The 143,774-nt window shown below is 44.3% G+C and overlaps 7 protein-coding genes across 10 annotated transcripts in view; 3 read left to right on the forward strand and 4 right to left on the reverse strand.

Moving 5' to 3' along the window:
• Positions 1-13,129: 13,129 nt before the first annotated feature.
• LOC118795324 (receptor-transporting protein 3-like) lies at positions 13,130-14,420 on the forward strand. Its single transcript, XM_036553732.1, has 2 exons — positions 13,130-13,400; positions 14,058-14,420. The coding sequence occupies exons 1-2, from the start codon at positions 13,258-13,260 to the stop codon at positions 14,398-14,400; spliced, it is 486 nt and encodes a 161-aa protein (XP_036409625.1). The 5' UTR covers positions 13,130-13,257; the 3' UTR covers positions 14,401-14,420.
• Positions 14,421-15,439: 1,019 nt separating this feature from the next.
• Positions 15,440-21,825, reverse strand: LOC118795698 (CPD photolyase). The gene is made up of 10 exons (XM_036554381.1): positions 21,724-21,825; positions 20,400-20,818; positions 19,778-19,923; positions 19,238-19,420; positions 18,627-18,785; positions 17,927-18,125; positions 17,231-17,383; positions 16,932-17,053; positions 16,500-16,659; positions 15,440-15,623 (listed from the first exon to the last, which is right to left on the reverse strand). The coding sequence occupies exons 1-10, from the start codon at positions 21,735-21,737 to the stop codon at positions 15,481-15,483; spliced, it is 1,698 nt and encodes a 565-aa protein (XP_036410274.1). The 5' UTR covers positions 21,738-21,825; the 3' UTR covers positions 15,440-15,480.
• A 1,840-nt stretch (positions 21,826-23,665) lies between these two features.
• Positions 23,666-39,180, reverse strand: LOC118795697 (run domain Beclin-1-interacting and cysteine-rich domain-containing protein-like). 3 transcript variants are annotated; one of them, XM_036554378.1, is made up of 22 exons: positions 38,941-39,180; positions 35,960-36,113; positions 35,221-35,304; positions 34,922-35,081; positions 34,479-34,585; positions 33,956-34,106; positions 32,475-32,858; positions 32,163-32,210; positions 31,494-31,589; positions 31,103-31,215; positions 30,750-30,942; positions 30,249-30,353; positions 29,332-29,406; positions 28,718-28,784; positions 28,373-28,505; positions 27,917-28,062; positions 27,105-27,169; positions 26,506-26,744; positions 26,168-26,229; positions 25,930-26,083; positions 25,710-25,803; positions 23,666-25,359 (listed from the first exon to the last, which is right to left on the reverse strand). In XM_036554378.1, exons 1-22 carry the CDS (start codon positions 39,006-39,008, stop codon positions 25,208-25,210), a joined length of 2,850 nt encoding a protein of 949 aa, XP_036410271.1. In that variant the 5' UTR covers positions 39,009-39,180; the 3' UTR covers positions 23,666-25,207. The 3 variants fall into 3 exon arrangements, with proteins under 3 accessions (XP_036410271.1, XP_036410272.1, XP_036410273.1); XM_036554379.1 differs by lacking the exon at positions 32,163-32,210; XM_036554380.1 differs by lacking the exon at positions 29,332-29,406.
• A 145-nt stretch (positions 39,181-39,325) lies between these two features.
• On the forward strand, positions 39,326-44,056 carry LOC118795912 (UAP56-interacting factor-like). Its single transcript, XM_036554700.1, has 9 exons — positions 39,326-39,519; positions 39,962-40,096; positions 40,592-40,749; positions 41,399-41,532; positions 41,785-41,857; positions 42,009-42,064; positions 42,296-42,370; positions 42,627-42,753; positions 43,370-44,056. The coding sequence occupies exons 1-9, from the start codon at positions 39,417-39,419 to the stop codon at positions 43,466-43,468; spliced, it is 960 nt and encodes a 319-aa protein (XP_036410593.1). The 5' UTR covers positions 39,326-39,416; the 3' UTR covers positions 43,469-44,056.
• A 4,446-nt stretch (positions 44,057-48,502) lies between these two features.
• Positions 48,503-79,693, reverse strand: LOC118795622 (TSC22 domain family protein 2-like). Its single transcript, XM_036554244.1, has 3 exons — positions 77,152-79,693; positions 50,234-50,285; positions 48,503-49,847 (listed from the first exon to the last, which is right to left on the reverse strand). The coding sequence occupies exons 1-3, from the start codon at positions 79,002-79,004 to the stop codon at positions 49,587-49,589; spliced, it is 2,166 nt and encodes a 721-aa protein (XP_036410137.1). The 5' UTR covers positions 79,005-79,693; the 3' UTR covers positions 48,503-49,586.
• Positions 79,694-105,030: 25,337 nt separating this feature from the next.
• Positions 105,031-112,542, forward strand: LOC118795334 (profilin-2-like). Of its 2 annotated transcripts, none has more exons than XM_036553746.1 (3): positions 105,031-105,365; positions 107,510-107,702; positions 110,180-110,626. In XM_036553746.1, exons 1-3 carry the CDS (start codon positions 105,237-105,239, stop codon positions 110,275-110,277), a joined length of 420 nt encoding a protein of 139 aa, XP_036409639.1. In that variant the 5' UTR covers positions 105,031-105,236; the 3' UTR covers positions 110,278-110,626. The 2 variants fall into 2 exon arrangements, with proteins under 2 accessions (XP_036409639.1, XP_036409638.1); XM_036553745.1 differs by having other exon boundaries at positions 105,034-105,365; positions 110,544-112,542.
• A 532-nt stretch (positions 112,543-113,074) lies between these two features.
• The window catches only part of LOC118795333 (E3 ubiquitin-protein ligase RNF13-like), a 33,441-nt gene continuing 2,741 nt past the window's right edge, over positions 113,075-143,774 (reverse strand). Inside the window, exons 2-10 of the mRNA XM_036553744.1 lie at positions 143,072-143,209; positions 142,598-142,678; positions 134,513-134,638; positions 124,587-124,674; positions 123,496-123,586; positions 122,136-122,241; positions 121,848-121,941; positions 115,940-116,020; positions 113,075-115,529 (exon numbers count right to left, since the gene is read on the reverse strand). Coding sequence (XP_036409637.1) covers positions 115,159-115,529; positions 115,940-116,020; positions 121,848-121,941; positions 122,136-122,241; positions 123,496-123,586; positions 124,587-124,674; positions 134,513-134,638; positions 142,598-142,678; positions 143,072-143,185 — 1,152 coding nt within the window. The 5' untranslated portion in view covers positions 143,186-143,209 and the 3' untranslated portion in view covers positions 113,075-115,158. The remainder of the gene's footprint in view (positions 115,530-115,939; positions 116,021-121,847; positions 121,942-122,135; positions 122,242-123,495; positions 123,587-124,586; positions 124,675-134,512; positions 134,639-142,597; positions 142,679-143,071; positions 143,210-143,774) is intronic.

A 143,774-nucleotide genomic window follows, 5' to 3' on the forward strand; every position in this document is an offset into this window, starting at 1 on the left:
TCTGCCTTATCTTTTTTTCTGTGGTCTGGCTGTAACTGAAGTGTGAAAAAGTGATACAAGAATGCAGTCGGTTTTAACCACAGATCCCACAGCCCTCTGACAGACCAACTCATGGATATAACCTCTGCTGTCAAAGCCCACCAAGGTAAAAAAAAAAAAAACTCCCACTCAAGAGACAAGATTCTAGCCTTCTAGCCTAAAATGTTTATGAACACAGCTACTTAAAATTTTGTGCCAACGTTAAATATTATTTGAATGAAGGCCCCACTGTTAAACCATTAATAAATCACTTCTAATATTTCTAATATTTTTTACAGGGCCTGCTCTATAACAGAAGACACTTATGCCTTAAAAATGAAATTTGAATCAGTACCTGTCATTGTTTTCAGCAGTGTGTGATGTCCACTTTAGGACAGGATTAGCACATTAATGTAAGGACAAGAACTGCAATAGATATTATGAGCATAATTGTATATTAATTAGTTGTTAATTAAGGAAACCATTATGTGGGATATTGATCAAAGAGTTCACTTATGTCTGGCTCATTAGGCATTAAAGCTTTTAAGGGTATTCAGCATATTGACGAGCCGTGTTATAAAATAATTTCCCATAAAATGAGAAGAATTAAAAATGAAGAAATTGTTCCTTAGTCAACCTTGTACATCCCCAGTGTGTATAGTGGAAGAGGGACACATCTATCCTCAAAAACTTGATTCAGTCCAGCTGATCATATGAAGCACACCAAAGCAGTCATGTTACCATGCATAGAGCCACCAAGGATGGTCACACAGCTTGCAGTATGGATCCCTTCATTTCTGTGTGAAGCGTGCACACGTCAAAGCTTCCTGTGAGACTGAAGCCGTGGCAGCTGAACTCTGACAAGTTCCTGTATTCCCTCCCCACACACGCACGCTACATATAACCACAGTGCCTGGTAACTTCACATTCAGAAAAAGAAAGAGAGAGAGAGAGAGAACTGCCATATCACAGAATATATATACGGAAAAGGATTCTAAAACGCAGCCAGGCGAGCAAGATTCATTCTGCTGGGGTCATGGGCTACTCTGCCAAGTGGCTCGTCTCACTGCCATTCCTGCTGGTGCTCTTGACATTTAGCGGTAAGTCACCAACCTCTGTCTGTCTAAATTGCTTTAATTGGTCATGGCTTCACCGAAGGCCGGGTCCCACTGGGACTGTGTGTCTGTGTCCCAGCAGTGAGGTGCTTCAGTAATGTCTCCTCTTAAAAGTTCTGCCTAGTTTTTAGCCGGGGTTTATATTCAAAGACAATCATCGCAGTAGTTAAGTCAAGAGATCTGTAGTCTGAAACACAGCTGATTAAGTCTTTACTTACAGATTTCAACCAATAATTACTCACCTGGAACTCTTATTTTATGTACTTTTTACTGCTTGTCAAAGGGTCGTTGATCATACCTTTAACTCTGTGGTTCTGTTCTGTTCTTTCTGTTCTGTCTTTCTGTCACTCTCAAAATGGACTACTCATGGCAACAAAGGTCATTTAGGAAGTTTAGGAACACCACATACATTGTCTAGTTTCTTACATTGACTTAATTTGCGGCATATGAAAAAAAATGAAAAACGCTATGAATCAATGGCGGCAGATATATAACAGCACTGGTGTATACCTGCATGTGGGCTGGGGAGAGGGACTGGAAACACACAGATTTATCTTCTCATTCACTTGCCCTTCCCTTTGCGGAAAATGTGACATAGAAACAGAGACGCTTAAGGGGATTTTGTGTTGCAATTGTTCTATTAATCGCCTAGTTGTCTTTCCCGAAACTTTATAAGCTTTCGGCTATCTGTCTGGATCTCGATACTTGTTTGTAACCTTTCAGTTTCTTTGTTTGGGCCAAGTCAAGGGGTGGGGGAGAGGTAGAGGCATTGGGGATGTTTCTAAAACTCACAGTGTCTTGACAAACAATTCACAGAAGTATATTTTAAGATTCGCGTGACATGCCCTGTGAGCTAATCTGAGTCTGAAAATGTTGAAAATTGAAATGTAGTTGTGTCACGGCAGGCCTGAAGAGACCAGAGGTCTCCACAGGAATCCCCAGCCCCTTACACTGTGTCAACCAATGTCTACTGAGCACAGACCTGGAGAAGAACACTCATTTACTAATAGGTGATTTACTGTAGATTGTTATGTGATCACTATTCAATGTAATTGCAATGAGCATCACCTTTTATGTGAAATTATACAATATTTCTTTAATTGCAAAAACTACAACATTGATAAACTTGTGCAACTAGTGAAGAACCCACAATATGTACTTAATTAAAAGAAAAAAAAACAATTATAAACCACAAAAATCTGATGCTTTTGATGCTCTGCTGTCTGTGAAACGGTAGCAGATAAGAGCTATTTTCAGGGAGGGGGCTTTCCAGGGTTCATGTGATGAATTCAATACTTGATAGCTGATACTTGGGGTATTATTAGTCACTGAGGCCTTGACGGAAAAATGACTGAAACTCAGGAGATGATCCTCAAATAACATTTCTAACAGAAAAACGCAGCCCGGACCGCATCAAAGGGTGTGATGATATTTCGGAATATTAAAAATGCTGATGATGAGAAATGGAGGGAAAGGTGGAAATAATCAAATGAGCATTTCAAATGTTGGAAATGCAAATCTACATGAGAAAGTGGTAAAAAAAAAAAAAAAAAACAGGGAATAGACAGCCCATAGCAGTTTCCCCCAGTATAGACACTAATGGAAATAATATGCATAATCAGATATGACAATTAATTAAAGTCTATCATTATTATTATTATTATTATTATTATTATTATTATTATTATTGTTGTTGTTGTTATTATAAACTACATAATGACCATCAAGGGGCCCCATATATGTAAATATATATACACACACACACACACACATTCACGGTTGCATTTTGATGGTGCCTAACTTCGGTGGTGTGAGACTGACCACACACCGGTTTTAACTTTTAACACAACAGACCTTCGATTCCATTTCTGGAAACTTAAAACATGTATACATATATATAATGCATTTAAGTAAGTGTGAAATGGAAATAATGTGGTCAGAGGAGATTTATGAACCTTTCAAAGAAAGACACCAGCAACCTTTTAGGTTTTACTTGTCCCAGCTTTGGTTTTCCATTTCAAACCAGTTGGCAGCTGAACTTGTGCTCCATTAAAAGGATTAAAATGTGCATGGAATGTGTGTGGTTATATATCCAGGATTTTTGTTTATTTGCTGTTAAATGGTACTTTGGTCTGTTCTCTGAAAAATGATCAGTGTTTTACCTTGAAAGGATCGTTTAGCATGCATGTCTACCTGCTGCCTCAAATTAATCTGATATTTTCTGGAAACTTAACCATATGGAAGGTATTACTCTGTACGTGGCAAGTACACACCTAATCAATGGCCTTTGCGAGCTGGGTATAAATTCCAGCCACATCTAAAAAGCATTTTCAGTGGGTTCAATTTTCCATCCATTGATGTGCAAAATTCCAATAATTTTGCATTTTATACATTGATGCTCAAAGAAAGAACTGCGCATACTCAGTACTCAGCCTTGCATTCGCATATTTTACCCTTTTAGTCTTGTTCCACTACCTTAACAGAGGCAAACCTTAGTACTGGCGGCCTTCATACTGTTGGGTGGATGGACTGTGACGCACTTCTTCTTCTGACAGACTTCTGCAATCCCATTGCATCCATTTAGTGCCCGTCTTTCTGTTCCTCAAGTGCTATATCTCTTGTCATATTGCTCATCCCTCGATAGCTTTTTGGCTCTGCCAGTCCTCGGGATGTCACTTCCAGGGAACGTTTCTCACTTTGTCACCTTTGGTTTGGATCCCACATCCTGAAAACCAAATGATGATCACATTTCACAAAATATTGTTTCTTCGTTTTTCTTTAACACAAATCTATGAGGATCTTCTTAACCATATCAGAAGATATACATGCCCATGGACTATAACTGAATGTTTATAAATATAGACTTTTCTACAGCATGAATCCAATTTAGTTCACAATCCCCAAAAATAAATGGTGAAAATGTGCATATACAGTGATTCATTCATGGATATAGTTATATTGCTTGCAGTTGTATGAATATGTGACTCTTTATATCTCCTTACTTTACTTCTTCATGACATTACAGAGCAGATGAAACCACTGTGCAGTGAGCGTGTTACTTCTAACCTTTTCCAAACGTAAAAAAGGCACTCATGGAAATAAATATTTATGATAGTGACTATTTCCACTGCCACATAGACGACCTGCACAGCAAACTGCCTGCCCCGTCTTCCCCTTTACGGGAATCTAAGCGTTAACCGACACCTGAAAAGTTCCTATTTATCACCGTGTTTATTAATGACGAGAGGAAAGGGTCGGCGTGCTGTCGGACTAACCACAGCTGTAACGTCAGCTCCACACAGGAACCATGTGACAGGAAACAATGTGAGATGGAGTCTAGGCTCACAGGGTGCTACAGAGCATCCACGCTCACTCATGCACCCCCCCCAACCGCCCACCACCTACACACAGGAAAAAAAAACCTCCAGTCCTAGAGTCTGTGGGTAAGTCGATTGAGTCTCATTTCAGAGACCAGATGCTGCATGTACCCTGGTAGACACAGTACCGGGTTTCTTCACTGAGATGGGAAATATTCTAAACCAGTTAAATCCACATTCTAAACCAGTTAATTCCAAGTCTTTTACTTCTCCCTTTTAGCACAGTTATAAATAAGACCACCTGTAAGAATAGCTATGGACAAAAAGTCTCACACCCATCTGTCTCTTAATAAGTTCCACCTAAAAATTTGCATGTCTTATAATACTTAATCTCATTGCAAAGAAATAATAGGATCTAGTTCCTTTTCATGTCACAGAAACCTTGAATTAAGAATGAAATGCTTGTGGGTCAGAAGCTTAGCTGCTGTCATGAAAGGAAAAATTGTTATATGGTACTCATTTTAAATATATCATACTTCTCAAGCCCAGTGGGACAATACTAACTTCTCCAAATTTAATAACACTTTGGTTCTTCAGGTTGTTTCACATAAAATTCTTCATATTATGTGCTATACTATCCTAAGCTATTTTAAAATACAGAAAGTCATGACCAAGTCAAAATTTGTTTGTTTTATCAAACTTACTTCACAGTGTTGTGAGAAGCAATTCAAACAATAAGTAATGTCGCCACAGTATCTGAATGTAATGTGTTCAAATTGTTTTAAGAACATAAAGATTATCCATTGAGTAGTGTCCAAATTCTTGCTAGAATTTCTAGATGAAAATTGTACAAATAAATTGCAGGTTCCTACAATGTCACCACAATGTAAGAAATGTGAATTGATTGAAATGAATACCGATAAAATTACATTTTTTAAATCAAACCACTTTTCAGCTAATTGTATTCTTTCTTTCTGTTTAGAGCACATCCAAGGGGAGGAAATCGAACGGATCAAACGGAGAAAGGGCACGGAGGTCAGAATTCAGTTCAAATTCAACCAAAAAATCAACGACAGCATGACAGTGAAATTCACCAACCTGTACATGAATGGATCGAAGATAGACGCTGCTAATTCAAATGGCACAGACAGGCGTCGGAATTTCAGTATGGCTGCCCACAGGCCCGTTCTTAAGATCACTAACCTGTCAGACACAGATGAGGGAGTGTATCATGCAAGTCTGTTCCTCAGTGACAAAGCAATGTCTGTCATTGAGAGCAAAAAGGTGCTTCTTATCATCCAATGTGGAGACAGCATTACAGGTATGGTAACCTGCTTAATCAAGTCTTTATTCAATCACCCAACAGACAGCAGTCCAAGCCTCTGTTCCTGGAGACTCGAACAATATAATACAGTTGGATTATTAAATGGAGAGTTAATGTCTTAATGTAATCCTTTTTCAATGAAACTGATCTAAGAAAATGCCCAAAAGGCTCCATTCATGGAATGCCTAACATGCAGAATAAAATTCTGTATTTGTCATCTCATTTGACTTACCTCTGTGTAATGTTGTAAAGGGGAAAACGTTTCAAAATATAAATATCATGTAATTTTCTGCTTACATTTTTTTCTATGATTATTTTTGTTCATTTTGACTTTATGTTGTACAAATAATTTCATTGGTATGGCACTCTCTATTTCAAATATGACCGCTGAAGCAAATAAAATTCCTATACACTGTGGTGTTTGCAAATTTCATTTGGTAAGCAGTTCTGCCACTTCAAGCAACATATTAAATGACTTTTGCAGAGACCACAGTATGGACAATTTTTGTTTGTTTCAATCAGTATGTTACTCTGTGCACCTATGCAGTTTTGACAAGTGTGTTTCTAAGCAGACTTTTTTAAAGACACCATTAAAATGTACAGCATTACTGGAAGTCCCATTTCCTAGATAGTCATAGTAGTTGGCTCCAAATGTAATGGATAATTTTCTAAGTGCTCACGGAACAAGTATTGTACATACTAACACTGCTTTGCTGCATTGGCTCCACATCTAAGATTGTATGCTTTCTGGGTATTTAAGTTTGCAATTTGACAAAGATTCACATCTCTTAATGGTGGTCTTCCCCTCTTTCAGAGTCCCCTCCCGCTTATAACCATACAAGGACTGTCCCTTCAGAAACCGCTCCCTCTGGATCCCCTCTATATGTGCACATCATCAGTGTGTTAGTGGTCACCATCGTGGTGCTGTCCACTGTGTTGCTGTGGTGGCTCTACTTGACCAATAATAAGAGTCCAGGTAAGACAGAGAGCAAGGGCATTGGTGGGGGATACTGAGAGGGTGAGGAGCAGTTTCAGTTCTTATTGTTGATATCTGCAGGTCTTACAGGTCCATGTTCCCCTAAGTTTACTCTCTCCTTCAACCCAGCTGCAATCTTCCATGATTTATTATACCATTGATGCATCTCTGTCACCAGCTGTATTGTAACTTTGTGCTGTAGATGAGTTAACTCCATTTGGAGAAGCTCATGGATTACAGCTCATTTGAGCAGTTAGTTCATGACCTCTTGGCAGAATATTGACCTTTTCACAAATACACGCAAATGTACTGGGTCAAGAAGTTTACAGATGCCGTAACAGTGCCTACTCATTACAAATATTTCTTACTTCATTGACAAGATGATTGAGACAAGGCTGATTAAGATACAGGTTTCCTGTAAGAAGCAGCTGATTCAAAGTTCCCTTACGAATAACATCAGTGGAGCTTTTACATCTAATCACAGATAGCTCACAGCATCTAGGATGATACAGCACTGGTGACAAACAAGAAAATAATCTGGCACACTGATTCTTCTATGAATCAAGACCTACAGCGGGTCCTGCCAGGTTTGGACTTTACATTACATTAAATTGCATGTATTAGCAGTTGCTCTTATCCAGAGGAACTTTGACCAGAACATGAGTGTATCCACTCAAGTTAAATGAGCAACAGTGTTAGACCAGGCCCTCAACACTCCCAGACCGATGAGTGTAAGCATAACACCGTTCGAGCCCTAGCACAAGTTAACTTGTGCAATCTGTATCGGCAACAGAAGCCAAGTCTACTACTTGTATTGAGTTGTATATATGAAGTCTGTATATACTTTTGCAGCCTGTGATGGATTGAGTGAGGGCAGTGAACTTCTCATGAGGTCCCAGGATCCCAAAGCTTAATAAGCACTGCTCTGTAGGATAAACACCGCCTGTTTTGTGGAGTTTATGAAGTTTCACAAAAGCAGGAAGCCATATGTTTTTTTTCCATTAAGGCCAGTGAGTGAGGGCAGTGAGCACCGTTTTTGATTTCACAAACGCATTCGCTGGAAATGGACTGCTCTTCATCACTGATCTAAATGCCCTCCCAGTTTCACCACCGCGTCGCATGTCTGTGTCTGGGGTCACATCGGTCTACTTTTGCAGCAATGCCATGGTCTGCGCACACATAAACACCTGCCTAATCAGGTCAAACATCTCCAGCTAGGGGTGTATAAAGGGCTATTTACTGTAGAAACACCAATGACATCGGGGGGGTTCCAAACCACCAAAAAAGCTACATTTTGCAGAGCGAAACCGGTGTGGGTATAAAAGGTAAATCACAAGGGGTGTTTTTTAAAGACAAAGCTGTTCCAGGAAGAGTGAGGGACCGCAATGTAAAAACACAGCTCAGCTGAACCCTGCACGTTGTTTCATATTGCACATTATGAATTCCATTTTCAATAAATGCTCATGCTGACTGTCTAATAAATCCCGAATGCTAGGTAGGTACAGGAGTCTATTGAATGCTGGTGAATTCAAATAATAAAACTTCTGACGTAAAGTATATTATTACGAAATACAGTTTTAAGAGAAGAGTCAGAATAAGTAACAGCCTTTTTTTTGAAGAGCACATTCATATTGACTGACATTCAGAAATTCAATTCATTAGACGACATTGGTGCAAATGCCTTCACCACCTACACATTTCTTTTGTCCGCATAAATGATGCACAGTTCAGAGTTATTATTATTTTCTTATTGAATCCAGACTGGGTCGAAACCTTGAACCTGTGAGCTGGCTTCGATAATGACTGTGGTAATAATGCTGTATTGTACCTATCCATTTGTGTGGGATGTTACACATTCTGTAGAAATTATTGGTCCTGTGCAACACTGGCAAATAACCAGCAATAGTGAAATTAAATGATGGTGTCTGCTGATTCATCTCATGGTTAAACTTGCAACACAAAGAATGTGTCTGCAAAGTGCAATATCTATACAAAACAACATTGCAACATTGCACAACATTGCATTTGTGTGGACAAAAGAAAAGTGCAGGTGGCGAAGGCATTTGCACCAATGTGGCATTGCTGTAGTAATCACTGTTTATTTCACGTGTAGTATTGTAATGTGTTTTGTATTCTGTGACCTAGTGATTGATGTATGGTGGTGTGTGTACGTACTTTTTAGGCTGTCTAGTCAGCTTGCACAAGTTAACTTGTAGGGTTTGAATAATGTTTTGCTCACACTCACTGGTCTGGGAATGTTGTTAGCCTGTTCTGACACTGTTGCTCATTCAGCTTGAATGGATACACTTCTGTTCTTTTGTGCTGAAAATCCCTCTGGATAAGAGCATCTGCTAAATGAATGTAATGTAATGTCAGTATAACAGCACAGAGAGAAAGCCTAATCTCCAATCACTGCCTTCTTTTCATCAGACTGCCAGCTGCCCCAGGGCCCCTGCACCAAGTGTCAGGTAAGAGTCAAGAGTGATCCTTCCCTCCTCCACTGGTGGCTTCTCACTGACTTCCAGACGGCTTTACTGGCATTCAGTGCAAGAGGAACAAAGATACCTCTATGACTGACTGGACTGTTTGAGGTGTATTATACCAGAACTTACTAAGATTTCTTGCTTGTAGAGTAAGAACTCTACAAGAGGCAGGAGTCGGACTGCACGCACATGAGAAGTACGACATGTCAGTGTTAGTGAAATATGCCTGTTGTTGTCGTTGTTATAATGCAAGATGATTCTCGGCAGGTGACCAGCGAGCCGTCCAGGTCCTTGCCTGTGTCCTCCATAGAGTACGGCGTGCTCGACTTCCACAGCAGACCCGGGGAAAGGGAGGCAGACAGGGGGAGCGTGTCGGAGCCGCCGCCCAGGGACAGCGTCGAGTACTCCACCATCACCTTCTTCCCTGGGGCGCAGGGGTCAGGGGTCGCGGCAGGCGTGGGCAAACGACATTGACGCAAACAGGGAGGTCATCCTGTTCTTCCTGTTCACAGAAGAGTGCGTGACACTGAGGTGCTGAACACTAACATCACACACTGAGCGCCCCCAGGAAAGCTCCCCCTCACAAAAGTGCACTGATGGTTCTGTTTGGCTGCTTTGTCTTACTGTAAGGGTCACCTTCCCTCTGTTTGTGCAGTCAACACTATTCGTCACCAAAGAAACACAGCTGTGTGACTGACATTGTACAGGCTGTTCAACAATCATTCCATGCAGAGAATTTAACTCCTCTGTTGTGCGCATTTTCATGAAAAAAAAAAAACTTTTCTTATATTCAGTGGTGGATTCAGACCATAGTTTCGGTAGATCTGTCTAATTCTTTATCTATCATTTATTTTTATTTTTTTTTGAAAGTGTCTAATCACTCAATATCTGACAGTTTGCAGTCTCTGTAATTGAATACTGGTGTGACTTCAGCGCCCAGGCATACAGTCATTTCCAGCACCAGCAGGGCTGCAAACATAGGTGTGAAGGTGTGATTCTTTCATTCAGAGCGCTCACAATAATGTACAAGAACAGACAGAAGCACAATGCAGAATGCGTGTTCAACTTATAAAACACTGACGAGCACTGAGGCTAACATTACGGCCAAATATGAGCATGTTGTATAGTAGTTTTCTTCATTGTTGCAATGCCCTCTTGTGTATAAAGATTGTATTACATTCCTTAACATTGCTTATTATACCCCAATAGGGGTTCTTGACGTGGTTTGTATTTTACCACAATAATTTATTCATATGACGACAAAATAAACACATTCACATATTTTTACAATGTCTGTATTGCTTTGTATGAGTCTAACCACACTGAAAAGATCAAATCCCTTATCTGATTGAGCTTATTTCCATGCCAGTTTCCTCCAGGTTTGAACTTATTTTGAAAAAGGGGGGAAATGACGATGAAATTGGCAGAAAATTGAAAGCAGGTTTACAGAAAACACTTTGGTCTGCGGTGTCAGACTTCGATTTCCGCTCGCTGGCGCAATGGTTCCAGCCAGCGCACGTGAGGGCAGGGCATTGCCGCACAAAAGCCGGTCGCACGGAAAACAGACACGCAAACACCGCCCGAAAACGATCTTCAGCTAGCTGAATTCGTTCGGGCTATAGGTGCTCTTAGCTCACACCCCGAGAGAGGTGTCAAACCCAGCTCTCACGGTGTGTGCATGTTACAGAGCCGCGGAACGGGCTAGCGGGGAAACCGCTTCCCGCATCTTACCATAACTTCCACTACACCGAGTCAGCACTTTCTGATACCATCTCGACTCGACGAGGCGATGTTCCGGGGCTCTGCAGACCGGTCCTCCCACGTCAATGTGCACACGTAACCAGGGCAACCATGCAAACTGCACAAACGGCAGCCACTCAGTCGCCCCCCAGGGCAGGCTTGTGTAACTCACCAGGGCACACGGGTGAACCTAACTTATTTCCTCCAGTATGCAGACTTCCTAATGCAGCTTTCGCAACAGCAACACTGAACAAAACTTCATTCATCTCCAGTGACATTGCTGCTCAACATGCCGTAGATCCATTATTTCCTCAAAAGTAACTTTTTTTCATTAATATTTATATTTACCATGACTGATTAGGGAATGATATCTTTAAATTCTGTGCATAATGTAAAGAAATTTGCATTATAGGAGCTATACACATTGCATAACTGATGATAATGAAGTCAGTAATTGTCTTACAAAAAGAATGGAACTACAGTGATGAGGAATTACTCTCTAGAGCAGCATTTCCCAAACCTCTCCTGGAGGACCCCTTGTCCTGCATGTTTTAGATCTCTGTCAGTGCTTGCCCTGGATAATGACAATATCTCATTTCACCAGTAGATGCTGAAAAAACAAAGTAACAAAGTAGCACCGGCTAAACCCGTTTAATTTCTACCTTCATGTTTGACTCAGTTCATCATTTACCTTGATAATAAGAATGATTTCATATCACGTCTCTGAAGGGAATTTTTCCATAACCTCTGAGGGGAACTGATAATTAACCTAGAGTTGTGTTTTCTTTGAAAACTGATGCACGTTTCATCAGATATCAATTTCTCTGAAGTTCATGTCATTTTCTCTCTCTTTGTCTTTCTCTTTCTCTCTCTCTCTCTCTCTCTCTCTCACAAACACACCCACAAGCACGTACACAGTTACAGTAACAGTATTTCACAATATAAGGGTTTGTGTATCCCATGTGTTATTTGCAAAGTCTGAACCAACATTATGACACAAGGTATTTTCACCAGACAAATAGGCATATGTACGACGATAGCCCTTCTTGACCTACTGACTGTACTTTCTATGGAGCTGTTTAATACTTTGGATAAATGTGTCTGCCAAATAAATGTAATACTAATATATATTCCAAAGTACCTGTGCCATACCAGATGCTCTAATTGTATACCTTAAAGTTCAGTATTGATGACAACACCTCTGGCAACTAAAGCAATCCATTGCAAGGGACCTCTGTAGCTGGCCAGTAATCACAGTGAATTTTCATTTCCAGTGGGTTCAGTGATCCCTGGAATGTTAAATCTACATAGGTTCCAACGTGGCAGTTGAGAATGCCAAGGATTTATGGCTGAGGGTACAACACCCCAGCATTTACAACACATGGGTAGCCTGGCAACAAATCATTCTCGTCTAAAAATACATCTGTGTGTCTTCAGACAATAGGTTTCAGTTTCTTTTTACCCAAATACTTCTGCCAATCAGCTGATTATGACACATTGTGGATAGACACCCAACTACAGAAACCACAAGTTCTGATTTACAGAATAGCTCCCAGGCACACAGGTTCTGCATTGCATTACACTCCTAACAGCCCTGTAGAAAGCAAGAATAAATGAGAGACTTTTGACTAAAGACCTATAGCAGATGTCCATCCCAATCAGTCATTCCAAGCCATTTGAATAGGCCTTCATCTGAAATTGTTTTTGACATTGGCAATCAAGATGTAACATTTGGATACCAGGGATAGTTTTACCATTTTCATCATTCATTTTAAACCCAGTGTTTCACAGAAACACATGGATGTTATGACTAGTAAATTCTCTTTTGCAAAGTTAAAAAGACCTATAATTAATGTGCATTTCATTTCCCAATGGGGTCAGGGACAAGCGATTCCCTGAGAGAACATATCAAAGTAGGTTTCAATGTGGCAATTGGGGATAAGACGGTTCTTCCCTGATACCAGTTTATCAGCAGCCAAATTAAAGGGAAATGACAATATTTTATGGTAGAGAACACAATATCTCATTTAGCCTGGAACCACAGAGGAGGTCCTGGTCATTAGGTTTCAGTTTCCTTTCTGAAACAAGGTTTCATTTCTTAGATTCCTCTGCCAGTCAGCTGAGCATAAAATTGTACAGAGAAACACCCTGTTGCGAAAGCAATATAAACAAAGTCTGAATCAGGGCACAGACAGGCAACACTGCATCAAACTGCATCTAACAACCCTACAGAACACAGGGACAAACTACAGGGGCAAGACTTGGGGCCTGTCTGTCCTGTAAAATGAGTGATCAAGACTGGCACCGTGTTTTCAATAGCAAGGCTGCGAAGCTGAACAAACCAGACAGCTGGAAACTGCTATTTGATGACACAATTGAGGCTACCGAGGCAGGTTGGGGGGAGTATATCAGAAGCGTTTTCTCAAGGTAAGACTGGAATAACAGGGAAATAAAATAATGGACTAGCACTGTTGTTTGTTATAGAGCAATCAGGGCTGTTATTGATCAGTTCAATGTTGTTGACTGAGTTGTTATGGTGTCTCCATGTGACTATGGCCTTGCTGAATGTTTGGTTCATATTGTGCTTGTGGCTTTAGGTTTCAGAAAGGTGATGTACAAGTAAAGACTTGCAGCCTAAAAGGATCAAATGATTTTGGAATGGTGGATGCTCTGAAATTCAAAGTTCAACTACTACTAAAAGGGAACTCGAGCTCCGATTATGTTACCACCTCTAAAAGTGCTCATATTTTAACTCCTAACTTTGTGTCTAAAATGAAACCCATCTGAATGTGTTTTTATCTGCTATTGGATAAACAATATGAAAATAACGTTACTCACCTGCTTGCTTTATTTCTTCCACATTACATTACATTCATTTAGCAGATGCTCTTATCCAGAGTGACTTCTAGCACAAAAGAACATAAGTGTAGGTCTTTTGTTAGAGGTCTTCAAATTCATTTGATTACAAACTAGACAAATCTGTACAAAGATACATCATGCAAGTTGAGGAGCATGTATGATATGCTGCTCCTCAATCCTGTTGTAGCACCAGGCCATGTAACATCCCTCTTCCACCCTCCCCAGGTTCAGCTGCTCCTGTTGTGGTCACAAATGGGCCTCCAGCAAGGTGCAAATGGTGTTCCACATGCGCCTGGACACCTCTAATCACCAAGGCACAGTGAGGGTGCGGCGATACCGACAGAACTGCAAAACGTGCCCAGGCGCTGCCTTCGAAAAGCCCACAGTCAGCACCATGGACCTGGAGAAGGTAATGGACAAGCTGATGGAGAAGATCCTGGTCAAATGTTACCAAGAGGAGAGTAACACACCAAGCAGACCCTTCCAACCAGAAAGGGTCTTGAAGGGCCCCCACCTGTCCGGTCACTGTGAAGCCTGCATCAAGGGCATCTGCACCCTGAGCGGGTGAGCAGGACACCCAGAACTGGGCAGCGGCCAAAGAGTACTGATCAGGAACCAAGAAACAGAAAAAATGTCTCACCTCATTCACTAATGACTATAACTTAGTTTCAATCTAGTCCTTTTCAAGCATTAATGCTTCTACATGCTTCTGTATGTATTGCTTTAATCAATAAACATATTTTATCGATCGATCAAAAGCGTGGAAGTATTGTTTTCTGAAATATATGTAGGTTACATTTATTATACTAGTTAATACAGTTATACAGTTATATATTTACTGAAACCATTCAAGTGCCTCACTCAAGGATGCCCAAAGCTCTCACCTGTGTTCACACCTGAAACCCACTGTTTTCAAGCCTGGCTTTTTCACTAACAGACCACAGAGTTTTCCTAACTGAAATTGTTGGGTTTTATTTATCATTTTACTATTATAAAAAAAATATTTTCTTGTTTTAAATTTTAGGAAATGATTATCATGTTCACTGGGAATATGAAATCACCACTACAAAGGCATTATAAAGTAAATTATTTAATAAAGGAAAATATAAGCAAACCAAGCATCTATTACAAACTTCCACAATCAAAACAGAACCAAATAGCAACAAAAAGTAAATTCCACTGGAGAATTCTAGAAAACAAATTTATAGTCACACTGTCGGATGCTGAACATAACTGAGACATCTGGCCAGGACATGTTTTTCTAAGGCATCACGGTTCATTCTAATAATAAGTCCAGTGTAACAGGACTCAAGTAATTAAGGCAACCGTGTGAACTGTCATGTGTATCCAATAAAGTTGATGAACCGGGTAAAAATATTCCAGTTTAAAATAACGTTTAATGTTAACATAACACAATTTCATTTTACTTTTCATAAAAATCCATCTGGAGAGGTTAAGTGAAAAGTAAATAGGAAATTGGGTATCCTGAATGTTCTAGGTTCAAATCTCAGATGGGACATACTATGCAGTGTTTTTAAAGTAAAACTGGCAATGGAACCTGAGAAACTTTGGTGATGAGAGTGGCCTGAGAAAGCCCCAAGAGTTTGACTCTCAATTGCCTCTGTCCCAAACGCTAGACCTGGTGCCATCACTTGGGGCAGTACTGCTTTTCGAACTGCTGAACATTGAACTTGCGGGTGCAGCCAGCGTAGTTCATGTAGCGTATCTTCCCGAAGACGGGCCTCTCCTGCCAGCCCTGGTCGTGGATCCCACAGATGGACCACATGCAACCTGCCCTCCCAGAGGATGAGAGGGGGATAAAGGGAAGGGTAGAGTGGAGAGGAGTGAAAAAAGGAAGGGAATAGGAGAGAGGAGGAGAGAGTTACAAAATGACATAGCAGAGGTGGTGCCTTGGATCACTGCATTTAACCTATGACTGGTGACCTGGTGATCTGTGGTGCTAAAGCCTATAACACCACCAGGAAGGCAGAACTCTGCTATTTGGTATATGTCATGCTGGCTCTTTTTAAGATCTAACATTTGAAATTGCGTTCCGTCTACGTGCTGCAAGCTTTACCTGCCCTAGCTGTAAGTATACACCCCTTTGCTTCACTTTGGTTGGTTGGTTTTGCATTCATCCCATGAAACACCAACCAGAATGATCCCTAAGTATGCTTCTCAAGCACTTTCTGGATAATAATATGGATGAAATGCAACATATGGAAGCATTGCATCAACACAAGACAACCCTGAGCTTAGTTACAAGCACTCTGCTGTGTCCAAAGTTTGAATGTTTATCAGATCCTAGACGGAACACAACCATCACCTTGGGTTTGTGTATTACTCAACAGTCTTTCACATCTTTACAACAGATCAATGGCACTGCAGTGTAATAACGAAAGAGGAGAGGCAATGGACATCAATGATGTCACCTGCCGACTCTGCAAGAAGCAAGTGTCATCAAAAGACTAAAACATTGCAGATCTTCTTCCTTGCAAGTTTACCATGACACATTCTGATATGTTCAAACATAGCTGCAGACAATCTTTTAATGCCCACATTTGGGAGCCTTTAACAGACCAGTGAGCAGTCCTGCTGTCCTCATCCCAACTGGGACATAGCACTCACCCCCGAACCCCAGCTCTCAGCTTCGCCCCTCCCACTTACCCACAAATCCGTTGGGATCACGCCCGTCCAGCTCGTAGCGGTCGTTTAGGTAGATTGCAATGGCCAGGGCCTCCTCTGGGGATGAGGTCCACTCCAGGATCTTCTTGGCCCAGTACATGCGTAGGAACCCGTGCATCTTCCCCTCCGTCACCATCTGGTACTGGAGGAAAAAGTGGGAGCAGGTCAGTGCGGAGAAGTATGCGCCACTGACACGGCATGACCCCAAGGTTAGGATTCAACTCTCTAGTGTCCAAAGGCACGGGGTGTGCAATTTAAGGGGAAATAAATAACTTAAGCACATGTGTATCTATGTGTGTGCTGCATAACGCACTTACAAATGTATGTATAACTTTTATATGTGTATATGTTTGTATAAATGTGCAATGTGTGTTTGATCATTACTTAATATTAAAGCTGATTAGTTGCAGGTACCTGGGCAGCATTCCAGAGTTTGTCGTGGGTTTTGGCTTTCTCCAGCTGCTCTCTGGAGTAAACGTACTGCCGGGGGTCTTTGGCGTGATCCTTAAGTGTTTTCTGTGCCCAATCTGAAGCACCTGCACAGACAGAACAATATAAATAACAGTCATAAACTTGATCCTGAAATACCTAAGACTGTTCTCTCAGGCTGGGTCTTCATGACAGCTAACTAAGACCGAGTTTCTATAATGTTCTCCAAGACCGGCTCCATACCATGCCGCTTCCCTCACATCATTCACCTCTCCGCCACTCACCCTCAACTTTATCGTAGTTCTTGTTGTAGAAGCAGAAGTTGTCGGCCAGCTCCCGGCGCACCACCAGCTCCTCCACGAAGGCCGGCACTGACTGGGCCCGGTTCGGCCCGTCCCGCTGGACCTGCAGGACCGCACGCTGCGCCGAGATGTGGCCTGAACATGGACCGCAGATCCAGAAAAAACAAAGAGACAACGTGAACCGCTGCAGGACCAAACACACACTGCACCTCTGAGTCAGTATGCAGTATGTAACTTATCACTGGGCTTGAGCTGTCACAAGCGAAGTGCACTTTTGCATGTGGTTTTTCATAATGCACAGCATCAGCACTCAATACATCCAGAAGGAGTTACAGAGACTAATACTGTCTACACAGACTGCTCAAGTTACAGCCAGTTAATCACCCCTTTATTTTACTGCTTTCAACGACTTAAGTATTCCAATTCATATTTAACTGGTGTTACTGTAGAATATGTAAGATTTTATTTCACTAACATTTTGGGAGTTGATTCTGGGGTAAATTCATTTTGTAAGTATCAATGGTGTCAATGTCATCGAATTCCTATTATAAGAAAAAAAGTAGTTAGACTACAGAAATGAAGTCAATCATTCCATCTCCTTGTTACAAACATACTGGAGAGTGCTCTCCTCTCTCCATAGGGCTGGGCTTGGTGGGTTTCACCACCATGTAAACTGACCAAAGTGGATCCAGGGTGAGAGCTGGCTGAGGGCGTCGGAGTTGGGGTTGTTTCGTTCGGAGGCGTAGTCCCGCAGACGCGCGTCAACGAAAGACTCCAACATCGCCATCCCAGCCGCCGTCCCGGGACGAGCCCACTCCACCGCCCCAACGCTGCGGTCCACTTCCACAGTCGACAGAGTGTGGGCCCAATCCACCGGCTGCAGGGGGCAAAAGACACTCAATCAAATATGTGAACTGCACACAAAAAACTGTTCAAGGTGCACTAGCACTACACTTCCGGTCTTACTCATAAACATTGTGGCACAGAGAATAGGCACATATCTGTTGAAGTTAACTCAAATATCACTCTACTGCTGAAAAATGGGTCTTTTTAATTGTTAAAATAGGCCAGCTCTCTTCTCATATATGAACAATCCTCATAGCAAAAGGTATATGCACCCAACAGCACACCCAACAGGTACGTTGGGGAGGAAGTTCTTTCAGCTTAACTGAATCAGCGCATTTACAGTGAAATTCTGGATCTACTAGGAGAGAGTAAAAGGTTACTTCCAGAGGTTTTAATGGTCAAAGCTGACTTATGAACATGGTGTTAACAAGATAGACACAGAACAATCCTTATATCCAGTCCACGCTTGAGATGAAAACAAGTTCTGTTAATGCTAGCCAGTCAAGCATCCCTTTAAGGACATGATCCCTACCTTTGCAGGCTTAGAGGCGCAGTGTGGGTGTTTGTCCACTAGGGGGAACTGTGTGAGGAACTCTGGCAGCAGCTTGGTGATCTTGCCCCGGATAGTCCTGGCAGAATATTCCTGCTTATCTGAGGCCACCCAGCAGGGCACGATATTATGGGCATCCACCTGCCAGAGCCAAGTGTGTGTCATATTACATCAAATGCAGATCAGTAAAATGGCTGCAAGAACTATTCACACCACAGAGAGGATGCCCCCAGCACTAGGTTATAGAGAGACGGTCAGTAACAGGACACAGGAATCAAGACATCAATAAGGCTTGGGCAGCAGTGCGGTACAATAATAAGGCTGCTCCAAAGGTTGGTGGTTACTCTTTGGCACTCCATGTCGGGGCACTGATGTTGTACCTATGGGCAAGGTCCCTAACCCCAGCGGTGTAGATGGATAACATGTACAAATTGTAAGCTATGTAAGTATCTCAGGATGAGTGACCAGTAAGCAAATGTACTGTAATAACTATAAACAGGGCAAGGAGGAGAAACTGCGGTGAAAAGTTACACAAAGAAGATATTAAGAATAACAGTGATATATAGGTTGGCAGAGGGATGGGGCAGACTTACCTGTATAAAGGGAACATCAGAAGGGAGCCCCTTCTTGACATCTTCTACCCACTTCAGGGGGATCCTGAGGGGGGAGAAGTCTGTCACCACAGCCCCCAGGCTCCAGTCCCGGACAAAGCCTGGCAGTACCTCCCCAGCGGTGCCCAACAGCAGGTGGAACTCTATCCCTAAGACATTACACTCCTGAAAGAGAGGGTTGCAGGGTGGAGCGGTTCTTAGAGAAGTCGACTTGTGAGATGCTCTGACTGCACCATAAATAGCCATCACTGCCCCCTACTGTCTCATTACAGTATTGTTTTGTTGGCAACAGATTCATTCTGTTTTGGCTACAAGAATATTAAAATGACAGAATTACCAAAAACCAAGACTTCACAAAAATCAAACCCTTCTATGTAAAGATATCCTTTGGTTAAGACAAGAAATCTCCGGTTCAAATAGGTGTCTCTCAGAGGATATAAACCTACAATGAACCAAACTTGGTGGTCCACATCACTCAGTGCATTGAGGGTTACAGACTGCTATTATGGAGTAAAGGACTACCTTGGCTATCTCCTCCAGTCCTTTCAGTATGAAGCCGTACTCGCGGAGAGTGGCATCAGGGCTCTGTGGCTGCAAACAGAAACACACGTGCAATGGTAGCTCCTCCGTGACAGCGACCTGCTGGGCATAGATCAGTGCCCAGTTATCTGCAGAACAAGGAGAGAGAGTGGGGGTTATCAGCTGCACAGAGAAGGCAGGAGAAGGTAGACATGTAAGTATGACAGCAAGTGCTAAGCTCCCTGCATTAAAATGCAATGAATGCTTAAGGTAACCCATGCCAAACACTTAAAACAGACCTATTTCATGCCTTTCTTCTATGGTTCAAACACCAATGGAAAGATATACCAGCTAATCACATCCATCCAAAAATTAAATCTTGTTTATGTGACAAGAGGTAAAAACGAACCTCTGCATCTAACAAATGCATATCCTTGCACTTGCTGAAACCTTAAAGTGGAAGCAGATTTGATGTGGGTCATTAAACCCTGACATTCAAGTTAATGCATTTTGATATTCACACAGAGGATGCAAACTTACAGATTTAGAACATAAAACTTCAGTTCTAGAATACTTTTCTCAACATGTTGCAAGTGAGATGACATGGAAATTTGAGATCTGGTACCTTGCACCCTCTGGTCCCTGGACATCCAGTAGAGTACTCCCTGCGTCCCTTGCTTAACCTTCTGGGCCTCTGATAAATGGCGGAGGCGTCTCTCATTAAACTTCACACCCTGTGCTCCTCTCCGGGCCTCTGCGACCTCAGACTCCAGCCAGCCCTGCTCTCTCTTCTTCTTCCCTTCCTTCGGCGGCACCACTTTCGGCTGCTTATTGCCACCCGCCTCCACAGGTTCTCCTTTGCGCTTGCTTGCCGCCTTACCCTCTCCTCCGTTTTTGGCCGTGACCTTTGAGCCCCCCTCCTGCATACTGGCACACCACTGCAGTCTCAGCCGGACGTGGAAGTGGACGGGGTTAGGCCTCTGCCTCTGTCGGATGGGTGGGACGCACTGCGAAATGCTTCTCAACACTGGCTGGATCAAGAACCTGGGCAAAAGCAGAGCCAAGGCAGACATCATGTTTACAAAGCCGAATACAGAACAACCCATGATCCCTGTGCTGGAAGCCAAAAGGCTGAATAAGCATTTCCCCAGGGGGCACCACCACTGTATCCTTCACCAAGGTGTTGAATTAAAGTGGCATGCAGGACTGGCTGAGTGGATAACATTTTAATTATGAGCTGTGTGTGCTATGCAAATAACTTATGTTTCATCATCAAGTCAAAAAAAAAAACAGATGTAGTAAAATATATTACATCTAAGCTTTAAGCAACATTGTTAAAGTCAATGCATATTTAAAAAAAAAAAACTGTCACACCAACTGTTACCATTTCACGTTATTTCACATTTTTTAGACTACATTTTCATTATATTCTGCAATTCATGCATAAAGTTGCATATGTGCAAGTGGCAACAATAGATATTTTGACATATTCAATAAAAGAAACCATGTTAAACATCCCTTCCTCCTAAATGTTCAAAGATTCTTACATTCGCCTTCGAAATATAAACGCTCCATCACCAAAGCATACTTAGAACTACGGTGAACACGTAACCTTACTAATCGTGTAACGAAAAGTTGGATGAATGAAGCTTATGGACCTACTATAGCTGTAAGCCTCGTTACTGCACATTCAGATAGATAGGCAGGAAGTTAACCACCCTTTTGTTAGTAGATGACTGCATTACAAAATGCAATAAAGTGCAAATTCGAGAGATGGTCGAGTTTTCTTTGGCGTGTGCTATTTTTCCATATTATCAACTGGTTACCAATTTACCATTCTTAAGGATAACCATTCTGTGTAAATACTCCACCATTCTTCTCGCTAATTAGGTAAATAGATTTTGTTAGCCGCCTAGCCACCAAGGCACGAGCAGAAATTTGTCTCTTACCTATAACATTGCATGCAGTTCCTTTCTCGATAAGTCCGTTTATAAATACTACAAAAGTATTTATTTGACGCCTTCTGTAACCACGCACAACTTCCCCGAACGGCTGTGTTTTGTAACACACCACATGTGCAGTACAACCACGGTTTTGTAACAGTACTTTTGACGAGGAACAATTCCGCGCAAAGCCAGCGCAGATTCGATAACGTTTACGTCATGTGTAATACACTCATTACATTAAATAACATTCCATAAAGATGAATTAATCTGGATTAAGATAAAGTCTTTAATAGGGCTACTGTCTCGTTAGATTCTTATATGCTTATACGCCACAGGTAATTAAGACGCGACAATGAGCGCAGAATTGATCCCCGCTAACTCATCTTAAAAAAAAAAAAAAAAAAAAAAAAAAAAGGTGGCGCGTGGATTTGACGACCTGCAGAGGCTCACGGTTAATGAAGTACATTTACTTAACGTATGGCTTTACATAATACTGTTACCGAAGATAGACGACGGCATATCATCTCTCCATTGTATACTAATAACAAAGCATCAGGCGTCAGAGGGCGATCGCTGGGAAGTTGCAATTGGTGTCGACATGTATTTTCTGCTTCTGCGAAGATTATATGTGATTGTATCAATTCGTCATAGTTAAGTCACACAACTGCCTACTTTTTCTTTGAATAAAGGCTAATTATGTCATTAGTTAATTAGCTAGCAAATAGCTGGCAAATTCCAGGGGCTTAAGGAAGACAATTACCTAACAGTCTTCATGAACAACTGATTACATTACATTTCCAGTGCAGTAGGATTAAATCGCCTGGAATAACATGATTTAGTTGTTTACTAGTACACCCCTACAAGTTAAACAAATTAAGGCATGTCTCATTAACAGTAGCGATAGTGTACGGACTGTCCTTTCGCTTTTCAGATGCATTCATCTCCCTCCGGCTCTGATGGTGATTGGTGTAATGGAGACCATCTTCATCACCAGCATCCTCTGCAGCACCAACCGCTACCCTAACATGCCTCACTTAGTCTGTGTCATTATTGTACTGCGTTATCTAGCCTGTCTTGCCTGCTTGGTCCAGGAACCCAGCAAGAATCACCATCACCCTTAACCCTACCACTCTAGGCAACAGTGAGACTGTCAGGCTGTCCATGTGACCGACATATGAGAATTGGCTCATGGTTGGAGGGTTGAAAACACAATGTGATTCTTTTTCTGATCATTGAAAAGGTTCACCTCATTATGCTTCCCTCAACACTGATACTACCTTCACTGGTCACCAAGCATCTCACAACCCACACCGCCCATATACAGATGCACAAATCATACCCGAAGACTAACAGAGCAATATTTTATTATCAATATTCTTATTACAATTTACAGAAATAATTTACAATAATATTCAGGACGGTTTCTTGATAGTGCACTTCATCTTAACAAAAAAAGGCAGCAGAGTCAGTGAGGACAATGTGAATACACAAGGTTAGGGGAAACTCAGCAGGGCAGACAGGAGAACTGACAGCCACTGGTTTTAAATACTAAATACAGTGTTTCATAAGCAGCAATAGCAAAGTGTGAACCCCACCCTTAAGGGTCATACAGATTTGGTTTGCCCACCTCCATCCCGTCTCAGTGGTCTGGTCTGCAGGTTCAGTTTTCTGTCTATTAGCTATACTCAAGTCTGAACAACCAGTGCTCAGAGAGCAAGAGCAAAGGGTCAGCTCAGGAAGGGTTAAAGGGTGAAAAGGACGTTTCAGCATGAATTCAGTTTTCTAATGGGAGTCTCTCCCTCTCTCTGTCTCATGCACACACACACACACACACACACACACACACACACACACACACACACACACACACACGCACACACACACGCACACACACACACACACACACACACACACACACACTCACACACACACGCACACACACACACACACACACACACACTCACACCAAAATACCATACTGCTTCAATGGCACCCTACACACCACACCAACTCTCTCTCCATTTCACAATCAAAACCCCCTTAGGAACATTAAAAACAATCAATCCAACTGCACTGCACTGGAATCAGTGATGTGGTCCTATCCAGCACACACTCTATTAAAAAGGCTAACAGTGACAGTAACATTTGTGCTTTAAAGGTAACGATTTGGAAAAAGACAGTCTCATCAATGAAAATCTTGTCCAGACCTACTCTTGGTTTTCTTTCATTTGCGGTCATTATGTGAATCAACTGTCTCTCAGGGGCTTCTGACGTATAAAAAAATCATACACACAGCAGCCAGACACTGTCAGTTAAAAGGGCAAAATTCCATTTACAAAAGTGTCCACTAGAACACATGGTGGGAATGACATTTTAAGTAATGGGATTAGACGAAGTTATAATGAAAGGCAAAAGAACCTCAGACGGTTTGACGAACGCTCAGTCCCTATCGGGACCAGTAGCAAACACTGATAACGTTTCCCAACATCAACAAAACAAAATGCATCAACAGTCACCAACAGAACGACCCTCTGCATGAGAGCGCATGGACCATGCTACCCTCCCTAACTCATGGAGCTTTAACAAACCTGTGCAATGAAAATAAATAAGCAACATAACTTTTTCTGACAAAAATAGAGAAACAAACAGAAACAAAAGTGCACACGTAGGCTTGTGCAAAACATTCCACCGCCAACACTCTCCAGCAGACTCAAAGGCAAAACAGGCAGAGAATCTCCCAAAGTCTCTATAATTATATTTCTTTCTCTCTTACACACACGCACTCTGTCCTTCTCTCACACGCACACACACTCTCTCTCTCTGCCGGCCTGCATATCTTGGCCAAACTCGTACGGTCACCGTTTTGTCTTGGGTGATCCTGACACATGGTTCAATATAGCCTCTCCTCCCTCTTCCCACTCCTCTAAACTCCAAAAAGTGCCAGGCTGGAAGAATGAGAGACTCATTAGCAGGCTAAAAAAGGGCTTGCGTGGGGCTTGAGGTAGCAATATTACATCACGTAAGCATCTTAAAAGGAGAACCAATTGTCTCAGTTTTTTTTAATTAGCCACATTTTTTACATCCTGCTTATGAGTAATGTGTCCAGACCAGTATACCAATTAAATGGTGCCAAGCTGGAGACATAATAGCATAAAATAACTCACACTGCACCAGATCAGTAAAGCATTCACAAACACAAATATAGATCTAAATAGATGTATCTAAATTTATTTAAATATTTATCTTCTGAAATTTGGCATACTGAAAGCAAGCAGCTATTCCTTATGACAGCAAGTAATATTTCTACCACAAGCACCTTAAGCCCTTGAAGCCATCAAATTCCTAAAGCACGCTTTAGAGCAAGTGGGTAGACTTTCAGGTGTCCAGTGTTGGAGAGAAACGGACAGGGCTGTAGGCTAGGAGGGTTTCAGTTACTACAATCACTGTCGTATAGTGCAGACCCTCCCTTCTCTCCCTCTCTCCTTCCCTATGTGCTCCCTCCTCCTTCATCCTCCCCCTCGTCCTCCTGCTCCTCCATGTTCTTCCGGGCCAGCCTCTCTCTCCTCTCCGCCAGCCTCTGGCAGCGCGGACACTCCTTCCCTCCTTTGAAGCAGGTTCGATGATAGCACGCCTTACAGTCTGAAAGGGACAGAGAGAATGAGCTTGACAACACTGGAGCATGTCTATGGCCTTTATAACATCCACCCAAAAATCCTACGTGCCATCTTCTCTGCCTTTCATCTTCACATCTGCATTCAACCACCCTAGCTATATGGCATCTGAACTAGCTGTATTTGTGGACGAAGTTACATCACATTTTTCAGGATGTAGTGATATATGCTGAACACATCATTAGGTTTGGGTGCAAAGGCTTGTGATAAGGCAGCTAGTCTGCCATCTGAGGGAACGCCTCATCTCCCTAGAAGGGGGTTGGAGGAGGGGCATGCATGCGTGCCACTCACTCCTCCAGCTAGTTAGAGGGCGCTCACCTTCACAACGCTGGCACTTGTTCAGCTCGAAGGGGAAGATGATGTCTTTGTCATTTCCACAGAACTCGCACACAAATCCCTTTGCCTGGCAGAGCTGTCAAAGACATATTAGAGGCAAATGTGAATATGGAGGGTGCTAGCTCTCCTCACGTTGCCTAGCAAGCGTTAGGCCCCAAATGTTAGACCCCTCCATGTCTTTTTCACACGTGTGACTCCTCACCATGCAGCTGTCAACATGCACAGAACCAGAGCGTAGCAGCTCTCGTAGCCGGGGGGCCAGTTCGCCACGCCGTACCGCACCAAGGTCGTTCAGGGAGAAGAGGTGCAAGTCCTCAGTCAGGTGACCTGGGACGCTGTCAAACTGATCCAGCACCCTGCAAGCAAATCAGAGAAAGAATCAAAGTGGGCAGTACTACAATACCAAACAATCAGTGAAAAGTCATTTGAAAGGACCTTACTCATTAGCTAGGCGGCAAGTCTTGAACAGATTTTTCATATGGAATAACTGCACCCTCAGGACCTGAAACACAGAGAGGAGGTACCAGTTACCAATGAACAAGAGCGTTAACCTTCCCATAAACATTAGTCAATATTTGCATGCTTCTATACAGTACAAGTTTGTATGACACTTGTAGGCCTACATAAGTTCTTCCTGAATGCTTCATAAGCACCACAAACATGAATACTGCTTTTATGTGAAGTATCACCACGCGTCATAAATGACAAAACGGTAACACACCAAGTGGTTTACCTAGATTTGGATCTGTGTGTAATGTTTTGATGTCCCCAGTCTTACCCGCACAGTCTCCAGCGCCTTGACCTTCCTGTAGAGGCCGCTGTTGATGTCATTGAGGTTGAAGAGGGGGTCTCCGGCGATCTTGCCCAGCAGGTCTCTGGCGAAGTTGCTGACCGGGTACTTGCCGAAGTCCCACTTCCTCAGTACGCGGCCGGGCACCACGGCCTGGGCGTTCTCATGGCAGCACTGGCAGAAGTAGCGGCCGAGGTACTCGCAGTACCGCAGTCTCTTTATGTAGTCTGTACACGGGGAAACACACGGGTGGCGAGTTGGACATAGGGGTGGCAGTGTAGCACAGTGGTAAGGAGCAGGACTCGTAACCAAAATGTTGCCGTTCTATCACCCACTGCAGCACTGCTGTTGTACCCTTGGGCAAGGTACTAAATCCCAGAACTGCCTCAGTAAATATCCAGTAAAAAATAGTAAGGTATGTAAGTCACTCTGGATAAGAGCGTCTGCTAAATGCCAATAATGCAATGTAATGTAATATAGCTAAACGAAGGGTCAGGAATGTGCCACTATAATGAATAGTGGCATTCACCCTCTCCTGCTGTAGCTATCTGGCTGTCACTACACACATCAGCGTCTGCATCTCTCACCTGGGTCAATCCGGATCCCACAGCCAGCACACCGATAATTCTGCTTGGCCACTATCACCTTCCTCCTACAAAAAAAAAAAAGTGGAGAGAGGTCAATTAGAATCAAATGATCAATGGCAGCTGTAGACGACTTCCCTGAATCATCAGAATACATACTAGTGCAATTTCCAATATTTATAAAAATGCAAAAAAAAAAAAGTGGAGATACACAGTAACACATTGGGGTGCTCTGGTATTTGTGTACTGAGTAGAATAGATCGTGGAGCATCGTTGTATGGGCTTACAAAAAGGACAATACAAAAACTGATCATTGTCTGTGACCAAGTAATAAGAACAACCAGTTTAATTCTATTGTAAACACATTCTTTTGTTAGCTACATATTTGTTAAGTAGAAATAATATCTGTGGAAATTTTATATAGTATCTTATTTGATAAAAACAAATTCAGTTTTGCAAAGAAAGTGCTTGTTGTGTTTTTCACTTGTGTTTCTATTAATATTTAAGCCACTGACCACAGATATGTCTACAACGCAAAAAGTTATGTGCACCAAGTTCACTCCCTAACTGTGAAAACAGCACAGTTGCAAACTCACTCAATGGGGGGCAGTTAAGGGCACAATAAGCATTGCTTGTATTTGCCTCCTGTGGTATTGGGACATAACTCAATATGGCAGGTGGCGCACTCTTGGCGAGGATAGCAGGCCAACAAGGGAGCAGGGGGTAGACTGAGTCAGTCTAAGGAACATAAGGAGTGGACTCAGAGAGATTTCAGACTGGCTGGTTACTTTTTCTCCCCTCCTCCCATGACTCACTTAGGTGCGGGGTGGATGTTGAAGATGATCTGAGGCCGTGGCGGTGCCCACTCCAGGTTCCCTCGCACCCGAATCCGCAGCTTATAGATGTCCGCGTGCTCACCGTCGTCAGGGGAGATGGGCAGAGAATCTGGGATGGGCAGAAGCTTGGGGGCAAAAGAGGAAAAACACACGTTAGCATCACATGTAATTCAGTAAAATTTAACAGACAACAATAAATGCTCAGTTTATAGTCAAAGGCATTGTAACAATTTTGATAACAATAAAATAACACTATCAATACAATACAAAATAAAACAAGGTAACAATATTTGAATGAGTGAACATGGTGCAAACTCCCCATTCATTGGTCTAAACACCACGTGACACTACAGAGACAATTAATGACAAGTGTTTGTTTTGCACATAAAAGAGAACTGACATAGCCAGACTTTATTTTGTGAGAGCACCTCCTACCTTCTGAGGTGCGTCGTGCTCCGGGACCAGCCAGTCGAGCTCTGAGGCAGCAGGTAGCTGCATGCCCTCAAACTGCCTCAGCAGCCCCATGGCCACTGACTCGGCCGAGTTCGACTGCAGGAAAGAGTGGGAGCTGTACGAGACAAGGGGAACCTCCGTCACATGGGGAGAGGACACACAGACTCTCACGCTGCTGCCGAACATGCACTTCACCTGACTTACTGTAATAATGTAAAATCTATGGTGCAGGCATGGTGGCATTAAGGCAATACCAACTGAAGGGTTTAACGCTCGTGCATTCAAACCAAAGGCTGTTTCAGCAGTAAAATGGCCAGAAAAACTCACATTGACTCTGAGCTCAGGAACGACCGGGTGCTGCTGGAGCACGTGACACTGCGTTTGATATCTGCATCTGCAGGGGGACGGAAATACGGGAGGAAAGGCAGGAGAGAAAGTGGAGGAGAGCAAGAGAAGCGGATAGCATGTAAAGTGGTGAGTACCACAGTTGAGGCTCTTAATATGGATTTTTCTAAGGTGTAAGTACTAAAGCATGGAGTAACACTCAGACAAAACAAGACTGACCTCCACTAGCACAATGACACTACTTTGTGACAAGGGGTATGGAACCAAGAAAAATACAGGACTGTTTCTTAGGGAATCATAAACAATGGCACAACACAAAGCAGAGGCTGATGCAAAATTAAGAAAGACAAAAAATGATCACGTGAATGTGTGAATTAGACTCAAATGAACACTCCACTGCCGGTACTGCTCTACTGAGAAAGTTATGCGCGCACATACACAAGCTCTCATACACCCACTCTAGCAAGCTCTTTCGCATACACACTAGTTCAAGCTTAACACACAGCCTCTAAGAGCATACATAAGTCTTAGCACATAAGCCCCCGTCAGAAAACCCCACACACACCACCCTCCCAACCGTCCCTTTCCTTAGATACCTGAGAAAAGGGAGGCGAGTGACAGAGACAGTCCGTTCCGAGACATCACCATCAGGGACCCCCCCTCACTGTCATCTGAGAGACAAAGACGTCACTGAGGACACACTCAAACCGCCCCCACACACATCCTTACTGGGCAAGAACAGACACTTTAACAGCACGTTAGCTGAACAGTTGGACAGAGAGCCGGAGAGTGTGGCATCTCGCTGGCTGGCAGCCGCAGCACGCTCATTGACAAACGCATACACCCACACCCACACCAGTCCCTGTGTTCACAGCTCTTCCAGAAAATGCCTATTTCAGTTACAGTCATGGGGAGTCTGAGTCCTGGCATGTTTTACAACAAGCAGGCATTTGCAAAGATGCCACCAGTTACTGAAGACTTCAAACCTGATACAGATAAGAAAGTAGGGCTGTCATCTGTATATAGTCTGCACCTGGACTAGACTCTAATGAAACAGGAATGTCAGTTTCACTTCTGCCTCCAAAGAGCGATCCACAGCGTACTGTAGCCCCTCAGATCTCCAACTACCACTCACTACACACACTAGAACCCCACACCTGTCTGCCTTCTTCCCATCTCATCTTAGTCTACCATCAGCAACTGGCATCTAGCACCTTCATATAGAGGACAATACGACCACCGTCCATTGACGACTAATGCCTGTATCTATCCTTACTTCTCAGACCTGAAGTGGGCATGAACACATTAATGGTTACATTTAAGACATTTCAAAGGCTCACAGAATGGTTTTACAAAGGTTACATGCGATGGTATAAACATCACAACATGCTTTTGTTCAATCATGGATTGGCACATAAAGATGCAAACAGCAGCTGAATGGAGGACATTTTTTTACATGTAGAACAGGGAAACCATCGACAGTGCGGTGCTCTGTACCCCGCTGTCTCAATACCTTTCAGCTCGCACTCCTCCACCTCTTCCGCTGAGCCTGAGTCCGACAGGTGCAGGGAATTCTGGGAGCTTCGCCCGGACCCACCACTGTCTGTGGAATGGAAAGCTGCAAAATCACAAGAGACAAGAAACAGACTTCTTACGCAATCCCAAAGGGAGGTGAGAGATACATTACGTTACATTACATTATTGCAATTTAGCAGACGCTCTTATCCATAGCGACTTACCTAGGTAACAGTTTTTTCTGACAATATTATGCATTTACACAGCTGGATATTTACTGAGGCAACTGTAGATTAAGTACCTTGCCCAAGGGTACAGCAGCAGTGCCCCAGTGGGGAATCAAACCAGCAACTTTTCAGACACGAGTCCTGCTCCTTAACCACTATGCTACACTGCTTCCCCACATTGGGGAATAAGTGGGGGAAAACAAGAGCAGACAGAGAGCAGACAGAGGTCAGACACATCGCACGGGGGGGGGGGGGGGGGGGGGCGCTCTCACCACGCTGCGACGGGGCTCCGGGCTGCAGCCGGCTGCTGCGGATCTGCTGTCTGCGCAGACGAATCTTCTGCTTCAGCTGCTGGATCTCGCAGTCGCTGTCCTCGTCCTCCTCCTCCTCCCGCCGGCGCATGTTGCACTTCATCAGCTCGATGGCGGCGATCAGCGACTCCGAGATGCTGAAGTGCGCGTTCTCCTGCAGGGGCAAGCGGCGGAGACACACAACGCGTGAGGAAGGCCTCGGGTGTCACCGTTTCTCACGCCAGCAAAAGGCAGTGAATGTGGATCCAGCCCAGTTAGGTGCGCTGGGCTACTGCGCTGAGTCTGTCTGCAAGGTGATCAGGGCTCACTCTCACCTTCTCCAGATCCGCACAGCTGCCAAAGTCCTGCTCCGAGAGGTAGCTGATGAGGCTCTGACCCTCCGAGGGCCGGCGGAACATGCCGTCAGACACGCTGCTCCGGCAACCATCTGGAACCACGCATATACGCACACACACACACACACACACACACACACACACACACACATAAACATTACATTACAGGCATTTAGCAGACGCTCTTATCCAGCGACTTACATAGGTTACATTTTCAAATATTATCCATTACATCCATACAACTGGATATTAACTAAAGCAAATGTGGGTTAAGCACCTTGTCCAAGGGTACAGCAGTACTGCCCCAATTTAATCTATCATCCAATGAGAAGAGTGCTATGACTTTGGTGGGCTGGTTCTGTGTACTCACCCGACTCCATGTACAGCGAGCTGGTGGTGCTGGTGTCACTGCTCAGGGGGGAGAAAGCCCCACAATCCTTCGCTCTATACGTGTCACCGACGGACTCTGACACACACAAGATTTGAAGTCATTGTAAGTGAATTCTGTCCATGTTCACATCAATTATCCCAAAGCACAAATAGGAAAAACGTTTTATCTGAATTACATTCATGTTAAAAGAATAGTGTGTAAACCATTTGGCAATCATGTTCATGGAATTGCGCAATTGATGGGTGTACATAACAAGATGCGATCGATCCTTTAATGGATGAGGAATATGTCAAGGGGAAAAAAACTCAGTCACAAATGAACACAGTCATGGATCTGAAAGAAATGACAACTTTGCTGGTCCTGTGGTCTGGGCTAACAGGTCAACCTTCTCTTTATGACCAACCCCTGGTCTCTAACACTTAACATTCTTCTACCCCAAAACCCCACCCAGACCACACAGCCAAATAAACTTAAAATGGAAAAATAAATCATAACCACAGTATTACACCAGTACATGATAACAATACAGTGGCAAAATTAAATTATTAACAGGAAGGAGGGATGCGAGCTGCTGGGTGAAGAGTCATGCAAGGCGCTGAGGGGGATGGAGAGAGGAGGGAAAGTGCAGGGCGCCAGGGCACTGCCGACCTGCGACAGGATCCTCTATTATAACGGTGATGTTCCTGTGTCTCGCTCCTTCACGCGAGAGAGAGGGGGAGAGAGAGAGAGAGAGAAATAACAGATTACAGGGACAGAAAAGAGGGTTAGCGTGAGAGAGGGTTAGAGAGAGAACATTGGCAGAGAGTATAACAAAGAACCTTTTGCAGCAGCATACACGCTCTTCAGATACAAGCGTATACACGCACACGCACACGTACGTACACGTACGTACACACACACACACACACATACATGCATACACATACACACACCCGCACACACCCCCCTCCTCCTCCTCACCTTGGCTGTGCTTCTGTGCGATGCCCGTGTCAGACAACGACCGGGTGTGGCCCCTGCAGCCCCGGCCGGACCCACCCTGGCCCTCAGAGAAAGAAGAGCGGCGGGGCGTGGGCGGAGCCAGAGAGACCTGCCTGGCCACGGGCCCATCCTTCGGCTCGCTGCCCGTGGAGTTGCACGAGTCGCGGCGGCGCCTCTGCCCCAGGTTCCCGATGGCCAGGTACTCGGGCCCGTCGTCGAAATCGCCGTCGCCCGAGTCCACCCCGTTCCCCTGCACCAGGGATGACGGCTCTGACAGCTGGTTCTGGCGGACCCCCGTGGAGCCATTGGAGTCTGCCGAACCCTGTTCACTGGCTCCACACACCCAGGGGGCTCCAAGGGAGCTGCCTGAGAGGTACAGGATGATCAGGAGGACACAGTCAGTCAGGGCTGGTTTACTTGAATAAAAGTGTCTGCCAAATGAATAGATGTAAATGTTTACAGAATCAGCATTCATATCAACATCAGGACACTGTTTTCACATTTACTGAAAGATAACATCAAAAGATAGTACAATCCAAAAAAAAAAGTTGCGATACCTCTTACAACACCCCCCCCCCCCTCCCCCGCCAAACCACCAGTCCCCTCTTAATAGCAGTTATTTATATCCACACATGTTTGGACACAGTCATTCGCATTGTAAGTCAATTAATTTAAGGCCCTGTGTTGAATACTGGCAGCAGCGCTGAGCAGTTATGCTGTAGGTGGTGACAGAGAGGCACCAGTGGGAGAGTCTTTCACATACCGCCCCCACCAAGAGAACCTCTCCACAGAACTATAAAGCATCCGCCAATAACGGTGACAGACGGCAGACTGGGAAATGACACATAGCAAATATCACTGCCTAGTGTGGGAGGTGAGTTGTGGGTGAAGTACACTTCCAACTGTACATCAGGCTGACTAAGAGACAACAGCATCAAGGAGCCCATCATACATAGAGTCAGTGCACTATAAAAGGCTACCCTGGCAGATTTTAACATTTATGTGTAAGTGTCTGGGTGACATTGAGAATATGCCTCTTGCTACAATCTGCCAGAACTAATACTGTCCTTACTTCCACTTTCCATGTAAGAATGCCGTTCGTTGGAAACCGGCACGGTTGACAGACTGCTGAGCAGTATTTCCAAGTCGGTTCAGTGCAGACACGGTATCGCTTCCCTCATACACTTCTTTGCTCTCCCACAGAAAACAATGCTTCCCAGCTTCCACTTTTCCCATCCCTCTGTAGTACGGTGCTGCATGGTATGTTCAGAATGAAACGCTCCGTGCTCTCTATGTGACAGTATGTAGCGAAGGGCGAGAGCAGTCACCCCACCCGGCCTCGAACCCGGGTCTACGGGGTACCAACCCTGCGACTTTGACCGCGACGCCAAAGAGCCAGGCTCGTTGGTATGGCAGTCAGAGCGCATACTCAACCGTAGCGACGGCACTCCGTCACACAGTACCTGCGTGGCGCTCCCTGAGGGAGGTCTGGGAGGTGGTGAGCCGACGGGGCAGGGTGATGTGCTGGCCCATCCCGCCGCACCCTGCCCCCGGAAGCACACACAGGCTCTGGCTCTTCAGCAGGCCCAAAGGATGCTCCTTCAGGTGGGACAGCTGCGGAGTAAGAGTCACAGAGTGATGTCATGCTAGTATTACTGCTTGACAACGCAGACTTAGACAAAGAACAAGAACGCGATCGCTGATGGTTAAAGTGAAACCAGGGGACGCTCAGGGAGACTGACAGATAAGCAGGACAGACAGACAAAGAGAGATGATCATGATAGTAAAACTGGCTGACCAACAGATAAGAACGACGCAGAGAGAGAGACACAGCGAGACAGTGGGGAAGACAGACACACAGAAATAAAGAGGGGGACAGAGAAATATAGCGACTGCAGCAGCAGACAGAGAGCGGCAGTGAAAGACTGCGAGACAGAAAGTGAGACAGAAGCAGCGTGGGGCAGTGAGACTGGCAGGAAGGCAGACCTTGACCGTGTCCACAAGGGCCAGCAGCCTCGGGTTGTTTTGCTCCACAGCCTCCAGGCACTGGAACATGGCCGTCACATGGGGTTCGCTGAGAACAAACGCCTCATCTGAGGAACAGAGAGGAGGGGGTCAACACACACCGCCACACAAGGCAAGGACATTTAGGACATTGTGAGGAACTGACAGCTGAGACTGAACCAAGAGCAGCATGCTGCTCTGCACATCAGTTTTAAAGCCAGTAAAAGGGAGGAACATCTAACATGCTAATGCCTTTCCAACATGCGGCTCACTTTGGTGGCTCAAACAGGGGGCTAATGCACAGATGGGTCATAAAACAGGTAAATTCTCACTTTGAATTATGTGGATGATTGCTTTGCATTTGTGAGTTCTACGAACAACACAGACTTTTATATGCATCCCTAAGTCTAAGCAGAAAGCCTTACCATTGTAGTATTTTTGCACATGCGCCTGCTGTCTCAGCAGGGGCCTGAGCTGGATGGACAGACAGTGGACCTGCAGACTGTGCAGCAGCCAGCGCTCAGCCTTGTACCCCTCGCCCACAGTCTGGGCCCCACCGCAGACCACTGGCTCCAGCTTGTTGAACTGTAATCAGAACACACACATGCTCAGGTTAGGAGAAGCGATCAGAACACACACGAACACGTTCAAACACGTTTGCTGAATACCGTTTTAGCACTCGTAAAGCTATGAGCTAATCAGACACTAGTCATTCATACTGTACCTGTTCCACATGGGGCGCCAGCTGGGGGCTGATGTAGCGCACACACCACACAAAGGGCCAGTAGTCCTTCTGTTTACAAAACACCTGCAACAGGAAGCAATCTGTATTACACAGTCCAATAGTACAGCACTGCCACACCCTGCAAATCTACAGCTGTCACATACTGCAACACTGCAGTTAACCATCCCTCACTGCAGCCCTACAGCTAACTGTCACATACTGCAACACTGCAGCTAACCATCCCTTACTGCAACACTGCAGCTAACTGTCATTCACTGCAGTACTACAGCTAACTGTTACATATTGCAACACTACACCCAAGTGTTACATACTGCAACATGACAGCTACCTGTCACTCACTGCAACACCGCAGTTTACTGTCATTCACTGCAGTACTGCAGCTAACTGTTACACACTGCAGCAGAACAGGTCAGTAACAAACTGTAAGACCACAGGGCACTGTTGGATGCTGTGATGCTGCATGTTGCAAACTCAGACTGACAAACTGCAGGTCACTGCAACATGCACTGAAAAACATGAGGTCACAGACATGCACTGCTACACTACCGATCAGCACTGCAAACTGCAAAACTACAGGGTCACTTTCACATACGGCAACATTAAAGGTCATTTACTCTGTCTCATCACACGCTGGGCACTAATATGAGAATAATCTACATTAGCACCCATGGCTGAAACCGCCTTGCCCCAGCCACACCCCCCCTGGTGCCCGCTGTACCTGCTCGTGCTTCAGGCCGTGGCTCAGGATGTTGTTCATGTCTTTGTGGAGGCGCTGGAGGCCCCCGTAGCGGGACCACACGTTGGGATTGTTGGTGGACAGCAGCCCCTCAACCGTGGTCTTCAGATTGGACAACAGCTTCCAGTGCTCCCGCCTAGGAAAGAGGAGGGAGGGGGAGTGGGAGGGGCACAGGGCCGATTACAGGCAGAGTCAGTGACAGGGCATGACATCACCAATGGGACAGTAGGAGTGGAAAACATTCAGTCTTAAAGCTCATTCCTCTCCATCCCCCCAAAAAAACACGCCAAAACATCTTAGACTGTCAAGCACTGTGAAGAAGTGACGATAGTCATACCATCTTTTACCATACAAAATAATTCCAAGGTTTTCCTCGTTGGCTCGAGACAGCAGACAACCCCGAAATAGCATGCATACTGTCCTAGAACACACACGTACACACGCCTACATTGGACACGTGAGAGGAATCCTTATCTAGGATCCAGGACAACACAGCAGGGACCAAAGGGTAATGAACAAGCCATTTAAGGCACTAATTTAAGCAGTAATATGGGAGCCTATCCGTTTAAGTGAAGCAAATATTTTCTCCCAGAAAAGAAGCAGGCCAATGTTGTAGAGGAATCATGAAGGAGAGACAAAAATTTTAAACTACGGCAAGTGGTTGGTGTGCAGTACAGATATTTGTGTTTTTCTGCTGAAAAAGTACTTTCAATGCATTAACAATGTTACATTCATGACATCAGCAGCCTCTTTCAGTGTGCTAAAAGATCTGCTCTATCCTTTGTCACGAGTTCCCTGAGTGTTCAAATCAAATCACACTCAAAAGTACCAGAGGGCTAAACACGGGGTGGAAACTCAGATAAACACACAGACAAACACATTCCTCCTCTAGCAGCAGTGTGCACAGTGCCTGGTGGACAGAGAGGGCCAGCAGGGGCACACAGTGAGAGGGGAGAGAGATAAAAGCATCTCACTGACATGGGAGGTGTGCAGGGCCTGACATGAACAAATGGATGTGCTCACTAAGCAACTGAAAAAAGAGGCCCAGGGACATCCTACATATACCCCTTTCTACTGCAGAGCTGAAACCAGGGCAGTATGGCCTGGAGGCAAAGATGGCCAACCCAGTACAGAATGATTACTCTGTCATTGCATTACATGCAAGCAAAGCCATAACACTTGCCATCACACTTCTTCTGGCTTCTGTGCAGACAGACATGACTGCCTGGTGTTTGTCTGCAGTCCAAGGATGAGAACTTCCCCAAGGAAAAGCAGAGGCTCCATATTACTATAATTGCTTGATTAGCGTGATCTGCCATGGCAGACATTATGCTTATGTATTCAGATTTTAACACCAATGCTGATGGCAAGAACGCAGCCCACAGCACACCTGCTGCTGAGCAAGCCAGCATCAGTAACGCTACCAAGCTTAACTGAAAGGAGTCAGCACAAAAATAAAGTTTTGGAAAAACATGAGGGCCCTGAGCGAGCCCTGCGTGCGCGCACACACACACACACACACATACACACACACACACACACACACACAAGTAAACCTGTCTTTATGATAATGCATGCAGTGCTGAAGTAGAGATCTTGAATCTTGAATCAATACTACTGTTGGTCCATTTTCATGTTCAAGGGTGTGTGTGGGTGCTATAATATGAATCCATATCCATATCCTTTGGGAGTGCTGATCAGATCCAGTTCAGCCAACTTTAAAAAAAAAAAAAAAAAAAAAACACTCTTCCAATCTGCTTGTTTGCTATATAGCAGGTAGGCCTACACAGTGCATCCAGATGATGAAGTGTCCACATGTCTCCCTAATGTACCAAACTGAATGCCTGTATTGAGGGATTATATAAACCAATGTGAAATTCTAACGCACGTGGATATGGCCACATAAAAGAACAAGGCGGTTTCACAGAAAGTAGCACGTATTTCACTACAAGCGTTTAGTTCAATTTAAAAATACATCACATGAATATTATCCCTTATGCAAGTCTTTTCAAACAATCAGCTATACCCTAGATGTGTGTATTTTTAAGTAATTTAATAACGTTAATCCTCGGGTTATGGCTAAACCCTGCAACACCTGCAACCCACTTGTTACATGAAACGAATGGATACGTAATGACGTTATTAGGTGTGTATTACTAGTCAGTGGTAGCTACCTTCAATGACACTGCAACACACTGTCGCTTGCTAGCTAACGGGATTATTCTGGCAAACTGAGCAAGTGCTAAGGAATCCACGAAGCTAGGCGACTGCTAGGCATCCACGAAGGCGAAGCAAACAACGAACTCACACGCAAAGATGTTCTGTTGTGCTAAATTGGGCACACCCACAGGTCTTGCTAGCGGGTGATAAAGCATTGATAGCGAGAAGCGGACACAGTCGCCCCCGTAGCTAGTAGTTGGTTTCATGACTTACAGGAAGTAAACGGATCAGTGAAATGAGTCACAAAAAGCAGACCACCTGAGTAATTAGCTATGAAGATACATAGGTCCACAAACAGGGCAAATAACAGGCCAGCTATCATAGCTAACGTTAACTATTCTAGCTACTTTCAGCGATCACTCAGACTTGAAACTGATACCTACCCAACCACATATAAATGTCTTTTTAGCTAACCTGTCTAGCAAGCATATGTGTATTGTAACGTGTGCTAGTCATTTACTTAAACACCTTACAGACTGAATATAGATTAGCTAGCCAGTCTGTTCGCTAGCTAGCAAGCTAACCGAGCTAATGGGCTGACCCCCCACCATGATCTAGCTACATTCCGTGAAATAGCGAGCTGGTTGGCTAGCTGTCTACACACTAATGCTTCTTTGAAACACACACAAACGGCATTATTAGCTAGAAAGCTGTTAGTTAGCAGTAAACCCACTAACAGACCGGCTATCAACATAAACAGCTTACAGCGTTACAGCGTAAACACATGAACAGGCTCTAGTTACCTGCGTTCCCCGGCCTCTGCCTCTGTGATCTCCATGACTGACGGGCCCCCCGATACCTCACACGACATAGAGGGGGAACCGAATGTCAGCTCCCCCGTTCCTTCTTCAACAGCGCCCGGTCACCGTGGTTTGGCGTTGCCACCGCGGCGTACCTTCGTCCCTTCAAAACTGCGTCTCGCTTTCGGTCTCGCCGTACTGCTGCGTAGATTCCCTGCAGTTTCCCGAGCTGTCAAATCAGGATGCAACCTCCAACGATTCTCAAAAGCCCCACCTCCTCCGCCTTCCCTCTTCCTCTTTTCGAAAAAGACTACAATACCCTCCTCTATCTTCAATCCAGTTTTGCTGACAGCGCATGCGTGGGCCGAACAACGTCAATAGATGGGGATAGCTGGCTAACTAGTGAATGGAGTGAGAGAACACACTGCACTTCAGAGTATTTTTGACCCAGAATTTCACACACGCGTCCGATACAGAACATGAGCGGCGTCGGGTACAAGTCTGGTGGCGGGCCGATTTTACGGAAGGGCGCTGGAAGCGGGGGCAGCGCCGAGGGACTCGATAAAATCGACATGTCGTTAGGTAAGGCCGCACGGTGCAGGGAGCTCCGTTGTCGGGCTGCTCTGTCCAAGTGCCTCGCACACAGGGAAACACAACCGAGGGTTAAGGCAGCCCTTGTGCAGTAGCTGGCTTTAATAAAGTGTGATGCAGTAGTTGGGATCTTGAACACTACTGATGCAACAGCGACAAGCTCTGGACTTTCTTGACAGAAAGAACTCCAACATACGTTGAATAGTTTTGATAAATAACTGTAAGCTCTCATAGTGCCGCAACGTCGCTGGATAGCACTGTAAGCAGGCTAGCATTAGTCAAGATTGGCTTTTTACATAGCTACTGCTGATGTGGAACTGTCTAACACTGTACTTTACGTGACTACGCCTAAACACAATTCGACTTATTCCCACAAGCTGTTTTTTTGATGTCAGCCACACCTCTGTTGACCGTACGTTTTACTCTTTCTCAGATGATATAATACGCTTGAACAGAAGAGAGCAGCAGACGCAGCGGCCGGTCAAGGGAAACAGAAAGACACGTGTGAATGGCCGTTTCTCCCAGGGACGGAGAGTTGGGCCCCGGGCTGGTGGTCCCTCTCAGAGAGGTATTGACGCATTTTACTCGGCATTAATTGCATTATTTGTTTCTCAGGCATTCTCGTCTAGGTCGTGTTTCATAGCTTACATTTTTCAAATTATGTTGATAAAGTAGCAGTCTTGCTCAAGGGGAAAAACAGCAGTGTCCCTCTTTTAGAACCTGCAGCCTAATTCTTATAAACTAAGCTCCCTTTCCAATATGACACAGTGCCACAAGAACATCCATAACAATTTGCTGAGAATAGAGCATTTAATAATTCAGTAGTTATTTTGTAGATCCTTTGCTGATTAGCATGTTAGTAATTACAGCCATGCCTGGCCTTTTCTCACCTCACGGTCCGGTTTCATCATTTGACGTCATGAAATGACGAGGTGGATGTGTGACAGGCAGTGAGAAACTAGAGCCTTGTTGTGCAGATCTAAAGCAGGCATTCCAATGGGGTGTGATGTTCACGTCACTGTTCTTGCTGGTCGACTGTTTACGCCTGACTTTTTTTTTTTAGCAGGTGCGGGTGTGGCCAGGCTGGGTGTCCGTGGACGAAAGATGCCCCCTCCGGTGGGTCGTCGCCGGGGTCAAGGGGTCATCACAGGTCTGGCAGCGCGCAGGTCGGCCACACTGCGCAAGGGAATCAGCCCACTGAACCGGCCTGCTGTGTCCCAGGTACAGACAGGCCCAGCGGTGCAGTACATGCACTCATTAAAGCAACATGCACAACTTGCTCTGAGTAATGTTGTGTTGCCTGTACAAGCAAGGCCTATGGTGCCTGCGTCTGTAGCTCTCTGTAGGTATGGGATGCAGTGACAGTATTTACCACCAGAGGTCACTTAAATCAATTGGCCAAGGGTCTCCAATCTATGTTTGAGGGGCAGAGGGATACACAGTATATACTGTGTCGGTGTGATACTCTGTTGTCAAACTCTGTTTGATACTGTTTGGCGGAAGGTCAAGCTTTGACTTTGTATCAGTTTGATGTGAGGAGAGAAGAATTTAGGTTAGAACCCGTGATGTATTTTTATGTATAAATTTTGGGCTGTGCTTGTCTTGTCCAAGGATGTCTGGTTTGTATTTTTGCCCCTGATCCTCTGTACTTGTCATAAGTGAGCAAGGCCAATAAAGCCTTCCTGCGCGTCTGTGGAATGTCTCAACGCTGGCCTCCTGGTTTGGGAGCCGATGAGAAAATGCTAGAATCAGCTGGTGTGTGAGCTCTGCAGCCTTGCTTTTGTTTTGGAGAGGACTGTTTGAGTGTCCTCAACGTACAGATAAAGACTCCGTGTCCCCTCCTGATCCCACTCCTTCCTGCCTCCCCCAGAAACCACGGCCGCTGCTGCAGCGCAGGCCTGCGCAGTTCAGGCAGGCGGACGTCCAGAGGAGGCAGTTCAGGCAGGCGGATGCGCAGAGCGGCCAGACCGCGATGGTGCGCAGGCCCGTGCAGCTGCGCAGACGGTGAGAGAGAGAGCGCACGCCGGCATTCCACAGTTTCCTAGTGTTGAGTGTGCATGCTGGTAGCAGGTGTGCGGTGCTGCTGCGATCTCTGTGATGGATGTGTTAATGCAGGCAACACAGTGCTGTGCAGTCTGGCTCCCCTGTCTGCACAGCCCTGTCCACTATCTGTTACCGCAGCTTTGTTGGTTTTGTGGACATGCTGAGTCTCAGCCCACATTGCTGTCTGCTCACGGTCGCCGCTTCTGTCTGCAGGAACGCGCCCCCCGTCCAGCAGACCCAGAAGGAGGCTCGCCAGGCCACCTTCCTCTTCCGCAGGGGCCTCAAGGTATCCCCCCTCCCTTCTTCTCTCCCCTCTCCCAGCACCCTGGCATGTGGAAGCCATAAACTTGCGGCAGCTCTGAAATGGAATGTGTCCTGTCTGCAGAAAGTGTAACAGTATCCTCTCTTCTCTGTTCTGCCACTTCTCCACACCAAAGGTCCAAACCCAAGTGCAGAACCCCACCCCACAACCAGCAGCACACAGGACGCGCCCGTAAGTCTTTTTCTTTTAAATTGTGTACAGAAACGGGGAACTCCTCTGGAGATCTGGTGTTGTTTATAAGTAATAGATGCCTGTCATAGGGTATTCTTTTCTTTCCCAGAGCACATGGAATGCATTATGGCCATCACAGCTTCTGTGTCCTTCATTCCCCCTTGCATAGATGATTGACTTAGAATGTTTAGCAAATGTTTTGTCTTATTATGATGCTTTCCTCTCCACTAGGTGGCGGACTTCAACAACAAGTAGCGGCATCCTGACTGTCTCCATTGATAATCCGACTGCCAGGACACAGCCAGAGTGAGTGTCACAGATCCACACAAACAGGCTCATGCACACAAAATCACACACACGCAAGCACAGAATTAGACGACAGTTATGACCAGGAGATTAAGTACAGCTGGCTTGGTCGGCTGGAAGCTGCAGTTACATAATCAGTTACATTTTTTTTTCTGGAAAAGTCGCGGTTGAAATGCGGACCAAGCAGGCGCCTCGATGTTATACAATGGGTGTTTTGCGGCATGTTCCCATGAAATGCGGTTCTGTTTTTTCCTAGGCCCCCCCGAGCCTGGTCACTGCACCCACCAGTAACACCCCCGTTGACCATGAAGCAGGAAGATGAAGAGCGAAAACCGCCAAAAGGGGTGCCGCTGCAGTTTGACATCAACAGTGTGGGCAAGCAGGTGACTGCTCTGTGTGTCTGCTAGGACTGCACTGTACCTACTGCTCTGTCCCAGCTCTAGGACTGTACCATTTCCGCTGTTCTGTCTCTGCTTCAGGACTGTACCATTTCAGCTGTTCTGTCTCTGCTTCAGGACTGTACCATTTCCGCTGTTCTGTCTCTGCTTCAGGACTGTACCATTTCAGCTGTTCTGTCTCTGCTTCAGGACTGTACCATTTCCGCTGCTCTTTCTCTGTTTCAGGACTGTACCATTCCTGTTTTTCTGTCCTTATTTTAGGGCTGTATCATTTCTGCTGCTCTGTCCCTACTTTAGGACAGTGCCGTTCCACTGGCGCGTTTTAGCTTCGAGTTTTGGTTTTGTCTGTGTCCTCTTTGTTGTGTCTGTGTGTTTGTGTAGGAGCAAATGTGAGAATAGACTAGAAATGTTGACCTCAGAGTCAATGTCCAGCATACAAGCTACCAACCCCATTGTACTATGGATGTGTCCACATTAGCACCACAAGAGGGCAGGCTTTCTCTATTTTTGTAACATTTTGTTAATTTGCATGAAGACTGCTAACATTTCTTCAAAGATGTCACCGTTGCCTTGGTGCCCTCTCTCTTTCTTCCTTTGTCAGACCGCGATGACCCTGAACGAAAGATTCCGCATCTTGAAAGACCAGCGCGTGGCGGCTGCGCAGAGCAGCAAAGGCAGCCGATTCGTCACCGTGGGTTAACCGCAGACCCGGACAGCCAATGACAGAGAGAGAGGAGGACAGCGCTCGCTGGACTGATGTGTCCCAACCACAAAAACATGCACACAGACGCACTCACACCTGGGAAGAGGCGGAACAACTCGGGATGTGAGCGCAGTCATTTCCACGCAAGCCCAGCAGGTATCCTTGGAGGACGAGAGAACAGTGACCTGAGAAGAGACTGTGCTACCCTTCGGATCTCCAAGGACGTGGGTGAGCATTCACCGTGAGGAAGGCTACCTGTTTTTTTTTTTTCATTATTATTATTTTATTTTTTACTGTTCTAATGATCAATGTTGGTATTGCATTCAGCTCTTTTGTGTTGTATTCAGGTTTTCAGGGCTGATTTGAAATTTTTTAGAGGGGGATGGCATCAGGAAGGCCTCTTTGTGGGAGGGGTTTTTTTTTATTTTTTTTAAAAAGAGGTGACACTGAGCCAGAAAAGTGAACTGAATCTTCTGTTGCTGAGTAGACAGGAGCGGTCTAAGTTATTTAGGTTTTTTTTGATAGAAAATAGTTTTTAAAAAAATGTTGTGTTTGTTTTATAAGAATGTTTCAAATAAACATCAATATGGCACATTGTAATCCCTGGTGTTCATTTATATGCTTATTATATCCATTTAGAGTCAGAACTGTTTTGTTTAAGTGATTTGAGGAGTGTTCGAATTGAGACATTTTCATTCAGAAGCATAAATGCGACTTTCAACATTAGCTCACTTAACAGCCAGAATATTAGGTTACCATCAGTTTTTTTCTGTTAGTTACAACAACATTAAAATATAAAATAGCTTTAATATGAATGTCTCTTTGCATACATGACACACATCAGTGATCAGCATGTTGGAGTCACACGTCTTGACCAATCAGTGGAGAATGCACATTCCAAAACGAAAATCAACGGCTTGTCTATGGAGCGCAGCCAATCAAATGGACCATTTTCCTAAAACCATCTGCATCATGTGACTATCTTTGTAGTTAGGCTCACATTGATGTGGATGCCATCTTTGTTGTGGTTGCCAGCTTTAGCAACAACAAAAATGTTCTACTTCAGTCTGTAATCAAACATGTCTAATATCAGAGGAATCTGTGCAAGCAGTCTGTTACACACACGCAGCTCTCCGTGACTGCCGCACAGCTGTTTCCAGAACAGCGCTGGGTCGTGAACGTGCCCCCATGGGTGAGTTTGTTAGGCCAAAAAATTGTGCGCTGCACATTAGGTTGTGACTTTGTGGAGCAGCTTATAGTCTGAGGAACCAAGGACAGTTTTATTGGTCGAATGCACGGCTGGTATAAAAAGAACCATGTTGGAGCCAGACACACATGCACCCCTCAGTGTCAAGGATAAGGCACCTTTATTACGACCGATGGTTCTCTTTTGGTGATTGTGCGCTTGGTGTTGCATCAATCATAGAGTGTCTTTTGCTTTTGCATTGGATTATAAACAACATGTACGTTGCGCACAAAGTGGGCTGCAATGCGTGTTTCTATAGCCCGATTCCACACGAGTAGCGGTTATATTAATAGTAATTGTTCTGCTTTTTGAATTTTTTCGCTGTGTCAGTAGTTGAATTTGTGCAATGCCTACCTTATATATTTAGATACGTGACTGCTGGCATGAAATGCCGTGTGGGGCAAAGTAATTTCCCTATGACACATATTTTGTCTTCACGCAACACTTTTCACGTTTCAACTTGCTGCTAACAGCCACTGGTACGTTAAGGTGAATGCATTACGTTGGAATTCTGCCAGAGTGCAAATGAGAATCAAAAATAAAACCTGTTTCAAATGCTCTTTTTCCTATAGGTGGAATCAAAATAGTTTTGACCTACATACCCAGGTTATTTTAGTTTTTAGCAGCATGATTTTATGGGCTTTGACATTCCCCTTACACAGACTCATATGGGCTTATATATTTTACCCTTTTTGTGCTGCAGATACCGTAACACACAATGGCAAGTTCCTCTGGAAAACTGGTGAGCTTGTTTCCGTGCAAGCAAATGCTTTTGGAGAAAATGTGTCTGCTGTCAGTAAGCAAGTCACACTCCATGTGTGCATTTAATTTTGGGGCAACACATCAGCACGCTTGAAGGGCAAGGACATCGGTTTTATCATTTGCTGTAGCTGTTGTTTTATGCTAGTGTAACTTTGAATGTATCTGGGATGTCCTACATGAAGGCAGCTCATGCGACAATCAAATTGACATGGACGTCTCACAGTCTCAAGTGCCACATCTCATAGGCAATAGCCATTAATGCTAGAGCTGGCCCAATCAGTACCTGCAAACCTTTCTTTTTATCTTGGGTTTCTACAGACCCTAGTAAGTCTGGGATTACTGAATGAATTGTGCACAAGAGGGCAGTAATGTCTGTTCTGTATCTCCATTCCACATATCAGTAGCAGTTATGCTCATAGTGATTGTTCTGCTTTTGGAATTTTCACCATCAGTAGAATTTGTGTAGTGGCCATTGTATATATTTAGACACGTGACTGCCAGCGCAATACACTAACTTGCTGCCAACAACCCCTGGTTTTTTGAGGTGAATGTATTGTGTTGGAACTCTGCCAAAGTGCAAATGAGATTCATAAGTAATACCTGTTTTAAACACTCTTTGCAATAGGTGGAATCATAATGCAAATCTTCTCAAGTGACATACAGTACATACCCAGATTATTTATGTTTATGATAGCATGATCTTAAAGGCTTTGACACTCCCTTTATACGGTATATGGGATTATATGTTTTACCCTTTTTTGTGCTATGGATACAGTAACACACAATGGCTGATATGAAAGTGAGTTCCTTTCAGGAAAACTGCTGAACTTTTTTCAATGCAAGCAAATGCTGTTGAAGAAAATGTCTCTGCTGTCGGTAAACAAGTCACACATCGTCTGTGTGTTTAATTTTGGAGCATCATGTCAACATGCTTAAAGGACAAGGTTGTTGTAACATTTCAATCAGCTCATGCGGCTTACTTTTGTAATTTTAGAATGAATATATCTGGGACAGCAGCTCACACATGAATCAAACTGGCAAGAATATTTCACAGACCCAAGGACCAGATCCAATACGCAACCACCATTAATGCTGGAGCTGCCCCAATCTGTACCTGCAAAAGTTTCACTTCACCTTGGGGTCCTACACACTTTGGTGAATCTGGGATCACTTCCTATACTTCCTATGCCTCTTCTCCTCAAATGTTTTGGATGTGTGCTCTGGCATGTGAAATCTGCATTTGCATCACCCACGGGGGTGGCACGTTAAAAGGTGGAAAAGGTTACTTCTGTGTAAACTCACTGACAAATGCAAAGGTATTATGCAAATGCAATGAAACGTGCCTTGTCAGACAGCCAAGGCATTTGCCTAGTTTGTATTGCACAGGAGGAATGCACTCCTAAGGTAGGAGCCGCGTGTTTTAACCCTGGTCTCTGCTGCGCTGCAGTACAAGGAACTTGGACAGAGAGACCTATATATCCACAGTGACAGTAGGCGAGTTAGACCGGATCAGGTGACTGACATCACAGGTTGATTCACAACCTGTCTTTTGTCTCGCAGGCTTCTCTTTTATTTGTCTCTCCTGAGCTCAGAGGTGCCAGCCTCGCCCCTTTCCGAATCACTGTGACGGCTTTCCCATAACATCATCCTGGGCGAATGCGTCATCTGGCCGGATGTCTCTCCTCTGACCTATTTGTGTGAATCCAGGTGGAACAGCCGGCCTACCTGCTTAAATGGCTCTACACACGTCTTATCAAAGTTGGATAATACATTTGATAATGCTATATCTAATGTTTTCAGGAATAAAACATTTGCTGTCTACTTGGATTTGCTCTCTTGCTTTTGTGTATAACCTCTTTTTTAACCGATACTAATACTTTTTGAAGCATCAATTAAGTATAAGATTCATATAAATGATTACATTACATTACAGGCAATTAGCAGAAGTTCTTATCTAGAGCAACTTACATAGGTAGCAGTTTATATGAGTTATCCATTTATACAGCTGTAGTTACTGAGGCAATTCTGGGATGGGTACCTTGCTCAAAGGTACAACAGCAGTGCCCCATCAAGGAATCAAGCCAGCAAACTTTTAGATACGAGTCCTGCTCCTTACCACTGTGCTACGCTGCTTGAAGCGTAGATTTTTTCAGGATGTTTTTTTTGTTGGTGGTTGATCACTGTTCCAGGCAGTGCATGAGAGTACGTGTGAGACGCTCTACTTTTCCTGTGCCTGCGTTTCATGATTCACCCTGGGTTACACACACCTTTCTTTGGAAGACGTGATGGCATGAGTTGTCAGTTTTAATGCTACGCATTTTTTTAAAATTTATCTTAGGACAAAATATTATAACCTCTTCTTGCGCTGAATGTTTTTGTTCAGATTTAACATGAATGAATATATATGGAAGGCATGGTTTATGGAGTCACAATGAACACAAAAGACATACCGTACCTCCCATTACAGCCTGTACGGCATTTGTGCTTTTATGAACAGATGCATTAACACAAATTAGTCAACGCAGCCAAAAAACCACATTTGGAATCTGAATGTTGCATTTATTAAATACAATAAAATTTGCAATGTAACAAAACTTTTTATCTGCATATGAAATTCAAAACACCATTTAAATGAACAAAAAGATGGCTCACTTCATTTTCTCTGACTAATGCGCACAACACTTAGGGCCTCCTCCTCCCTCACGGCCAGCTCTTCGTTCTCCGTCTTTTTTCTATCGACATTGTTCACAGACTACTTTTATGTTACAATAAGAGTGCTGAAATAAAAACATGAGGTAAGAGAGTGGTTTGAAGGTTACAGATCATGCAAAACATGCTAAACGGCAACAAAAATATTTTGTGGTGAAGGAGAAAGTAAGAAAAAAAAAACTAAAATTAAAATACATAGAGTGCGCATTACAAAATAACTGAATTACACAGCTTTGCGTCTTTGGTTACAAAGTAGGTTGAACAATTTCACAGCTTTTTTTTTTTCTTCCCCCCACCCCACCCCCCCCCCTTGACCCCTCCCCCCAAAAATATGCACAAGATTTGTTTTTTTAAGGTGGGAGGGGGACGTATGGCGATTACCTCTCCGCTCTCAGACAAAGGACTAGCGACAGAAGCGAACAGCTTTCTTCATCAAAACAGCCCACCAAAGATTCATTTCAGTTCTCCTATCACAAGAGCTGATGTTTACCTGTCCAAACTTTCTATGCTCTTAATACTTTACACTCTATACAAAAATGAACATTCAAAACTGGAACTGAACTATGTAAATAAACAATCCCGATGTAAAATTGCCTTTAGTGTTAGAACTATACCAGAATTGATTTTTTTTTTATTGCCTACATAGTTAACTAGTTTATGCAATACATCACCCGTCCATTGCATGACCAATTATTTATTGTACATTTCAAAAATTCAAAACAAATAACTGATTTTTGTGACATTGTTCATTTACGTTATGAAAATAGCAGCCCTGTAATAAATAAATGCAAACAGTGAAACTGAACTGATGTACAATGGATTGGACTCATGTTGAAGTATGGTGGCTCTTCCGCTAAGACTCGCACTTCCAACAACATGAAGAAGCAAGGCTCCACTCCACCACCCCCTCCCTGTCCCACTTGGTTTTTCTGCCTTTTTTGTCCCTCTTCGCTTCCTGTCGTTTTGACCGGTCTCCGCACAGGTCACACCCCCAAGGGCCCAGCGTGGAAGCCGGGGTCCCCGATGGAGAAGCAGCCCGAAGCGGACCCCTCCCGGTCCGCGGGCTATCCTCCCCAGCCAGCCGCCCTGCCCCGGGCACGGCGGGCATCGGCCGCCCACCCCCGGGCCCGCCCCCGCGCATTGAGATGTGGAGCCAGCAGAAAGCCTTCGCAGGATGATGGCCTAACGCTGGGAAGGCCAGACAGCGCGCGCACGCACACACACTGAAGCGGAGGCTCGTCACATTTTGAAGCTGGCGGCGGACAAGATACAGACGGACTTATTCATATTTTTTTTGTTAGAATCTGAAGATGTTTACTTCTGTTTAACTCTTGCTTTTTTTTTTTGTTTGTTTGTCATGCCCCCCCTCCTCGGTGTGCGGGGCGAGGGGGGGGTTTATCACGCCGAGGAGACGTTGGGCTGGGGCTGGCTGGCCTCGGCGGGCTGGAGAGGGGGCTGATGGGATGGCGGCTGCTGTTGCTGCTGCTGCTGGGAGGACTGCACAAACAGCTGGGAGAGCTGATCATTGTTGGCCAGGGACTTGAGCACGGCGTTCTCCCGCTCCAGCACAGAGTTCCTCTCGTACAGCTCCTTGATCTGTTCCTTTAGCACCTCCACCTCCTCCCGCACCGCGTACATCAGATGGCTTTTCACCAGATCCTGTAAGATCAAAAGAAAAACCCTGTGAGCAACTAGGAGCTTCAGGAAATAACTGAATTAGGGAAACAGCAAAGTCTAAAAACAGAATCAATTTTCAATCATGGAGTAGAGGTAAACAGCTGTAACTGGGATTACTTCAAACACAATACACCTTAACAATAACTAATGATACTAAGCAATAAAATTTGTATACTTATACAACATGCAACAAATATGTATTTAGAGAAGACAATGATACCTAGCATTTTTTACAGTAAGATCCTTAGAGCAGCAGTAACAGGTCTCAAAAGAAACTCATATGTGTATCTGTATCACTTTAAGGTGATTCAACAATAACAAATCAATTCATCCACTGATGTTCAAAACCATTAAAACTCAGTACCTACCATTGCCTGCTCTATTTTGTTATCAATGGCTACAACGCTTGCTCCAGATGTGCTAGAGGAAAACAAAAAAAAAAAGAGACAAATGTTAGAATGAAAACAAGAAATGACCTGGCATGGGATCTACTTTCCATTACATCTTAATTTGTGTACTGTCATTTGCCCTGGGCTGCGCATTTCTGCATCCTGCATTCTGCATCCTGAAAACATTTCACTGGAATTTCAGAGTAGGCACGCTAATCACTCCTCCAGTTATCTTTCCAGAGAAGTGTAGGAGTACCCCCCCCCCTCCCCAAATCTATAGGGAGAAGTCCTCTTCCTTCACACCCTCTGTGGCACGACAGTCAACTACATCTGGTGATTAACCAATAACTGCTGCCCTACGCACAGAGCTGGGTCATCGGAACTTGTGAAAACTGCACTGGCGTACAGGTAGTTTCATAAAAATGCGATGGAATGCTCTCAGCCTGAAAACCCATATATGCCTCATCTGTCGTGCACAGTATGAACACAGAGGCTGCTTACATTGCGACATTCCTACGGCTTGAGCCCTGTGCTTCAACCCTGGTCCTGAGGGCTACATAAGACATGTCTGAGACACATTTGTATTGAAGTACATGTCTTCTTGAGCTAATTTTGTTGATTAGCATCATTTCAACAGATCAGTTAGCCAGAAGACAAGACAGGAGCAGCACAAGGAGTCCAAATAGGGGCAAAGTGACACAAATCAAAGACAGCAGCCTTGATCTTACAGTGAGATTTTGGTAAGAAATGGAACCAGGCTACAGCAGCTAGTAAGGTGCTCTAATGATGATGAAAGAATGTATAATACACTGATCTGCACACATGTACTCTAAAAGATGCACCACAACTCGTTTAAACTTGCAGCCTTCCTCGGGCAGGTAATCAGTATGCAACCTGATCAGCCAAGGGGCCAGTTGGTTCAGACGGTGGTATATACAGTGGATCCTCTGGATCACCAGTGGGATTGGAAATGCTAAGCCAGAACATGTGGCTTTTTCAGAATCATAATCTTTATTGGCCAGGTATGCTTTTACACATACAAGGAATTTGACTCTATTTCCAGTCTCTCTCTCTCATGTATTTACATTTTCCCTCACTGTATCTGCGCAGTTGGTGACATTTCAGCTTGACAAACAAGACAATGTTTCACTGGAATTTCTGAGGAGGGACAGGAGTCACCACTCCAGTTATCTACAGCAGCAGAAGAGTAGCTCTTCACTAACAGGAACTCCCTCCCCCATGGCAACTGGGACCCCTTCCCTCAAATCCAATGCATGAATATGATTCATCTTTGTCTCAAGCTTCACATGATCACACAATCAGGCTATAAACTGAATTCATCTGCCGCGTTTGTTTTTATTCATGGTAATGCCTGACGTACAATGGCAGCAGTAGCCGTGGGCAGTTGCATTTTTTTTTATTTGCATACGTTTGGGCCTCTTAATTGTACAGAATCACTCACAGCTTTAATCCGGGACCGCGGTGCTGAAAACAGAGAATGCAAATGCCGCATTCCGCCATCCACAGCATTGTTCCTCTGTAAAGAGCGCAATTTAACGAGCCATTGAGAACTTAGAGGGGATCGGGACTGTGCGAGGATAATGCATTCTGACGTACCACCCCAACACGGGGATGCGCTATGCTGGCGCTCCAAAACAGAGTAAAGCAAAAAAACAAAACACAAAAAAACACCCACAATATCAGCTGAAAATGTCGACGGCACACTATGACAAGTCAGCCCGCCCTGTCTACACGTCTGGCAGATGATATTAAAACCTAGAAACCTAACGAATTACAAGTAATTCACCATCTCTAAGGAACACAAACACCAGGCGCAACTGGAGCGTGTTCAACAACAGCCACTCGTGATTTCAGTTCTATCTTGGCGACGCTCTCTTGGGAACATCCTTCCCGACTACAGCATGGCACGATGCAAAAAACGCAATCATGTTAGTATTCGAAACGAACACATTTCTTCTCACGGTTTGTAAATTAAAAGTAACCCAGTTACCCTGTTTCTCAACTTAACCCGAGAGGACAGAAGCCAAACGGCCTTAAAGAAATGTAGATTCAGGGTTTGCTCTAGATAAAGACGCAGCTAATTTGTCGCCGCACGGGAACATTTCACATCGGAACGTCAATGCGTGCATTCTCGGCTGCATATGCCAAATTCAGATGAGGTTCAAATCACTTTGTCCCATGCCCGGTTTCCCAATGCATGTCCGATATGTTATCGGTTACCAACATTCTCAAAGTCTTTTGGACACCTTTCACGTGTATACATTCCGGGTCTTGCGTAGCGCCATCGCTCAAAGTTCGGCAGAACAAAGAGTGCGCCTTCGAACGTGCGCAGCGAGGTAAAAGTACCAAGTTATCTTGGATCCAAGTAATTGCCAACAATCTATTTAACAGTTGTGAGTGCATGCAACGTATTCGAGAACATAAAACACTGAAAGACTACTACCTTTACTTTTCACTTTATTCTGAACATCAGAAAGTAGAATCGAGATATCGCAGTAGAACTGAAAAGTAGAACTAAAGTATACAGACAATCGTATCTTGTAATCGAAGTAATTCAGATTAATACTAAAACTGCGTCTACAGTACTTTAGATTGGATGTTGGTCGTTCCCTATCTCCCTCGAAAACACGAGAGGTATGCGCAAAACTAGGAAACGTGTTCACAAGAAAGGCACGCCAAAATTCCAAGTATGCCATTTACACTTTATTTCTTTTGGAAATAATTACAACGGAACGGGGGCGCTATTTCCGAAATACTGAAGCTTTCGTGCTCCAAATACGTGACCAGCTGCAGGTCGTGGACGCAATCTGTGACAGTGCACAGCTCACTTATAGATCCACATGTAAACATACTAGGGTCATACTATAGCTAAGTGATTCCCGTTTAACAATATGCACACGTAGTCATTAACAAGCCATAAACCGCCAAGCGACACAAGTTCACCCCAAACTATAGTAAATAAGCAATGTTAAAAAAATCAAATATCCTGAAATAAAATTGCATATCACTCTCGTCCTACATCAGCCGCACACAACAGCTATAAAGCACCGTTTCAGTTTCATTAAGTACAGCAAAAGCTTCATATGGGGTACACCTTATCCGATGCTAGCAAAGTTACCATTTCCCAAACCAACGGAGTTAACTGCAGAAAGTACAACAAAATAACGCGCTTACCAGCGTCTCCCGTAAGACACCAAATGCCCGGAATATGTTGGCGAAGACCCGGGCGAACAGGGTAGCTTGTACGACACCTTGCTACGCATGGTAAAGTAAAATCCGATGTCCTGGATGAGTACTTAGTGTATCTCCTCTAACGAGAGTTTTTCCTGAACCGCGTAACCTGAGAAGGGACTTTATAGAAGTCACACGTACCAACAAATAGCAGAGGCGGAGCCTCGTTCCGCCCATTCTCCCTCATTTCGGATGCTAAAACTACGGCTGCGCTTATCTGATCGAGTTACTCAAATGCTATCATATTTAATTTCAGCCATATCTCTGCCGTTATTAAATCATATAAGTTTTAAAATGAAATTATTTTCATGATCGTCTTTGTGATTATATGGTGCATGAGAGAGAATGGTCCCTTTAAACAAACAGTGGCATTTTATAATGTTATTTTCGGCTGCTGTTTAGATTCAAACTGCTGGTTCGTATCCAAATAAACAAACAGGACCTCAAATGGCGCTTTATCCGGTCGCAAGATGAGTAAATTGAGCAACGTGATCACTGATCTGTTAGCCTTGAGATTACCTTTTAAACATAAAGCTTGTCCCCCCAGGAATGAATATGTGGTTGTCTAACTAAACAGCTCAAAATATTTAAAGTAGTCACAAATAGCATTCACCTCTAGAAACCTACATAAAAACTGTGTTAATGTCCTTTTGCGCATGAACTGCATGTTGTCCTTTCACATAAAGTGATGGCTGGTAAAAGTAATTTGCTTAAACGAGTTTGGAAACCTCCCCAAGAGGTGCCCTTAAAAATCACTCAGCAGTTTGGTGCCATTATTCAAAACAGCATTAAAGGTCACACTTGGCAAAACCGTTTTGCCCTGTTCCCACAGCTAGGCTGAGGTTCTGCTGCCACCAAAGACCGAATATGGGTTAACACACAATAAGCTGGTTAAAGTATGTACTCTCTGCATCCATAATCACATCTGTTTAAATTACAGCTGGTGCGATAACTCAATATGGGGACTGGGAGGATATTAGCTGCCGGTGTGGTGGGCAAACTGCACTGCATGTTGCATCCATAGAATACCCCTGACTCTAAAGCCATTGTGGGTAAACTGGCAGCATCCAAAACAATGCATCCTTTATACATGCAATGTGGGTCAGGACAAAGTAGATAAGACTGTACTGCTGGCCGACCATAAATGCAGACATTAATCACTGCCCTCTGAATCAAGGATCCTTATTTGTTCTACCTGACTACCCAAGGTGAGTGAAAATAGGTAGAAGGTGGGTACAAATCCATTGGTTCCATCACATTACTTTATCATCATATACCAGACACCGTTATCCACAGCCACTTACAATGTGAATCAGGTTTCCCCCAGAGCAAATCTCCCCCTTCCCCTTTCACAATATCAGCAACAGCAAGCGTGTGCCAAAAACATATGGCTGTGTGCATGTGACTGCAAGTCCAATGAGTCCAATGAGTCCAAGAGCACACATAGACATGTGTGTGTGTGTGTGCGCGCACACACACACACACACACACACACACACACACACACCTCAAAGGTTTCTGCAGCAAGCCAGCACAACCATTTCTCACTCAAAAGACCCAGAAGCCCCACATTTTACAGGTCACCACTGAGGTAATTCACACGTGTGCTTAATCACCCACAGCACTGCAGAAACATTTGCTGTGTCTTATTTGCACAGCGGGCGTGAGGAGATAGGGCACGTTTTCCTTCCCCTGTACTTGGTAAATAAAGGACAATGAAAGATGACACCTTGGTATGATAACAGAACATAAGAAAGAGAAATGCTGCCAACAATACACTGCATTCACAGCGCTCTTTCAGCATAATGGCTGCGTTTACATTTTAAATTATAGATGGAACTAAAGTTCAACTGTTAAATGCAGGGAGCATTTAAACTGGATAATGTAAATTGGACAACATGTTACAACTCCAGTGCCAAAGAACACAGAACACACCTTACCGACTGAAACAAGGTTCATTGTGGGACCTTGTGAATGGAAAGGCACAAGCTCATCAAACACTTCATAAAACTGTGAGCAAAAACCACTGGCTCACAGAATATGTGGCCCCCTGCTGACAGATTTGTGTAGTGCATTTCTCATGCAGAGCAGTCCTGAACACTGCTTCCTTTCACACCAAAAAATGAGCACTGATTTGTAACATTTTAAATATGCAATAAAGTAGGCACAACACAATAACTGAACAATGAGGCCTTTGAGAAAATCAGCAATTAATTTGCTATTTGGAGAGAGAAATGCTGCACCCTTTACCGTTTCATTAGTTTTTGATGCCAGTTTTAAAGCAAGATAGACAGTAACATGTAGTGGTGGTTGGGAAACTGGGCATGAGATCTGAAGCGTACTGGTTCAAATCCCAAACGGGATATTGTTGGTTTTACCCTCACCAAGGTATTAAAGCTGAATTTGTAGAGTTCTTCAGCCAAACAAGTTAAGGCCATCTACTCTTTTACGATAACAACCTGAGAAAGAGCCTACGTGAGAGACAGGAGGGGAAAAATATTAAATATCAAACAGAATATACGTAAAACATAACTTTAACAGTGTGCATTTTACATTGGCATGGATAAGGATTGTGCATTGAGTAAATTTGCATACATTCAGAACGACGCAGTTACATAGGCCCCAACTTGTGCCGCAATTTTCACCTCACGTGAGTAAGTTCACAGCAAAATCATGACAGCGCTCTCAGCTGAGCTTTGACAAATACCTTGCTTTGACTGGTGAACAAAAATAGATTTACAAACCCTGCAGCCAGCAAAGTTCCCACTCAACAGAGAAAGACAAGTTTGTGTTGAAGACACACCAACCAGTCATATACTGGCTGTAACTCATTTAGGTGTGTGAGGCTTGTTCTTTCAATAGCAGTCGAGAGTAAATAACTTGTGTTTTTTTAATTTAAAAAAATCCTCTGCGCTAACTAGAACTTTAACATTCTAAATATAGTGCAAGTGAAGCATTAAGCAGTCACCTGGCCTCATCCACCTTGGCTTTCTAAACAGTAAAGGACAGTTCCTACCGATCCTGCTGGAACCTATGTTGTTCTAAATTATACTCCACCACGCCAGACACAGACAGTCCAACCTGAGGACAGGAGCATGAATACATGTTCTCAGATGCACTTTAATTAGAAAATGGTCCAGGCTCCACTTCGGAGGTTTAGACAAACACTGCGGACAAAGGCCGTTTTTTTTTACAGGGCAATACAGGACGGGGTCTAATAAATTCTTCTGTGCTTTCGCCAAGACGGGTTGGAGCTGAGTGAGTCAGCGGCCGCGGCTGGCAGCTTCACGGCCGGTCTGTTTCAGGGTGGGTGGGGGAAACATGCCCGAGATGGTTTATTACCACTCTCAGACCACAGGGAGAGTATCTGAGATCACAGTCTCCTTAAATCTGTTGGTTTTTTTTATCTTTTGGGTCTCACATAGGCTCTTGGTCAGGCTGTTATTGTAAAAGAGCGGATGGTCTTAACTTACCTGGTTGAATAAAGCAATAAAATTTGACTGAAGGCACCTGTCATGAGGGGGCGCTGTTTGCCCCTTTTTAAGCCGCAGCCAATGAGCAGCTAGATTAGATCAGATGGTCTCCATGTTGTGGACACCAAAAGGAACAGGGATGATGAGTGGTGTAAAAAAAAAAAAGTAAGTTAAAGTAATTACATCCGATTCCAGACCCACATCATTTGCCAGTTAAAATGAGTCATGTATCAAAGGCACAGAGCCTCTGCGTTGGTGAGTATTAAGTTGCACGTCTGCAATGAAGACGCCCTCATTCCATGCGACTTGCATAGCACGCATTGGACACATCCATTTATACAGATGGATACAAGCTGAAGCACCTCAGCTTAAACACGCTGCAAAGTGTACCTAGAGACAGTACTTTAACTGGGATTTGAACCTGCTTCTGGTCCGGAGCCCAGCGCCGTAACCACTCCTCCACATGGTCACTCCATTCTGGCTGCGGTTCACTTGAGGGAGAGCTCCAAAACCCCAGGTCCTCAGATGGCCCCCACCCCCCCGGCCCTGGCGTCATTAGAGGGGCAATAAAACAGCGGGAGGGTACCGCCGCCGCCTCTCCCCCCGCCGCAGCCAATGCGACGGGCTCCCTGGCCGTGACGGCTCGCGTGCGCGTACGCCCCCGAGGAGCTGAGCTCATCCCCGCCGCCCCTCCGCGCCCGTGATTTACGCGCTGCGGACGCCGCGCGCATTTGATACATACGCTGGAGCGCGCGCTTAGCCTGGCTCTTCAGAGGCAGCGCTACGGCCCAAATGGCTCACAGCTGGGGAAGTCGTCAGCGCTCTGAGAGCAAGGCCCGCGTGGGAACCGTGACCTCCGGCTCCTGGGTTACAGCACTGGGGGGAAAAGGCCTGTACGTGATTTTCCCCCATTCGGTACCACACTGTACCACACAAAGGAAAGGTAGGCCGGGCACAGACTGCAGTCCGCTTCCCTAACAGCACCAATGCCTCGGCAGAGTGGCGCCTGTCTCCCTGCACACGTGCTCTGAATATATGACCACCATTAGAGGGAGCCATGAACAACAACAATATAAGGCCTTTAAACCTCCTCACTGACTTTTTTTAATGTATGCCGAGTTATTGTTTTATTAAATCTAATAAAATCAGTAGCACCCTCTAGTGGACTGTTCCAAAGGTTGAAACATCAAAAGCATTAAACCCCACACACGCACACACATACACAGATAAGGAAGCTTAAAATATTGAAGGAACTTTGAGAGGAAAGAGGTTTGCTATTACTCTTAAAGCGACAAGGAGGCAGCATACAAAAATTCTACATATACATGCATATATATATACATATATATAATAAATTCTACAAACGCAATTCTATGTCTAGTGTAATCGTTTGGTGGCACATTTGTGTCAGATTTTGTTCACAATGCACCAAGGGGGTTTTAAGCATTAGTCATTTATTTAAAAAAATCCCCCTTAATATCCTACTGGCCCTCATATAAACATGTCCTGATTTTGAGATGAGCACCTAGCTATCATTCTGTTGCATCAGATAGAAGTATATTTGCATGACATTTGTATCATTTAGCAGATGCTCACATCCGGAGCGACTTCCATAGGTTGCAGTTTTACCCCCTGGATACAACTGGATATTTACTGAGGCAGTTGTAGGTTAAGTACCTTCCCCAATCCCATTTCATTTCAAAGGCGAAAATACCGCAACCAATGGAACAATGTCGTCTCACATTGGCCGGCAACGTTGACGTGTGCAGCTGTTGAGCACCAGGACTCCTGCACAAGGCGCTGTGACTAAAGCAGGTTTCGCATCAGGGAACGCTGGCGTGCCACGCTCTCCCCTTTTCACCCCGGGCGGCTTGGTCAAAGCGTCTTGTCCCTAACTTCAGGGGGTACGACGGAGAGCCGTTGTGTAACAGCTGACTTCATTAGCTTCTCTGTCATGTGTAGCGCGTAGCACGCCAAGCCTGGTTCAGATAATAGACTCTGGAGCCAAGGGACGCGGCTCCGACACTTGGTGAGGTGCCCAAGGGCATGATACTTTACTCCGAGTGCTCTAGTGGGGCGGAAAGGTCCAGCTGTATAGCATGGCCTGGAACATGTGTAAGATGCATTAAAAAAAGACAACGGAGCATTGTAAGTCATCCTGGACACGAGGCCTGCGCCAAGCAAAAGCCATGTAATATCAGTCTGGGCACAGGACAAAGGCTCTGAGATATATGGATACAGGATACGGCTACTTAAGTACCATTTTATGGTTTTTTTTCCCTAAGTGTTACCACAGATATAAAACGCCTACCGCTCAAATGGCCCATTTTTTTGTTTTTACGGCAACTCTGCCTATGTAGGATAACACTGCAAGTCAACAATGGTTATCATTCACTACCAGCAGAATATTTTTCCTAGAATGATTACAGAGAGGATGCAAACGGGCTCTAATGTCATTAAGTCATGAAATGTTAAGTAATCGTCCCTTGGTCGCTGTTGAAAAAGGAATCCTAAATGGGCAAAAACAAGAGGGCATACGAGGCCACAGCTAACAGAGAGGGGTACTCGTTATGAACCCAATTGATCGTGTTAATTTCAGAACAAAATATCGATTCTTTTCAGTAATGTTGCTGCGTTTCTCCAAGCGCTACGTTGGAGAAAGTAGCCAAGTAGCCAATGCGTCTCTGATTCTTTCAAGCGTACCCCTGCCAATTTAAGACAATGTCTCCTTTGAGGAGTGATGTCTCTTATAGATCTTCCACACTAATGTAATTTTTTTTTTTTTGCAGGGTAAGGAAAAAAAAGCTGCATTCTATTACAGTGTGTCGTCCACACCTATCCTGCTGTCACCATGCCACTCTCTCTCTTCTGGCTGTCCAGCCCAGTGTCATTTACATTGTGCTGTTGGGCATTTTCTACAGTATAGGGGTTTGGGGTAGTAATCTGTCAGTAACCTCATGGACCAGCCCGCAAACCTGCACTGTAAAATTTTGCTCAGCACAGTTCTGCTGCAGAAACATATTGTATCAATCAAAGCTACCAAATAAACAGTTTCCAGAGAACGTGGGTTTGGCAATGTTTTAAGCAAATCAACCCTCTCTCTGATGCTATGTGATGACATACCAGATGTGTCCTAAAGCGAAGTGTTTTTTTTTTTTGCGCACACTTTCTGTAAATGGCGCTGACCGCAACTGGCAGAACCACAGTCCTCGGGGGTTTAAACGCTCCTTTCAGGTAGCAGGTGACCCACACCTGGAACAACAGCTGACCGCTGCTACAGCCCAAGTTTAGTCATTTTATCCGTCTTATATTACTGTGACCAGAACCCTGCCCATCTCTGGTGGCAAGCACTTCAAACAAATCACCTGGTGTTGAACCACCAACTTCAAAGGAATGTATCCGGTAAAGCTACTTTTTACCAGCGCAGTAAACATGAGCAGTTTCCATACTGGGTTTGCAGCCTGTCGGAGCCCACAGGGATATGAGCTGGGCCGGGGATCAAACAGAAGCCGTCATAAGCATGAGCCTTCAGCACTGGTCTTGCGCAACACTTACAGTTAAGTCACAGAGCGGTGCTCTCAAACTGGTATTGTCAAATTGTCAACAATGGTTGAAGGTTGTATTATGTGCTTTGAAGAAAGAATTTGGTTATGTTGCGCTACAGCTAAAAAGGTAAGGGGAACAAAAAAAAAGGGATCAAAGATAATGGGTGCAGAAGTTTAAGAAAACACACAAGACTGTTCTTTAGTCTTGATGGTGCAATGTTCAAATCACCCAGGAGACCTAAGGCAAAGCAAAAAAAATGCATCAAGATGTGGAGTATCTGTCATACCTTGCCCTGGGCCAATGCTGCCCAAAAGAATGCTGGAGATTTGGAACCTCACTTAGGGGTCGAGCCAATTCAGGATTTTCATCTTAGACTTGTCATGCAACACAAACCGAGAAGCCTGTTTGCGTCTGAAAGTTGTTTTCATATCGACGTGCTGCGTTTCAGTGGTAATCGGTAGCACTTCAGAGGTTAGTAAAGCCTAATAAACAAAGTTCGCTTGTTACTGCAACAGACAATGCCAAATCAGAAAAATTCCTCAAGTCTGTGAACAACACAGATAAGCTGCTATAAGATTAGGGACCGGTGAATTATGAATCAAACATAATGGCGCATTCACGGCTAATCTCAGCTAGATGACGATCTCATTATAGTCCCAAGCAATGACCCACAGGCAAAGGTGAACAGATGAGCTGTTTAGAGCCCTTTAGCCCAAACTACCCCGCCCTCCGGAGTCACTGCCATAGAAACAGTGTATCCAGAGCCATTAGTGACAATGTGATGTTCCTTTAGCAAGAACAGAACAGCAAGTTAAGCAGATGACTTAAAGCTACAGGCTGTCCTGAACACCCTCCCTCTCCCCCTCCCCCTCCCCTTGGGAGACAGCTACCAGATGAGGCACCTCCAGTCTTTTTAATTAGTGCACACCGTTGCAGGGAGGCTGTTTCTAATAACAATAAGCCTGCCAGGTGTTCTCACCGCCCAAGTCATAACGACCAGCCTCCCTGTCTTTCGAACGCGCTCGCTCACTGAATGGCACACAAATGATCTTGAAAAACCAATGCTTGAAAAAAAAAAAAAAAAAGAGAGAGAAAGAGAAATTACAAACAGGACGTCACTTGATAAAACGAGAAGTGGTGGTGTAGATAGGCGATTCGTCACAGATGTAGAGGGCCCCTGTGATGCAGCAGGGACATGCCACAAGGTACTGTGGAAGGCTACAGGAAACCACAGCGATTCACCAGCAGCGGAGGGGTACTGCTTGGTGCGCTGCACCAGGCCCCGGTCTCAACTGTTGCACAACTCAAATCTGATGCAACCTCAAAGACAATATGCAGGGATTGAAGGTATACAGTGCACAAAAGCCCAGCTCTTTGGAGGCTTTGCCCGGGCACCCGGTCTGGAAGTGGATCTGGAAACTTAACCTTATACTGCCATCAATGGTCACTGCCGGTACTGCACCCAAAGCACACACGAAAAGTTTTGCATTACCATTCGCTTCTTTCAAAATGCAGTCAGATTCTAAGCGTGTTGCTTTTGTTAATAACTACCATCAATCTGCAAAGCTTTACTTGAGCTCTTACCAAAAGCCAACCCAAACCATGCAAAAGAGTTACAGAACAATCCACAAGATTCCCCCTGAATGTTGCAATATCCAGGTCAGGATGGATAAAGCACCATTCATCAGTGTATAAGTGCCCTCAAGAGATGCTGCAGCGACCTTTGGCTCTATAAAATGCATATCCTGCCTGTGTGTGCAGTTACACTATTCTGCAGTTTGTGTGTGCATTTTGGGCCCGCAGTTTCACTTCCTGTTCACTGCCTTTTTGTTCTTCATTTAGAGATGGTAACATTTGGTTCCTTTTCATTTTTCAGAAACGGCGCTAAGAATGTTCTGCTTTTCGAACAATTTTGTTTTTGAGAATGAAGTGTGAACTTCAGAACCGCCCGATATTTGGAAGGGGGGGGATGAAATCTGCAACGTGGCACTCTGCCTAAATACAGTAATCAGCCATGTGACGGCCGGTCACCCGCTCTCAGTTTCTTGGTAGGGGCGCTAATATTCAGCTTCCAGAACATTACGTAAGCTCAGTCCAGATTCATTTGATTACGGCGCTTAATTTCTCAAAGTGATCCTCTATTTGCGGGGCTTGACCCTGGTGTTATTCTGCGAGCCGAGGAGAAGAGAGGAGAGGAGAGGCGAGCTCTGTCATGGGGGCGTGTGACTCGTGGACAGCTGCGTTAAAGGCGCCACCGAGGCCCAGGACGCTAGGCGCTGAGAGTGAGGCGGCCACCCAAAAGCCATGCCCATCCTCCATGCACATTCCCCACAGCCAGCCACTGCCCTTGCACACAGGACCCGTTACCTATCGCAGTGGGCCTTCGCGTCCCGTAGCCTGCCAGGCTGGAAGGCCCGATAGAAGGCAGCGGAAGGGTTCCTGCACAGGCCAAAATCAGAAGGGAAGACATGAGTCAGAGGAGAACTGCAGACAGAGCAAGATAGAGAGAGGGAGGAGAGAGAGAGGGAGAGAGAGAGAGAGAGAGAGAGAGAGAGAGAGAGAAGAGAGGGTGACAGAGAATGAAAGACAGATATGAAAGTGTGTGTGTGAGAGTGTGTGTGTATGTGAGAGAGAGAGAGGGAGAAAAGAGCGAGTGAAGGGTGAGAGGACGAGAGAGGCGGGCAGAGAGCGAGAGAGAAAAAGAAGGGGAGAGAGAGAACGAAAGAGAGGGGGCGAGTGAGAGAAAGAGAGAGAGAGAGAAAGAAAGAGAGCAGATGTTGCACAATCTCCAATAAACAGAATGCCTGGTTACTAAAACAGACTGCCTGACCTGCTCTATACTATAAGGGAGGAGCTTTCTGTAGGCACGTTTCAGTGCACTCAACACCAGGTGCCCTAAACCTGTCCGCTCAGACTGTGTATGCGTTCTGTCCAATGTTACAGAGGACATAAAGGGTTTTCAGATGAAAAAAAAATGGAGCCCCAAACAATATTCAGTTGCATATGCAGAGTGAGTCTCTGAGCTTTAAAAAAAATCCCCCTAAGTCCCTGTGAAGGAGCGTAAAACTGTTTTCACGGGAGCGAGAACAGAGTGTTCAATCCCATTTTCATCTCATTTGGCTCACAGGCTTCCACCCTCCTTTCTACGTTTTGCCGTGCGCGAGCCAGAGGACGGCGACGAACCACAGTGAAACGTGAGCGCACTTTTCAGCCAAAACTCTGATTTGCGGTGCAACGCCGAGAAGGGGAACTTTTTTTTTTTCTTTCTCCTGAAAGCGACGCTCCGAGCTGCAGCGTGTGGGCACTCTCACAGTTAAAAAGACAGTTCCTCAGATGGTTGCCATTACCTTATACGACACCAACGCCCCCCAACAGAGGGCCTCTGGAGCCGGTACAGAGTGTTCTGTGCAGGGGAACATGTGTGTGCACGTAACAGGAAAAGGCCTCCATTGACATATGAAGCGCTGCGGCACTCTGGGGGGGGGGGGGGGGGGGTCAGTTATGCTCGTGGAGGGGAAAGTTATGAGTTGATTTATGGCCTGTTTAAATATCTTAACTAAAAGCAGATTGGCTTTTTCCTCGAGTTTTCTGGCACGACCTCTGCCTGTCACAGAGGACCATTACCTCACGACCAGATACTGTATACGGCTATACGTTCTCGCAGTCAGGGGTTTCATAGTTCTAGGAAAATACCAGACATTGTGCAATTAAAGGCACGAGAAAAACAAGAGAACTGTACAGGCGCTCTGTGATAAAGGAGGAGTCACGGTTATTTCCTAAAGAGAGAGTTAGAGATTTGAAGGGAGGAGTTATGAGGGGAGCCAAAGATTTGTTTACAACACATTGTTTCCTTTTGCTTCAAACATGCATGTCAGCAATGGCTCAGATTTTAGAACAGACACCCAAAGACGACAAGAATATTGCTCATTGCCTCCCACAGAAATGACATCGGTGTAGCGATCGGGATTGCTGGTGGACCAAGCGTGACCACCTCCTCACTCCTATTGTAGTGTGCTGATACCTAGCATATCCTGGTGCAAGTTAAAATCCACAGGTTAGTCACACTGGCCTACTGCTGCAGCTTCTGCAAAAAAGGAGCAGCAGTGTAGCATAGTGGTAAGTAGCAGGGTTCTTAACCGGACGGTTGCTGGTTCGATTCCCTGCATGGGCACTGCTACGGTGCCCTTGGGCCAGGTACTTAGCCCAGAACTGCCTCAGTAAATATCAAGCTGTATAAATGAATAACATGTAAAACTAACCAACGTAACTCGCTCTGGATAAGAGTGGCTGATAAATGCCAAAAATGTAATGTAATGTAAAATGGCAACTCCACCCTTGACCTGTCCCTGCAAAGCGAGCCCTCACAGGCCTCCGTCCATCACTACAGACACAAATCCTGTAACTGGGTCAGGAGGTGGGGGAAACTTTTTTTCTGAAAACAATGCTGTTTTTCGGCCACCCCACAGTGACAGCACAAGCCAATTCCAGGCCTCCTCTGACACGGCCCCGAGGTGCTCTCCGGGCACCCTCTGTGGGGCGTAGCCTAAAAATGTAATGGTGTTTATGAACCCCGCTGTCATCGGGCCCATTCATCAGGTCACCATCGTCCAAAAAAGTAGGTCAGTACAATTTAGCCTCCCGTTTCCCAGAGGGGGGTTCCTCCAGCTGAAGAGATGAGGAGCTGAGGAATTCTGGGCCGGCGAGGTGAGCCCTGAGTGTCCGCGAGCGTGACGACAGGAACGCCAAATTCACCGCATGCAAAATGGGGGCTGAGAGTGAATCGAGCAGAACAGCATTAGTGAAGGGTAAAAACAAACAAAAAAAAAAGTGTCAAAAAAAAAACTACCTTCCAAAAAACACGCTTAACTGTACTGTACTACATGCAGTGGAAAAGTAAACCCAGCCCAACAGAAGCTTTCATGTTATGCCAACAAAAAGAAACTCTTAAAATCATATATTATCAGCTGCCTTCAGAAGCCCTAGAGGGCCAACATGCCTTTCTTGCCGAACAATGGAGGCTTTTCACCTGGGATGGCAGTGATGGGGGAGAGGTGCGTTTGAGAAAAGAAAGGCTGGGAGAGTCAGGCTCTGCGAGCGAACAATGTGTGTCTTAAACGACCCGGGGGCGGTGGTAAAGGGGCGGGGGTGGGTATGCAGGCCAGAAGGTTAGCTCTAAACAGCTATCTCCAAAGCAGGGGGCAGGATTCTTCCACACACAATTAGAGATGCAGGGTCACAGGTCTAAGTCTCTGCTACATCACTGTGGCGTTCTCCTCCTCCCCAGGGCGCGAAATGAAGCATTCAGAGTACATGGGATGCCGGGGTCATAACTGGAACTACGCCTAAAACTGCACGGAGCCCCATAGCGTGCTCTTTACATTCTAAGGCAAACAGCAGAAAAGCCCCCTGTTAGAGCTACCGCGTGTGTCAACAAATCCGCTCGGCTCTGAGAGGGCAAGCCCGATGTAAATGATTAGCTGTGCCTGTGTGTATTTGAATGCGTTAGATATCCTCCCACATCATGCAAAGAGCCCGTTGCATCTCCCGCCAGAGAGTGATGTGAAGGCGGCGGGGCGCACGCGCTCAAAACGCACCGCTGCCGAGGCAGGAGAGGTTCCCCCCGACCGCGAGCAGGAAACGGAAGCCCTTCTTACATCTGTGCCCTCGAGCAGACAGGAAGCAGCTCCACTCTGAATAGTGCCCCACATTTTCGCGTCCTTTACCCTCCAAATATCGCCCGCGACTTTTAGCCCCGCGCACACGCCACCGCCGCCACCACTCGTCTTAAAGTTCAGCCCGGATCGCTTCGCTCGAAAGGGAAGTCCGCTGTTGGGGAAGAAAACCAGGGGCAGTAAGTCAGAGGGTTTTGGCAGAGGTAGTGCGGCAATGTAGCAGTGGTAAGGAGCAGGGCTCGCAACCAGAAGGTTGCAGTTTCGATTCCCCGTTGGGGCACTGCTGCTACACTCTTAGGCAAGGTACTCAACCCACACCTGCCTCAGTAAATATCCAGCTGTACAAATTGATAAAAAACTGTAACCTATGCAAGTCCCTCTGGATTAAAGCGTCTGCTGAATGACAACAACGTAGTGTAACGTAGTGTTTTGTGAGAGCCGTCTGATATCCCTACAGGCAGGGCCTTGAGGAGGCCCGCTGGAAGGGGTACCCAGCGCAGCGTACACTCCGCCATACGGTAAACGCCTCTGCGGGGATCAGCCCGGGCCATTCTCCACACGGCTATAAAACTACCCACAAACCTCAAACACCGCAACCAAAACACTCCCTCAATGGAGGCTGAAAAGCGTAAGAAACGGCTCAGGCCGTAATTACACAGGTGCTGTAAGGAACACGGCTCCCGTGCCCATCTACAGAAAGCCGAGGATTACTATCATTCACCAAATCACTCTGCTGGCAGCATCTCTAAAAGGGCCCCTCCTCTTGCGCTATGGGAAAAGACGACCTGGAGCACGGGCTGTTTATAGTATTTATAAAAACTGCACTTGACTTGAAAGCGGTTAATGTTTTATAAATCCACCTGGTAACTGCCATTCACATTCCATGGAGTTCATTGTTAACTATCGACTCTTTCCAGACAACCACTTAAACAGTGCCGCTTAACATGCAGCATTGAACATGTTAAATAATAATGTAAGGAGAAGCTACGGTGGCTATTTTCCGAGCACAACCCTAGACGCCCTTTACAGTAAATACATTTCACTTTAAAAAGGCTTTACCAAGATATGTTGTTCATACAGTTACACCCAAGGTCTTCAGCTTTCATGCAGAAGTGAACAAAGTAAACTACCAATCAGACATGCTGGGAGGATGGGATCTTAATGAATCAGCAGCCATTTTGGCTCTGAGCCTATTGCTTTTGTTTGATATAATTTATTTGCTGGGCTGACATCCTTATTTGAGTGACTCATACAGTTTCCATTCCAAAAAAAAAAAAAACACCGTCGATAAGGTTTATACTGACTGACGCAGTTCAGGTTAAGCATGTGGAAGGGTACAACACCAGCGGTCTGCCTGGAGTTTGAACATGCAGCCTTTGGGTCTTGGTCAGGGACTGGCTGTACAATCTGCATGCGTCTGCAGCCAGCCTCTTCACAACAGTGTTTCTGATCGCTCTCAAACGGCCTCTCACTCCGTCAGCCATTAAGCAGCCAGCGGTGTGTGAGTAATGATCACTAAGGCACAAGTCCTTGCTAGGTGGCCTGGGCGGACACCACACAGCCAGCTGGACCGGGGGGATGGGGTGGGGGGGGCGCCACAGTGTGAGGCCCCCAGAGCAGGCAGCGGAGGTACAGGGGAGGGGCCCCCTGGAACTCAGAGCGTCCTGCCCCCATCTGACACCTTTCCCCCCCCACGAGCCAAGTAGCGAAAACAGGATACGGCAGCGCACATCGGGGTTAGAGGTCGCCAATGATCGCCCTGATGGGCCAGGCTGCTTGAGAAGAAAAGAAAAAAGAAAAAAGAAAAGAAAAAAAAACACGTCAGACCGAGGCAGAATGGCGCTCACACTGGGGTGACAAGCGCTCAAACAGGAAGGGGGGGTGGTTCTCTCGCTGTGCGAGTCACCTAGAACTGCACGGAGAGTGAGAGCGAGTCCGCTGGAAATGCTGATCAGAAAGCAATCGACACACTCTATGTCTTAATATGGCATTGGGTTCAACGCGCCGGGAGAGCAGCACATGCGCCGTTTCGCGTTCCGTTTGGGGGCGGGCGCGATTCGGCCTGATTATAAGAAAGGCATCTTAAATAACAACAGCCTTGCAGAAGCGCACCTCCCCTCAGCTGTACGACGCACCCCCCCGCCCCCCTTATCAGCTTTGCCAGGGGGGGCCTTCTCTCCCATTGGTCAGGGGTTAACTGGGACAAACTTCACTCCCATGCCCCTGGGTGGTAGCCCCACTGGCTGACAACAGCAAAGAAGGCCCCAAGCTACCCAAAGGCCGACTTAACAGCCTCAAACACTCAAGCCTTATCTTTCCTTCAACCACTACGGAAAATGCTTGTGTGGAATCTCAAGCCCCCCCGACCCACCCCCCTCTACATGTGTCTTACATAACAGGGGTTCTGAGGAAGCTTGTAAATTACCAGGGCAGAGGAAGGGAAAACACAAGTTACTCTCACTCATAACCCTGGATATGAGACCTATACATTTTCACACAATATTAAGCGATGTGTCCCTAAACGCTTCAACAGGGAACAAGACTAAACACTCAATCACTGGAATGTTTGACCAAAAGATCACCAATTAATTATCTGCATAAGTACCCAAAGGATTGTAGATTTTAAAAAGAAAAAAAAAAGATGAAAACCGTTCTCTTTATTCTTTTCAATCATTTAGAATTCATTAATTTCATACTCGAAACTTTCATGAAGGAGAGCCTAAGAACATTTCATAAAATAAAATGTATGGATATTTTTAATTTTTCTGCCAGAAAGTATGAGCAAGCGAAGATCTCTTTGCAGTGAGTCATTATCTACACAAAAAAGGAGTGGAGTTTCATAAATTGCTTGGGGGGAAAAACGCAGTCTTCATTTATTCAAATATTCGATCTGGAAAGCCACATAATATTTGAACATCAAACTACTCAAACTGCACATCCACAGATTAAACTTCAAAAGACTGCCCCAGAACCAGGACTTTTTTTCAGAGGACTTTTGTATATGCACTTCAGGGAACGCTGTTCTGTTCATGTGCCTTGGATTCACAATAATTAGTGACTGCTGAAAGAAAAAAGCAAATCCTTTTCTGTTGAGGATAGGGGAGCGGGGCTGGTTTCTCAAACACAGCCAGAAGTGCTGGTTCCAACATGCTGGCCCCTCTCTGCCGGCTTTCAGAGGTTAGAGGATTTTCCCCACTGTCAGAACTGGAACCAAACGGAACCTTGGAGTTCCTGTTCCGTGTGCTTTCCCCCCCCACCCTACTTGTCTTTTCTGTTGGGTGGAACCAGCAACACGCAGTGTGGAACCAGTGCTGAGATTATCCAGCTCAGATATGCGCTTTCGAGAATCTTAAAATAGAGATTCTCTCTGAAGCGCTCCACCGCTTGCTGTAGGTGCTTGGCGATTTTTCTCATCAGCAAGTCACCTTCCGGGTGAGCACAGAGTTCAAACGCTGGCAGTCGAGGCTTGACTTGAGAAGATCAACAATAAACCTTTGAAAACTTTCTAGTGAATGACCACTTTAAAATCCTAGCAAGCTATGAGAATATATTTTAGCTGACTAGTTTCAGGAGAGATCAGCAAAAAAAAAAAAAAAAAAACTTCATGCCATTGCTTGCTTGTCTGCCATCTTATTAAAAGAAATGTGATACCTGTCAACCTCCTCTGATTGGCTCGGGCCTGTGGTGTGCAGTATGCAGGAGCAGAGAGAATGTAAAGGAAACTCATGCACAAGCCCTGCCAGTGTTTTGGTTCACAATTCTGATTCCTCATCTCAGGTTCCAATAACGGAAAAGCCGCCGGCCCTCCCTCCTGCTCTACACTTACCCTGTATGACACCGAAAAGCTACATATTAGCCAGCCTCACGTCTTAGGTTTTACAGCCAGGCACCATGGGGAGGGTTTCAAGTTGCGAGTCTGCCGGAGTGTTGAGGATATTCCAGCGCTATGGTGGGATGCCAGACCTTGCTGATTTTGTGGAGTTAAAACCCCCCCTGCCACCACCACCTTCACCTCCACCTCCCACTCCTGGCAATCGACATCACAGCTGGTTTTAAGAGGCTTGCTGCATTGTGGGCCATTCAAAGGAGGTGATAACGGGTTTCTAAAGATACAGCAGTAATTGCCCAGCCGCTTGCTCTGAAAGGGCTGAGGCCCTCCATGTATTCAGAGCTCAACAGGAAGTACTTCTGGAATCGGCAGCCTTGCAGAGAGGACAGGCCTTCTTTTCCTAAGACAACATGACTCTCTTGTGCAAACGCCTTTCATCCATTCACGTCCCGCACAAACGAACCCGAGAAAACGGGGGCCGTCCCAGGGAAAGCCCGCCGCCTGGCCTCCACCTCCGACGACACACACAAAAAAAAACTCCCCGGAATGCCAAGCTGTAATCACACGCCCTTAATTTGGGCCTAGCTGATTGGACAGTGGGAACATCACACGATCCCACTCCCGTCTTCCTCTGGAAGGGGAGAGCAGGAAATGTACGTCGACGCCGTCCCCCTGAAAACTCCGAGCCCCTCCAAACGGGCCGAGGTCGCCTTCTGTGGGAGTTCAGTGCGAGTGGGACTCCGCTCCAGCATTCCACTGCCAGATGTATGGAGCTGTTTGTTCTACTATCACAAGATCTAAAAGAACCTAGCGACAGGTAAAAGAGAGAGAGTGCCCAAGCTTCCTTCCGTGTTTCCCCCAATGCGGTGGCCAGGACACTGCAGACGGTCAAAACGCTCCGAAAAGCAAGCCTGACCTGTTCTCCCTGACTTCCCTTGCTCCCCTGGCTACCAACCTCGGGATAAACCTGGAAGCTGGAAGTCATTAAGCTTGTCTAGCTGTTGTTTTATGAATAGTTAGCATTGTTTGGAGTCAATCATTACCTGGGCAACACAGGCCATTTAGCCAACAGCAACAGGGCGAGCTTTCAAGGAGCGATCAAAGCTCTGCGCCGTGTTTACATGCAAAGGCAGTTAAGCCAACATCATTCACCACCGCCTACAGCCTCCCGACTTCATAATCACAATACCTGCCAGAGTGAACAAACCTGCAACCCGTCAAAACTCTGAGAAATATGACCGACTGTCGCTTTATCGCTATTATCATTAAGTCCACTCACAACAAAGGGGAAAAACAAGAGGCGTTTCTCGGAGCTGGCGCGCTCCAGCGATCCAAAGGTCACCCGCTGACCCAGAGCAAAGTCTGGATTTCCTTCATCGTTAGCTTCAGTTACGTCCCCCCAGAACCGGTCGCTCATCTGGGACTAATTTCATTTGCCGCGACCTGAGCGGCGCAACGCGGCGAACGCCGCGGCCAGGGCCTCAGAGCGGAGAGGCGCAAGACAGGAAGAAAACATGCACCGTCAACAGATGTTTTTCCGAAAACGAAGAGAGGGGGTTGCGTGGTTACGCTTCTCAGAATAGCCTGTTATGCAATTTTGAATTAATTCAATTCCGATTGCTCAATTCAATATAAGACAGGTCTGTCCCCTTGCCCCCCTTAAATTGTGACATTCCTGTCACGGAAAGATGCAAATGACACAAGACTGCAGAGTGAGAGGCCACCCCGTAGGAGGGAGAGGGTTTGCGTTTTGGCTTTGTTGAGTGGAAAATCCGTTACCTTGTGGCGGCTGGCCAATGCTTGCATTGGGAATGCTTTCGTGGGGGGGGGGGTTATTAGGGGTGTGGCGTGTCTTCAGCAGCTCGGCTTACAGACCCTGGACAAGGCTGGTGCTGCCTGCTTCATCCACAGACACTCCACCTGGGAATCCCACCTTAGGGCCCACAGGTACACACCTGAGGGGAGGGGCACACACACCTGTGCAGGCCCTCTCATTCCACTCCGTCAAAAATGTCTAAAGATTCTTTAGAAAAATATTTACATAGAAACTGGCGCGATCACCTGCATTTAGCGGAGGCATTTTACATTTTTTGAAGGACTGATCCAAAATATAGGCAAATAATGGCAATTTGCTAACATAAGCAACATACAGATGTATCCTGTGTGGGCCTCGTGAAATGTAAATTCTTGGCATATTAATCTTCTATTGCTTAAAACTGTTCTAGCTTTAAAAAAACAGTTGGTTTAAACTTCCTGTTGAGCTACTTTCTGAACTAATCATAGTATACGATATGCTTATTGTCCAAATACTTTGACACACACACAGCCTAACTGTTGCTGGTTGAGTCAGAGTTGAAATTTAATCACCGCAACAGTTTTTGAAGTTCATTGCTAGAGATGTGGTCAGTCCGTCAGCAAGCCGAATATGAGATCCAGCAGACATGGGATCTCTACCGAATCCTTACTCGATGATAGGACCGCACATGAACCCAAACCTGGGACCCAGTCCCAATCCGAAACACGGAACATGCTTGCAGTGGATTTCTGAGCCAGTTTCTCTCAGGAGCGGAAAATCTGTTAAAAGCAACCAAAGTTACAAGGAGAAATGAACAGAACCACTTTCACTCAGACAGACAAAAACTGAATTAGACATGTTAAATTTGCGCTGATCATGGATTTGAATTTGCCGGGTTAGAAAAAGTGGCCCAAGCCTGGTAATCGGTAATGAACTCAGCTGCCTGGACAGGCTCATCAGCTACATGGCAGCAGACACTTGTGCGGGGGTTGGGGGGGGGGGGGGGGGGGGCGCACAGATGGGGGTGGCTGGGGACAGAGGTCCCGTGATCAAGTGCCGGGGGGTGGGGGGTGGGGGTATCTGCCGCCAGGGGACGACATCTGACAATCGCAGCCATTCAGAGAGCCAGTGGAATGCGGTCCCGGGTCAGCTATCTGCGGAAAGCGAGCTGGGCTCCTGTCTCCCCTCCAGCCGGGGCCCGGGCTGCGGCCAGGCCGCAAAGAGCAGCCCACTGCCAACTGCACTCACCGCTGGGCCCTCTGAGGAAAAGGAGTGGGGGCCGGCCCCACGCCCGCTGCTGCACAAACAGCCTGTGTACGCCTGGATACACAAACCTCCGCCATCCAGCCCAACTTCACTCAGTGTGCACACGCTATGCACGCACTCACAGAGAAATAGAAACACTCATGCGTGTACGCATCCAAGATCTTAAACCATTCTTAATATTCTTAAGATTCTGATATGAGTTTACATAGTAATACCCATCGGGGCCAAACTCATTGTAGTTTGACAGGAAAGAGAAGTCACGAAAATCTGTTCCAATGTTGGAGAGGACCAGCTGCAAAGTATACTTACAGTTGGGGATTAGTTAAGAAACATGAACAGCCAAACTTCAGGTGTGAGTGTATTCTTTCACTCACCAAGAGGATGCTGTTGAACCATGTTTAGGTATTAATGAAAAAAAAGAGTGTTACAGGCTTCTACAGTACAATTTAAACGGACAGTTCAGGTAAGTGCCTTAACACTAAACTTCTCAGACCTGCGTGCACTGATAATTCACTCATGTCACAGATAAAGGGTGACACTGAAGAGAAGTTGAATGTGATGAGAGAAATATCACAGGAAAATAAAGCACTCCAGTGACACAGCCTTGCCAGGAAGCGTACATATTTCACATGCCTGACGCAAGCTCATCTCGGCCCGCTCATTCCACACCTCACGCAAGTTTTTGGAAATACCTCAGCTATTACTAACCGGCAATGCTTTGTAAGAGGACTCACTCAACGCAGTCTGACATGACGAAACTCTTTGCCTGTCAGTAAGGCGTTTTGGCGAAGAGCGCAGAAAACAGGAGCCGTCCTCTTTCGCGCCCGCGTGGCGGGAGCCACGGGATGTGGGCAGGAAATACCGTCCGGCCTCGCCGTTTCTCAGCGCATTCCTGACGGGGCCGACGGTGTCGTTCGCGGCGTTCAAACACCAGGGCAAAAACGAGGCAAAAACACTTTCATTACATTATTGGCATTTAGGTGCTGTTATCCAGAGCAACTCATATTGGTTAGTTTTTTTTTTACAATGTTATCCATTTATACAGGTGGATATTTATTGAGTCAACTGTGGATTAGGTACCTTGCCTAAGGGTATAGCTGCAGTGCCTCAGTGGGGAATCAAAACTGCAACCTTCTGGTTATAAGCCCTGCTCCTTATCCACTATGCTACACTGCCACCCATACACTTCTCCCCTGCACACTGGGCCAGAGGGCTTATCTGTTCAAATGGAGCACGGGAGGGACGGGCAGGGGGGTGGGCCACTGCTCTCCAGCCGATAGGGCAAACTAAGAGAGCGCCTCGCTAATCAGCTGCAAAAGGTGTCCTCGCGAGCTACTGACAAGTGGCCCGGGTCATGGCTGCCAGGAGGCTCACACAAATCACCGTGTCACGTAGCGAGCGTCGGCATGCGTGCGCCTCTGAGGCCGGGCCCTGACCTCGCCGAGAGCCTGCGAGAAGCATCCGCGCACAAACTCAAGGGGGGGGATGTACCCGGTCGCTCCGACGCGCTTAAAAATCGCAAGCGCAGCTCTGGCGGCAAGTTCTTCTTTTGGACTTGTTAAAACCGCACATTCACATGCTTGTCATCTGTGTTGTTTTTTTTTTTTTTGAACAGGTTTCCTGAAAGCAGTACAGAGTAAAACAAAACAAAAGCCGCCGAGAGCCGTGTACCACCTGAAGCTTAGAATGCAGCCGGGGCCGCTCCGTCCGAGAGGAGCCAGGCCCGCCGAGCAGGGAACAGAGTGTGATTTAGTGAGGCGGTCGGCTAACCGTGTCATTTCCTCTCCCTGCATGCCAGCTCGTTGACACAGACCGAGTCACTCGGTGCAAGGCAGGAACTGAAAGCCGAGCATTGACATCATGAGGCAAGTAGCACTTCTCAACCGGATCTGGGTCACACGGAAAACACCGGCGGTTCAGCTTTAAATTCAGGATGAGAAGTGGTCAACCGGACGACAGTTGAATAAAAAAAAAAAAAAAAATCTAAATCTTCTCTACAAGCAGTCCTTGGCACAGACATTTTACATTACATTACATTATATGCATTTTAGCTGACGCTCGGATCTTATCCAGATCACCTTCCAGCACAACAGAACATCGTATCCATTCAAGTTAAAGCTAAATTCAATATTTCTGAATGTCTGTGTGAACCAAAGTCTATGTTACCCCTTCCGAAGCAGTCACTGACATATCATCTAAATTACTGAAACTGCTGTTAAGAATTTTCTCATGCGCTGATATGACAATGACAGATGTGCGTTTTTGGCTGACAGTGTGAAGCCAGGTCACGCGGTCAGCTGGGTCAATACGTTCGCTATCTCAGCACGACAGCCAAGGCCCGGTGATGTCACTCCAAACACGTCTCTCTCGGACACGGCCCCCGTCCCACTGGCGAGGCTCCTTGCAGCGGTGAAGTCATCTGCCGCATACGAGAGTGATTAGGATCCGGGCACACGCTGTTCAGCGGGGTCCCTGATGACATCACGCTCCGTTCGCGCACGTCGCCGTCTCCGGAGAGCCGAAAGCGAGCCTGCCTCTCTGCTTTCCCTCCACGCCACTGTCAATGATGCCTGTCTGCAGCAGTGGCTCAGGCGCCGGGGCAGCCTTTGAGCCTGACAAACAGGCCCGTACACAGGCCTCTGCTTTTCTTTAGATCAATCTGCCTGTTCCCTTTATGACAGCTGCCTCAGAACACTACAGCACATCAAGAACAAGAACAACAAACAATAACGTTCTTGCAAAGACAAGCCGCTCCTAAAAATAATAAAAAAATAACACGGTTCCTCCCTTCAAGGGGATTGCAATACAGCAAATCTCAAGGATTATATCCAAAACCAGGACAGTCTGCATCAGCACCTGCGTGTGACTGATGACTGGGCAATTATTAGGCTTGGAAATACTCAGAGTGACTGTCCTTAGAGATAGAGAGGCCTTGCTATGAATTTAGGTGTGCGTTATCAGGGAAGAGATTAATACAGCCATTCATGTAAACAGTACAAGAACACGGGGAAATGATCTGGAATGAGTCATTTTTTAATCACAATAACTTTCCGGTGACTACTGCAAGGCTAGTCGAAACGCTCCAACCCTAAAGAGCTGTTCCGAGATAGGAGGAGAAGGGGAGTCGTGGACGTCGCCATGAAGACAGCTCAACTCCAGCACATTTCAAGGCCTTAATGAGAAACGCCAAAAATGGCGTTTCCTTCCTGAGCTGGCTGGGGCCTTGAGGTACCCACTCTCTCTGCTCGGCTGCCGCGTTCGCCTTCACAAAACAACCACAGGGGCCATTTCTGCCGCAATGTAAAATCCCCCACCAGAGAGGAAAAAGGAATTTGAGGGTGTATCCCTGCTTCCCGTTCCACCGTCCCAAAACGAAGCCCTCGCCGCCGACAACAACAATGCAGAAAAACACTCCGGGCATGGCGTTCCGAGGGACTTCTTTCGCTGTGAAAGAGGCATCACTGAAACGCCTTGCGCAATAGGAATCTAGGAGCCCCGCATGCTTTGAGTCAAGGAGACACACCCCTTTTCTAAACAGGGCCTTCCACCAAGTTGTGATTCTCTTAAAATGCGATGCATGTCAAAATACCAGAACAGCCTGAGTAATGAGAAAACGCATTTCCTCATTCACTAAATTATCAATGGTATCGACCTTCATTTCAGAAACGGCGCACTTAAACTCATCAGACAAACCCTGTTGATATCCCACTGCTTTGTAGACTGGATTCAGACAGGTTAAGAAATTTACAGAGTTACCTTATCATACATATCTGCCACAGGAGGCTTTCAGAGAAACATGATATGAAACTTGTTAAAACAAGTGAAAATTGACCATGTTAATCCATAATGTGTTGTCATCAAAGTTGACTCTGCACTGTCCATGAGAATGCTGGCAGAAAATTTAAAAACTAAAACTAATTATGGACACATCCTTACAGCACTGACACGAACCAGATTTTGATACACAGTTGTTAGAAAACATTATCACTGAATTTGACAGAAAAAGGACAATTTTATTCTTTCCTCCATAAACTGAGTTTAATATTATAGAAGCACGGTCTTACCTGTCCTCATCGCCGTCTATACTGATGGGTATTCCAAAAAGGCTGTTGACAGCGGGCACAGAGGGCAGCTGCAGTCCTTCGGAGATCAGAGGCTTCATGAGATCTTTTCCAGAGGTGGCAGAGGGCTGAGGTAGCGCATCGGACTTCCTTCGATTCTCCTCCACGTTGGCGGGGGGCTGGGCGAATCCGGCGGGGACACCCTGCACCCCGAGGGCCCCCGCGTTCCCGGCGTGGGGCGCCTGTGGTTGACTCAGCTGGGGCTGTCCCGTGGAAGGCGGGGTCTGGTTCGGCACGGTCACGGGGGTGCTGGGGGCACTGGGCGCGGGGGCGGGCATGCCGGCCGCTCCGCCGCCGGCCCCCATCACAGGCACGTTCTGGACCCCGGGGACTGCGGCGTGGGGGGGAAGGGCGACCGGGGCCGCCCCCGAAGGCTGGTACTGAGGCTGCTGCTGCTGCACCCCAGCCAAAACGGGCGCCACGCCTCCTCCTCCCACGCCCACCCCCGCTTGCTGCAGGAGCCCCGGAGAGGGAACTGGCTGGGCAACCAATCCAGGCCCGGCAGTTTCTCCGGCCTGGGCGGCGATCCCCAAACCTGGCACCCCCGCAGCCGCCGGCGTCATGACTGGAGACGGGCCCTGGTTGACGGGCGGCCCCACCGGCAGGGTGGTCACGGGAAGGGTCTGGGCGGCGGTGCCCGTTGGCTGAAGCGAGGGCAGGTGCTGCTGGCGGTAATCCGCCTGACTGGCGGGTATCAGCGAGGGCTGACTGGTCAGCTGGTGCCCGGACACGAGTTGCTGCTGCTGCTGCTGGGGCTGATATGCAAACTGCTGGGCTTGACTGACCGGCGGCATGCTGGGAGATTTCTGCACCTGCTGCAGCGACGCACCCTGGTGCATGCCGTTGGTCCCGGGCGGCAGCAGGCTCTGCGGGGCCACGGGGACGGAGGCGTACCCCGTGGGCTGGAAGCCACTCGGAGCCGTGGTCCCGCTGGCAGTCTGATGCCCCGTGCTGTAAGCCTGCGGCTGCGGCGAGGGCTCCACTATATGTGAGTGAGAGGCAGTACTGTAAGCGCTGTCCACGGCAGGGTCCAGCCCCGTGCTGGAGAGCGTGGAAGGGGCGGCCACCGATCCCCCCGTCACTCCCAGCCCGCTGTCCCTGTCCATGTTGTAGTCCAAGGTGCTGGCGTGCCTAATGCTATCCACAGTCCTAGTGATAACCGAGCCCTCCGAGTCTCGCTCGTAGAACTCCATGCAAGTCCACCTGCCCCTTCTGAAGGGCTCGCCTGTACCGTGATCGAGTTTGATGACCCTGAAACGCGAACTGCAACTTGTGGTAGACGTCGTGCTCGAACTAACCGCGCTGGCGGCTGGGGCGGGCTGAGACGTGCTCCCAGTCGCGTTACTGCCTCCCCCAGCGACTGCTGTAGCCGGCTGCTGCGCTACTCCGGTCGGGGCGGGAGAGGACTGGCCCGCTGGCCCTGCGGTTCCCAGCCCTTGCTGATTGACATGGACTACACCTGTCACCGCTACGGTCCTAAAACCAAAACCCCCATTATGAGGAGCTGATACTGTCGGTAGCTGCCCATCTTGAGGTATATGCGGCGCCATCGCGCCAGGCGCCTCCGTCTCCCCTACGTTATTTAAGGTCTCTTCAGAAGAGCTAATATCGCACGCCTCGGGTTCGAAATCGGCCCGGGACACATCAAATATTTCCGATGACACGTCTTCGGTCCTCGATTCGTCTGGATCTTCCAGACTCTCGGTGTCGTCAGTGATGCTGCTGGCTGCCACCTGAGCCTGTGTCACACTGGTGATCTGGAAACAGCTCTTCTTTTTCGCCGGCATTTTGGACATTTTGAGAATCTACGCTTTAACTCCAGTGTATGCCCCCCTATGTTAAAAGCGGATAAAAAGTCTAATCCAAGTAGGACAAAACGCTGACGTAAAATATTTGGAAACAATTTCACAGTTTTTTAACTGTTAGCGAGACGATTGCAGCTACGTCATCTCCCTTCCTCTTCTCTCCTGTTGCATTTTATGACTTAGCTAAAAACATTCAAGACCAAACCTTGCGAGCTCCGGCGATGCGGATCCTCCCGACTTTACAGATCTCTTCGTCCTTGCCTTTTTTCCTTTCCTCTGGTCAGTCAGATCCCGAGCTGCTCTGTGTTGGTAATGCCCCCGGCTCCGGACTTGCCACCAGGCCGTTGTCGCAGATAGCTAGCTAGCCAACAGCTCCACAGCTGCTACAGCTAGCTAGCTACTTTAGCAGGCGGGCCCGTTCCCCCACCACTCTTCAGTATAGCTTGCTAGCTATCTACCACTTTTTCTACCTGAGAACATGCGTGTGCGACATCCTGTAGAACACGTCTCTCTTCAGCCCTCACTACTCATATGGATCTAACAACTTCCGATACTGGGAAAGGCAGAAAACCCCGGTAGTTTAGTTTTCCCGGACTGGTTCTCCTCTGTATCAGACTCCCAGGGAACTGAAATTCACTAACTGTCTCTCCCTCCCTCTCTAGACAAGATGGCTAGCTATGCGAGAGCGCACAGCACTCTGGGATGTTTGCGCACTGGCGTACGCAGGGAATGGAGAATTTGAACCACTACGCTCGCAGTGGCAGCTGTGCGTATTTGTTTTCATTTCTGACCGGACGATGATGTGACAGGAGTGAAGTGATTTTTTGAATGCATCTATACAAGTAGTTCATTTAGCGGAAATCACATACGACAGTAAGTTGTCACCTCGTGACAAGTAAGTGAATACAACCGAACCTCATGCTTATCTAAATAAAATGAATTTGTGGTAAATATGTGGTAAATATGATTAAAGTATTCAATTAAAAATCTAAGCAGAAAAAATTACCTAGTGCTTACGTTTTTTTCGTGTTTATGTTATATCATGTTTTTTTCTTATTTCATTAGGGGTATGAATGAATATGGAGGCCTATGTATGTTCTGTTGTTATTTTCTGCTTAGAAATGTAATTTATAAATTAAAATTTTATTAGAAATTTAATTTACTTTGCATGCGTGCTCAAAACGGCTCTGATCTGTTGTCTTTCTGTTTTGCTGTGTAAGCTTTTTCCTTCATTTGTAAGTGGTTTTAATGATTAACTTCGTTTGTACATGAATAATCTGAAAATCTGTTTCTTTGGAGTGCCAAATATGTGGAAAAAAAGAAAAGCTGGACCTTTGGCACCCAAATCCTGCTTATTGGCATGCACGATACTTGTCTGTCTGTACCCTGACAAAATACAGTAAACAATGGGTGAACTGTCCTTCAGAATGTCCGAATTCACTAGCATACCTAACTTAAGCACAAAATGTTAATTGTTAACTGACTAATTGATATTCATTAGTGTGCCGATTGATCAATTCATAAAATATGCAATAAAAGTTAACCAACCCTTTCTATAGTATTAATACATAGATAGTATTTCAAAATTTCAAAACTTTAATTTGCCTGCAGTAAACTGACAAAAAAGCCGAAGTGCATGGTTTTAGAAGAGCTTATTTGGGGCAGGCTGCAAAAGAAAGTCTTTAGTTTGGCGGAGGCATTAACACCCTGAGCACTGTGGTGGTTCTCACCCCTAATAAACTCAAAGTCCTGTGAGCGCTCACAGAACTCCTTCAAGCATGCAACCAATACCAGATATCTACATTAAGAAAGTCCACCTATTTATGCCAGCTTTGTCTCTGAAGAAGAGAGCGATAGCAACCCGGTCAACCCACCCCCATCACCAACATTCCACACCTGGAATGTTACTCACTTGTCTACAATCTCTGATCTAGCAGCATCCCCTGCATCTGTTTTAGATCTCAAACTGCTTTCGGCCTGAGTTCCTCTTAAACACTTTAAATATTATTGAAATAGTTTGTCACTCTTCATCTTATCATGTCTTGGATTGCCTTAACCCTCAGCACAAGGTGAAACAAGCTGATGTCTTGCAAACAGAGTTAGAGAAAAAAAAATCATACCCTACTTCAATTACCCAGTTTTTATTTTGGTCCCTGCCATTTTCACAACCCCAGGAAGTCAGATTATTACATTAATGTGTTCTAATATCAGATCGTCTAGAGAAGAAGCCTTTAATACTGGCCATTCCCTATGTCTGTGAAGAAATTTGCTTGTGTCATTAATGGGACTCTTGTTCCCTCAGCCGACAGTATACTGAACCCTTTGATTGAATGCTTACAACAGCCCCCACCCTGGGGAGATGTCTGGCTTTAAGACATCTCAAAAGGATTTTCAGCAGTATCTAATTCAATCAGCAGTGAATGTGAGCAAAGAATGCAACAATGTTGAATCAAAAGGAAATGTATATCAGCCTTCAACGAGCGCATTTGTCTGTTGGCCAGAGTTGGAAGGGATGGGAAAAATATGTCTTTTTTCATCAGGCATTGTAACATGTACTTCACAATGTGTAATTTTAGATTATAAAAGCACCTGTTTACTATTACATTTATTTAAGTGAACCTGCATGATTAGAACATGCTAAAATGGGTTCGTTATCATTTTTATTTTAACACTGTTATCCAAGAGCAGAACTCCCCCCCCCCCCCCCTTTGACCACATATGCAGGTTTTGATATTGTGTTAGTCTACAGGTGAGCTTGTCTATGTGACACATCTTGATGTCTAAGATTACCAGATCACTTGGCCACTCTTTGACCTGAAATGTCTTCAGACCTGTCTGAACAGCCTTGAGAGTAATACTGAGTAATATTAGAGAAGGGTGATAAGTGAAGACTGTTATCACATATTTTTGATTTAAAGGTATGTGTACACAGCAGTGTTCTGAGTCTGTTTAAGGCTCAGGAATAATTCCAGAATTTTCAATCTTGATACGAGCATAAAATATAAAGTCACTGAAGGTAGCGTAGTAATTTATCAACAGCTGAGATTCCAGGTTCGTAGTATGTGTATTAGTGATGTACTTGCTGAAATTGTGTAACACTCAGTCCCCCGTTCAGGGTGGAGAGGTAGCAATGGCAGAGTGATCAGGGGCAGCAGGGGACCCCCATAACCCCCATGGACCCCCAGGGGTCTTTGTGCAAGTCCTTTCACGCTCGACGTGCTAATGTATGCAAATCTTAAAATATTCTGTCGATTGAAGGGAGTCCGTCTTGGGGGGGGGTTCCTGAGTCACAGGCGAAAGCATCAGCTGAATAGCCAGAGATAATTAACTCTTTATGCCGCAGGATCCTTTTTGGCTGTGTTTTCAATGTATGCCTCAATTGAGATTCTGCACACTGAGAACTCAGCCATTATGATGGAGCGCTAGGTTAGCCCAATGGGAAGGAGCTACTGAGTGTAGTAAGGATGGGGATCTCGGTGTGCTTCATCCACTGTGGTGGAAAGGGTCCTTATGTAGCGTGTAGAAATATTCATAATTTTTTATAAAACTTTGGCTGTCACCAAAACTGTAAACACAGGCGGAATGCTGGCAGTATTTTAACAGTAAGTTTTTGTCATTTACCATACACTCTTATCCAGAGCAACTTCCACAAGTTACAGGTTTTAGATGTTATCCATTTATACAGCTGGATATTCACTGAGCCAATTCTTGGTTAATTGCCTTGCCCAAGAGTACAGCGACAGCACTGCAGCAGGGACTCAAACCTGCAACCTTTCGGTTACAGGCTCTGCTCCTTACCACTATGCTACGTTATCCCCCTTGGTTATCAGCCTGACAAAGAGCCGACATTTATGCTCAGTCCACTCGCAGCCTGCTTAAAGTATCGTTCTAAGTGATGCAGGTGTTGCTTGCTGTTGAGAAGTTGTTACATTCTTGACTTTGATAAGAGACACCATTGAACCTTGCCCTTTGTGATATAACATGAAATTTAGGGATGAGTTAAGTTCTGCAATGTTTTCACTGTCACTAATTTTAAGTCGCCATTCAAATTATTCAGATTAATTCATGTATCATATTTGAATTCAGGAGTGTAATCATTGGCAATAAAATTGAGCCAGACACCTTATTTGCCTTCAAATTATTTGCGCACAGATTGACCATAAGCTTTGTGTCGTGGCAAACACCAACACATGAGTTAGCTGAAATAATCACAATAACAAAACTGGCAATATGAAATTTAAATGCAATATTTTACACATCACATAGGAATACAAGTAATATGCAAGGAAGGTAGCATAGATTTACAGCTCAGATTAAAAAGACGTGATAACCAATTAACCAAATTAACAGGGGAAATAGTGGGTTGGCTAAGGACAAATCCTTTGTTGTTACAAGTATATACAATAAAAGTAACAAAAACTGTTAAACAAGGAATAAGTAGATGAAAAGTCACATAAATTCTACAATCACAAGTCTTGTCCATCATGCTTTTCAAGGAAAACAAGGCTGAATTTCAGACTGAGGCAGACTGGAACAATAGACTAATATTAACACTATAAATTGCAATTAAAGTGAAAACTATGGTAGCAAAGAAAGACACTGGAGCCTGGAGCGTAGAAGGAAGTCTCATATTTACATTATTCGTCATTCACTTAAAACTTACAAACTATAAAATATTTATAAATATGTAATATATGAAATTAATTTATTTGGGAAAATTAAATAGCTTAATAATTTATCTTGATTCTGTCTGTGAATATACATGTACACTTTTTCTGTAATTGTATACATCTGAGGTCAAATTTGGACTTTAAGGTAGCAAATGTTCAATAGTAACTGGATTGTGATCTATAGTTTGTGCAAGTGCTATGACTCATAACAGTTCATAAACCACAGTTAAATAAACTATATTTGACTCTAAGGCATGCCCTTGTGATGCATTTAAGGAAAGTAAACACTTTATGAAAAATGCCTTGTTTTTTTTCTACAGCCGTGTCTCTCCACAAACTACAGCTCCAAGAAACCAGTCAGTTGAGGTATAAGCCAAATAAAAGCCAAGCATGGCCTTTTATAGACGAGCGAATATTTCAGGAAAATAACACCGAGCCAGTTTCAGCATGTAAACTTATGATTTTTAATGGCTCACTCGCTTGTCTTTACAATTCCAAACATAGGCTTTGTGTATGGAGTCACACAATCCGTAGGAGGTGGGGGTGCGCTTTCCGCGGCGGCCTCCTTTTATAACTCTGTTACTCTGTCTGGCTCAAATGGGCAACGAGGTAACATCTCCCATGAGAAACTCAAAAAAACCTCCATAAATCACTAAGTAAATAACTCATGCCAGAGTGCACACACCGGATTCCTCCTTGTGTGTGTCTTGCATATTTGAAGCGTCGCATAAGGCCAATCGAGTCATCATTGGCCCGGGAGCGGGGGGCTCTTGGGGTTGCTTTCACGAGTTAAACTCGCGAAAGGATGATCAAAGGTCCGCGCCACGTCCCTTGACAAATATGAAAATCAGATTATGTTGCCCCAGTCGACAGAGAGGATCCGTCAGGCATACCATTTGTCCAAATGTAATGGGTCCCTCTGAAAAGGCAACGAGCCAGAGGTCTAGCTCTGCTTCATTCCAGTGTCACCGAAAGTCATACATTATGCATCGTCAGCTAACAGGCAGTTTCTGCTTTGCTCAATACAGGAACGTGCATTGAGTCAAGCGCTTACTGCAAACCACCTGAATCTGTCCTCAGGGGTCTACCTCACTGACAGCTGGGACAGGAGTAGCCAGGTCTCCTCTGTATTTGCCTCTTCTCTCCCCCAGTTCAGCTGCACTTTGTCATTCCTAATGAAAAGAATTCCATACGATACGCAGATACAAATCTGTTTGCAATATCATTTTGATAGCTTAAAATATTTACCTTTTATTTTCAGTTATTGTCACATTGTCATTGTCACACTGTCAGCCAAGTAAAGGATCTCAGGATAACTCGACCATTTGGAACCCCTTGCTGCAATATTCATTTCTCATATACAGTAAGATAAATGCCAGTTAAGAGGTCCCTAAAACTTGGGAAAGAGGAAGCTCAATAATGAAATGACCAGAATGATCGAAATCATTCAAATGACTACAAAGAATATGGTGTGTATAAGACAGATTCAGCCACAGATTCAGACCAAGTAACTTGGTCAAAGGAAGAAAAATCTGAAAAAGAAAAAGGAAAAAGAAGACACTTTGCAAAAGGAAAAAACACAGAGGAAAAGGAATGACAGCAAAAAACTGGAGTGAAAAGAAAGATAAATAGAAATAAAATAAAATACGGAAATGAAATCAGAATGGAAAAGAAAAAAACATGTATAGAAGAAAATAGCTACATTAAAGGGGAAAAGACTAGGAATTCATTTCCCCCCTTTACTGCATTGCTGATTTTATATGGTCTCCATACTCAGGAATTCAAAAGTAAGAAGTGGATCACTCCACCTGGGGGTGCTGAAGAGTATAGAGGAGATGAAGACAGTTCTTCGAGTTTTTTGTAACGATCGAGTAGGTCTCAGAAATGGCTTTGGACATTTTTTTTGCTATGTCTACATAATTATTTCAATATTGTGAAATAATATACATATCAGTCGAGGTTACAGACTGACAACGTCACAAAATTACGTTGCCGTTATGAAATGGCACCTTTCACTTTCCACGTTGCCGCGACGTCCAACTTGACGTTGTAGTAGCAACGTATGTTTGGTCATTAAATTAGGCTACGTTGCAGCAACGTAAGGGCAACGTGACTGTGTTAGCTGGGCTTTAGTGTTCAGTGTAGTTCGCCCAGCTAAACGCACAACGTTGCAGCAACGTTGCCAGTAAGTGCTCATTTGGTCACCGCGAAATATGGTCGCCAGGACGTCTGACAACATCACAGAATTACGTTGCCATTACGAAATGGCACCTTTCACTTTCCACGTTGCCGCGACGTCCGACTTGATGTTGTAGCAACGTATGTTTGGTCATTAAATGCGGCAACGTGACTGTGTTAGCTGGGAAGACACCACTGGTCCTTGAGAGGTCTCCGATCAGTTTTCGCTGGGGGTTTGTTTTGACTGCACACCTCGCTAATGCCGCAGCGTGAGAAGCGGAGACTGGGCCCTTCCTTTCACAGCCCATTAAACGGGCACACATCCACCCAGACTGCAGCTCCGGACCTCGCCACGGCTGGACGGAGCTGTTTTCATAGCTGGCTTTGTTTGAAGAAGCTTTGGCTGGCGAGCTTGGAGAGTAAGGTTCTGTTTCTGGCCTCGGTGTTCCTGTGGCTGTAAATAAGAATCAAAAGCAACAAATCCGATTCAACCTGGTTTTGTTAGGTTCCCTCAGACCCTGCTCTGAGTGGGTTAGGTGGTCAAGAAAAATAAATAAAAACCTCTCCTGTAGCCAGAGATAATACTAAAGACCCCCCCCCCCCCCCCCTCCACAAATAGTAGGCTAATTGACACTCATATCAAGTTAATAAGTTGCTTATAGTGTTTAGTGGTAACACTCAGATATTAAAAGGACATTCTCAATAAGTCACCGTAAATAATATTGATATTATAATGAAACCGCCCAGAGAACACAGTCACGTTGCCCTTACGTTTCTGCAACGTAATTAAATGACCAATCATACATTGCTACAACGTCAAATCGGACGTTGCGGCAATGTGGAAAGTGACAGGTGCCATTTCGTAACGGCAACGTAATTCTATGACGTTGACAGTCCGTAACCTCAACGTCCTGGCGATCATATTTCGCAGTGACCAAATGTGCACTTACAGGCAACATTGCTGCAACGTTGTGTGTCAGACCACATTACCTCACATAATCACTCTTCTAACTTTGAACACTTTAACAGAAATTAGCCCACACCCGTCTGATTAACTTAAAAAAAAGTTGTTCAATGTTTTTTTTTTTTAAAAGTTGGCAATGTGTATTGCAATAGACACCAGTTCATTACGCTCTGAAGTTTATTAAATTAAATTATGTCATGAATCAATTACTGATAGATCTGATATTGGAGGTGTGGAATCAGCAACGGTCTATGCAAGTAACTGACACTTTTGGCCAAAAGCCAATATTCAAATATACATGAAACGAAGCTGATGCAAATTATAAATGATGCTGATTTAGTAATCTGGGAACGTACCATGTCAGAATCATATTATTTAACGTGATGAAACAGAAACACGTGGAGTTGTTGAGAAAAATTATGATTATGAATACATTTTTCAAATAACAATGGCAAGATCTGAAAGCGTTGCCACGACTGCATATCAGCACATTGCCCTCCACATGGGCCACGTGTATGCTCATTTGGTAAGAATAGCAAGCACTGTCAATCTCCCCTCCTGATGATGTGCATTTTGAAATGAATGGGCTCTTTGTCATGGATAAATGCTGAATAAAGGTCCAGGGATAGTTCAAGGTCAAATGTTTTAACAATTCATCTGACACCGATGAGCCAGAAAACAAATAAGCACATTAAAAGCATAAAAAACACTTAAATGAAAAAATATTCCTCACACGTTTATCCCTGGATCCGGAAAGATCATCTGCAGTCATTCTCTGCAAGTCATCAGTAAGTCATTTTGCAATGGTTTAACATGTGCTAGTAATAGTTCGTGCAAAACCAGTGAAATTAAGAGAGTCATTATTGGAAAAAGTATGTGAATATTTGTAAATGAACCCCCAAGGAAAGTGCTTATATAAATGCATCACATAAACAAAAAGCTGAAAGATTTATACATGCTTTGCATTGTTCAGCCAAACACTTTCCCTTGGTTCATTTTCTCACAGAGCAAGACCTGATCATTTGATCACTTTTACGTATGTTCCAAAGGGTCAGTGCAAAATTCAGAATGGTGGAAGAACGTCTCAAGGAAATTCCAATCAACAGTATGTGTAATGCAGTGATTGTTCCATTGGGAAAATTCAAGAGATGCTTGTTACTCCTCTGTATGTCGGCACATCAATTTTATTCTACGCTTGTAGAAGTAGAGGAGAGCCCAGACAGCTGAGGTCAGCCGTGTGAATCACTGCGCAGGGGTATCAGTGTCAGGTTATTTTGCCAGCAAATCTCCACCGTTTGTGCAGTTTCACTCAGGCTTGGGCCGCTGTTTCTTCAATGCAAAGACAAAGGTCAAGTGGGGCCTGTGGGGGAAATGTCGCCCTGCCACGCAGGAAATGCAGGGCTATGCGTGCTTCAGACAGGCTTTGCCGCTGCAATGGCATGTGTGAGATGCATCACTGTGGGATTGTGTTGTGTGAGAAAAGCCCGCAGTGCACGGCAACATGAAACAAGCATCTCAATATAAACCCAGTCAACAGACACTAAAATACAGTATCAGTATTTACAGAATATATAGACAATGTATGCCATTGCTACCTACTGTTTGAATTGTGTCAGCAGCATTAGGAGGGACACAAAAGCTGGAACAAAATCTGATGTCATTTCAGACTTAACATTACTATGCCATTAAAGTATGACATGATGAAGGAAAAACACATATGGTAAGGTTATCAGGGCATTATGTTTTGGCTACAGCCACTCAATTCCACTGTCTGTGGGTGCCTAACCAGTAACGCTATTGCTGGAAGATACTTCACCTGAATTGTTTCAGTAATGACATGTAAATGGATGACAAGCTCTGTGAGCCCCCGAATGAGGGTGTCTATTAATGAAATAACTAATATCATGTAACATAGTTCTGCAGTGCTGTTTGTTGTATTTCAGCAGACTATCCTTTCTGGTGGATTGTATCAGATGAATCAGATGAATCGTAGAACAGATCCCTTGATTTCACACATCTTCATTGATTAACTCATCTATAGAACAAACCCAGTTTGTAACCCTGAAGCACCAGAAAAGACGTCATTTGTGTTTTTATTACATCCATAATATTCCACCCCTATCTTCAGCAAAAGTGCAGAAATGTTAGATAACCTTTCCACATGAGTATTTTATTGGATTCATCTGAACATGATCCACACACATACACACACACACACACACACACACACACAAGCAGGCCCTTGATTTCACACTCTCTTTATACAACAGGGGAACTTTAAAGCAAGTAACACAGTACACACACAACTGATGGTTGGTCAAAAAACTGGCCAACCATCGCCTGTAGTTACCACGGTGTGTCTCACGCGTAGTCTGTAGCTGGATGTCGTTGGTGGCTATTGCTTTCAACTTAATGTGTAGAATCAGTATCAAGTATTCATGAGAGTATACCAGCCTTGAGCTAATCAGAGTGCATGGGACATGGTTACGAAAGAACAGAAGCAAAATGCAATGGACGCAATGTGCATGGGCAACACAGAGAATGAGGAAGAGCTATTCACCTACAAAGAAAGAAGACATTTTAATTGCAGCTACCAGCCGGTAGAGGAGAGGTTAGCTACAATTGCGGGCACTGTAGCCCTGCTTGTCTAAAAAGACAGCTCTTTACATGCAAACTCAGAACAAATTTATAAATTAGCTGTCATCCCGAGTCATCCATAGTCTTGGCTGTGTGTTTCAGCTCCTCTCATCAAAGCTTGTCAGCAGACTGACTATACTAATGGATGGCCATCCAGTGTGTTACCTCAGCTTAACATTATTAAAGTGTAACATTTTAAAATATTTTACTGTAAAAGTTTACTTCCATAATTCATATTTCAGGTAAATAAAAGAATTTAAGAAAGAAAAAAAGTATGATAAATGTATGTTTTGATAGCCTGATATACAAGAGATAATTTCTTTGTGTTGAGGTTTACACACAATCACATACACATATATACATACACACATGTGCGCGCACACACACACACGTACACACACATATACCACTGCTACCCTCAAAACCATACCCGCTTTTTTTGACTACACTGTGGCAAAGGGATACAAATTTACTCTTCACTCTAGACATCCAGGAATAATTCTGGCACAACATAGCCAAACAATGCTCTTTAGATTAGGGGAAAGCAAACAGAATGTTTTCACAGGAGTCTGATTTGGCTGGTACAGATTTCCTTTTTTTAGTAAATTTATACAGGAATGGAATTTAAATGTCCTTAGGAAACTTTCCTCAAAATGTCCCTAGGACGCACCTTGATACAAAAAGTGAACATGAGGCTGTGCTCATTTGCATTTTGATCTGCAGGGGCGTGATGGTGATTATGAGGTGTGTCAAGGACGGGCTGGTTTGAGGAGAAATGCCTGCATGCCAGACTCATGAAGATTACCATGGTGTCATTATTGCTAGCACTGGGGGGTAACTGGTCCCTCTGGCAGCCCTTCCAGTGTAGATCCGGCATTCTGATAACATTTATTACAGTCATCTGTCAGAAGCCTTAGCAGAGCAGAAAAAAACATCTTTTTAGACTTTTATCCCAACAGGTTAATACACTGTTAAGAGAAAGGTTAAGAGAAAGAGCCTGTAGGCCATCAGATGACAACTTGGTAAATCACAGAATATTAAGTCTGAGAAAAGTGGGGAACAGCACCCCTGCTGGTGCTGGGCAGTCCTGGGGAAAATACACATGACAGATGAGGTCAGGAAAAAATGAATTGCGTTCCTATCAAAAAACACACAAACAAGCCTCAGACTGTTCTGTCACGTGTGTGGATTATGCATGCTGCCATTTATAGCTGACCAGTCTTGTTGTTCAAAAAGTGTAATAATAAAAGCCCATATTTTTAGTCAACTGTTTTCAAGTGTTGTTGCTATTTGATGCATGTACATGCTACTTGTGCCAACACATCTAGTGCTGAAGGCATTCTTACTTCAAATCACAATTTGTTTGAGCCACCAACATATGACTTCTATTCAGCGCATAGAGCTGCTTCTAGTAAAACCTGCACTGGCTCAAACTGCTACATGTTGAGAGTGCTGCTTTCATCCCTGTGCTGATTTGAGGTGCAGTTGTTTGAAAGAAAAATAGTTGCTACTTTATATAATGCATTCAAGCCGCATACTCTGGCCTCTCTCTCAGCTAAATCTAATCCATTCAATTTAACATCAGCTAGATGTGTTTCATCGTCTTATCTCCTCATTGTGGTCCATAACCCAGAGGCCCCTATTTCCAAAGCTATCGCGGTTTTGCGAATCCACCGCTGAGCACATTTGACAGTATTTACTAGCCACACATTAAACGCACTCATTTACACTTTCTTTTGTAAATGACCCCCTTCATATTTTTCATTGAGAGGCACGGAGAACAGCATGTCTTAAGGCTGATTTGTCTATGTAGGTGCATGATATTGTACATTCTGTGGTAAATAGGCTACCTGTCTGTTCTAAACCTTCCGTCCTGTTTGCTATGTTTGCAATGTTGATGGTAGCGTGGAGTACTAGTTAAGGAAGTGGGCTTGTTATTGAGAGGTTGCAGGTTTAAATCCCAGATGGGGAGGTAATGCAGCTCTAACCTTGAGCAACACCCACCTGAATAAATAGGTAATGCATAAATTTTGAGTAATGTAAGGCGACCTAGATGATGACTTGAAGTACACATAACACGCTCATGTGCTGCTCAATGTGGTACACTGGCAATGGAGTTATGAGGTCAGGGTTGTGTTTCTTCCAAACTTACTGTGCCCAAGAGGCTATCAATAAAACCATTCCACTACAATTCTCACAGGAATCACACTGAGGCCTAACCAGTAGCACATGCAGTGGTAAGATTTACTGCACTGAGTAAGCTGGGAGCAGTAGGACGCAGCCAGCAGATTTGACTGAACTGAGCATCTATAAGGAACTGGTTGCGGTGCTGATCTGCATAGAAAAGGACAGTTTCCAATGAGTTAAGCTGGTATGACCCCTGTGTAAAATGAGCATAGGCTGTAAACATGGCAGTGGGCTCGGGTAGCACTCATACATATTACACACTGTCATGTAACACAGAGCAGTAGAGCCAAAAAGGAAGTGTTAAAATAGCTGAAAGTAATCAGAGCCAACAGCATGAGTCTGACTTTGTTCTCTCGTCACGTATGAGACATTTGAACAGTTTTTTATATGACTGTGTGTTTCTTGCTGAAGCTAATACGGTAATATTAAAATCACGGGAGTAGGATGGATACTAGATATTGCAGATTTATATCGTATTCAAGGCACATGAAGGCAGAATTGGATCCATTCAAGGATATTGCGAGTATTATTTGTAATCACACCCACACAGAGCTTTTGGTCATTACTGTGGAAAAAAATACACTATAAACTATATAATAAAATGCAAAGTCAAGCCTAAGGAGCAGGGAGAGAAGGGTCATTCGGCTAGCAAGACTTCTGTTAACACACAGTGAAATGAATATTGTTGAAAAATATTTTATAAGCATTCTCTTAATTCTCTTAATTCTTAAGGGAGAAGGCATTCAGTGCAGTGCCTCCCACAGTTTTTGAAAAATGAGCAGTCAAGAGGGTGCCACCTTTGTACATCTCGCTCACAACTCTTGCAGATGACCTAGTTTTTTTTTTCTATTGCAGACACACATTTTTGGAAAACTGTCAACAAACCATACAATACTATGATTCAAAAATCCAAATTTTGCAAAGCTTTTTTTTTTTATACAAAGTTTCATCAGTTGACATACAAAAGTAAAATTTTAAGTATCCTTTTTTATTTTTAAGATTACAGTCCTTAAGGTAGAGACGCATTTCAAATTATATTGTCGTTACAGCAAAATTCCTACTTCTTATTTCTTTTAGAAACAGCTACTGCTCATTAATGATGATTGCTTTACAGATGTGCAAACCAGCCATGAATCAGGCAGTTTAACAGAAAGGGCATTTACATTATCTTACATTTAGTTTCTTAGCAGATGCTCTTATCCAGAGAACCTATGATGGTTAACATTGTTATTACATGTTATATATTTATATAGCTGAAGATTTACTGAGGCAGTTCTAGGTTAAGTACCGTGCCCAAGGGTACAACAGCAGTGCCTCTGCAGGGAACTGAACAACCAACTTTTGAGTTACAAGCCCTGTGCCTTAACACTACACCACCGCTGCCCCATCATGGTCACAGCATGGTCACCAAGGGCGTAGTTTTGGTCTCAACATTGGTAGGGACACAACAACCGAGTGGACATTGGAATTATGTAATATGACTTCACTCCAAAGATAATACGAACGTGTTCGCTCAAATATTGGTAGGGACATGTCCCTACCGTCCATATGCAAAATTACGCCCTTGATGGTCACGTCATAGTTGTGGTCATTGTCATGGTTACTGTCATGATTGTGGTCATGTGCCTATTTGGGGTCGTCCTTACTATGGTTGGTGTGGGTGAGACAGGGGTCAAGAACATGAAGTTGTACCTATGCTATCTATTATTTCTAATAAAATAAAAACAAAAATAGTAGAACACATCATAAACAGAGGTTTGACCATGACAGAAGTGGGGGCCAATAGTTCAACCAAAGCTAAAAAGGCCTACTGTTGCAAACATTATCCAAGTGTTCTGCAAACAGAAATTGTATTGTGTGTAGACTCATTGTGCAGTGTATTGCCATGCTATATGCATTACCATAGCTCTGTCTCTCTCTACTGAGACTGAGCTTGAGCTTGTTAGACCAAGGAATGAAATCCACTTTTGAGAAACATGGTAATGTTTGAACACGATGAAATATTCCATGAATTAAACATAAAAGAGTGACAATAAGCGCTCAGGTTCAGAAAAAATACCAAACATTTTATTTTGTGCCTTTTGAGTGGAATGGTACACAGTTTGAGGCACTACAAGCCAAATATGTCCAGGTAAGAGTACAGTTTCTACAGTATTGTTGTAACACAGTATATTACTGCAAATTGTTATCTACTGTAAGGGACAGCACGGGTTTGTACGGAAAAAGTAGCATCAATCAGGCAGACATCAATCAACACAAAATCAATCTGGGGATGAAGCTGGTTCCAGCCTCATCAAGTTCAAAACAGTGTCACAACATAATTATTCAGAGAGCTAAGGTCTTAGTTCCAGGCTGTCATTTTTGATGGAGGTCTTGTGAGTCACTGGATGTTATCTGAGCCATACAGTTCTGTCTACTCTCTCGTCTTCCTAGATGAGTTACATTATAACCACAGTACTTACCAACCCGTTCCCCTTTTTCAACCCAGTCCAGGAGTTTTTTTTATCCAACTGGAGTCACAGGGTGTATGATTGGTGCCCTCACCAACAAGCCACCCTGATACAAGCAATGAACCGATATGCAATGCCATTACTTCAGAACAGTGTAAAGCTTCAATTTGCCTTTTTTCCCCTAGGTGTACTGCACATGAAGACATTTGTTGTGATGTTAAGAGAATCTATGGCCAGATATAAATGTGAGACAAGATCAACAGAAATGTTGAGATTACAGTTTCAGTTTACGTTTATTTAACCATAGTGTTCTTTAATGTTGTAATTAATACATTTATTTATCTATTGAAGTTGTAAGAACAGCAAAGTAAAATCCTTTTGACATTGTACTGTAAATTGTCATATAGAAAGATATACAGTTTATTTTATTTAGTTTTTTTTATTATTAAATTAATTCAATCTCATCATTTCATTGAAGGTTTTTGCGTCAGTACAGTTTTTTAAAGATGTCCCACTAAAGCTGGACATAAATTTGGAATTTTCCAAGCCAAACATGCTTTTGCAAGTAGAGTTTTGGGTTAGCGGTTCTGAAAACTGCACCGATGGTTTGCGCCAATGCGCCGTAACAGAAGAAATGCACTGCTATTACAGCATGTGTCCACTAGGTGTCTTCACAGGTCAGCCTTTACATTGTGCAGTGTACAGTCTACCATATATTCCCTGGTGCCCTGGGGTGTTATATAATGATAAGGGGCCTCAGGTGGAAAATAATTGGTAATGGCTTTTGTCTGCAAATGTTTTGCACCCCCTGAGATACTATTGCTTGTTATTCTGACACCCTGCAATACCTGTACCAGGGAGGTCCCTTCCTCCCATACTTTAAGATTCACTTTTAATTGATCACTTTTTAGCTAACATGGTAAGTAAGCAACCTAAAGTTTTACTTTCACAATGGCACTCAGTGTATGAGTCATTGAGTAATATAAAATTTATACCATAACAAGGTCATGTACAGTCAAACTGTTAGATACATTTCAAATACAGCTACTTATCAGTTCATATCTATTTAGTGTATGTTAAATAAATTCAGACACAAACTGAGGCTACCAATACATGTAATAATAACAGTACATTTTTGTAAAGATGGCAGACCGTGGGGCAGGACCATTGTACACAATGTGCACAAAGATGAGGCATACATGCACAAGTGTATGTGTTTACAACTGTGTGTATAAATCAATATGTGTGTGTATGCGTGTGTGAATGTATGTGCAGGTGTTTGTATGTGTGAATGTGTATGTATCTGTGAGCATATATGGGTTTCTGTAGGTAAAGCAGGGAGGGCACCTAAAACCCAGAATAAGCCCAAAAGAGATAAGACGTCCTTCATTGTCAATGGAAGTTTTCACAAGATCAGAGAGCAGAACTACTCTTGAAATAAATTACGCACCAATAAGAAACAGGTGTAGCCAATGAGCCCTTCATTGCTTCTACACCCCATTATGTACAACTCTTACAGTGCACCAACACTCCCTGATCTTACAGCACCCCAATTCTCCAGTTCCTACAGCACCCTAACTTTCCGAGCTCTGACTGAATCCCCATTTCTCTCAGCTCCTTCAAATGGCTACACTGACAGATACAATTTGTACAGTGTCCTTGACTCAGCTGTTTTGCAGACTGTGTGCCTACTGTGGTTAAAAAAATCAGCTGTCTTCATATATTATTTAGTTGCCTGGAGAAGTACCAGTGCTTCAAACCAGGGTGACCTTTGGTTCTGTGAAAACTTTTCAAAATATCACATAAATATGACAGGTGCACTATATTTACAGGCGCATACCCAGCTGCCAATAACTAATAGATTATCAGAACAAGTGTGTGAATGAGAAGTTCTGAAAATTTTAATCTGAAATATCTGTGACTTACTGATGCGTATATCCCATGTACCGCTAAAAATGATCTAGTCACTCAAGGGTATTCAGGTACATACTGAAGAGGCAGAAATAAATTGGAAGGTGAATCGGGATGTAATTTGTTGTTGCTCATACAGATATGGTATGAACACATACCTATATAGACTTGGCAATCACAGATAGGCACAGCCACCCCTAACATGCTTCTAAGTAACAGAACTCCGCCGCTATGGGGGTTTTAACTGTTTATATCAAAGCTATTTAACTCTCATTCGGGAGAGCAATCTAACAGGCTTTCCAGCTCTCTTTAAACTACAAGCACTCTCAGAACTGAAGAATGCACATTGGTTTAGTCCATATGATGACTATTTGAATTGAGTGGTTGGGCTTCTAGGTGATGGAAAAGTCCCTACATTTACCATTCCTTCTCCGCTGGCGAAAATCATGTGAAGAAAAGGATGTATGTAGTGTATTCTCTTATTGCCTTTTTATAAAATCTTAATGCTGTCATTTTTTTTTTGGACATAACAGCTTCCAGCCACATACTTATTTTGTATCATTCAGTGGACTGAAATATTTGCATGGGGCAAAAGCTGTGAATACATCTTTGTTTCAGTGGCTGTCCTCAAGAGGTATTGCTGTCATAATTAGAGTATTCTTCCTTCAAGGTTGTGAGGAAGGTGTCTGTGTCTGCTAAGGCTAATTTGTACAGATAACATGGGCACCGCACATAAGCAGAGTGAAGGCCAAGGAGCACCTCCCCAAAATGGGTGCGGCTGGCATTTGGGAGGGTTTCCAGCTGCAGATGGGCAGGAACTGTACACAGGGTATTCCCAAAAGGTAACCATGCCAAGGAGGCTGGCTTCCCTGAGGACACATGGTTACACTATAGCATCAGATTTTGAAAGCCCTCTGGTTCCCGTTGTATTTTTGAGTGCAAGACCACAGACCACAGTGTGTCTTCAGATGTGCAGTCTCCCAATAGCCATATTGATCCACTCAGCGGGAGAGAAGCCACGCAGACAGTTGGGTGAGTGAGAAATAGCTTGTTTTCCGCGTACAAATTGCTCAAAGCAAGTGTTTTTGAGACACATTACAGCACACACTTCCTGTTCCTGTCTTATTTCCAAGATCAGGAGGCATTGCTCTGAATCCACTGCACTGCTTCTACTGACAGAACAGAAAATTATTGATCTGATCGACACAAAAAAGGTAGAGGACAATACCCAAGGGAGGAGCCATAGCCAACATAGATGCTGCTAAATGCTGTTCAGTTGTGTTGCCTCCTCATTACATAACAATACATTACATTACATCATTTAACAGACGCTAAATGTAGATTTAATGTAATGTAATGTTATTAGCTTACATTATAACATATGTCCTTGTTGTTTCACCTTAACAAGTAAGACGCAGAAAAAAAAAAAAATTGGCAAACTGAACTGATGCTGTGTTCTGCACTCAAATTGCTACTCATTAGGCAGCTGGTTGTTGTCAATTGGCTGCGCTGAGGCGTCAACGGCCCATTGCATCTGAAGTACCCTTTATGTAAAAACAGATCACCCCTCCGTCTCTGCACGGCCCGGCGAGCAGCCGGCGCTGGTATTGATTGGCAGGCGGCGCTCCGCCTCAGAGGAGCTGGCTCCGGCGGCAGGGGGGAGCGAGTGCTGAGGTAAGGCAATCCGCGGCCCGGCCCCCGAGCGGCACGGCGGAGTGACGCAGGCCTCCTCAGCACCACCTGAACCTGCATTTTTAATGCCGCTGTGCCCCAAAGCACAGAGGAGGGGAAGCTGGGAGAGAGACGAGAGGCAGGAAAGAAAACAGCCTGGCGTTTTCCCGTGCGCAGAACGAACAGAACCCAAAGGCAGAAAAGGCTGCGCTAGGGACTTCAGCCTGGTTTGTTCTGATGGATCAGTACACTCCCTTTAATGATGCATGCCAGACACTGTGGCAAGTGATATTTAAAGGCAACTTGATTTTTGTTCATACCCCCACCCTCCCAGCATAAATATCAAACAATGTTGCAATCAACAGGGGGACCTTTTAATGATACTATACTATTGCTTATGTAATGAATACGGTTGAAGAATTCCAACATGAAGAGTTACTCACATCGCAGTGGTATGGTTGCTTCAGGCAAAGCAATATTTTATTCTCAAGCAAAATGATAAATAATAAATGTTAGACATACTCTGGGTATCAAAAAGCAGCTCAGATACTAAAAAATGTTAGAGAGTGTATCTCTTTATAGTTGATAGGGCCAAGCATAATAGTCCGCCCACAGACATTTATGGTTCTTAAGAAATCAGGCTCCAATGTCTGTAAACTAGTCTAACCTCAAACAACACTTCAGGGACTCAGAAAATCATATGGTCACTATTCCTTTCAGCAGCACAGCAATATTGTGCACAGAATGAAACTCAGTAGGTGTAATTGACAAATTGGAAGATTTCTGTTATTCAGTCCTAAGATGTACTGAATGATTACTTACTGCAAAAATGATTACAGAAACATGGAAACAAACGCACAGAACACATGGTGGACATTAAGTACTGAAATAACCTGAGATTACATCATTTTACATTTAAACATTTAGCATACACTCTTATCCAGAGTGACTTACAAAAGTGCAAACTAGAAGGTCAGGCTAACCCCAGGGAAAAAGTGACACTGTCTGATTTAAGACTACACTGATCTACTAAGGATTTCCACACCTTGCACATGTGAGTCACTGTAGGAAGGAGCTATAAATTTACATGTACAATAACTCCAGCCTGACTGAACTAGGTTCCATGTCTGGGAGATTTCCAGAGGCCTGTCATAACAGTGGACACACCCATTGTATGACTTCAGGACTTTGACTCTCTCACAGTCTAATATAATCACTTCTCTGTGCGGACGATCAAAACCACTGCCGTTGAGTCATTGTTATAACAAAATAAACGACCAAACATACACAATGAACTGTACAGCAAGGGGTTTGTTGCAGTAAAATGATTCAGACAAAACTAACTAAAGTGCTGAGTTGCAAGCCACAGCACTAACCATAATGATCCATCATTGCTTTAAGTGAACAAGCAGTAGAAAATAAATTATTTAGTTTCTCTTAGTTTAGTGGAATCAACTATAGGCCATATTTTCAGGGAAAGCTGTCAAATTATAACAGCACTACTCTCACACAGGGCCAAGCTAACCTGTTAGCAGGCAGCATGACTGCTCTGTCACACTCACATATTTTCAACTGCAAGACGCCCTTCATTATTTTCAACAGGGAGGACAATGCAGGACAAAACAGCAGGAGCTCAGTCTATGGCCACTGACCATGCCACTGACCCAGTGTTCTGAGAGGTTGGGGGAGATTTCATTTCATTGGCAAGTCAAGGTGTGGCAAAAAATTTTGAAGCCACTATCCTAACTGACATCCTCATGTATAAGAATTGTACAAGAATTCATTCATTTCATAAATCCACTGAACAGCACATTATGTTTTGGGCTACTTATGCAGGCTGGTAACTACGAACTAAAGAGCACAAATGAGGGGCAGTATTTCCTCCATGGATGCAGTGAATTAGCCCTCACAAGGAAAGCTTTATCTCAGAAATCAAGGCTCATGGTTATTGATGGCTTGTATTGATTCCAACATTGATCCATGAAAGGTGATGAATTAGTTTCTGACATTCTAAGCGCCCTTAGAATTTTAAGGAGCACCTGGGAAAGAAGATGACTCAAAGATGTGTTACACCCTGACAACATCTGGCATTTCAGATTGGGATGTGATGCATGATGTTAGACCGTATTCTATTCAGATGGTAAGATGAGAAACAAGGGAAAAGTTACATAAAGGAACCATCAAGTAACAATGATTCAGAATAATGCTTGTTCAGCTTGTGTGTGAAAATGTGGGACAAATCATTCAACTAACAATAATCTAAGAACCAGCTCTTAAAGCTAAGGAGTTCCAACAAGGGAAAAAAATAAAGGACAATGCAAAGTATACTTGTAAAGTGGAAGACAATAAGAAAAACAAAAATGCCAGTTGCATGATGATTTCATTAAGATATGGGTAAAATTTTGTATATCAGTTTGGGTTTCAATGGTCCAACTCCCCTGTGCTTAGTCTCTGTCTCACCTCCAAAACAAACCCCAAAGTGTCTCTCTTCCTTGATTCTCATGCCATGCTCTGTTAGAATGGCCAATGACAGCCATTTGACTTGCTAAACCTGCTTGTTTTATATTATCTGGCAGCTAGTGGATGTTGAAAGAGCTCTAATTTGCATTACTGAAAATTCCTGTTTGTAAATATGGTATCTGTTGTGCCTTATGTCAATCCTAAAAGACATGTTGAATGCTGTGTGACTCAAGTAGGCAATGGGTTACCTGGGTACCAGCGCAGCTTCACAAAGTAAGAGGCAGGTATGAAATGCACTGTGCAGTGCAATTGCTATTCAAATTACATCTAATATTCAAGAGAGTTCTAGAGTCCTAGTGATGAGTCATGGGAAAAGGAAGAGACCACCTGGGGGCCAGCTTCTGCAGAATGGTAAAAAACACAAGCGGACCAATACATCATAGTCAATTGGTAAACGCTGGCCGAAAACACAGACACCCCACTATTAATAACAGGGCTGAGATGACCAGAAATATTTCCAAACAGATAGGGTGATTGTACACTCCATGTCTGGAGAAGGAATCAGGAGAGAATAAAGTCTATTCATAGTGCCTTACAATACTGAAAAAAAAACATGCATGTTGAAATTCTTCCACTCTCTGCCATTTCGGACACTGGGCTGATGGGAATTTTGCATTGCAAGATATGGTAAGGATAATCTTGATTCCAACAATGCATTTCCACATCCTTGAAGCAGGGTCACAGAGGATGGCAGCAGAAGCATTGATGCTGGGTCTTGAACAGAGCCTACAGCTCCTGCTTCCCCCCATATGCATGTTTCTCTTTGTGCCTTGCTCATAATGCATAAGTCGATTGAGCAACGCAGAGCCATCATGGAATCCCGACTGAATTATGGACAGGATGCCACGGCCACTGAGTTCAGTGCAGGACTGTTCTTCCAGGACACTGTGGGGTTATCTGGATGCTACAAACCCTGCTAGTGACAACATGGGTCTAAAAAGACCCCCATACTCAGCAGGAAGCCATAGATTTGAGGAATGAGGAATGTGGTCAATACCTTTCTGATGAAGATGGAGCACATGAGTCTACAAATGAGCTTCAGACAACTTCCTAACAGAAATGTGTTTTTTAATACAGTGCTTGACAACATTATTGAAATAAGCTAGAGCAGTATGCTAATTAATTGTTAATAATCATGAATCCAAGAGAGTTTATGGTTATTATGAACCACAATCCCTACACAAAAGAATGTGGTGTATTAGCTGCCAAACAACTACCAATACATAAACTTACCACCAATCTTTCTCATAAACACTTGTCCAAAAGCAAGCCTGGAGAGCACCGGTTAGCCATTTACATCATAGGAGACTCGTTTGGAGACTCTGTTTATTCTCATGGTAACCCCCTTGAATTTGGCCACTTTTCTAATCCCAGCCATAATTTTTTTGCAAACAAACTGCTGGCAAGTTACTTACAACTCTTACTAATTTCATGATTTTCTCTCTGCAACATGCAGACAACATTGTGTTTGCTGTCCATGCCAAGGAGTCAGTTATTTACAGACATAGGACAGGTTTCACAGACAGGGATTACAGCTAGTTCCTCTCTATAGAAATATATATTAAAAGAAACTTCTCTCACCTGATTATAGTTTGTAATGCAGATGGAGAGCATTGGTCCTACCTCTAAACAGAGCTTCCCTTCGGTTCCACATGCTGCGGAAACTCAAAGGATTTCAGGAATGTTTGGACACCTTCACATTCCTTTTTGAGAGCATTCCACTCGTACTCCCACATGACACCAAGGTTAAAATTAAAGGAATGTTTTAATGAGCTAAACTTTTCCTGAAAATGTTGACGTATCAGGCCATGTGTTGTTTTGTCAATGGATTGGCAGCATTGGAATGAAGACATGGTGGACATATTATTAACACCCAGGGGACACATAAGCAGTGCAAACCTTTCTCTCTTCCGAAAACTCACCCTACCTGACACAGGACAGAAAGGCCAACACATAATCTAAAAGACATTAAGCAAACATTTAGCAAAATGTCAAACAAAATCAAATGTTTTACAGAAGGCATCTTAAAGATCCTTCTGTATCAAATTTTTGTTTTTGATCCCAGTATTTGAAGAGCCTAAGGACTTTTCACTCTTAGAGTTAAATCCACAACAGGCAAGTGATTCTGTACTTTCTCAACCAGCTTTTATCAACACTTTTGTAGTGCCCCCCCCCCCCCCCTGTTCTGTTGTGAGTCAACAACAAATATGCAATAAAACAGGACCATAAACATTCCTGTTTGTTACTTACAATGGACCACAGAGAATAACCTTTGACCATTAAGACAATGTGTCCCCTTCCTTACTACGCATCTAAAATAAGCTTTGAGTACCTAACAATATTCTTCTTTAACAAAACTTGCCTCATTTAAGGCAAAGGTTGTGACAAATAGTTTCTACTCTTGGAAGTTGACATAGTGCTGTAATTTCAAACTTATTTTTTTACAATATATTTAATACAGGGTGGAGATGATATCCAAGGAGGCAAGACAAATGGTCATAAATAAGAAATAAATCCAGTTGTGACAGGTGCCACCTGATAATTTCTCTCTCTAATGCTGGCTCTAGAATTGTGGGTCACATTGAGAGGGTTTGTACTTTTGTGTTCCACAAAGCTTGCTTTTCCAAACTTGGGGGTTTCGATTCCTTGAGAAACAAGGCTTTTTGAACATCATTTCATTTTTCAAATTTTAAAAGAAAGGTCCACAATGAATGCTTTTCTTTCAAATGCCTTTGAATACTGTTCTTTCCAGATGGCGGAAAAGTGGATGTGTGTATTATCAGTACCCCAGCTGAATGAACCTTCACATCAGAAATGTGTTTTCTAAGTTCACTATATCTTCTCTGCTTTCACTGTCACATTGCCACATCATCACGCATAGAGGAAGAAATATGCCTAGGAGAAAATAATCAACTTCCCGATTGCTAAGAAAGCCAGCAGTGTTTTCCTGGTTCACTCCAATTGCGGAAAAGACTGCTAAATAACAATGTGTTATGAAAGGCAGAGAAGCACCTAATCCATGCCTTTGCAGCCTGAACAAGTTAAGTTTCAGATATACTGTATTCAGATATACTATACTATCTTTCATACATCTAACTGCTTGCTGAGCAATGTCACTTATGTTTTCTCAATTTTCTTCATCAAAAAAGAAAGAAAAAATCAAGACATGAGAATCCACAAGGCAAATAAATAAGTAAAGCACCTCTTGTCATCAAAGATGTACCATGCAGACAGTGCTCTTTGATTTTAATATACTTCCGGTTATCCCAAAAAGATGCTTAATGCAAGCATAAAAGTTACCATCTGAGGTAGAGTTGCACTCCTGTATGCATTTCTTCCGTGTACATGTAACCCAGCTGGATCTCAGTCCCCACCTCTTTATCATTTCTATTATTTCATATCTAGAATATTTTTTTTTCCCCAATTAATTTAGCCTTTTCACCTTTAGGTGTGCAGTAAAATGACTGAAATCAGTTCTTGCTTTGAAGTTTCACCATATCCAAAGAGGCAATGTACATGTTAAAGATTAAACTCTAGCCTGCTCTTAGCAGTTCCATTGTATTTATGTTTCAGGTAAATGTTATGCTCAACTCTCGGGCAGGTTCAGAGTTTCAGAGCTCAGCACAAAAACTGTTCATACCAAGAACACAGCTGGTCATGTGAGTTTTGACTGTATAAACATACTGTGGGACCAAAGAGGGAATGGCAAAGTGTATTGTGTTCACCTGAGAAAATGTGTAACTTTATTGCAATAAACAAATATGGATTGTGGAGTGATCATATCCGGAATTATTCTGAGAATTGTTTTTACAAAGGTCTTAACACATGATTGGTTGATATAGATAATGTAAATAGCAATTACCCAATGAAATATAGCTATGCCTAGATGAGTACCTGAATTTGTAATCAGATTTCTTTACTGCTTAGGTATTGAATTCAGCTCACAGCTCCCTGTTATTGCAAACGGAACTACAAAGAGGTCAGATGAAGCATTCACAATAAGTGTTGTAACGTAGCACTGAAGTTGCTTGATTATATGAATGTGCTTCCTTAAAATGTGGTGGTAAAAAAAAAAATCGTAAGTCTCAGCGTGCATCAACCAGGGTCTCTACCGGGACTAGAATTTACAGGCGTTGGTGCACCACATGAGACACGTCAGACATGCTCAGGTTTCTCACATCTCAAAGACTCATGAAACTTTTCAGAATGCATCAGAAGCACAAAATCCATTTCATTGAACTGGATATAACAAAAACAGTGAGATCTGGTAGCTTTAAAAAGCTAATGTTCCACTCATGGATCTATAATTATTATTTATATTATTAAGGCATTTTAGAATGAAACGTGCATGACTTCAACAGTATCAGCCTTTAAGAATAAACTACAGGTGGTGAATTCGTGTATTTGGCATGGAAATATAAACTCACAGGATGGTACAAAGTGAGTGTTTCATCAATCCACAGTTTGGGTTTCGCATTTGAAAACAGCAAGTGAACACGTTAGCTATCTACCCAAACTAACTTAACTCAGATTTCAAACTATACATTAGTCGAGCTAAGCGTGAAGCACTGAATAGGGCAAGTCGTCAAATGATGACAAGTTTTCATAAAAAAAATAAAAAAAAAGTTTTGCAGAGTGAACGCTCAAACCCACAGCAAATCCATCCTCGCAGGCGTTGAGGTAGTGACCGAAAAGCGAAGTATTGAACTAGCTAGAGGTTGTCCAGATTATTCCAATTATATAGTTTTATTCCTCCGCCTTCGTTCTTTGCAGTGCAGGGAATGTGAGCCGCACAACGGCTGCGCGGAGTGATCCAATAGGGACTACACCCAGGCACTACCCGATAGCTTTGGCTTTCTTTTGCTGCCAGGCTAAGATTAAACCGGGGACGTGACAGCGCACGGAGCTGAGAGTGCAGTTGGGAGACGCTGCTGTTAACCTAAAACACGTTTGAATCAACCGCACAAGTATCGCCTAAGAAAACCTAGCGCCGCGTTTTTATAGGAAAGTTGTTTGTTTTAACAAAGACGCAAGTATGTCCTGGCAAGGCTACGTGGAAAACCTGATGGCCGATGGCAGCTGCCAGGACTCCGCCATTGTTGGGTACACGGACGCCAAATACGTCTGGGCAGCACAGTCCGGCGGTACTTTTAATAATATAACGGTAAGATTTAGCTACCTCCAAACAATATGATAGACTGCAGTGTGTACCGTTAATTGGAGGCTGAATCAGGGGTTGTCAGTACATTCAATCACAGAGAAGGCCTCGACGAACAGGGGGTGCCCAGTCTGGGAATATTTTAGGCAACACGCATAGCTAACTAACGTTAGCGATTTTGGAGTCTACAACGAACTCGTTAGCTTTCTAAATTGAAAGTTATGTTGTCTGCTAATTTGCTAATCGAAGAATGAAGTTATGGTCGCCAGGTTGTCTATGGATAGACCATTAGCCAGCGTAGGAAGCCGGAGGCCGTCTCTCACGGAAAAAAACACTATAGCTCGCTAGCTGTGTGTCGCTATCTAGACAGCTAATTCGGTAAGATAGGTAGGTATACTTTCCCTTCTATGGAAGGTTCTACGAAAGCAAAGCGGGAAACACCTGTTTTTCAGTTTCAGTTAGCTACCTAATGTCGTTAACGTTAGCTAAGTTGATTGTTAACTAACAAAGTGCAATCGCCATGGAAATGGGACTGAATGAGGAAAAAGTTAGCTCACTGCTGAGCCGAATCTAGTGGCTACCTAGTACTCATACACTGTATTAAAATGAAGTTTGTTGGTTGCTGGTGTGAAAGTGGCAATGCAGGTAAGGTGTTGACGACACTAACCACATAACGGTGGCTAGTTTTGGAGAAAGCGGAATAAAATCAGGCCGCCCATCCAGATTCGAAGAGCGTTAGCTACGTAAAGGCACTACCGTAGCCTTATAGTCAAAATAACGAAGTTGCAGTATGGATATGCGTAACTGAATTCGAGAATGCAGTCCTCGCTGCCGCCCCCTTCATGTTACCCAAGATGGCGCCTCCCCTCGCTGGTTCTATTCATCGCCGTAGTTCGGCTTCTGCAAGTCAATTAGCTTGCTAGCTAACGACATAACCGAAAACACTAGCAAGCTAATGCCATTCTAGTGGAACTGGGATTGTGTTACACTTTGTCCCCTTTCTGTGGCGAAGTTTACGAGCCACATTTTTATTGTTAAAAGATTGAAAGTCCTCCATTTTGAAAATAGATGTTGATTACTAGCTAGCCATCTAGCGAGCGATAGACACGTAGCCATGTCGCTATTCATATCGATTGCTAGCCAGTTGTGTTTAAATTAATACCTTTAAAGTAGCCTGCTATTAATATGTTCACTGACATTGGCAGCTCATGTGAATTCAGTAAAAATAAGAACTTGCTACCCACGATGAGAAGTGTCGAAGGCATTATAGAGCTAACCAAGTTAGCGACCTAGCATCCCCGTTAAGCTAATCGATAGTATCGTAAGATAACGAGCTAATGTTAATTAACTTGGCGACCCAACTCCCAGGACTGTTACAGCGCCAGCCACATTTGACAGTAATTTGAGTTGGTAGACATTGATTTTCACATTTGTAATTGCATCGCTATGTGCAGTAATTCAAGCGAAGCGTACACCAGCGTGTTCATGTAGGTAGCTAGACAGCTAATTTTGCTGGCTAAGCTAGCAGGGAGTCGAGACAAAAAAAATTCCAAAATGTCGATGCTCTCCTTCGTACCGCATTTCTTCGAAAGGAGGCTGGGCCTGTCATGACTCTGCAGTTCTGCTTGAGGGCGACGCCTTGCACTTTCCGTTATTTCTTCTCAACAACCGAACAAACCTGGTTAGCTTGTGCGCTTCCTTTGCCAACGGAGCATTCTGGCAACTAGTTGTTGAAAGTACTGAACTGAAAACTTGCGCCTGCTTGATGCAACTCAACAAATGTAACATTCTTCATACATGTGATAGTATGGCAATCTCACATGACTAGAGTGATTTTTCTTCAAATGTTTTTATTTTTTATGATTATTTGACTATAATGTTTATTGGGTATATTAACAGTTACCTTGCAAAGGGTGGACCTGTTAGCTATTGGTCAAGCAAACACATAGGACAAAGGGTTCAGGCGGAGGTAGTACAGTAAAACGATAATGCCTCAGTCTCGTATTTGCATAGATGGCCATAAAAATAATGGCTGCATCAAAATGCATAATACCGTCGTTTTGTCAGTTCCTGATGTGTGTAAGTGTTATTTTCATTTACCTGCATCTCTGATTCAATACCCATTTTGGTTTGTTGTTTTTTTTTTTTAGGCTCAAGAAATTGATGTCATAGTAGGTAAGGACCGAGAGGGCTTCTTCACCAGTGGTCTGACTTTAGGTCAAAAGAAGTGCTCCGTGATCAGAGACAGCCTTCTAATCGACGGTGACTGGACAATGGACATCAGGACGAAGAGTCAAGGAGGAGAACCAACATACAACGTTTCCGTAGGCAGAGCCGGCAAAGGTAATACTGAATTTCTTACCATTCTCACAGTGATACATGACCAATTCAGTAATCCCAGTTTTTAGCACTTCGACTTGTATTCAGAGTGTATTTAGTCTGGATATGGTTTTGCAGTAAGTTGTGTAACTGTGAATGTATGTGCAGTATATGCAAGTAGCCTTTCCTCAATATATACTTGAACAGGAAATGGTACCTTACGACTCTTTGTATGTTGTGCACATATTTAGATTGTGAATAGATGTAGTATGGTTATAATTCACATTTAGCTTAATGTAATCAATGTTTAAACTGTGCTGAATTGGAATTTATTTAGTGTTATTTCGAATACTGTACCCAATGATGTACCATTTACTTTAACAAACTTTGCAAAGGTTTGATTCCCTTTAAAAAGCAGGCGAACAAGGTAAGACTTGAGTTAAAGAAATTCAGATAGAGGGTGAGAATATCACAGTGTTTAGTATCTGGTCTAGCACACAAGAGTTTTTCCATTGTGAAGGGTAAGCAACACTGATACACATTTTAGTCAGCATTACTTTAGTCAGCATCAGATCCATGGAAGAAGAAAAAAAAAAAAACAGCTCTGATGTTTGTCCCCAAAGCGGTGAAAGCCATTGATCATGAAATTGCCCTGTTTATCCTATTCGCAACAATTCTGGGGTGTATTTGGAAACATCAATAAGAAAAGACTCATGCTCGTCCTTGCAGTTTGCCATTTTGGGTAATTTAGCCTAATATGCCAGTATGCCTCTGTTTTTTTTCAAAAATAAACGGGTGGGTTGGAAAGTGTTGAAGCATTTTCTCTCCAACTGGGTACTGCAAGTCTGATACCGCTAAAGAGTTTCATTGATTCCCTGTTGTCTTGATCACTGGGCACCTATTGGTCTGATACTTCTATGCATGTGCTCCTATTGAAATTAACATACTTTTTTTCCCTTGAAATCAAAGATTTTGATTATGATAATTCTCAACAGCGTTTTAAACTGACTTCTGCATTGTGGGTTCTCTGTGCATTCAGTTAAAAATACAACTCCACTGTTGGCGTTGTGCATATGTATTGAGGAAAGACGTACTAACAAGTGTGGATGTTTGCGGAATTTGCATTGTTATTGAACAGTCTAAACGAAGCATTCACTTTCTTGTCTTACCTGTAATGCAGACATACTTTGCGCATTGCCAGACTCTTAGTTTTACAAAGTGAAAAGGAACAGAAAACAGCAACTGCATTCTGTAGTAGGCCTAATGCCTACTACGCACGCTGTCTTTTTCATCATAATGTTTAATATATATTATATATTTACTTAGAGGTAGTAAGCAAATACCACTACCGACTTGGCTGTTAACAACAGCTCACTAATGTCACTATTGCCGTCATTGTAATTAGTTTTTGTATCTGATTAGCGTGTATGGTAAATTGAGGCGGCTAGATAACACCTTCCACATGCATTTAAATGCTTTCAGTATTTGTAGATGGCTAATCAAACATCTTAAAGCTTTTAACTATATGTTTAATTCTGGCAGTGTCTGCCAAGGCTAGTCACTTATTCAAGACATTTAAACTGAGAGGCTTAGCGTAGGCATGTTTTTATGTTTGTTGCAGATATTACCAGTTAGGTGGGGGAAAATTACTCTAAGTTGCAAATGTAGCAACTGATAGGAATGATTCTGGTGGAAATTGCACATATTTTTCCTTACCAAAATACAACACAACAAAATGTGGTGCTCTGCACCAGTCTCTTTGAAACATCAGTGGTTTTGTACAACACCTCAGGTCAAAGGTGATGATGCTGGGTGCTTACCACTCAGGGGTGTCTTAGACCTGCACCATTTCCCTATCTGTCCCCAGTCAACTAGAAACTCTTGTTTGCAGTAAATTCCGGTAAAGTTCCAGTGAAATGTCACATGTAGTGCTCTTACCAGGGGAAGAGGGAGGGGTTTGAGATGCAGGTAAGGTGAATGCCTTTGGTTTTTCTCAATGGGAATTTCCCTTCTCATGTCTTCCTGATACAGCCTTAGATGGCTGTAGTTGTGATGATCCTTGATATGATCAGGCACGCCAACACTATTCTTCCGTTAATCACATGACTCTCACAAGTTCAGATATGCCCGAACCATAGGCTGATTGGAAAGACCAGAATGAGGCAGCAGACTTTTCCCAATGTCCGTATTCATCAGGGCACAGATGTCTGCAGGGTGGCGCAATGCTGTTTCTGCGACTGGATGTGAAATCAGTGCAGATCAGACCATAGACCTTTCACAAGTTGCGTAGTTACACATTAATGTGATTCTGTCAGAAACATGAAAGTGAATGCTTAGTTGTACACCTTGGTGCGGTGATGGTGAACCTGTGTCTTCCTGTGAACTAACCTGTCGTGCTAGTCTTATTTCTGATTTCAGTGTTTCTTTAATCTTGGATATTTTCCCCCCTAAACTCCACGTACATTTTCTCTAAACTTCCCTTTCTATCTCTTTTCTTTCAGTCTTGGTTCTTGTAATGGGCAAAGAAGGGGTCCATGGAGGCGGATTGAATAAGAAGGCATACTCAATGGCAAAGTACTTAAGGGATTCAGGCTTTTAGTTTAGTTCAGGCTTGTTGAGTAGATTGATTGAGGGACAGAAAGAAAACTACGAAAAAAGAAAAAAACAAAAAAGGCAAAAAAAAAAAAGATTGCTGTTAAGATTTCCCCATCAAGCAGTCATATTAACGTCTCGGAAAAATTAATAGCAATGAAGGGTATTGGGGGTAAGATCCTATGTCACTTTTGAATCCCTCAGTTAGTGGGGAAATGTTTTTTTCAGTTCTGTTCATTTCTGTTCCATTTTCTGTTTCCTTGTGTACTCCAGCATTGGTTATAGTCATGGGAAAGGAAGGTATCCATGGCGGGCAGCTCAACAAGAAAGCATTTGGCATGGCTGAATACCTGAGGAAGTCTGGATATTAAGCAGCCTCTTCCCCATCCATCTAGCAGCTCATACTCACCATCACCTTGTTGTGTTGACAGTACTACCCCATGTAGTTGTTAGATGCTCTTTATTTTTCTCCCTTTTCTGCCCCCCCTTTATTTTGTCACACTCTTCCTCTCTCCCTCCTTCATTCATTTATATGCATTAACACTGTGTATCCAATTCCCTTTTCTGGCACTGCTGTTGCACCATAGTAAAATGAGCATGTTATTAATGTGACATTGCAAAAAAAATATTTTAGGAAAAAAAACAGTAAAAAGACAAAAGACCAAAAAAAATGGGTTTGATTAAAATTTGGGCACTCTGGTGTAAAACGCAGCACTGTTGGTGAATGATAAAGGAAGCCTAAAGTAGCGCAACGGTTGACATTTGACATGAAGGTGCCGGTAGTACAATCTTGGATTGGTCAATGCCTTCGGAGCACTTTGAGCAGTTAACTGAGCTCATATTTGTCTTCCTTTTCTATAGCATGTCGGGGAGGGAAAATTGCATGCATATCTTTTTAGCTTATTGAACCCTGTCCCTTTGAAGGACAGCCCCCCCCCCCCCAACCACCCATAAAACAACCATCCCTCAACTCTGGCCAAAACGTCAACATCTTTGCATCTTTACCTCACTGTTCCTTGTAGATGACACTCCACCATCACCATCATTTTACCATTTTACAAGGAGACCAGCTTCTGCCTGCACAAACCACTGTACCTCTTTTCCCCACCTGTTGCAACTTACTTTTCTTTCTTTTTTGTTATAATACCCTGCATCAAATGCTTTTGCTGTTGTACTTAGATGTGGTCTTATAAGTCTTGGCATGGTGTTGGATTATTTTGAGTGGAATGGCAAATGGGCATTGTTGAGATGCAGGAAGAGTTCTCCCAGTCTCATCACATCCCCGACTATAATCTCCATGGACATTCCACCGTAAAACAATAGCTCAGGCACTTAACTATTATTTGCCAGCCCTGTAATATATAATCTTTTTATTTTAAAAAGGCTGCCATTTTGGACAGTAGATCCCAACATAACCATCTGGAGTGTTGTCCAGTTTGATTTTTTTTTTTTTTTTTTTTTTTATATAGGACCAATTTTAGTTGCAGCTTGGGGTATTTACAGAATAGCTCTAAATCATTGTACAGGACGACTGCTCGTTCCATCTGTTTGCTGATTGTAACACTAACTTTTAATACTCTAATCAGATGACCCTGAATAGATTTGCAGCTGAAGTCGGTGAAAACAGACAGAACGTCAGTCGTCCTTATCCGTCAACTGTTGCAGAAATGTTTTCTTAATGATAACTGCATTTGACTCTGTATACCCATGCTGTGGAGGAAAAAACTATACTGTGGAATAAATTGCCTTGTGCTCTAGTCATCAACTAAGATGTGGTATCAGAAGTTGTCTGTGAAAGCACGGTACTTAAATGTTATGTCCATTTAAAAAAAAAAAAAAAAAAAGAAAAAACCCTGATAAAAAAAAAAAGTGTACACTTAATTCATGGGAGATGGTATTGGTTGGAATAAGAACACTTTGGTTGTCTTGTGGAACCTTTATACAATGTGTATCCTGTGCCATAACGTAGAGCTATGATCTGTTGCTATTGTGAGATGGATTTTACCCGCTGCCCAGCAAGGAGTCATTGGAATGGCACTTCCTTAGGGATATTTTAGCGCAAGCCCAACATGTTCAGGCCTTGTGGAATATGTACAGATTAAAACAAATCTTTGTGGCTGATTTATGTTCATTTCTTTCCCTACACCTTTTCTTACATCTTGGGATACGGTCTAACTCATCTGATTTAATATGCATAAAAAGAAAAAAAAATGCCATAAATTGATAAACCACCTTGTTTACAGACAGATCAAATAAATTTATTCCAACCAGATCAGTTGTAGATGTTTTCTTGCTTTTAACTTGATGTGTCTATTTTGAGATTGGGGTGGGTGCCTGAGACATGTTTTAAAATGCCAAAAGTTGCATTTGTAGAGTAGAGAGAGACCATGGGGGAAAGCACTCTGGTCACTCAAAATTATGGGTTTGTGAGTGTTTTATGCCCATGTGCAAGCAAATCCTGGTGCGAAATGTGGCTTTTCTCTTGGCTTATTCCAGTGATAGTACGGTTTTGTATTTCAGTCTTCCTGTTGGTTCTACACAGAGGGAAGTACATAGGATGCAGACCTTTAGTCTGAGGAAGCAGTGTTGATATTAAAACAATTTGGATGACTTCTGATTGGCTTTCATGCACAGTTATGTAATGAAGACAGAAGCAGTTAAGGCCAGATCAAAGAAAAACGCTTGCAACAAGGGCTCATACACTGACATGGTGGGATTAATTGTTAGAAGGATACGGTTTAACTGGATATATATTAACTTGGTCTGTCATAGAATTTACAGTTTTATCCTTGATAACATTGAAAACCTTGACTTTCAAGCTTAGTTTTGAATTTACTCTGTCTGTAGACATGGTACAGAATTGGTTCATTTTACATTCTGGACTTTTCATTTAAGTTTGTGATACTGTCTAGAGTGCATATACCTAATTTCTTAAACACCTGAGGTCTTGGAAAAAAAATCATTAGTCACATGTTGAAAGCAGGGTAATGTCCTAATTAATATTCATAGTGTCCGGTGCATGCTCTTTTCAGATTTGAGAGCCGTGAGTATCTGATAGTGTGTGTAGAATTGTTTGTTCAGAATGAAAAGCAGATTTTCATACAGCTTCCACAACCATCAGCAAGCTTTTTTGAACCAGTGGTGATGAAGCACATGCTGATAAAGTAAAAAACATTCACACATACCATACGTACAAATTAAGGTGGGAAAAGTGTCTTGAACAGTAAAGAATTCATGATTGTGTCTGAAATGACTTGCAGAATTGTAAAAACATTACGTTTTTGCTTGTATATAGCTACTTGTAATGCAAGAACAATTGACAAAAAATGCAGAAAAGTTTTTAGTTTATGTTCAAGGACAACTTGCAGAACAAAAGTTGTGCATTAAAGAAAAGAACTCCTTTTTAGTGAGTTGAACCTGAAGCTTGTTTTTGTGTTACACTGCGTTACAAGTAGGTCACCGTGTCATATGATTAAATTGTAGTATTTCAATCTTGTGTATGTGCTGCAAACACTGGCTTCCGTGTTAGACCTGCTGTATGGAAACAATGGTGTGTTTAGGATCTGCTGCACTGGTTTATATGAAATGCTATCTTTCTCTGATGGGGTTAAAATATTCTGTGGGCTTTAATTATGACAAAAGTTACATTTTGGAAAAAGATGTAATGTGACATTCTGTGATAATATTGTAATCAGATACAAATTAGTGCTTTGTGCCTTTGTGAATGTCACAATAGAGTACAGTCCAGTACAGTGATCAAATTAATACCTTCAAATCCTAGAGAAATGTGTAATGCTGTTGAAAAAGGCATTAACACATGTATGGAATTGAAAATGAAATTTAATTTGAATACAGTCTGGGGTGTGCATAAAAATACATGATAAATGAATGACTTCAAAGGAAGGCAACAAAACGTATTGACATACAATGCAGGTTAACAGTTCGAGTCATGTTAAAAAAGTAACAATTCCACTGGAAGTACATTATTAAAATGTGCTCGTACACAAACCAAATACACATTGTGAGAGATTTTGTGAGTTTCTGATATCTAAGATGAGATACCGGCCAGTCTCGAGCATTAAGGATGTGTGGCTTGGAAAACCAATAAAAATCCAGCCTGCTCACTACTAAAGTTTCCATGAGATCAACTTATTATGAAACGCACACAGTGCATTCTTTCTCCTAGCTGGTGGCATCCCAAAGACGAGTTTGATTACATTACCTTTCCACATGCGAACAAAACAGTGTATACTTCCTGTCTGTCCCTGGTTCCAGTTTAAAGTGTGTCAAATTACTTTCTAAAGTTTAACAAAAAGGCTGCATAGTATTTGATTAAGACTTGCACAGCCATTCTATATAAGTGATACACCTTCCCCAGGGCATCTAAAGCTTGCCCCATCTTCTGATGCAGAGCCATACAGATACAGCTGAGGCTAAAAAGAAAGTGTTACGTTTGAGGACTTGATATTTATATTGTGATCTATACATCATATATACATGTTGCTTTCCTTAAAAATGTATGACAAGCGTGGCATGTACTCAGCTCAGCAATATCAACGTCGTTTCACAGTGAATAGAGTACCCCAGCCTAAAGACCCTCAAAGGGCACCTGATACTAGCTCCACAAAGTTCATTCCTTCAGACACGACATAAGTGCACGACATGTACTTTGCCCACTCTTAAAGTCTGCACACATGAAACCAGTGTCCTCGGTACACTGAAGACCGTACGACACCGGAACACCTATTACTGGGTGCACAGAATCTGCCTGTGTCAGGTTGTGATATGTACAAGTGTTAGGATGTGCAGCGCAACGGGGGAAAGATAATGAAGAATCTATCCGGCGCTGCGCTCTCTCGGCCGGCCGCCGGGTGAGCGGGCGGCGGCGTCAGGCGTTGGGATCTCCCCTCCCGGAGCAGCTCTGCTGCAGCTGCACCACCACCGTCTCCACGGTGACCTCCTCCTCCTCGCTGTCACTGTCACTCTCCATCTCATCCTCGTCCTCGTACTCGGAGGACTCGGCGTCCTGCTCGTGGTGGGACAGCGAGCCGGACATGGTGCCGAAGGAGTGGGCGCTGGTGGAGGCCAGCGAGCGGAGCAGCGGGGTGTTCTCCGACATGTCGTCCTCGTTGTCCTCGTGGCTGCTGTCGTCCGTGTCCGAGTCGGAGTCCCCCTGGGACGGCACCACCTTCTGCTTGCACACCGGGCACGTCTTCTTCGTCTTCGTCAGCCAGGGGTCCACGCACTTACAGTGGTACGCTTATGGAACATCGCAACAAAAAAAAAAAATCCCAATGCAACTGAAATCTTCTTTCAGTTTTCACGCTACAATGTAGGTCTGACTGTCAGAAAGAAGTCTAAGAATTTGCTAAATAAAGTCTTGAGAATTCTTACAAAATTTCAGCTAAATCTGCTTCAACTCCTTTCACAGGTGTTTTTATGTCTACAGAAAAGGAAGTATAAGTCTAGCTATGCTTGATGGAGATTTGGTGTCCGTGCTTTTCTAGAGATTCAATGTAATTTGTGTGGTTTTGTGAGAGACGTACATGAGCATGCATCCATAGAGTCACTTTTAGCTAGCAGGTTCCTCAAGGGACCTTGCAAGTGCACATAATTGGATAAGAGAACGTGGTCTGCTCAGCATCACACAGGCTTAGAGGTATACATACCGTGAGAGCAGGGCAGGACCCGGAGCTTGTCTCCTTCCTCATATTCATCCAGACAAATGGCACATACGTCATAGGCATCGCCTGCAACACAGGACGACGACCTGAGTCACACTGCCACCTCCAGCCCAGACCCTCTATACCTCTCCATCTGCTCTGCCAAGTCCACAGAGCGTCTTATCCTAAGGACTCACACAACATTGCACGGGATTGGAAAACACAGTAAATATGTTTGCTACTTTTCGAGTTCTGGCTCATTTTTTTCCCCCACACTGATACCTAGCAGGTAGTAAATGCAATGATTTGAACTTTTGTTGAGTGGTATATAAATGATTTGAATATGATAGTTAACAAGTACACTGTTGCTCAGTTTTTGTAACTGGATGAATAGGTGCTTAGGGAAAATGTATATCCTGTAATGCACACACACTTGGTCTCACAAATCTGCGATCAGGATGTTAGGGCTAAAGCATACTTGATGTACTTTCGTACTGTGTGGGCAACCGACCAAGAAAGCAGAAAACACACATCTTGCGCTATCATAAACAAATCATTGAATTCATACAGTAGTTATTTCAAATGTACAGTACAATTATGTGTTCCAGCTTAAAACTAAATGACAGTAAAATTAAAATGTGCCTTCATGCCACTGATGATTTTTTTTGCCTCATCAATCAATCATTTTGATCAAAACTTTTTTTAGCAAAATTCACTAATAAGATTAAAACTCATGGTACAGCAATATCAAGGTTGGGGGGGGGGGGGTGAGAAAAAGTGGCTTCTAGAAGTTTGAAAATATTTTGGAAAACTACCTATGGGAACAAAGCAGACTTCAACCTTTTTACTTTTGGCATTCTGGAGGCCTCAGCCAGACAAGAGGAGAAAACTAAGCCGAGAGAAGCGCAGGACTTTGCGATTGGTCCCTTGAAATTCCAGAGAATTCTGCCCCTTAGCTTAGTGGAGGCGCTGCCTGCAGGACATCCAGTGTTTACGTAAGCTGTAAATGAGCCTGCTTTCCCGCCGTCTCCGAGAGAGCGCCAGGACTGCATGTGACCCTATAAGGAAAAAGCTCAATCATGACTTCCCTTCCCCGCGTCTGTGACGCCATCCTGCTGTGGCCAGGGAGGGCTGTCAGAGATAGTCTTCCTGCGCCCTTGTCCTATCGTTTAACAAGACATAATCATAGGGACTGTATAAAAAAAAAATGAACTAGCACTTCTTGAGAAAATTCCTTTTCTGCTAAAGTTGGAAAAGCCATTCTCCCAAAAATAACAGACCCAGTTTTTTCTGAATGCCATGGTACATTTTCAAACATAATAGCACACTGCACTTCGCAGGCAACAGGAAAAGCTCCCGCCCCAGCTTTCTCATACACAAAATAAGTTTTACATAAAATGAGAGGCCCCTCAAACTGAGGTCAGATATAACTGTTCATAGTCAGAAAGTATAGACTACGAGAGTTAAAGCACAGAAATAACTGAAAATCTCCAGTGAGTGTAAACAGGACTTATCCTATTCACTTCAATTAAAACAACATACTAAAACCTTCTCCTTTAAATGAACGGATTTCACACATAATGTTATGCCAGCTCAGTTATGAGTGTAATTGTATACAGCTGAGTGTCTGTCCAAACTTGCTTCCTCCAAGATAGTGCAGTACCCCCTTCTTGGCTCTCGACCAGTATGATGCATGGGATTGCTAAAGGCATAAGATGTAATCAGAAGCTGAAATCTAAAGCCTAATCATGCAGACTATCATGAACCTTTGAACCTTCTTCTTAAAACAAGGAAATGGCATTTCCTCAAAATTTGGCTGAATGAGACTGTACATCTTCAAGAAAACATCAAACGCCTTCAGCTTTTTGAGGAAGGAATGTTTTTCTCTTCGTTCAAAAGTTCAAAAGTTTAACACTGACTATCTGCCCACCCCATTATGATGTAATGGTTTTTTTTTTTGTGCCGGGGAAGGGGGGCACAGAATACCTTGGAAATGTGATCAGCCTTCAACTGCTACAGTTTCAAAGGGAAATGAAGGCCCGGCCACTGCTGCCTTTCAAAGGCCGAGGCCATTTGCTTCTTCGGGGGTGCGAGGAGCCCACAGAGGGTGTGTGTGGCTAGCGTTCTGCAAGAAGACTGAGCGCTGCCAATCTGCACCGTCCCTGTGCCTCGCAGTGCCTGAATCACTGCAGCCTCCTGCATGCCCTCACCCCATGCCAATCACCCCCCCCCCCCCCCCCCCATCCAACGGAGTGCCCCAGGAAGAGGTGGGAAGACCGGCACCCTGGCGTGCTACGCGGAGAGGAGGAGGGGGGTAGGGAAGGGAAATTGGACTTTCCTGCTCTGCTGATGGGGGGAGGTTTTCACGCCTGGTCACAGCCCAGAGACGTAACGGCAAACAGCTGGGCCCCAGTCTGAATGGGAGACCGCCTTTCTCAGCTCTGCGCCAGAGCAGGGGCGGCTGCACACTCATCTCCTCCACTACTCCCACATTCTTACCGCCGCAACCTTAGGATAGCACCATTACTCAAATATGTGAACTCTGCACACACTCAAGCCGTTCATACATTTAAATTATATGTGGATAAATAAGATTTATATGCTCTGTGGAAATGGATTGTTTGGTCAGGAGTGTGGAGAAATCAAACAGGAACGTATGGTTTCACATGGGCCAGCCATTCGGCTGTGTGTCTGTGTGTGTTATGCGTGGGTGTGTGCAGTGCTGGCATTTCCCTGTGCAAGACGGAGTGGTAATAACACATACAATCCCCTGAGTTTCAGCTCCAGACATACAAACCTGACACACCCCCTACGCCCACATCTTCTTTCCTGCCAATTTCTTAATTAGCGCCCTGGGCTAAACACTTTAGTGTGACAGCAGAAAAGAAATTAAAAGGCTTACCAATTCTGTGACATTTTACCGTATCCTTTCCACAATTCTGAAACCCAGAATTATTTGTCTACAGAATTAATCATTGTTTAGTCTCTCAGAGGCTGTAATTACATTAGCTCTTTACATTTCTCCTCAGCAGCACCATTGTCAACATGTGGAAAACAGCATCAAGGAACACCACAAGCTCCTATAGACAGTGTGGTCTTGAACACAAAGAAGTACTATATTTATAATAGACTTATCTGACAACCCTGAAAATTCTGATTAAATATGTCGAGCCGCAATTTTAAAGCTGGGAAATTCAGAAGAACAAAGTAAACCTTTAATGATAACAAAGCTCATGGGACGCTTCGTTTTAATAGAAAAGAAAAATGCAGTCAAACTCACTAACTTTGCCACCAGAACACAATGCGTTTCCTCCTGTTGTGCCAGTTAAGTGGGGAGTGGTGAGACGGCCACACAGAGCTGACCCAGACGTGCCTCCAGGTGAAGCCTTCAAAGCAACAGGTCCCTCAGCCATCTCTCCACTGTTTGCATCTGCACTGTGAGGCACTATGGAGTCCTGCACAGCCAATCCGGTACCTTCATTGCTCATCTGTAACAGCACTGCTCCAATCAGACCCCAAACCAGTGTGTGACAGTTGTCCTAATGCCTGCCTCTGGCGAACATGTCCTCCTGGGAGAGGAACGCTATAGGGAAGGCCGTCGACACCCTGTAAACTGCACATTCCCCCGGCACGGCGCCGCTCTGAGCAAGGCGGGAGAGGAGTCATCGAGGATACAACGCTAACCCACTAACACTCGGCTTGCCTTCGACAGACCGGCTAAAAATACACAGCCCACAAAACGCGTGCGCGCTATATATAGGGAGATGAGTGGAGTACAGTCGCACATTCGCACAAACGTGCAAAATCGATATTTATGGACTGACCGGCACATTAGCGGCTCCTCAATAATTCAGCACAGTGTGGTCTCATCAGTAAGGAAACAGGGCTGCAACCTCTCACACCTGTGACTGGCCTGGCCATGGATTAGCACCTGACTGTTATGGTGAGATTTCCTGTTCAGTCGGCCCAATGACAGTGATGATGACCTAAAACACTTAAAATACACTAACATACCTGTGGTAGAAAGAGGTGGATACACAAATTAGGGGCAACATCTGTCAGATACTCTTAAATGGTGTCTAAACTATTTATGAGGAGTGGCAGTGTAGCACAGTGGTAGTGGTAAGGAGCAAAGCCCGTAACCAAAAGGCTGTTGGCTCGATTCCCCCCCTGGGGCAATGCTGCTGTATCCATGGGCAAGGTACTTAACCCAGAATTGCCTCAGTAAATATCCAGCTGAATGCATGGATAACATGTAAAAACTGTAACCTATGTAAGTCGCTGTGGATAAAAGTGTCTGCTAAATGACAATAATGTAATATAATGCATTTGAACGTCACTGCCAGGCCAAAAACCCGAAAGCAAGCACAGCAGCCAGGTGTCATTTTCCTCTGCTCTGCTCTGCCAGCCAATTTTCTCAGCAACGTCGCAAAAGCGATGGAGAATTGCTGTGTCACAGACAGCACAGGCTATCTGTATAAACAGGCTATATATAAACAGGCTTCCCGCATTGCTCAGCAGAATCCACAGGTGCAGAGCTGTGAACTTGGAGACAGCAGAGCTGCACTCACGCAGAGATCTCTGTCCCGTCACAAAGGCTGAGAGCCTTAATCCCGTGATCAGCTTGGCTGAGAAATTATTCCATATTAATCAGATTAGCTCATAGCGGAGAGCTCTGCAGAGGCTGAAGGGATCCTAACACATCACCCCGGTCATGTGCCACTCTGAGCAAATCCTGCCAGTGCTGGAGGGGGTTTCACATGACGGTGCTGGGGAGAGTGCGATCTTTATGTCAGCTCCCTACCCCGAGATGAACAAGAGGCTGTTTCCCCAGGATGTCCCCAAGTAAAGCAAATAAATGGCACAGTTAACTGTCCCACACGCAGCGTGATACGTCTGCCTTCCTTTCCACGCTCATGACTCAGTTGTTTATCTAGCGGGATGTGAACACGTGCGGGCCAACCCGATGACTAGGCCTGAGCCATCTGTGGGGCTTTCTTTGCTGTCCGATGAGTCATCGGAGCGAACGGACGGGCTCCAATTTAAGGGGAAACCGTCTCTCCAGTACATTCAAACGCCAGCGTGGCCACCAGGTCAATACAGCGGGTAGAGAAAGCTTCTTGCTCCTATGGGCATCAACAACATCACACAGAGAAGTGGCTGAAGGCCAATGCACATGTTTGTGCTGAGGGAGCTTTTTAACAGACTTCAATAAACAAAACGGTTATCTTTAAGAAAATCAGTGTATGTTTTTAGATTATCTTTGCTCGCTCGAATCTGGTGTGGAATTGCCTTCATCGGCTACTGCTGCCATTTTGTTCAAATGTCAAAAATAACTTAATTCTGACTGAGATCCAGATTTATTGGACTGGTTTTGATTTTGGAAGAAATAAGTCTGTTGCAGGCATATTTCTAAATGTAAATCCGAATCTCACAAGGTCCAACGTTCAGTGCAGATCCAAAAAAGCATTCTTTTTTTAAACGGTTTTATTCAATCCATGCACGTGACTTGTGATGTCATTTCTAGTGTTCTTTCTTGACGCACCCACTTATAAACTTCCTGCTTTGCGAAGTTAGAATTTTTTCCTAATGAAACCAGCCTTTGGCAAGAATCTGTTTTGATGTAATGCCACCTTTGAATTATTGTCCCAAATTTCATTACAGAAGCCCTGATGATCCAAGAAGAGCAGCAAAAAATCAAAAGCCACTATAGCATAATTAACACAGGACTGACTTAACTGAAACATCGGTCCTTTCCTTCCCAATATGAGTTAGACAGCAGTGTCAAAGAGAACTGGAGACGCTTCAGAGCTGAGTAGATTTATAGTTTCCATCCAGAGGTGATCAAAATCTCTCCCCCATTTCTGCATGAGCCTGAACCTTTTAGAATGGCCACACCCCCAGCTGCTCCTACCTTTCTTGTATTTATGAATGGGCAGCTTCTTCAGCTGGTCCTTGCGCAGACGGCTCCTCCTGGCCCTGTGTCTGTCCTGTACACACTTGGTGATCTGAAAGACAAGGTCCGGCTGGTCAGCAGCTTCCACTCATAGAGGAACCACAACACCCTCCCCTGCAAACTGTAGGCTAATGGAGAAGCAAGTGCTGTTCGCGAACAAGACACCTTGCATTGGATAAGCAACGGTTTGAGGCGAAACGTAGCAGGAGGGGAGGGCTGCACGGACCGGCGTGGAGACCCGCTCACCATGAAAACGACGATGAGGATGAGGCAGATTCCCACGATGATGAGGAACGGGATCAGGTAGTACTCCAGTGGCAGGCTGAAGTCGGGCATCAGGATAACGTGGCCACTGGAAAACAGAGAGCGTCAGACAGGGAGACTATTTTGTACAGTGTTTGAACTGGGACAGACACAGCACTATGCTGTGAACCAAGTATCATTTTTTCGATAAAGCATGCATCCCTTTCATATATATTCACTGTTATATTTCCAATTCTTTCGCAGTTGTAAGACAGCTCTTCCTGTGCTTCCTACCTTGCACCTTACATTTACATTCTGCCAATTACTAAACACTCTTATTCAGAGTGATGTACAAGAAGAGTGTGTTTAACGTTACATTTCCATTCTTGCCACCCAGTAGATGCTCTTACCCAGAGCAACTCCCAAGGTCACGCATAAAGGGCATCCAACAAAATGACACGACACCTTACTTGTGACATTACAAGGACACCTTGTTTGTGATGTCACACCAAAGACAAGTCATTTTTTTGCAGTAAAATGTCAAATGAATGCTTTCTCATCTGATAAATCTGGTGAAACCTCTGTGGCAATTACCGGCTGAGTTCACACTGTCTTTCCTCTGTCGTTGCAATTTATATCTCAGACGCTCCCTGTGTGATTCTCCATGAATGATTTACCTTGCCTTGCAAATGCTTCAGCTCCTTAAGAAAATATTGATCCTAATTCTTAACAATATTCCCAAAAGTATTCCCACCTTCTATCATGCAGAAATATAAATTCAGACTGCAGATGTTAAAAAGCTAGTCTGGCTGAAAAACGGCAATATAACCATGTCCCAGTTTTCACAATAAAGTCCTATATCAAACTAAAATTATTATATGGCCATGTCTAAGTCATACCCTGCCCGAGGCGAACGTGTTCCCCTGTCCCCCTCACTGGCTGTGGAATGGAAGTATTGCGATGAACTGATGATTTGTGTTATGACACTGTTATCTTTTCCATTATTTTCCAGGAGTCTCTTCTTCCCAACTGTTTTTTGATTCCCTCTGGAAAATCCACTATGCTACATGGACAGCGCTTTTTCACAATCTCGATTGTAAGGCTGCAAGGCTTAAAGGGTCTGCATTATTATATCACATGGATATTGTTCCAACAGTAGTTCATCTCCTAAACATACAGTGGCCCCAAAGAAGATAAATTATGCATAACTGGTGTTTTCTCTGTAAGCTTTCTATCAGTGGTTTATCAGTCAAGTGAAGTGAACTGTCTTTATTGCAATTTTCCTGCAGGGCTAAAAAAGATGGTGTTGATGAAGAAAAAAAAAAAGGTCAAATAGGAACATTAAAAGCCATTCATCTCTCACCCTTTCTCATATGTGTAGTCTTCTTTCAGGGAGTTGGCTGTCTCCTCACCCACAAACACTGATGGAATGTCTATTTGCTTCAGGACATCCACTGCCAGGGAAAAAGGGGATACCAGCTTTAAAAAATGGCGAAAACGCACCGCGAAAGATTAAGGGCATATTAAATCGGACTGCGTTAGATTGAGGCATCAACAAAAATCACAAATCAGTGACTGAACACATCCAGCAGGCATTGTGTAGCGGTGGTGATGAATTGCGCCTGTCCTCTAGCTTTCTGGAAGGCTGTGAGCAAGCACACAGGAGGACACATCACCGGATCACTTCCAGTGCCCCTCTCAGTCTGTCGGAAGTGGAAGTTTCAAGCTCCTTGAGGGTGGCGCGGACACTACAGGCCCAAATTTATCACTCTGTTCAGTCTCAAAGGCACGTTAATCGCTCATTGACCAACGGATGTCAGATGACAAGAAAACCCTCAGCTGGGTGATTACAGATGGCACTGTGCAGAGAGATATATGAATTCCTTCCGCTGGCTAGGAGGCACCTATCCCTAACAATCTGTGAATGGTTCTAAAAAGCTGACTTGTACAAATTATATGTGGAGCACAAGAGAGGCTGCACTGACTGTCTGGAAAGAAGGGAATGTGCCCAAGACAGAGAGAGTAGCAAACAAATTCTCTGTGACATCACAACTTGATTCCAAGGTAAAATGTGACTCTTGACTCCATTTTGTCTCTTCAGTCTATTGTGTCTGTTTGGATTATGGATTGAAGCAAGAGGTCTAGTTTCCCAATATTCATCATCACTGTCAGCTTCTGCTGAGTTTGTGTAGTTTGTGTAAAAAAACAAACGGTAAATGCTGCAAAATCTACTCAAAGTCGAGGACGGAGTGCACTGTGCTTATAGGTGGAAAAGGTGTCACACAGAGCTTAGAGATTTCACATTTCTGTGCTGGATACGTCAGTTTTAGTTCCAGCCGTTAAACTGGGCGAGGGCTCTAGAACCGCAGCATTACTGTCAAATGACTCAAAATATATGGAGGGCAATTTATGGCAGCTGCATGCTTGTGTGTTTGTGGGTTTGAGCGAACGTACAGTCATTGGATCCCATGCTGATTAAGTCATCAGAGTCCACATTGTGAACAATGGCCGCCTTGTATCCAGCCTTCTGGGCGTTCAGAACCTGGGGGGAGACAAAACCTTTGTGTTCAGTACCCCCCAGCTTACACACAGCGCACCCCCCCCACTCCCCGTCTGCAGAACCCCACTGGACCAATTACACACAGAGCTCCACTGTGTTCTTGTGCTCCGTTTCACATACACTGGATTCAGCACATCCACATATGGCCTACACACATATTTCCCAATTACCCAGCATCCTCTGTGGTCCCTCTTGTATACCATTTTTTAGAATGGTTGTGTCAGTTCTGTATGTGGAGGAAATGCCTTTCCAGAAATAGCTTCCTCTCCATGGCAAGATTTATGATAAATTACGTCCAAGTAGTAGTATGATTAAAAAAAAAATCTTTCACTGTAAGGAAAATTTGTATGAACAATGATGATCTTTACAATACATTTTCAACCAGATGAATCTCCAATTAATGTACTAAATAAATCACAAAACGCCCCACGTTTCTCGTTGCACTTGATGCACATGTCAGTCTGTCTGGCTGGAACTTATAAAAGTTATTTTCGCATTCTGGGACTGAATGACTGGCTGACAATGAAGCCCTAGCAGCAGCCTCTATGTGTAACCACTAATTGCAGACTAGGGAGCTGGTTGCATTTGTTCTTTTTTTTTTTCAAAAGGTGCTCCAAAATGGGTTCAGAATACAAGCCTGCAGACACTTTAAATAAAGTCAGCTGGTAAACAGAGCTGCCATTTTCCCCCTCAGTTCAGGCTGCGGTCGATTGAGACTGAGGCTTCCATAACAGGAAGGCCTTGATGAGGGTCGGGGAAAAAACAAAGAGCAAACATCCTCATGCCTGCACTGCAATACAGACAAAGTTGGGGGGGGGTGGGGTGGTGTGTGTGGGGGGAAATGACTGCCTTTTAGGGAACAACATCATGACTGCTCTACAGTACAGAAAAAACAGAACAACCACCTTATGGGAAACACTTTCATTACTATACTAGCACAGTGCAGACAAAACAGGGGTGAACAAACTGGATTAAGTCAGAAATTTATTAAACAGTTTAAATACTGTCCAATGGCATACTTTTTACCTTTAGCTAACAATCTCTTCGCATACTGCTTCTGGTTGTTACATGCGGCATAGACACTGGCAGTGCTGGGAGATGATAAATAATTTATTGTAGCTGGTTCAGAATTCCAGACTTCAAGTTATGCGAGGCCAACTGACAGTAGCTCTATTCTCTCTTCAGAACTGTACTCCTCTGCAAGAGCTGTGTGTGTGTGTGTGTGTGTGTGTGTGTGTGTGTGTGTGTGTGTGTGTGTGTGTGTGTGTGTGTGTGTGTGTGTGTGTGCGTACTGCAACACTCCCGCAGCAGCGAGGCCAAAGTGCGCATGCCTGCCCGGGACGTTGCTCTGCAGATGATTCCGCCGCCTCGCTCTGGGTCGGTTCTGTTGCATGCGCAGGGCTGGGGAGTGAGTGAGCGGTGCAGATGGCTTTGAGCCCCTGCCAAAACGCCGCAGAAATGCAGAGTCATGTTCAGCGCCGTTAATCGGAGCTCACGGGTCTTTTCCTCCCCTCCTCTCCTTTCTGTGACTTAACCGTAGCGCGGTGGGAAAGACGCCGGTTTACCAACAGATGGAGAGATATTACAGCTGTTAAATTATTAAGCCAAATATCCCAAACCCAGTGATCTGATAAACAGGGCTTTGAACATTAAGTTTAGTTTCATTTCAAATGTGGCTACATTACCAGAGAGTGCATTTAAACCTAAATGTTTAATGATATTGTTCGCAGCACACCGGGTGTAACCGTACTCTCCTGACAGAGTCGTTTGACAAAATCCCAGCTTCAGTAAAGTGGAGGACTCAGCCCCAGGAAAGGAATGCAAAACCACATCCACCTCAGAGGAGTAACAGTTTACATGCCAAATTCATTCCTAACATTCTAACAATGTTCCTATAACGCTGAGGCAATGCCAGTGCGCTGCTACAATCCTACAGCAATGCTGTGGAGAATGTCTGGGCTCCCACAGCTACATTTAAAACCACAGATATGGAACAGAACAGAACTGTTCTAGTTAAACACATGAACTGAATCATTAAGCATGCTATAATACGGATGTAACCTGTGGTATAACAATATACCAGATATTGTGATATATGTGTAATGATGCTGGGTCAATTCAAATTTCCTCATAGTTCCCCATTACTGTGTGCTGACACACACTCTTCTATGATCTGAATGAGACATCAGTGCATTCAGACGGAGATCTGACGTGGGGATTTTCTGAGGTCATGACTCTCTGTGGACGGTCACCACAGACGCTGATCTCATCTGTGGTTTTCCGCAATGCTAATTTCAATGTTGCAAGACGCAGTTAGCCAATAGCAGGAAGAAACACAGGTCATTGGGGGTCAAGAAGAGGTAACAACGTAAACACTGCGAACACTAAAAAAAAAAAAAAGTCATCCCAGAAAACAAGACCAATATGAATAAAAATGTCATTCAAGTATTCATTCTAAGCCTCATGTACTGCACAGAAAGACAGAAAGACAGAGAAAACAGACAGAGACTGTGGCAATTTGCTGCAATGGCGGCCATTACTTTGTCATCATTTGCCACTTCAAAGTCTTGTGTAACTAATCAGCTTACTTCCTTCTAGCACCCACCTTATGTCAAATTATCCTGGAACAAAAAATACCATCTGTTAAAATAAAGGATTAACATCCACACTCTGTCACTGATAAGGTTAGTTCCATGTTAAATCATATTTACTGAGACCATGAGGCTATAAACTCTCCCAAGTCCCTTTTTGCAAACATGTAGTTAGGCACTGTGCTTTGAGAAAGCACCTGTCATTGTGTTGAAACTGGGAAAGGAAATAAAGGGGGAAAAGAGAGTAAATAATCGATGTCTCTGTGAGGGATTTAAGCATGTCTGTGCCTGGCCATAAAGTCAGCCCCCCATATGTCAGGCTTCTGTTGGGCAGAGTCTGAGATTAGCCCTGTCACAGGTTGTGATGAGACACCAACTCCTCCATTCCTGGCTCATATCACTCTTTTCCCAGCTCAGTTTTCTCTATTCCCGGGTCAGTTCGCTCCATTCCCACCTCAGCTCATTTCACTCCCAACCCAGCTTTCAAACCAAGGAAATACCTTGAACTGAACTGTTCTACAAGAAACGAGCGAGGCGATTACCACAAGCAGATAATTTGCCGTGACCACTGTGCGCAAACTGTGTCAAAGTTACACATCCACCTAAAAAAACCAGGCCAAATATGAGGCTTCCCTATATGGTCATGGGGCAAGTTGTCTGTCATGGACTCAAGGTGCAGACAGCCTTAACTGCTGTTTAACTTAGGATCCTGAGTCTCCTGATGTCTAAATGTTACGGTGCAAACTCTGCATTCTGATGAGTCAAAGCCATTGTGTACACAGTTTTGTGACATTTTCTATTTTCGGGGGGGGGGAAGGCCACTGGGAATTGGTCTTGAATGGCATCTGGCCAGGCTGACATGCGACTGGAATTGGCCTCTGTGTGCCTGGAGGGCGTCCGTGGCAGAGATAGCAGCGGTCTGCTCACTGTGCTCGTTCTCTCAGATGGGAGAGTGAGTGGTCTGTCCCCTGCAGGGTTGAAGGCATACGGATACGACGAACAATTGATTCTCCTGGCCTGTGAGTGGGCACAGGGCTGCCCTCCCTGTGGCCTAGTCAGGGGGGACCAGACGTCTCAAGAAAGCTGAAGGGACCCTGGCTGAGGCTCTGAGAGCTCAGTCCTGAAGAGCTGAACCTTATTCATACTGCGGAATCAAAACTCTTCTTTCCTGGTTTTTAGTACTCACAGCTTTCTCAGTTTCAGACCTCTTTCTTATTATATCCTCATCTCATGACAGTGTTGTATTCCTGTCTACTTCCTTTGTCTGTAGACAAAAACGGCTGTTGCCATATCAGCTGTGAAGCACAGGCTTTTACACAAGGACATCATGTTCCCAAACAGCTTTCCACAACTGAGCTGCTACCTTACTGTTGTTTATAATATTTTTCTCTTTAAAAACATACCAAGCTTATCGCCTGAAGCTGTCAGTCGCTGTAATGTGGTATGAATAGTGGAAAAGAATGCTTGGTACTCACAATCCAATCAAGGGAAAAGGACACACGCCCAAAGTTAGAGAGCCCCAGACTACAATGCTATAATGCAATCTAATGAGAGAAAGTTGCATGCGCTAACAGAAATCAGACACAAGCTCGCTCGCAGATGTCCTCTAACTTAACTACAGGAGAAGGGACCTTTGTTGGGCAGGATGTCCATGTGATCTCCAACGGCCTCTTGCTGACAACAGCTGGCTGCCTGCACACTGAAGCCCTGTTCACTCTTTAAGAGCACGCCTGTGTGTATGAGTGTGTGTGTGTGTGGCGTGCATGAGACTGCTTATGCCAGTCTGTGTGACTATGTATGTATGTGACTGCCTGCCTGTGTGTGTATTTGTGCACATGTCTGTGTCCATCCCTGTGACTTTGTATGAATCACTGTGTGTGTGTGTGTGTCTGTCTGTTTGTCCATCTGTCTCACTGTATGAGCCTTTGTGTGTGTCTTTGTCCATGTGAATCTATGTGTGTGTGTGTGTGTGTGTGTGTGTGTGTGCGTGTGTGTGAGAGAGAGAGTGACTATGAGAAGCTGTGTGTGTCTGTCTGTCCATCTATCTCACTGTATGAGCCTTGATATGTGTTGCTGCATCTATGTGGATCCTTGTGTGTGAGAGAGACTATGAGAAGCTGTGGATCCATTTCCTCCAGCTGCTGGCTGTGACAGGCCTGTCACCACATGCCCTGCAATCACGTCCCCGATCGCGAGGTGCTCGGCACATCCCACAGGCTGTCCGCACACGGGCGCTGCGGCTGACAGCACGCCCCCTTCTCACACAAAGTGTAGCATTATGACTGTAAACATTCTACCGTTTAACATAGTGAAAAAAGAATAGGCTACACATATTATACTGACATTCTATTATACTGACACTGCCTTTCAAAGCTGGTTCAGTGCATATTAGCATTGATAATGATGTGTTCTACACAAACTATCCCAGCACTAGACAGGCATGCATTATCACAATGCAGTCATGGCTCCTTTTACTGAGGTCACAGTGCTAATGGAAAAAAGAACAAGCCAGTCAGACCAGAACAGCTTTTCACAGCAGATATATTCTGAATATTGACAGGAGGACTGTTTTATGGATTCCTACAGAGTCACTAAAATAAGCCAATCGACAAAACAGGAGCTCAGAACAACTCCTTTCCAAGTGGCTAACATGGAACCTTTATGCTTCAGCATGGAACTCCGTTTCGTGCGCTGGGGAAGCCGCTTCCACTGACAACAAACTGCGGCAACTTTGAGCGTTGCTTCCCGAATCCTCTACATGCTCGTACCAAGTAACATTTCAAAAAAGATGTGCCCTGGGTGTCAGTTCTCCCTGCATCGCCCCACCTTCAACGCGAGGAACTTCCAGGGCCGCTTTTGGAGACAGCAGCCGGTTTGGCACACTGAGCCACCGCCGCTCAACTGTAGCACTGCTCTTTTGTCCCGTCTTGGATTAAGGGGGAAAGAGAGCGCCCAGTTTTCGTCACTGTTAGACCGCAACACAAAGGGCAAATTACAAGAGCGGTGATGCAAGGCCCGTCCCTCCGGCTGCAATCTCCTCTGTTTTATTCCAGGAATTTACAGGAAAGCAACCCATACTTTCAATCATGGTAAAATCTTCAGATGTTGCTTATTCCAGTCCACTAATTGCTTTTGGCTGGTTAAATAAAACACATGGAATTCAACAGACTAGAAGTGGAACACTAATGCATTGTGTCAATAGAGGCAAACTCTATGCTCCGTGGTGCTCACATTTGGCAGGAATATTACAGCCACAATATATGGCTGAAGAGCAGGTAAAGAGTTATTTATCTAGGACTGCCTGATTAGAACACATAAGAGGGAAAACAGTTAGTGCCACTGGGGGGCTTGGTAGGGCGGGACAGTCACTATTCTCGTCTGACTGGTCATCAATCATGCTTCCTGCAGAAGTGTGACAGGCAAGGTGTGTGATGTCCCTGCTTTCACTTGCATACACATTGTCTTAAATCACAATGACATGTCAAGACAGTGGAGCAGCTCAATCACCCCTAACACGCTTTGCCTTCACTTCCTTTATCTTTGTGCCGAACAGAGCAATTGTCTGGCATGCTCATCTCTGATAATGACGGAGAGATCAGATGGGCAGATGACCCTGGCAGTTACTGTGGAGTATGAATATGTCTACTCTAAAGAGAGCTGGGTCCAAATGAATTCATCCACAGTAAACCCCCTAACGCTACCCCCTGTTGACTGGAAAGGCCAGTGAGGTACGGATCCTTCCTTCCTTGTTTCACATTCTTTCCCTTTTTTGTATTTTACTGTGTTCAGTACATGCCCTTCATTTTTCACTGTGCCACCAGGCAGGGTTTCAAGGCTAGGCTTCAGATTAGATAAGTGCTAATCTAACGGGAGAGTGCAGCAACTGATGATATTGTTCAAATATGCACTTGTGCTCCAACTGTGTGTGTGTGTGTGTGTGTGTGTGTGTGTATGTGTACACTGGAGAGTGCATAATAGCTCTCTCCCGGATTAATAGGGTTGACAGACATTTCAAAACAAAAAGGAAATTATGAACATAAATGGGGATGGGGAATTTCCATATGGAATATGTAGTATAACATGTTTCATCACAGGAGGTTTAAGAGAAGCCAACTGTAGAATGGAAGGAAAAAAAAACCCATGATTCTACAATTTATTTCACATGGTTGGTTGAGCTTTTGTCAGTTGGATAAGAATGCCTGGTTCATTAGCTATTCCAGGCAGGTTTACTATCCAATTTCTAAATAAAAAGGGACAGAGAAGGGGTGGAGGTGGGGGGGGGGGGGGGGGGGGCATAAAGACAACATTAAACCATGTATTACCTCACTGAAAAAGAGACCTGGAACCTCTGAATGTGCCCAGATATAATGGAGAGTTAAATACATTTGTGAGGGTTGCATCATGTGTGTCGTTGTCATTGTGAGCAAGCATATGTGTGTGTGTGTGTGTGTGTGCGTGCGTGTATGTGTGTGAGAGTGTGTGTATGAGAGTGTGTGAATGGAGCAGTGCAGCAGAAAGCAGTTTACTCACAGGTCTACACATGTCCAAGACTGACAAATGTCCCAGACTGCTCTCTCTGCCACAGACAGGACCAGTGTCTGATCTGCTGTCCTATCCCTGCTTGTGCTGCATCTTTCAAGAATGACTCCCTCTTTTTCAACGAATCATTTTACTGAGCCTTGTTAATGGATTCCAGAATTTGTACGAATCAGCTCCTCCAACTCACTCAGACATTGACCCACAAATGTGCACTGTCAAACTTGTAGGAATACTACAAACAAATTTTGAAAAGTGGCACAGAGATACTGATGTATCGGCTCATGTCTACTCTTTTCTGCAATGTGAAGAGAAAATATGAATATGAAAAGAATTACGAGTGAAGAAAAAGCCTCACGTAAGATGAAAAAGAGAACATTTTAGCATATTACATTTGGCTATTAAGATACAAAGACACTTCTCTAGTATCCATGTTGAATCTTTTCATGCTGAAGTTGTCCTTCGCCCATTTCTGATTTAAAGTCTGCATCATATCCTGGTATTGAAATTAATGACAAGGCATTGATACTTAAACAGCACAGTTGCGTAAATATGTTTATCACAATTACAAGCTCTTTGAAAACAACATTCTTGAAGTAGCTAATCAGTTTTTCATGAAAGTCGTTGAAGTCAAAAAATGCTGTTTTAACATAATTTATTTAGACATAAATAGTGCTGTGAACTCATGCCAGTGAGTGGAGCTCTTAGATTTCTTAATTGAGTTGCTGCAGGAATTGTGCTCCTTTTCACAACAATGTATGTTGATGAATACACAGCTGAGGATGATCAAGGTTCTTCCAAAGGAATGTATGCTCAGACAAATCTCTCTTTTAAATCGTCTCAAATTGGAAGCAACAGGCACTTGGCCTGTTGCACTTTATAAAAAAAAAAAAAAAAAAAACTCATCTCGCTACTTTGAAACTCAGCATTTTTTTACCCAATATTTGTTTATTCTCAGGTTTGGCCAAAAGATAAATTTCACTTTCTCCAAGTTGCATTAATTTGTATACAACTGAATGTATACACATATAACTTTATATCCGGTTTGCAGTTAAAAATGGAACGAAAGGGTGGGGTGAAATAGTATCTTTTACGTTTAAAATCTGTCTTTTTTCCTTGTGAAAAACAATGATAAAATGATGGAAATGAAGATACAAATCAGTAATGGGCTCTTTGTGACATATGTATTCTTATTAATCAATTCACCACAATGAATCAAACTTGACAGCACTAGTCTCTGCCTCTGTGGGCCTCTCTACCCAGCAGCCCCTGCACAGCGTCCAGGCAACAGAAGAGGGGTCTCCCTGCTTTAGAACCTGTCATAGCACCCTTACCTTTCACCAGCACTCCTACTCTATGCACTCCTGCTGAGAGCGCCACACTTGATCCCATGAAACCCAATCATATTACGCAGAGCGAACCCATAGCAGCTTAATGGAAAACTACACATAGGTCTTAAAGCTTGCAGTGATCTCTAATTCTGGTTTTAATTGCCTGTACTTTTCTCAGACAATAAGTAATAATCTGTCATAACAGAGCACTTTTTGTAATCACAGAGAATGAATAATCCATTTCCAAATAGACAGAAAAAATTACAACATAAATATACCTTTGCTTTAACTCTTCTGTTGCACCCTGCAGTGCAGTAAGGAACTTGTAGGGGCCTCCAAGTATCTCAGATATATGAACTACTAGAGCCTTGCTGATATCTACTGGGGTGCTGATCCCTGAAAAGGGATCACCTCCAGTATTCATCTATTCAGGATATTTATGGCTGACCCCTAGTGGTGTGGTTACATGCCCTGTCTACAAAGGTCTGTACTGGGAGGGGTCTCACACACATGCAAGCCCTTTCCATGACCTTCAACACCATGCATGCCAATCCAGCGCTGGCATTACCCAAACCCGCTGCTATCCGGGTGCATTATTCCAGCAGACCGATCTGGGTCGAGCAGCAGGGCTCCGATCCGGTGTCAGCCCCACGCCCTCTCTGACTGTGTTCAAAGGGGGAATCCGGTTTCACTCTCACCACAGAAACACCTCAGCAATGCAGCAAAGCTTTAGAAGGTGAACAGGGGCTGTGACCCCTGCACACTGCTTGCCCGCCAGCCTTCATTCTGCTGCAAGGCTCCGCTCTGCTCTGCGCAGATGGCCTTTGTTTGGGAGGCGGAGACTTCACACAGGAGTAACAGTACAGAATAAGCATGCTCCCCTATGACCCCAACTCATTCATAGAATTTATCCTTAATGCCTTGCCCATGACATTTCTGAAAACACTCGCTCTTACACAAATAAATAAATACACACACTTCATTAAACACTGACAGTCTCGTAAAATCTAAAAACAAAACAGGTGTTTTTTAATCCGTTGACTACACTGGGGTTGGTTGCACTCTGATGTAATACATCTGGTCTCAGAAGTTGTACTTTCCTTGAGAAAAACTACAAGGTGAAAGAAATCGAACCCCTTCCACTGGCTCTGCTCCCAAGGGTCACTTCATGGAGCTGCTAGTGATTCCCAGCATCATTTGGCACCGAAGCAGACATAGCCTAAGGGCAACACGATCTCATTCACAGCACATTCATAGTGAAATAAAGTCTGAGGTCAAGGGTTGCCTCACTTCCTCACTGGGGGGGCAGGCCTGCTCTTCAGGTTTGTGACTACCGGCGGCGGCAGCGGAAGCTGGGCCTACCTTGACGTCGAAGTTGCAGTCGAAGCGCTTGATGAGCACAATGAAGGCGCTGCTCACGTTGTCCCTCTGCGGGGGCGGGTCGATGGGCTCGCAGGCGTTCTCGGGCCTGGCCCCGATCAGGAAACCCTGGGGACAAGGGGACAGTCAAATGGTCATCATGGAACTGCACCAAAGGCAGACAGTCGGTGTGGACATTATGCACAGGTACTGATGGCAAATCCTCAGATTCTCCCAAGCTAACCGCAGTAACGGTAAGCTACGACATGCAAAGCACCACCAAACCAAGCTATCAAACAGGTAATCCAACCGCATCCTGTCGTACTCAATCATACAATGCGGCCTACACTTCGCTGACATCCATTATTGTAGCATGTCAGCATCAGCATGTAGCATGAAAAATTGCTGCCGGTTTGCGTTCATGCGGGAGTGTCACCGTCATCTCAGATCTAACGTGCTCACCGAGCATATGAATAAATCATAATGAAACCTTTCGTAGGTAAGGGGAGGAGAGGGGAATGAGACGGGGGGAAAGCTGCCATCAGACGACATCTCATAAAAAATATTCTTTTCATATACTCCAGCTTTCCTCATGGGGTGTTCAGCGGGAGAAATAAAAGCGGAAACATTCAGGCTTTAAGCCCCATAACGGCTGTATCTTTATCAAGATCCATGAGAAAAGAGCGTACACAGGCAGGGGCTTCATCGTCAATGTGAGAAGATCTGGCTGGAGTCTCCCAGCTCTTCATTACGGAGGCAGTGAGACAGAACTGCGCCCCTGAGACTAATTTGGTGGGGGGTGGGGGCGCGGGGTGCGGAGCTGAGCATGTCAGAGCTGTGAGCCACTGCAGGCTGCTCCGCGAGCGGGTCTTCACGAGCGATGCAGTCCACCGCACCCAGGGGGCGCTGTCGCTTCCATCCGGGAGGTTACCAATGCTACGCTCAATTGCAGGGAATGGAGAGGAAAAACGTGGGAGGGATCTCTCTGATGGACTCCTCCTCACACAGCCAACAGTGTGCTGGGGAAATCCTTCCTTCACGCCGTCTGCCCTCCGTCCTCGCCTACGATTACAGAACGCTTTCGGCGGTGGCCTCCTGTGTACAGCCCAGCCACTAATTCATATCAATATTGCATTACAGTGTCTAGGAACCCACAACTTCATTTCATAATGGGGAATTGGGAGTATGCACAATAAAAAGCAGAGAGTCTGGTGGAATTTACCACTTCACATACATATAATGATCCTTGCTATAACCAACAGTACCATAGACTTGCATAGCCGGGAAAAGAAAAACATCTCCTCACTGCATTTATTAGATACTCCTTGCATAACTCTGTGCATCTGTGTATCTGATCATATTTTGCAAATTTTTAAGGTGATGGACAACAGAGGCTACCACACCTATCTGATTCATATTATATGATTAGATTACTGTGTATTATTTATTCAGTAATTAGATTACTAAATTAGGGTGATGGGAGCTATTGTGGGCTCAGAGGTGAAAATTGCTCTGAGAATACTCTCAGCTCAAAGGAGCTTGTTTAGACAGTAACAATCAAAAGAGGTATGAGCACTTTACCTGCTAATATACAATGGCACACAGGAACAAAAGGCTCATCTAAGCCTTACATCCCTGTCCTTGTGACCCAAACTTCCAGGCTCAGCAGAGCTTTGTGTGGGAAAAGAGCTTGTGCTGCGACCGGGCGTGTCCCACTCTGAACAGGCCGTGGGCAGTGCGCACTATCATAACACTGGCAGCTACAAGATTACCACCTCATTCAGCCTGCCAACTGCACAGCTGTGGGTCATTTCACTCACCAGCGTCAGAGCGGTACCCAAAAAAAAGACGGAGCCTAAAAGACCATACTCATAATCACACATTCGACACCGCTACTTTAATTATCACGCCTGCATTACAAATGGCGGTGTTGAATTGTGCATTGACCTTCCGCAGTTTTGTAAATAGCCCCTCTCACACCAACAGCAGGGAGCGGATTTAGGGGAGTGCGGCTCGTGGAGGTCCCCCAGTGGGCTCTTCTCAGGGGAACAGAGCTGAAACAGGCACTGGTCCATGTTCCAGGAGGGGAAATCCAGAGGATGGAAATCCATCCAAGCCCCAGTGACAGCTAGCGGGCTCCACTCCACAGATTTAGTCGGTCCTTAAGCCAGCGAGAAGGGTTGCTCTCAACAACACAATAACAGTCTGATTTCACCATTTGTCACAGACACCCGTTCACACCATCTCAGGCCCTACTGCTGTCTCTGTCTATGCTGTAGATTAATTTTAAGAAGCGTGTTTTTTTTTTCTTCAGATACCTACAGGCTGTCTCATAAGGGGCTGATTCTTAAAATCAGAATAATAAATGAATGGTTGGTTCACAGTACTTCTCCGTTTTGTTCTTCATGATGTCATCCCTGTATTTTGGAATATTACAGTAAACTGGATTCCTAAGTTTTATCTTTTTGGATGGTCTTAAGATCACAAAATTAAAGAAGGTGCCAGTTTTTATAAAGAAAAAGTGCCTTTTGTTTAGCTGCCATGTCTAATGGCATCCAAACACTTCATCTGTTTCAAACCGCCCATCTATTTCAAAACATGTATCATACAAGGTACATGGGGATTAAAGCAGCGGACAAGATTCACTGTATTCAAATTCTTTGCATCACTGCACTCAATTGAGTATTGCATTACATTTGAATGAGCCCAAAGTGATTGGTATAAGCCGAGTGGCTCTTAAAGGGAACATTCAAACAGCATTAGTACAGGAATGGTCCTGTTCCTGGTTCTGATCAGCATATGTGGTTGACTCTTATATTGGTAACACTTACGAGACTGCAACATGTGAAGAAGGAACATCTGGAAACAAGACAGTGACCCAGTGAAATAGGTCACATGCAAACATCGTTCTGACAATAGGAAAACAGCTAGGACAATGAATCTTAAGAAAATAACTTCAATCATTTAACATGTGACCAACTCTGACCGAGACACATTTGAAGTGTGACTCCATGCTGCCTAGAAACTACAACAGCGCCATCTGTTGTTCAAAAATACCCACTGCAATTACAGAAACGCTGCAAAATCATCATGAGTCAAGAACGACATCACATGAACTCTTTCATGTGCTCTTTCCTCCAACTTTCAACATTCAAGCTGTTAGCAACAGCAATACTATAAATAACTACAACACACAAAATGTTTTATTGATGAAGAAAAATAAACTGACCGTCTACTGGTATCACCAGTGAGCTTTGCTGGTTGCCTGACCCGTGTGTCTAATTTGCACCCAGATCTTTACCAGATTACTGCACACTGCACTGTCTGGGACTTTTCCACCCAGGTTCTCCATAAGGCAGGTTAAGCCCTTTCCCATCTTTTACACTCATGTTCTTAAGAACTATATTCTGATGTGTGTCCACAGAGAACAGTGGAATTATGAGCCTGCTGCCCCCACTGGCTTCCTGAGCAGATTAAGCGGAATGAATCCACAGGAGGATTAGGAATACTTGGGGAGCTGGCCCACACACAGCATTTAGGCCCTCCGACACTGTGCTGAAAACACATAAAGATAAAGGTTCACCATTATCGTTGGTGCAATATTTCAATTGGTCGACAGACGCCCTCTGTTATTTTAGCATGTTATCCATTCATATGGTTGGATATTCGACAGAACTCAAGGTTGTGTCTTGCTCAAGGGTGCAACAGCAGTTGGTGCATCTGGGACTCAAACCTGACGATGATTCCAGGCTGCCACCCACACAAGGAACCACCTATACAACCGCTCACCATGCCAGTTCTCACGTGCGAGCCAACGTTTGTGTGCTAAAACCACTGGAATGCCTGCATTCCGGCACGTCACTTTCACAAAACTGCAGAGCCACAACACTTTCAAGTCTCAGTTTTGCTTGAATACAGGATTTGAACATGTGCTTACGTCCGTTACCCCCATGTTGAGCTATTAAGAGTCACTGCATCATAGTACAGTGTGCACCAATTAGGCAAAGCTAAAATAGAATCATCTGTGTTACAGCACAATCCCTGAATAATTGAAAGCTATTTACTCAAATCTCCAAAATCACAAGACATATAAAGCTGGTTGGTTTTGCAGATCTGAAAAGTACAAACACTGTGTACATCAAGTGAGTTTTAGCACAACAACTGCGGAAGGAGAATATTGACTGTGCTCAAATTCGGCTTGGAGCTACTGAGAGACCGGAGATCATAATCGCAGACTAAAAATATTTCTATTTAAAAACACATTACAAAAGAGTACTATGAACAGAGGTGTGAAAAACAAGACAAGCATGTTACTGTGATGATGGCTCAAGACAACAGCCGCAGTGACAGGCTGGCGGTGAATTTCTGACGGTAGGAGAGGCATTTTGGAGGGAGTTTGTTAGGGAGGCTGTGAATGGGCCGGGGTCAGCAAGGCCTGTAAATCACTCTGCCACAAGACAAACTCCCTGGAGTAATTCTGAGCGCCAGAATAATGGTCCAGTGAGCGTGGAATGTGGAGGGAGAGAACGGCTGCAGCCTGGAGATGCAACAACCCCACTGAGAGACATGGAGGGAGGAACGGAGCTGCACCGCTCCTCAAGGACTGTGTGTGTGTGTGTGTGTGTGTGTGTGTGCGCGCATGCGCGACAGAGACAGAGACAGAGAATGTGTGCGTATTTGTGTGCGTGCAACAGAAACAGAGAGAGATAAGAGACAGAGAATGTGTGTATATATGTGTGTGTGTGTGTGCGTGTGTGTGTGTGTGTGTGTGTGTGTGTGAGAGAGAGAGAGACGGGGAGAGTGAATGTGTGTGTATGCATGTATGTGTGAGACAGAAAGAGACAGGGAGAATGAATGTGTGTGTGTGTGTGTGTGTGTGTGTGTATGTGTGTGCTCGTATATGAAAGAGACAGCATGTCTCTGGCCTGGTGTCTGCCTCCAGCAGATGCAGGGGCTGGCTGTCGTCAGGGGATATGTGACCCCTGTGCTTGGGATGAGTCACTCCCCCCCCAGGCCCCGCTCAGGCCCTGGAGCTGAGAGAGATGTGTTCACATCGAGGGGCCAGGGCAGAGCGGCAAACACATCCCCAGCCCCTATCCCAGCATGGGGCAGGATGTGACACAGCGCTTCCTGCTTTGGTTACACTGAGCTACTGTTCTCTGCGAGAGGACCTCTGATACACTAAGACATGCCGTACTTTTCCTGTAAATTCTTTTTGCAGGGCAGTTTTAAAGCATTTCTCTTTATATGGATCATGTTTCAACAAGCTAACATAAACATGTAAAAAAAGGTATTGCAAAGAGAGATCTCTGATTTTCACCCTGGCCAAATGCAATGTATCTGAATACTGAATGTGCCAAAAGGCAATATTCTGTATTTTGGAATGATTACATGTATATTTAATTTTCACTGCATCACTGTGTGAATACATTCTTGACATTCACAGTTACAGGCCATAAGAAAACTGGAACTGAAAAAGGTGAGCTAGCTGACCCAAGAATACAGAAGACACAGCTAGAAGACCCACTCCACACTGCCTAATTCCTAGTGACATACTGAACCTACATAGCATTCCATCAAAAGAGATATGTTTGTGTGCTCCACTTGATGCCACTAGTTCAGGGCTTACACTTCCCATAGAGGCATATGTATTGACTTTCTGTCTCAAAACATTTTTGGAGAACTGAATGCATGTGTTGGGGAACTTCCAGAAATGTAAAAGTCAAATGACTATTTTTACAGTGAAAAGGGAACAGATTATTTCCTGTCCTGGATTTTTGCGATGCCAAGGTCAGCTATAATTCTTGGTTCTTTGTTCCTTTGCAGACTGTTTCAGGAGACAGAGAGATCAAAGCTCCTGCCCTGCACCTCACATCTTGGTACACCCCTATCAGACACTACCAAGTTCAGGGTGGTGATGCGGTACACACAGGGCATGTACTTGGGTGAAGGGGTGAGGGCGTCCCATTTTTAAAAACCAAATCAAGGAAAGGATCGGTTCTGCCTTAAAAATAAATGAGTGGGCACCTGCCGCCGTAATGGCGAGATGTCAACCAATGATAAGAGCCGGCTGGGGAGTGGAGTCGAATAACATGGCGGCCTCCAATCGGGCCTGAAATCTGCCCAGGAAGCAGGACCTCCCAGTTGACTGTGCACATAATCTCTGGTGGGGGGCATGCTGGGGACATGCAGCCATGGCAACGTGGCTCCAATCCTGCAGCAAGCCCACTGGGATGGCACGCATCCACGCTCCAAACCTTAATTCCCCAGAGCCTTGGCTTTCAGCCCGCCATCCTCTCAAGCTAACCTGTCGGGAAGCATCAAAACCACAGTCCCAAATTACCGGACAGTGAGGGGCAGAGGGGGTTGTACCGACAATGATCAGCTGCCCAGAGAAATGACCGCACTTCCAAATCTGCAGTCTGGCACGCTTTCGTCCATCACACATTCTGTACCGTGTTAAAGAGGGTGTGTTCAGCTAAAACGCAGTGTTCAGGGTGGTGAAGCAGTTAGGTGGCTGAGTTGCGGTAGTGGACTTTGCTTGAGAGTGGCTTTGGGCAGGCGACTGTCTGAGATCAGAGAGGAGCTGAAGCGTGAACCCTGACCCGCCTTTCTTAACCCTGTGTCTAATGAAACCAATGACAGGCGAGTCCTCTGCTCTGAGCTACACTGCAGAAAACTCGGCAGCGGTTTCCAATTAGCTACACTACCCAAGCCCTTCTCCCTCAGCCACTAAATGCACCCTAAACAAAATCAGTGTGAGCTGCTGTTACTCAGGGGAGTGCCTCCAGTCAAGGATGCAGTGTGGCGTACTGGTTGAGATGGGTTTGTAACCCAAAGCTTGTGGGTTTGAGTCCCAGGCAGAAGGCACTGACTTAGTACCCCTTTGTAACCTCATTTACCGTGCTTCAGCAAATGTCATGCTGCATAAACAGATAAAATGAAAAAAATACACCATGTAAATTGCCCTGAATAATGATGTAATTTTGAATCTACTAAGTATACAATGAAACGACCCATATAAGGAATAACATATATACAAACTTTGGTACATATAAACACTCTCTTGTTTTTTTTTTTTATAGCAAAGCCCAACATGCCATTAAGACAGTAGTGTTTTCATCTCTCAAACCCTACTTGTTTTTCACTGCTACATCAAGCAGGATACAGTAGGTCAGCAGGGTACCTGTTTATGTTACACCAGATTAGCATTTCCTAAGCTTCTGTGCTTCCGATCCAGGGAAATGAAAGCGTTCACCCCATGACCAGGTTAGCGCCACATAACCGGGATAGCTTAATAACAGCGCCATTTGAAATTTCCTGAGTTTCCTTCTGATCTAAGTGATAACTGGACTTTAAAGGGTCACTCTCTTTGCAGTCTATATGTAATTAAGAGAAAAAATTAAATCATCTTATAACTTGATAAAGTCCTTTCATACTAATTTCATCTGCAGTTCTATTTTGAACTCCATCTTCGTACGAATGTAGAGATGTCAGATCTGAGTGGCAACCCTGACTTTGGGAAAAACCCTACATTAAAGACATTTCAAACGCTAGTGGAAAAACAATGAGATCGATCCAATCTTTTCCTGTAAGCACAGTGGCTGCTGACTGCTCTATTCAAACTGGAGAAAAACAGTCCCCACACCTGACTCATCCATCAGCCATGAGTGGAAATCTCTCTTTTCCTGTGAAGAGTGCATCTAGAACAGGAAGCTGGGTGCATTCTGGCAGCTCGTGGTGTCCGGTCGGCCCATTGTTGTTGTCCCAGTTGTGCGCTCAACTTCAACTGCTTTCGATAGCTCAGAGGCATCTGAGCAAGCAGCTTTAAAATACAACATTTTAAACTGGAACTGTGGGAGCTTCAACACAACTTCACTATTCATTTATTTGTTAGACACCTTTCTGAGGGGGAATTCATTCATTCATTTTACAGACATTTTACTCACTGTGCATTTATATAGCAGGGCATCTGTTGAAGCAGCTGTGATTCAGTGCTTCACTCAAGGGCACAAAGGCGGTATTTTTTATCTGTTTGCCCCAGCTGGTTCTGAATGGACCCAACCCGATTCCAAAGCCCGCCCTCACCTTCAGTCCCTCGCTGGGGAGTCTGTACCCAAACCGTGCTGGCAGGTCATCGAAGGTCTCCGTTTTGTTGTCGAATGAGTACTGAAAAAGAGACGGGCAACATTAACAACAAACAAACACCACCAACGGATATCAAAAACACATCCATCACCTACCATAGGGAGAGTAAAACAAGTAATATGCATTAGGCCATAATGTTAGATATAATATGTTCACTCATGTTAAAGTGACTGTTTGATGCTGGATTTGATCTTTCTCATTTGCTTTGACACATATTTTTGATGAACATTTATTACAGTTAGACTGTAAAAAATTTTTTCTTCTAAAATTTATGGACTATCATTTAGGATGGAAAGAAAGTATAGCCCAGGTACCAGGTACCATCCCTAGAACCACCAGCAGTCTGCAGGTCCAGCCACCCAGTACCCTCAGCACTGTGAGGGGGGCTGCACCAGCAGGGGGCGCTGTACTCACAGCGGAAATGTCAGCCTCCACAGGCAGCAGGTTGAGGAAAGCGAAGAGCTGCACAGTGAAGATGGTGTAGATCTGGGTGGCAGACAGCATCAGCATCCCCAGAGAGAGCAGCATCTTTCATTCCGAGAGGTGCAGCACCTGGGCAAACACAACCGCACACACACGCACGCAAGCGTGCGCACACAAACACGTGCACAGACACAGACACACACATACACACAGAGGCTGTCATGTCTGCTCCTGATGCACAATATGTGAATGCAGCCTGATAATGCAAACACAACCAGCGGAATTCCTTTCAGAGTGTGTTGTAATCCTGAATGACTTCCCCCCACATTAGTTGTGCTTTTTACCACAAATAGCAAACAATGTCTTGGATTGTTTTTCCATCTTTGATACTTTACTTGCTGTGTTATGTTCTCTTATGTTTAGCTACCATTAGCTGAGGTACACAGCTTAATTCACAGTGTTCTCCAATCAAAAACAAGACTAGTCACGTGTTTAGCTGCTACAGTTACGCTTTTTGTATGGATGTGCATACACACCATTATAATGCAATGGCTGCTTCAAGTTAACTCACTGTGACAAGATGTGGATATGCTAATCATCTGGGAGAAATGGTGACACTAACGTCAGTGTCCTACTTCAGGAGAGAGGCAAGCAGCTTTTTCTCACTTAAAGATGACACGCTGGTCTCCTGAGC

Source organism: Megalops cyprinoides, chromosome 20, assembly GCF_013368585.1.
Source record: "Megalops cyprinoides isolate fMegCyp1 chromosome 20, fMegCyp1.pri, whole genome shotgun sequence".
Taxonomy (NCBI): Eukaryota; Metazoa; Chordata; class Actinopteri; order Elopiformes; family Megalopidae; genus Megalops; species Megalops cyprinoides.

What these genes read in the sequence shown, in the direction of transcription:
- LOC118795697 (XM_036554378.1), bottom strand. Translation starts at nt 39,008, where the DNA reads ATGTCGTGTGAGGTATCGGGGGGCCCGTCAGTCATGGAGATCACAGAG. An exon ending in GCTGTGCGGATCTGGAGAAG is followed by an intron (nt 30,943 to 31,102) that starts GTGAGAGTGAGC and finishes TTGCCCCTGCAG; the next exon opens with GAGAACGCGCACTTCAGCAT. An exon ending in TTCCTGAGCTCAGAGTCAAT is followed by an intron (nt 28,506 to 28,717) that starts GTGAGTTTTTCT and finishes TGTCTCGTACAG; the next exon opens with CTCCCACTCTTTCCTGCAGT.
- LOC118795622 (XM_036554244.1), bottom strand. Translation starts at nt 79,004, where the DNA reads ATGTCCAAAATGCCGGCGAAAAAGAAGAGCTGTTTCCAGATCACCAGT. An exon ending in ATAGACGGCGATGAGGACAG is followed by an intron (nt 50,286 to 77,151) that starts GTAAGACCGTGC and finishes GTTTTCCTCTAG; the next exon opens with CACATCTGGAGCAAGCGTTG. An exon ending in ACAAAATAGAGCAGGCAATG is followed by an intron (nt 49,848 to 50,233) that starts GTAGGTACTGAG and finishes TTGATCTTACAG; the next exon opens with GATCTGGTGAAAAGCCATCT.
- LOC118795334 (XM_036553746.1), top strand. Translation starts at nt 105,237, where the DNA reads ATGTCCTGGCAAGGCTACGTGGAAAACCTGATGGCCGATGGCAGCTGC. An exon ending in GTACTTTTAATAATATAACG is followed by an intron (nt 105,366 to 107,509) that starts GTAAGATTTAGC and finishes TTTTTTTTTTAG; the next exon opens with GCTCAAGAAATTGATGTCAT. An exon ending in CGTAGGCAGAGCCGGCAAAG is followed by an intron (nt 107,703 to 110,179) that starts GTAATACTGAAT and finishes CTTTTCTTTCAG; the next exon opens with TCTTGGTTCTTGTAATGGGC.
- LOC118795324 (XM_036553732.1), top strand. Translation starts at nt 13,258, where the DNA reads ATGAGTGATCAAGACTGGCACCGTGTTTTCAATAGCAAGGCTGCGAAG. An exon ending in ATCAGAAGCGTTTTCTCAAG is followed by an intron (nt 13,401 to 14,057) that starts GTAAGACTGGAA and finishes CACCCTCCCCAG; the next exon opens with GTTCAGCTGCTCCTGTTGTG.
- LOC118795912 (XM_036554700.1), top strand. Translation starts at nt 39,417, where the DNA reads ATGAGCGGCGTCGGGTACAAGTCTGGTGGCGGGCCGATTTTACGGAAG. An exon ending in TGGTGGTCCCTCTCAGAGAG is followed by an intron (nt 40,097 to 40,591) that starts GTATTGACGCAT and finishes TTTTTTTTTTAG; the next exon opens with CAGGTGCGGGTGTGGCCAGG. An exon ending in GCAGCACACAGGACGCGCCC is followed by an intron (nt 42,065 to 42,295) that starts GTAAGTCTTTTT and finishes CCTCTCCACTAG; the next exon opens with GTGGCGGACTTCAACAACAA.
- LOC118795698 (XM_036554381.1), bottom strand. An exon ending in CAGGGACCAGAGGGTGCAAG is followed by an intron (nt 19,924 to 20,399) that starts GTACCAGATCTC and finishes CTTGTTCTGCAG; the next exon opens with ATAACTGGGCACTGATCTAT. An exon ending in GACTGGAGGAGATAGCCAAG is followed by an intron (nt 19,421 to 19,777) that starts GTAGTCCTTTAC and finishes CCTCTCTTTCAG; the next exon opens with GAGTGTAATGTCTTAGGGAT.